We start from the raw sequence: 144,179 nt of genomic DNA, 5'->3' as shown, positions 1-144,179 counted from the left end.
CGCAGACTGACTACATAGGGTTTGATTGTGGTCCGGAGTCATAGACACCTATAGGACTACATAGGAGCTGTATGCACAAAACTTTAGGATTTTTTTTTTACCAAGATTAAATGCATATTTCCTTAATTTTTTTTACTAAATGTACAAGAGCAAATACAAACCCTTTATGTGTCAGAACAGGCAAGGTATTTCAGCACAGTCCAGCAGTTTTCCCGACCTTGGTCACATTGGGATGGCATAATAACCATGCATGGATCGTGAAAGCATGATCATATGTCTTCAGAGGCTGTAAAAAAAACTACCCGATCTCCGAGAATCACATTTTATGCTGGTACTGAAGCCGTGATAGTAGACATGACATACCGCGTGGGTCACCCGTGTAGCTGCACAGGGATTGCAGATGTCAAGGTATCATTTTATTCAGCTTCCTATGACCTGCATGCTAATATAGACATCTTTGGAGGGTTGATCCTACTGACAGATTCCCTTTAAGTCTCTGTTCACATGCGTGTGTATCCTTTCCGTTTGTTCCATTTAGAACAAAGAGAACAGATATATAGAATTAGGGTCCTGTGCTGTCTTGTTACAAACGCCAGCAGAGGGGCCTCATTGATTTATATGTAGTCTGTTTGTTTCCGACTGGTGAGTTTGTAGAATGGGGGAAAAAAAGTCCTGTAGATTTTGCATCAAATCAGGTGATTGATGATTTAAAGCTACTGATCTAATTGTAACACTGTTTACTGATAATATGGTATATAGTTATACATAGATTGCACAGGATTAAAAAACAGAACTGCTTTCATCCAAAAAGAACACCACCCCTATCCACAGGCTTGGTGCGGTACTGCAGCTCAGCACATTCACTTCCATTGGGCTGGACTACAGTATCAGATGCTATCCATACACAGATGTGCCACGGTTTCTGTGGAAGACAAGCAGCCATGTTTTTCTATTCCTAGACATTATCTGGCACAAAGATATATGTAAACGCTACATTTGGGGATTCCGACACCTAATTTGTAAGTTAGGAGACTCAGTTCTGTATTCATGTGTAAAGCATGTATGTGCACTACAACACTTCACACCCTTACGTACTATTTTATGGGGTGATGCGTTGAATGATTGAAAAATACTGTTGAATATGGCGGTGCTATATAATGAGGCAGCTCTATATAAGATACCAACCCCGATTTTTCTTTTTTTCAAAATGAATGGAAGCCCAAACATTGCAGCATATGACTGTAGCGAGGTTTAGTATCCAGAGCTGGCAGAGAATTAGGAGTCTGGCATGGGTCATGGTATCTCTATCGAGCAACATCTCATCCTCCTGGCTTATGCCAGGTCATTGATACAGTATCTTGTGCCAAGCCAGTGACCAGAGATTGATGACATTTTGGTCATTTGCTGCCACCTGGTGGTCAAGTGGAGAAATGTTAGCCCAAAGAAAAAATTCTGAAAGACCATCCACACTTTGCACAGCTGTACACTGGATCCTATGTGTGTTTGTGGAAACAATGTACATTCACGTACAATTAGATACATTCCGGCAGAACTAAGTAAAATATATAATAAAACCAACCTGTGGAATCATGTAACATGAATTTGGGCATGTGTAGTTATATACACGGCAAGAACAATATATATATCATGAAATTGATCATTTGTGGGGATTGTCTACAGACCCAAATTCATATGGTTCTGTATTACAGATGTAGAGAAATTCTCTGTGCCACTATATGGTGTAACATTATATTCTCCTCTAGAAGCAATATTATTATTAGACCATACCCTAACCCTAATAATATGGTATGAAATGGAACCTGGAGCCACTCTCTTTTTGTCGTGAATTTCATATTAATCAGAGAGAAGAAACGTTTGTGCTGCACATACTATACCAGAGGCACATAGAAGTACAGTATGGCCATTTAGATTCCTATGGGGCCATATTTCTAAACAGTGATGTATGGATCTGAAGATTATTAGAGGGAGTGTGTCAGCCCTGAATGACTGTTCTGTCCAAGTGCAGGCACTAAGTGCACAATTGGCATGTCAAGCATTTTCCATCCATCTCCACTTTTCTCTTGTCCTATAAAGCAAGAGCTGCCAATCAAAGAAAGTGGAATGTGGAGAAAGGGGAAGCAATCAGATAGGAAGGCGTATTTAAAAGGGTTGTCCAGATTTGACTCACAAGCCTGCAGTCATTGTTGCTGTGCAGGGGTGGTACAATGCTGCTGTGTGCAGGGGTGGTACAATGCTGCTGTGTGCAGGGGTGGTACAATGCTGCTGTGTGCAGGGGTGGTACAATGCTGCTGTGTGCAGGGGTGGTACAATGCTGCTGTGTGCAGGGGTGGTACAATGCTGCTGTGTGCAGGGGTGGTACAATGCTGCTGTGTGCAGGGGTGGTACAATGCTGCTGTGTGCAGGGGTGGTACAATGCTGCTGTGTGCAGGGGTGGTACAATGCTGCTGTGTGCAGGGGTGGTACAATGCTGCTGTGTGCAGGGGTGGTACAATGCTGCTGTGTGCAGGGGTGGTACAATGCTGCTGTGTGCAGGGGTGGTACAATGTTGCTGTGTGCAGGGGTGGTACAAGTTGATGTGTTCAAGGGTTGGCACAATGTTGCTGTGTACAGGAGTGGTAAAATGTTGCTGTGTGCAGGAGTGGTACATTGTTGCTGGGTGCAGGGCTGGTACAATGCTGCTGTGTGCTGCAGTTGGCACAATGTTGCTATGTGCAGAGGTGGTACAATGTTGCTGTGGGCAGAAGTGGTAAAATGTTGCTGTGTGCAGTGGTGGTACACTGTTGCTGTGTGCAGGGGTGGTACAATGTTGCTGTGTGCAGGGGTGGTACAATGCTGCTGTGTGCAGGGGTGGTACAATGCTGCTGTGTGCAGGGGTGGTACAATGCTGCTGTGTGCTGCAGTTGGCACAATGTTGCTATGTGCAGAGGTGGTACAATGTTGCTGTGGGCAGAAGTGGTAAAATGTTGCTGTGTGCAGGGGTGGTACACTGTTGCTGTGTGCAGGGGTGGTACAATGCTGCTGTGTGCAGGGGTGGTACAATGCTGCTGTGTGCAGGGGTGGTACAATGCTGCTGTGTGCAGGGGTGGTACAATGCTGCTGTGTGCAGGGGTGGTACAATGCTGCTGTGTGCAGGGGTGGTACAATGCTGCTGTGTGCAGGGGTGGTACAATGCTGCTGTGTGCAGGGGTGGTACAATGCTGCTGTGTGCAGGGGTGGTACAATGCTGCTGTGTGCAGGGGTGGTACAATGTTGCTGCGTGCAGGGGTGGTACAAGTTGATGTGTTCAACGGTTGGCACAATGTTGCTGTGTACAGGAGTGGTAAAATGTTGCTGTGTGCAGGGGTGGTACACTGTTGCTGTGTGCAGGGGTGGTACAATGTTGCTGTGTGCAGGGGTGGTACACTGTTGCTGTGTGCAGGGGTGGTACAATGTTGCTGTGTGCAGGGGTGGTACAATGCTGCTGTGTGCAGGGGTGGTACAATGCTGCTGTGTGCAGGGGTGGTACAATGCTGCTGTGTGCTGCAGTTGGCACAATGTTGCTTTGTGCAGAGGTGGTACAATGTTGCTGTGGGCAGAAGTGGTAAAATGTTGCTGTGTGCAGGGGTGGTACACTGTTGCTGTGTGCAGGGGTGGTACAATGCTGCTGTGTGCAGGGGTGGTACAATGCTGCTGTGTGCAGGGGTGGTACAATGCTGCTGTGTGCAGGGGTGGTACAATGCTGCTGTGTGCAGGGGTGGTACAATGCTGCTGTGTGCAGGGGTGGTACAATGCTGCTGTGTGCAGGGGTGGTACAATGCTGCTGTGTGCAGGGGTGGTACAATGCTGCTGTGTGCAGGGGTGGTACAATGCTGCTGTGTGCAGGGGTGGTACAATGCTGCTGTGTGCAGGGGTGGTACAATGCTGCTGTGTGCAGGGGTGGTACAATGCTGCTGTGTGCAGGGGTGGTACAATGCTGCTGTGTGCAGGGGTGGTACAATGTTGCTGTGTGCAGGGGTGGTACAAGTTGATGTGTTCAAGGGTTGGCACAATGTTGCTGTGTACAGGAGTGGTAAAATGTTGCTGTGTGCAGGAGTGGTACATTGTTGCTGGGTGCAGGGCTGGTACAATGCTGCTGTGTGCTGCAGTTGGCACAATGTTGCTATGTGCAGAGGTGGTACAATGTTGCTGTGGGCAGAAGTGGTAAAATGTTGCTGTGTGCAGTGGTGGTACACTGTTGCTGTGTGCAGGGGTGGTACAATGTTGCTGTGTGCAGGGGTGGTACAATGCTGCTGTGTGCAGGGGTGGTACAATGCTGCTGTGTGCAGGGGTGGTACAATGCTGCTGTGTGCTGCAGTTGGCACAATGTTGCTATGTGCAGAGGTGGTACAATGTTGCTGTGGGCAGAAGTGGTAAAATGTTGCTGTGTGCAGGGGTGGTACACTGTTGCTGTGTGCAGGGGTGGTACAATGCTGCTGTGTGCAGGGGTGGTACAATGCTGCTGTGTGCAGGGGTGGTACAATGCTGCTGTGTGCAGGGGTGGTACAATGCTGCTGTGTGCAGGGGTGGTACAATGCTGCTGTGTGCAGGGGTGGTACAATGCTGCTGTGTGCAGGGGTGGTACAATGCTGCTGTGTGCAGGGGTGGTACAATGCTGCTGTGTGCAGGGGTGGTACAATGCTGCTGTGTGCAGGGGTGGTACAATGTTGCTGCGTGCAGGGGTGGTACAAGTTGATGTGTTCAACGGTTGGCACAATGTTGCTGTGTACAGGAGTGGTAAAATGTTGCTGTGTGCAGGGGTGGTACACTGTTGCTGTGTGCAGGGGTGGTACAATGTTGCTGTGTGCAGGGGTGGTACACTGTTGCTGTGTGCAGGGGTGGTACAATGTTGCTGTGTGCAGGGGTGGTACAATGCTGCTGTGTGCAGGGGTGGTACAATGCTGCTGTGTGCAGGGGTGGTACAATGCTGCTGTGTGCTGCAGTTGGCACAATGTTGCTTTGTGCAGAGGTGGTACAATGTTGCTGTGGGCAGAAGTGGTAAAATGTTGCTGTGTGCAGGGGTGGTACACTGTTGCTGTGTGCAGGGGTGGTACAATGCTGCTGTGTGCAGGGGTGGTACAATGCTGCTGTGTGCAGGGGTGGTACAATGCTGCTGTGTGCAGGGGTGGTACAATGCTGCTGTGTGCAGGGGTGGTACAATGCTGCTGTGTGCAGGGGTGGTACAATGCTGCTGTGTGCAGGGGTGGTACAATGCTGCTGTGTGCAGGGGTGGTACAATGCTGCTGTGTGCAGGGGTGGTACAATGCTGCTGTGTGCAGGGGTGGTACAATGCTGCTGTGTGCAGGGGTGGTACAATGCTGCTGTGTGCAGGGGTGGTACAATGTTGCTGCGTGCAGGGGTGGTACAAGTTGATGTGTTCAAGGGTTGGCACAATGTTGCTGTGTACAGGAGTGGTAAAATGTTGCTGTGTGCAGGAGTGGTACATTGTTGCTGGGTGCAGGGCTGGTACAATGCTGCTGTGTGCTGCAGTTGGCACAATGTTGCTATGTGCAGAGGTGGTACAATGTTGCTGTGGGCAGAAGTGGTAAAATGTTGCTGTGTGCAGGGGTGGTACACTGTTGCTGTGTGCAGGGGTGGTACAATGTTGCTGTGTGCAGGGGTGGTACATTGTTGCTGTGTGCAGGGGTGGTAAAATGTTGCTGTGTGCAGGGGTTGGCACAATGTTTCTGTGAGCAGGGGTGGCAAAATTTTGCTTTGGGTATGTGTGGCATAATGTTGCTATGTCCAGGGTTGGCCCAGTATTGCCGTGTGCAGGGGTGGCCCAGTATTGCTGTGTGCAGGGGTGGCCCAATATTGCTATGTGCAGGGGTGGCACAGTATTGCCGTGTGCAGGGGTGGCCCAGTATTGCCGTGTGCAGGGGTGGCCCAGTATTGCCGTGTGCAGGGGTGGCCCAGTATTGCCGTGTGCAGGGGTGGCCCAGTATTGCCGTGTGCAGGGGTGGCACAGTATTGCCGTGTGCAGGGGTGGCACAGTATTGTCGTGTGCAGGGGTGGCATAGTATATTGCCGTGTGCAGGGGTGGCACAGTATATTGCCGTGTGCAGGGGTGGCACAGTATTGCCGTGTTCAGGGGTGGCACAGTATTGCTGTGTGCAGGGGTGGTACATTGTTGCTGTGTGCAGGGGTGGTAGAATATTGCTGTGTGCAGGGGTTGGCACAATGTTTCTGTGAGCAGGGGTGGCACAATTTTGCTTTGGGTATGTGTGGCATAATGTTGCTATGTGCAGGGGTGGCACAGTATTGCTGCGTGCAGGGGTGGCACAGTATTGCTGTGTGCAGGGGTTGGCACAATGTTGCTATGTGCAGCGGTGGCCCAGTATTGCTATGTGCAGGGGTGGCCCAGTATTGCTATGTGCAGGGGTGGCCCAGTATTGCTATGTGCAGGGGTGGCACAGTATTGCTGTGTGCAGGGGTGGCACAGTATTGCCGTGTGCAGGGGTGGCCCAGTATTGCTGTGTGCAGGGGTGGCTCAATATTGCTATGTGCCGCAGTGGCCCAGTATTGCTGTGTGCAGGGGTGGCACAGTATTGCCGTGTGCAGGGGTGGTCCACTATTGCCGGGTGTAGGGGTGGCACAGTTTTGCCGTGCGCAGGGGTGGCCCAGTATTGCCGTGTGCAGGGGTAGCCCACTATTGCCGGGTGTAGGGGTGGCACAGTATTGCCGTGTGCAGGGGTGGCACAGTATTGCCGTGTGCAGGGGTGGCACAGTATTGCCGTGTGCAGGGGTGGCACAGTATTGCCGTGTGCAGGGGAGGCCCAGTATTGCTATGTGCAGGGGTGGCCCAGTATTGCTATGTGCAGGGGTGGCACAGTATTGCCGTGTGCAGGGGTGGCACAGTATTGCCGTGTGCAGGGGTGGCACAGTATTGCCGTGTGCAGGGGTGGCAAAATATTGCCGTGTGCAGGGGTGGCCCAGTATTGCCGTGTGCAGGGGTGGCCCAGTATTGCCATGTGCAGGGGTGGCACAGTATTGCCGTGTGCAGGGGTGGCACAGTATTGTCGTGTGCAGGGGTGGCATAGTATATTGCCGTGTGCAGGGGTGGCACAGTATATTGCCGTGTGCAGGGGTGGCACAGTATTGCCGTGTTCAGGGGTGGCACAGTATTGCTGTGTGCAGGGGTGGTACATTGTTGCTGTGTGCAGGGGTGGTAGAATATTGCTGTGTGCAGGGGTTGGCACAATGTTTCTGTGAGCAGGGGTGGCACAATTTTGCTTTGGGTATGTGTGGCATAATGTTGCTATGTGCAGGGGTGGCACAGTATTGCTGCGTGCAGGGGTGGCACAGTATTGCTGTGTGCAGGGGTTGGCACAATGTTGCTATGTGCAGCGGTGGCCCAGTATTGCTATGTGCAGGGGTGGCCCAGTATTGCTATGTGCAGGGGTGGCCCAGTATTGCTATGTGCAGGGGTGGCACAGTATTGCCGTGTGCAGGGGTGGCACAGTATTGCCGTGTGCAGGGGTGGCCCAGTATTGCTGTGTGCAGGGGTGGCTCAATATTGCTATGTGCCGCAGTGGCCCAGTATTGCTGTGTGCAGGGGTGGCACAGTATTGCCGTGTGCAGGGGTGGTCCACTATTGCCGGGTGTAGGGGTGGCACAGTTTTGCCGTGCGCAGGGGTGGCCCAGTATTGCCGTGTGCAGGGGTAGCCCACTATTGCCGGGTGTAGGGGTGGCACAGTATTGCCGTGTGCAGGGGTGGCACAGTATTGCCGTGTGCAGGGGTGGCACAGTATTGCCGTGTGCAGGGGTGGCACAGTATTGCCGTGTGCAGGGGAGGCCCAGTATTGCTATGTGCAGGGGTGGCCCAGTATTGCTATGTGCAGGGGTGGCACAGTATTGCCGTGTGCAGGGGTGGCACAGTATTGCCGTGTGCAGGGGTGGCACAGTATTGCCGTGTGCAGGGGTGGCAAAATATTGCCGTGTGCAGGGGTGGCACAGTATTGCCGTGTGCAGGGGTGGCACAGTATTGCCATGTGCAGGGGTGGCACAATATTGCCGTGTGCAGGGGTGGCACAGTATTGCCGTATGCAGGGGTGGCACAGTATTGCCGTGTGCAGGGGTGGCACAATATTGCCGTGTGCAGGGGTGGTACAGTATTGCCGTGTGCAGGGGTGGCACAGTATTGCCGTGTGCAGGGGTGGCACAGTATTGCCGTGTGCAGGGGTGGCACAGTATTGCCGTGTGCAGGGGTGGCACAGTATTGCCGTGTGCAGGGGTGGCACAGTATTGCCGTGTGCAGGGGTGGCACAGTATTGCCGTGTGCAGGGGTGGCACAGTATTGCTGTGTGCAGGGGAGGAGCAGTATTGCAATGTGCAGGGGTGGCACAGTATATTGCTGTGTGCAGGGGTGGCACAGTATTGCCGTGTGCAGGGGTGGCACAGTATTGCCGTGTGCAGGTGTGGCCCAGTATTGCCGTGTGCAGGGGTGGCACAGTATTGCTGTGTGCAGGGGTGGCACAGTATTGCTGTGTGCAGGGGAGGCCCAGTATTGTTGTGTGCAGGGGAGGCCCAGAATTGCTGCGTGCAGGGGTGGCACAGTATTGCAATGTGCAGGGGTGGCACAGTATATTGCTGTGTGCAGGGGTGGCACAGTATATTGCCGTGTCCAGGGGTGGCACAGTATATTGCCGTGTGCAGGGGTGGCACAGTATTGCTATGTGCAGGTGTGGCACAGTATTGCTATGTGCAGGAGTGGCACAGTATTGCTGTGTGCAGGGGTGGCACAGTATTGCTGTGTGCAGGGGTGGCACAGTATTGCTGTGTGCAGGGGTGGCACAGTATTGCTGTGTGCAGGGGTGGCACAGTATTGCTGTGTGCAGGGGTGGCACAGTATTGCTGTGTGCAGGGGTGGCACAGTATTGCTATGTGCAGGTGTGGCACAGTATTGCTATGTGCAGGAGTGGCACAGTATTGCTGTGTGCAGGTGTGGCACAGTATTGCTGTGTGCAGGGGTGGCACAGTATTGCTGTGTTCAGGGGTGGCACAGTATTGCTATGTGCGGGGGTGGCACAGTATTGCTATGTGCGGGGGTGGCACAGTATTGCTATGTGCGGGGGTACTACATTAGCTTGTTCATCAGGGATATCAGCTTACATAAATCTTGTGTGTTCCATGTAACATCTGTTATCACTTTTCTCTTATGTTGAAATAACAAAGAGGAAGAAGCTTCATGGATTGGATTTTCATGCTATAAATCCATCATGGTATTTCTACTTAATCGTTGGGTTTGTGTGTAACTAGAGAGGAATAAGAAAAAGAGAGAGAATGAGAAAAAGCTAATACCTAGCCCAAGCCTGCACGACATGTGGCTCGCGAAAGGATTTCTGGTGGCCCGCGGAAACCCAATAGATGCCGATTCCTGTCTTCCTTTATTCAATTGCATTTGTGTTTTTCAGACATGAATACATTGGAACAGATGAGCGCTGACACAGAGGCAGAAGAGCGCTCCTCATCAGCTCCCCACCCTGACGTGTAGTGACATGATGAGGTGATCACACTACTGACCACATCACACTGCTGCTGTATGGAGGAGCCGAAGATTGAATGCACGGGCTAGTGTTATAGCTGGGAGGGGAGATGTTAGTATGACGCCACAGCACAGAGAGCTGCATGGTTTCCATAAAAATTCAAGTTTTGTCTTTTATTTAATCCATTGTTTGCAAAAAGTTAAAAACATACATATCACAGAGTCTCAAGGGGAAAACATCCCCCGCACGCATGACGCATTTCGGACTTTATGTCCTGACTCATGCGTGTTGCAGGTGTAGCATGTCCCATAAGAGCCCACTGGTAGAAGCCAAGATAGTGTGTTGTGTGGTCACTTGCCATGCAAATGTTAGTACAACCCATCCCTGCGGACTTGTTCACTCCCATTCATTTTTAATGAGATCTTCCATTGTTAATACATCAAAGAATATGTTAACAATTGGGAACGAAGGAACGCTGCATTTAACATTGTACAATACAGCGGCTTCAATTTTACAGCACTGATGCATTTAATCACATTGGATCTTGTTGTCGCACATTAAAACGGCTTTACAAGACACAATTCAAAGAAAATTGTAATAAATGCATCTGATATCATGTACAAATAATGTTCAGATATAGCTTGAGGAACAAGATCAATAGAAATAATAGTATGATATAGGCCATAGGCACAGTGATAATTTCGCTAATCCTGGTGATTAGACCAATAATCGAGCGTTTGTATGCTCTGTCATCAGAATTTTCACCTGATTATCAAAAAATCTTTATGGCTATGTTGACCTGAAGAGGTGTTTATAGGTTTGTCCTGCCTTAGGTCACAAGACTAGTGAATCCTCACAGCACACGCACTACACGCACTGTGAGGATTCTCCGCTGCTGTGTCGGGAACGGCAGGGAGAAGACCACATGTATGCAATTTACACACTTCGGGTCCCATCCCGGCTCAGCAGCACTATAAGTGTCACAGTATATGCAAACACTGAATAGATCAGATCTGAAATATATTATTGATAAATAAAATGTACGTACAAAAATGAACTTACAAAAATAAAGGTTCTTAGTGCATAAACTGGCCAATTCATGTGTGCCCATCAACCATGGCATGGTACCCATCATAGAAGTGTCACCGTGCTGTGGTTGATGGGCACACATGAATTGGCCAATTTATGCGCTAAGAACCTTCATTTTTGTAAGTACATTTTGTATAGCAATAATACATTTCAGATCTCATGTATTCAGTGTTTACATACACTTTGGCCCTTATAAAGTGCTGCTGTGCTCTTTCTTTTAGCATTCCGACTAGACGTGTCTACCCTTGCTCAATACATTTGCATTGAGTGAGACTGCATACATCTAGTTAGCTGCATGTATGCAATCACATACTTGTGGTCATGCTTCCGCCGCTCCCAGTGGCAGGGAGTGGAGAATCCTCACAGTGCGTGTCCTGCTGCATAACCCAGGTGCGCTTCAGCCTACGATCACAAACAGCTGGACATTCTCTTTCAGAATTTGTTAGTAGAGAGCAAAACTCATGGTTCTATTTATCACAGCCAGTTTGCTAGGTCCTGAAGCAACAAAACAGCTCCAGACCATCACACTACCACCACCATATTTTACTGTTGGTATGATGTTCCTTTTCTGAAATGCTGTGTTACTTCTACGCCAGCTGTAATGGGACATACACCTATCAAAAAGTTCAACTTTTGTATTGTCAGTCCAGAGTATTCTCCCAAAAGTCTTGGGGATCATCAAGATGTTTTCTGGCAAAACTGATACGAGCCTTTATGTTCTTATTGCTCAGCAGTGGTTTTTTTGTCTTGGAACTCTGCCATGCAGGCCATTTTTGCTCAGTCTCTTTCTTATGGTGGAGTCATGAACACTGACATTAAGACCGGCATCACACTAGCAGTATTTGGTCAGTATTTTACATCAGTATTTGTAAGCCAAAACCAGGAGTGGAACAAATAGAGGAAAAGTATAATAGAAACATATGCACCACTTCTGTATATATCACCCACTCCTGGTTTTGGCTTACAAATACTGATGTAAAATACTGACCAAATAATGCTAGTGTGACGGCAGCCTGACGCAAGTGAGACCTGCAGTTCTTTGGATGTTGTTATGGGCTCTTATGTGAACTCTTGGATGAGTTGTCGTTACGCTCTTGAGGCAATTTTGGTCAGCTGGCCACTCCTGGGAAGGTTCCATGTTTTTGCCATGTGTGGATAATAGCTCTAACTGTGGTTTTCAAGAGTCACAAAGTTTTAGAAATTCAGAGAAAAGAGGGAGACACAAAAGCGCAAATAGGGTCTTATCAAACATTAAACAGAGTTGCCCACCAAGAGAACTACTCACTTGGTGAGAATGAAGGAAGGACATATATTAATGGCGGCTGCTGCAGATCCACAGGTCAGTGCAAGACCTGATTGAAACATACACTTAGGTAGGAAAAAAGGATCATCCCCGCACTGCCGCAAGAATTCCAAAAATTGTAAAGGTTTCAACGTGGTTTATTCTACGAGTTTCAGGGTTCAGGTGACCCCTTCATCAGGACATACCACAAATATTAAACAAGAGTCATAGGGTCTCTCCTCACTCCCGCTCCCTCACAGATCACTGCGTATGCCGGTTCATACTATGTATAGTATGTTTTGCTGAATAAAGAGCACACTTGGAAGAAGCGCAAGGGTGAGTGCTGCATCATTTTTCTTCTCATTATATGGTCTTGTACAAAACTCTGACGATTGCATAGCACCACCCACAGCTCACAGTAAGGGAGACCTCATCTGTCCTTCTGAAACAGATCGTTTAAGCGAATCTCCAATTGCGCTATAGTGAAGCTCTGTGCCGATCATCTTTCTGTTTTTTGGTATAACGAAGATTCCATCAGAAAGAATGTCAGCGGTAAGTCATTATCTGTAACTGTGCTGTGATCTCTTACATGTTCTGTAGGACTGGTATCTCCCCCTGACCATATGGCGGTAATATCCATGTTGGTCGTTATATAGAGATTATCTTCAGTAATAGCGCGGTCATCTGCTGAGGTTCTCCTCCACTATTAGGGCGCGTCACCGAATTGTAATCAAGGTTACCTGCAGGGCAGGACTGGCCATCGAGCAGTTGTGCCAAATGCCAGTAGTGGGCCTCTGCACCCTCCCCCCCCCAGCGCTGCCGCTGCCACATTCAACTATACTGGCGTCTATGACGCCGGTACAGTTGAATGCAATGATGGAGGAGAGAGCGTCTGCTGACGCTCCCTCTCCCATCATTCCCCGCTCTGCGTCTGACACTGCGGGTGTGGAGCGCCCCCAGACACAGGGCCACGAGTTCTCGGTACCGGGCTTCTCTGGTTCGGTTCTGAGGCTGTCACGGTGGCTAGACCCGGTCCGCGACCCTGCTAAGGGGCGTCCAATAAAGGTGGTACTCAGGGGTTCGTGACACCACCTGTGGTGTTCGGTCAGGGTGACCGACGCTGCTGTGGGGTCCGCTGGGGTGATGGAATGGCAGCTGGATGGTATACCTTCCCACAGGTGAAGTATGTCTCCAGGGCTTCCCAGTAAGGTGGATGGTGATGGTGGGAGGTGCAGTCAATAACGAGGACACAAGGTTGCAGTCTCTTTACCTCTTTATTGAAGACTTCAGGATCCTCAATCCAGAGCATGCTTAACAGGGCTATCTGAGACCGGCCGGTCCGATGGGCACTTCCAGAGTTCCCTTTGCAGGTGGAAATCAGTGCCTACCACTAGCGCCTGTGTGTTGTAGTGCTACCCTGCTGAGCATTCGGAATAGTCCTCACAACTGCTGTTCTCGTTCGTTCTTTCTAATTCTCTCTCGCTTGTTCCAGATGTTACTAATTTCTCGTCCCCCAGGTATGTTATGGCTAGGACGCACCCGTATGACGGGAAGGCTCGGAGCTCTTCCGGGACCCTAGAGACGCCCCTCTCCATGCGTTGCCCCCTATGTCTCCATAGGAAATTTAAGGTAGACAGCCAACCTATAATTAACTGTCCTGCAGAGTTCGAAGTAAGGCCTAGAGTCAGTTACTCCCGCGGTGTTCCGGCCACCGGCTACGCGCCTCAGTAGCATGTTGCCTCGGTCTCACGTCACGACTCCTACTGGCTCTCCTTTGTGCTTGATCTCGTTTCTCACTGTTCCACAATATCCTTCCCTTCGTATCACTTTCTTAGGATACCACCGTGGGGTGTGCAGTCGCGGTTCCGTAACGTTCTGCTCTATTCGCTAGGCACCTGCCAGGTTCCCATGTCTGACAGGGACCCCCCTGTGTCTTCTCCCTGCAACACCCCCTGCCACGGGATGTTGCCTGAATCCAACCCAGTCAGCTTCTGACTAACTTTCTATCCAACCCCTAGTTTTACCAGTGTGAGGAGTCGCCCAATAAATAAAGCCTTTTTTCTCCCCCTAGTGGCCGGAGTGTGAAGTGTAATGTGTGCTGGTGATACCTGGTCAGTAGAATTCCTTTAGTGCCATCAGACGTACCATCACTCCCCTTAGTGGCAGAGTGTCATACTGCAACGACCAGATCTCTGGGGCGCTGCACTTACCCCCGGTTAAATCCAGTACTCCTGGACTGGGAAGAAGAACAACAATACATTTCAGCAAAAGACATACAAAATTTTTGAAATGCTTAAAACAAGTAAATAGAACAATGCTTCCCTTTATGGGAGGTGAGGACACTTGAACGTTACAAACAAAACTAGGTTAAATATTTTTAAATAACATCCTATTCTACATACTATAAATAACTCTTATTACCCAGCCGGGTATTCTACTAAGTGCAAATTCTGAACAATAATTTAACTTTTCCTTTAAGGGCGTATAAGCTGAACCCACTAAAGGCCTACTATAAAATACTATAAAATAACTCAACTTTTCTTTCTAGCTTCACCAATACAGGACCGCCTAGCTCCCGGGCCGGGCCTACTGTCATTGTTTCTCTTCCAACAACCAACTGTCGTTCTACAGTTCTCAGGAGGACTCTCTCTCTAACCCCTACGGGTTCACTTTCAATCTTTCCTGTCCTCAATCTCTATTAACATTATCAAACTTTTCTAAATTTCAACATTATCAACATTTCAACCTTTCCTAAGGCAACATGTAAACATTCCCTTTAAGAGGGAGCCGAGTCTCTAGGAGGTAGTGCAGATTCTCCCTGTCTGCAAGTCCAATGAAAGCAAGACCTTCTGCGTCATGTCCAAAAGCATTATCTTCGCAGTCTTCTTTCTTTTGTAAAACCAGTAGGGAGCACCTTTAAGAAGGTGCAAACTATGCACAAAACAGTTTTGGAATCATTCACTGTTCATGATCCGGCAGTCTTTGAAACAATGATAAACTTGTGCAAAAAGAAATGCAAAACAATAGGGATCCCGGGTAAATGAAGGGACTAGGGTTGAGCGAAACGGATCGGTCATTTTCATAAATCGGCGACTTTTAGGCAAAGTCGGGTTTCATGAAACCCGAACCGATCCTACAGTGGGATCGGCCATGCGGTACACGATCAGAGCGCCAAAGTCGCGTTTCATATGACGCTGTCACCGCCGTTTTTCATCCAATGAAGGAGGACGCAGAGTGTGGGCAGCGTGATGACATAGGTCTCGGTCCCCACCATCTTTGAGAAGGGCATGGCAGTGATTGGCTTGCTGTCTGTGGCGTCACAGGGGGTATAAAGGGGCATGCACGCCGACCGCCATCTTACTTCTGCCGATCTGAACATAGGGAGAGGTGTTGCTGCAGTTAGTCAGAAGCAGGGACAGAGTTAGGGAGGAAATATAAACCCCCAAACCGCTTGTGCTGGAGCGATTTTCACTGTCCCACACCACCTTTTTGTGCAGGGACAGTGGAGGTCGTATTTTAGTACAGTAGCACGGTGCTGTGCAAACCAACTGCTTTTTTTTAAAGCAAAATTCCTGTTGCTCCTTTCTGCACAGTTACCTATCTTGTTTATTTGTCCACATTTTTGTGTGAAGCAGTCCTTTTTATTGCTGCCATACTTGTCCTGAGCTCATTGTAGGGAGCTTGTTATTTTTTTTAGTTTTTTTTTTTTTTTTTAATAATAATTCCAGCCACTTTCTGCCACGTTCATAGTTTACTGTTATACCACTGGGCCAGAGTTGTGCTTCTGTGTCTCCCCCCCCAAAAAAGGGAGATTAAAATTCACACACAGTGTATATTCTGCTGTACTGCTAGTGTGTCGTATATATCAGGCAGCCACTTTCTGGCACGTTCATAGTTTACTGTTATACCACTGGGCCAGAGTTGTGCTTCTGTGTCTCCCCCCGCAAAAAAGGGAGAATAAAATTTGCACACAGTGTATATTCTGCTGTACTGCTAGTGTATCGTATATATAAGGCAGCCACTTTCTGGCACGTTCATAGTCTTGTGTTATACCACTGGGCCAGAGTTGTGGTTCTGTGTCTCCCCCCCCCAAAAAAAAGGGAGATTAAAATTCGCACACAGTGTATATTCTGCTGTACTGCTAGTGTGTCATATATATCAGGCAGCCACTTTCTGCCACGTTCATAGTTTACTGTTATACCACTGGGCCAGAGTTGTGCTTCTGTGTCTCCCCCCCAAAAAAAGGGAGATTAAAATTCGCACACAGTGTATATTCTGCGGTACTGCTAGTGTGTCGTATATATCAGGCAGCCACTTTCTGCCACGTTCATAGTTTACTGTTATACCACTGGGCCAGAGTTGTGCTTCTGTGTCTCCCCCCAAAAAAAAGGGAGATTAAAATTCGCACACAGTGTATATTCTGCTGTACTGCTAGTGTGTCGTATATATCAGGCAGCCACTTTCTGGCACGTTCATAGTTTACTGTTATACCACTGGGCCAGAGTTGTGCTTCTGTGTCTCCCCCCGCAAAAAAGGGAGAATAAAATTCGCACACAGTGTATATTCTGCTGTACTGCTAGTGTATCGTATATATCAGGCAGCCACTTTCTGGCACGTTCATAGTCTTGTGTTATACCACTGGGCCAGAGTTGTGCTTCTGTGTCTCCCCCCAAAAAAAAGGGAGATTAAAATTCGTACACAGTGTATATTCTGCTGTACTGCTAGTGTGTCGTATATATCAGGCAGCCACTTTCTGGCACGTTCATAGTTTACTGTTATACCACTGGGCCAGAGTTGTGCTTCTGTGTCTCCCCCCCAAAAAAAGGGAGATTAAAATTCGCACACAGTGTATATTCTGCGGTACTGCTAGTGTGTCGTATATATCAGGCAGCCACTTTCTGCCACGTTCATAGTTTACTGTTATACCACTGGGCCAGAGTTGTGCTTCTGTGTCTCCCCCCAAAAAAAAGGGAGATTAAAATTCGCACACAGTGTATATTCTGCGGTACTGCTAGTGTGTCGTATATATCAGGCAGCCACTTTCTGCCACGTTCATAGTTTACTGTTATACCACTGGGCCAGAGTTGTGCTTCTGTGTCTCCCCCCCAAAAAAAGGGAGATTAAAATTCGCACACAGTGTATATTCTGCTGTACTGCTAGTGTGTCATATATATCGGGCAGCCACTTTCTGGCACGTTCATAGTCTTGTGTTATACCACTGGGCCAGAGTTGTGCTTCTGTGTCTCCCCCCCAAAAAAAGGGAGATTAAAATTCGCACACAGTGTATATTCTGCTGTACTGCTAGTGTGTCGTATATATCAGGCAGCCACTTTCTGGCACGTTCATAGTTTACTGTTACACCACTGGGCCAGAGTTGTGCTTCTGTGTCTCCCCCCCCAAAAAAAGGGAGATTAAAATTTGCACACAGTGTATATTCTGCTGTACTGCTAGTGTATTGTATATATCAGGCAGCCACTTTCTGCCACGTTCATAGTTTACTGTTATACCACTGGGCCAGAGTTGTGCTTCTGTGTCTCCCCCCCAAAAAAAGGGAGATTAAAATTCGCACACAGTGTATATTCTGCTGTACTGCTAGTGTATCGTATATATCAGGCAGCCACTTTCTGCCACGTTCATAGTTTACTGTTATACCACTGGGCCAGAGTTGTGCTTCTGTGTCTCCCCCCAAAAAAAAGGGAGATTAAAATTCGCACACAGTGTATATTCTGCTGTACTTCTAGTGCGTCGAATATATCAGGCAGCCACTTTCTGCCACGTTCATAGTTTACTGTTATACCACTGGGCCAGAGTTGTGCTTCTGTGTCTCCCCCCCAAAAAAAAAGGGAGATTAAAATTCGCACACAGTGTATATTCTGCTGTACTTCTAGTGCGTCGAATATATCAGGCAGCCACTTTCTGCCACGTTCATAGTTTACTGTTATACCACTGGGCCAGAGTTGTGCTTCTGTGTCCCCCCCAAAAAAAAAAGGGAGATTAAAATTCGCACACAGTGTATATTCTGCTGTACTGCTAGTGTGTCATATATATCAGGCAGCCACTTTCTGCCACGTTCATTGTTTACTGTTATACCACTGGGCCAGAGTTGTGCTTCTGTGTCTCCCCCCCAAAAAAAGGGAGATTAAAATTTGCACACAGTGTATATTCTGCTGTACTGCTAGTGTGTCGTATATATCAGGCAGCCATTTTCTGGCACGTTCATAGTTTACTGTTATACCACTGGGCCAGAGTTGTGCTTCTGTGTCTCCCCCCAAAAAAAAGGGAGATTAAAATTCGCACACAGTGTATATTCTGCTGTACTGCTAGTGTGTCATATATATCAGGCAGCCACTTTCTGCCACGTTCATAGTGTTGTGTTATCCCACAGGGCCAGAGTTAGGGTTCAGTGTCTCCCCCCCCAAAAATGGAAATTCAAATTCTCACACAGTGTATATTCTGCTGTACTGCTAGTGCGTCGTATATCAGGCAGACACTTTCTTCCACGTTCATAGTGTTGTGTTATCCCACAGGGCCAGAGTTAGGGTTCAGTGTCTGCCCCCAAAAGTGAAATAGTAATTCTCACACAGTTTATATTCTGCTGTACTGCTAGTGCGTCGTATATCAGGCAGCCACTTTCTGCCACGTTCATAGTGTTGTGTTATCCCACAGGGCCAGAGTTAGGGTTCAGTGTCTCCCCCCCAAAAGTGGAGATTCAAATTCTCACACAGTGTATATTCAGCTGTACTGCTAGTGCGTCGTATATCAGGCAGACACTTTCTTCCACGTTCATAGTGTTGTGTTATCCCACAGGGCCAGAGTTAGGGTTCAGTGTCTCCCCCCAAAAAATGGAGATTCAAATTCTCACACAGTGTATATTCAGCTGTACTGCTAGTGTGTCGTATATCAGGCAGACACTTTCTTCCACGTTCATAGTGTTGTGTTATACCACAGGGCCAGAGTTGGGGTTCTGTGTCTCCCCCCAAAAGCAAGTCATCTTTCAGGCAAGCTACGTGTCAGCAGGAGAAGGTGGGACAAAAGAATGTGAAATCCATGATTGGTTAATTTAAATGAAGGTTAGATCATCAACATTTTTGGTAGCCAGACGTGTCCTTTTTTTGGTCAGTATTGAACCAGCAGCACTGAACACTCTTTCTGAAAGCACACTGACAGCAGGGCAATCGAGGTTCTGTAATCCATATTCTGGCAATTCAGGCCAGGTGTCTATTTTAGATGCCCAGTAATCAAAGGGGAATGACCTGAGAGGGAGAACATCGATAAGGGCGGAAAAGTAGTTTGTAACCATACTGCACAAATGCTGTCTTCTGTCACTTTGAATCGATGCAGCTGTCCCTGTCGTGTCAGCGGTCATTGTGAAATCATTCCACAACCTTGTCGTAAAACCCCTCTGTCCAACGCCACTTCGGATTTCTGCACCTCTAGCACCTCTGCCATGTTGCCCCCTGCAGCTCGTGTGAGAACCATCACCGGCGCTGTGTGCTGGGAATGCCTGAACCAAACGGTCTACAAGAGTTGCTTGTTTGGTAGCCAATATTTGACCTAGGTTCTCATGTGGCATGATATTTTGCAGTTTTCCTTTATATCTTGTATCCAGGAGGCAGGCCAACCGGTTGTCATCATCGGTCATCATTTTAAAAATGCGGGGGTCCCTTTTTAGGATACGCAAGGCATACTCAGCCATGTGGGCCAATGTTCCAGGTGTGAATTAACTGTTTCTGCTGGGTTGAGGCCCACTTTCTTGCAAATCAACATCACAAGTGTCCCGCAATAAACCTGTACCAGACCTTGCAATGCCGCCAGTTTCTATTGCCACCTGAGAATCATCCTCCTCCCATACATATTCATCCCCATCATCCTCCTCCTCATCCTCTTCATCCGCCAATTAGTCCTGTACAGTTCCCTGAGCAGACAATGGCTGACTGTCATCAAGGCTTCCCTCCTCTTCGGCTGCAGACGCCTGCTCCTTAATGTGCGTCAAACTTTGCATCAGCAGACGCATAAGTGGGATGTTAATGCTTATGATGGCGTTGACCACTGCACACCAAACAACTCCATGTCTGCCATCCAAGTGCCTGCCCGTGTATCCTCCCACAAATTTATAACAGCACGCCTCTGTTCGCACAGCCTCTGAATCATGTGCAGTGTGGAGTTCCACCTTGTTGCAACGTCGATTATTAGGCGCTGCTGGGGAACATTCAGCGATTGCTGATGGTTCAGCATACGGCTGGAGTGTATGGGCACCCGGCGGATGTGCGAGCAAAGTCTTCGCACCTTCAGGAGCAGGGCTGGTAACTTTGGATAATTTTTGAGGAAGCCCTGCACCACCAGGTTACTGTCATCAAGGCTTCCCTCCTCTTCGGCTGCAGACGCCTGCTCCTTAATGTGCGTCAAACTTTGCATCAGCAGACGCATAAGTGGGATGTTAATGCTTATGATGGCGTTGACCACTGCACACCAAACAACTCCATGTCTGCCATCCAAGTGCCTGCCCGTGTATCCTCCCACAAATTTATAACAGCACGCCTCTGTTCGCACAGCCTCTGAATCATGTGCAGTGTGGAGTTCCACCTTGTTGCAACGTCGATTATTAGGCGCTGCTGGGGAACATTCAGCGATTGCTGATGGTTCAGCATACGGCTGGAGTGTATGGGCACCCGGCGGATGTGCGAGCAAAGTCTTCGCACCTTCAGGAGCAGGGCTGGTAACTTTGGATAATTTTTGAGGAAGCCCTGCACCACCAGGTTAAAGGTGTGAGCCAGGCAAGGTATGTGTTTCAGTTCTGAAAGGGCTATGGCAGCCATAAAATTCCTTCCGTTATCACTGAATACCTTGCCTGCCTCAAGATGTACACTGCCCAGCCATGACTGAGTTTGTTGCTGCAAGTACTCCACCAGTACTTCCGCGGTGTGTCTGTTGTTGCCCAAACACTTCATTTGCAACACAGCCTGATGACGCTTACCACTAGCTGTTCGATAATGGGACACCCCGTGTGCAACACTGGCAGCTGCGGATGGAGTGATAGGGCGACTGCGCTCTGTGCACGAGCTTTCGCTTCTGGAGGAGGAGGAGGAGTTGCGAACGCCGTATGCCAACTTTTTCCTGAGACTGTGGGATAGGCTGAACTGTTGCACTATGGCTGCCCCCTGTGGACCCTGCATCCTACACATTAACCCAGTGCGCCGTGATGGACACGTAACGTCCCCGGCCATGCCTACTGGTCCATGCATCTGTTGTGAGGTGCACCTTTCCACTGACTGAACTTGCATCAAGGCATGGACAATGCGGTCTTTGACATGCTGGTGGAGGGCTGGGATGGCTCTTCTCGCAAAGAAATGTCGACTGGGTAGGTCATAGCGTGTACTGCGTGGGCCATCAGGTCTTTGAAAGCTTCGCTTTCAACCAAACGGTAGGGCATCATCTGTAATGAGATTAGTATAGCAATGTGGGCATTCAAATCCTGTGTACGCGGATGAGAGGATGAGTACTTTCTTTTGCTAACGAGAGTCTCTTGTAGGGTGAGCTGGACTGGTGAGCTGCATATGGCGGAACTAGCGGTGGTGGTGGTGGTCGACATGGCGGATTGAGAGAGAGTTTGTTATGGTATTCTTGTTGTTGCCCAACATAGAGTCTTTCCTACCAATAACTTTGTGATTCCCTGACTGCTTTGGCCTTACGACGATACCTCCACATTTGCTGCTGGTGGTGTCCTAACCGGTGGGCTTACAGTGAGGGAAGCAATGTAGCATTGCTGACTACCTTCACTCCGAGCAGGTGAACCAACGGTACGGGACGTTTCGTAGTTAATCCAGGCTTGCAAGTGCATGGTGGTTAAATGTCTAAGCATGCACGTTGTATTTAAATTTTGAAGATTCTTCTCTCTGCTAAAGGTCTTGGAGCATTTCTTACAGATAACTTTTGACTGATCATTCTGATCTTGGTGAATAAATTGCTACGCTACACTCTTCCTACTATCGAAAACCTTTTCAGGCATTGTGCGCTGTGCTACTTTCACCGAATGACCACGCTCTCCTAACACTGTTTTTGTTTTTCACAAACATTTTTGGCCTGATACGGGCCTGCCAGATGACAGCTGTTGCAATGTAGATGGCTGATGCCGATCATCCTCCTCCGCTTCTGAGCTAGTGGCAGCGGCACCCTCTTCCCCCAATGGCTGCCAATCTGGGTCAACAACTGGGTCATCTATCACCTCCTCCTCAATGTCATGTGTACCTTCCTCAGTGTCACCGTGTAAGGTGCTATAGCGTTCGGGACAGGGCACCATAGTCTCATCAGGGTCACATTCTGGCTCAGTAAACTGCGAGGGCAATGTAGTGATCACAGCCAATGGAACAGCATCACATTCTAGCTGTGGCTGTGCATCAGTGCACTCCATGTCCTATTCTTCTTGTAATTGGCAGTGTACAATTTCCCTTTCGAACCCAGGCACGGTATGTGTAAAGAGCTTCATGGAGTAACCTGTAGTGTCGCCTGCTGCATCCTTCACTTTTGGTTTGGGAGAAGGACACAAGGAAACGTCTTTTTCCTGACCGGGAGCATCCACTGACGACTGGCTGCTCTTACATTTAGAACTTTGGGAAGAGGAGGCGAAAGAGCTAGAGGGTGAGTCAGCAAGGAAAGACAACACTTTTTCCTGCTTCTCCGGCTTTAAAAGCTGTTTTCCTACTCCCAGGTAAGGGAGCCTTCGAGGCCTTGTGTAGCCAGACGATGACGCAGGCTGAACACCTCCAGCCTTAGGTGCTACTGTGCTTTTGCCACTACCATGAGATGCAACACCACCAGCACCATCAGTACCAGCTGGCAACCCCCGCCCACGGCCTCTTCCACCAGACTTCCTCATTTTTGGGAGGGAGACACTGAACCACAACTCATATTACACCGTCGTAATATGAGGGGCCCTGTGCCAGTACTGCCGCCCACGAGAGAGTGTCCCCCCCCCACCCCCCAGATTGAACTGTGCTCTACCACTTGCAATACTACCTCTCCTAGCTCCACCACTGTGTAGTCTGTGCGGGTAAAACCTGAAATGGCACTGCCAATACGAATTATTTGAAATGATAGATGATAGTTAAAATATACAGGGGCCCTGGACTCCATTTAATACTTTGCGCCTACTACCACTGTCTTTATTATTTGGGCGTAATAACGGTGTCTGCCGCTGCATCTTTTTTTTCCTTCACTGAACAAAGCTGAACTTCAACTGTTGTACCGTTTCAAATATTAAACTGCATTTGCCCTACTTGTTGGGTTGGGGCCTACTAACGGTGTCTGCCGCTCCTTGGTGTTCTCCTGGTTTATTTTTCTTGCGCTTCAATCTTCAGGCTTTTGTTTAAATATTTTTTATATTAAACTGCATTTGGCCTACTTGTTGGGTTGGGCCTAGTAACATTGTCTGCTGCCGCCTCTTGTTTTCCTCTACTAAACAAAGCTGAGCTTGAAGCTTCAGGCTTTCGGCCTGTAACAACAATATGAAACTACATTTGGCCTAGTTCTTGGTTTGGACCTAGTAACATTGTCTGCTGCTGCCTCTTGTTTTCCTCTACTACACAAAGCTGAGCTTCAATCTTCAGGCTTTCGGCCTATATTTAGAATATGAAACTGCATTTGGTCTACTTGTTTGGTTGGGCCTACTAACAGTGTCTGCCGCTGATTGTTGTTTTCCTCCACTGAACAAACCAATGCCGCCTGTTTACTCCTGTTGCCAATTTTTAACAGCTTTTAGCCTACTTTTTTTTTATTTTGGGCCTATATCTGTGTTTCCTCCTTATTCCTGCCCATTGCCCAGCCACTGCTAGATGAGTCTGCTGGTACATTGACACAGACCACTACATTCCCCTTGCACTCCACACAGCCTGAATCTGACCCTGCTGAAACTCAGGTTCCCCTTCCCGCATACTATACCACCTTACATGGGGACAAAGAGGAAGGTGCAGATGAAAGTGCAGGTTCCTTCAACAGGTGGGGGGGCATACTCATTGGCGACGTCACTGGCACAGGGCCCCTCATAGTACGCAAAAGTGTCTCTGCCGGTGGGAGGCACCCCCGCCGTCAATCACAATGCCGTACTTTGAGGGGCCCTGTGCCAGTGGCAATAAGAACGAGTGTGCCCCCCCTGCTTGCTCAGGATCACAGCACTTGCAAAGTTGAAATACTTACCTCTCCCTGCTCCACCGCCGTGACGTATTCCACATTTCCTGGTCCCAAGGAAAAATTGAGCCAGCCCTCCCCCCCCCCACAACTTTAACCAAATGACCCCCAATTTTCAATACCTAACTATTATTATAAGGTTGATTAAGATTGACAAGCTTAAGTAACAAGAATTGATGTTTTTGACATTAAAATGGGCTCTGTAGGTGTTTTTCTGTCCTCCACTCACTGCCGACTTTTATTCCCCATTGACTTGCATTGGGTTTCGTGTTTCAGTCTGCCCCCCGACTTTTCGCAATGATCGGCCGATTTCACCCGACCCGACTTTTGACAAAGTCGGGTTTTGCGAAACCCGACTCGATCCTGAAAAAGTAATAGTCGCTCAACCCTAGAAGGGACCCCTTAAAGAAATAACCCTGGACGGGTTTAAAGCAAAGACAGGAAACAGTTAACTATTTACATTTTTTTTCGGTTCTTCGAGGTTTACTCCTTTAACGTTGGTGGTTGTGACAACTCCACCGGCAGCAGTAGGCGGGGCCACCCCGCCGGATACTCGTGGGCACTCGGCGTAGTCACAGGAGATCCCGGGCTCCACTCCGGAGTCTGTGTGGCAATGGTTCTGAACCTCCTTGCAGCCGAAGTGCCAACCATTCCTGAGGCTGGGCTTTCTGCCACCACCGTAGTGGTAGTGTCCACGGTACAGGTAGTGGTTTTCACGATGGTGCACGTGGGGGTCACTACTGTAGTCTTATTGATGGTCGTGGTCCGGTCACAAGGGGGCACCCTTGCTATGGGGGACGGCTTCTCCAACGCTTTGTCTGGCGATGACATGGGGACTGGCCGCTTGCGTACATTCAGGGCGAACCACCCCCTCTCCCCAAAGTGCCGGGTGTAGGTTACCTCGTCCCCCGGGTACAGATCCCGGTCCGGGTGGCCCTCTCTGAGATGGGACTCCACATCTCTCCGATTGACGAAAATCTCGGAGTACAGGTCCGGATCCTTGATGAAGCCCCATCCCCCACTGAGCTTAAAATCCACAACGGTGCCCTGCCTGCGTGGGGCCTGGTGGGTGGTGCGGTCCTTGCGGGCCCGGTCCTTTAACACGAGGTCCCGCCGGTAGTGGGCTTCTCGCTGGGCCTGGTGCTGCCTCTCCTCCTCTTCCCACTGCCGATCCAGCTGGGCCTGGTATTCTTCCCAGCTAAGGGCCTCCACCATCTCCCCTTCCCGCGTCTTCACCCCGGGGAAGCCCATGATGTTCGATCCCGGGTTCACCCAGCGGCATATAGTGCGCTCAGCATAGACCTCGCCTGGCATGGTGATCGGCAAGATCAGGGCCTTATGGAAATTCTCCATACCGGTGGCTCAGTCCCAGTGTGGAAGGGGCCTGCGAGCATGAGGCCCGGGTGAAGGGGGTGCCGCAACGAGGCCTACCAGCAAGTCCTCCGCCTGCAGGACGGGGTCAGCAGACTCACTGGCTGATACGTCTTCCTCCGTCGCAGCCGACTCCGATGATGGTAAAGGATCTGGGGTCGGGGGTTCCTCCGCTGGTGCCTCCTGGCACGAGGCCTTGGTCTCTAGCCGCCACTGGAGAAGCTGCTCCGTAAGATCCTCCATCTCACCCTGCAGGAGACCGGTCCCAGATGTGAGGCTCTGGCTGCTGTGCTCGTCCGGGTAGCTGGGGGAGCCCTCTGCTTCAACCCCGCAGTCTGGGTCTGAGCGACCGGCCATGGCATCCTCCACATGGGCCACTTCCTGGTCCCTTTCCCGCTCTCTCCTTCATGGGCGGTTTCGTTTCTTGTTTCTCCGCCCTCCATTGAGGATCAGGAGGCGGATCTCAGCTGCTGACGGACACGTCCTCAAGGTACAGAAGTATTTAGACTGGGCGGCCATTATCTTTCGCGCTCCTCAGTTCTTTCACGCCCACTTCCACGCCCTTCTTCTCCTCCTGCGCTCCTTGTGGCGCGGCAATGGCGGCGGTTTTGGCGGGAATCTTGCAGCAAACAGCAATACACAGTCCTTGCAATAAATCACAGTCCAAACACGTTTCAATCACAATTCCAAGGCACACATGACCTGCTTCTCAGGCTTAAGTACGATCCTGTTCGTGACGCCAAGTTGGAGCGCCCCCAGACACAGGGCCACGAGTTCTCGGTACCGGGCCTCTCTGGTTCGGTTCTGAGGCTGTGACGGTGGCTAGACCAGGTCCGCGACCCTGCTAAGGGGCGTCCAATAAAGGTGCTACAGTCTATCAGGGGTTCGTGACGCCACCTGTGGTGTTCGGTCAGGGTGACCGACGCTGCTGTGGGGTCCGCTGGGGTGATGGAATGGCAGCTGGATGGTATACCTTCCCACAGGTGAAGTATGTACCCAGGGCTTCCCAGTAAGGCGAATGGTGATATGGTGATGGTGGGAGGTGCGTTATGATCTGGTGATCTTGGAGCTGCATGAGAACTTTCACTGGAGAAAGTGGCCACTACACTGACCGCAATCCTGAACTTGACACCGCAACTAGAAGTAGCCGTGGAGTGTACCTAACACACTAGACAACTCGTCACAGCCGGAGGACTAAATACCCCTAAAGATGGAAATCGGAATACTATCTTGCCTCAGAGAAAATCCCCAAAGGATAGACAGCCCCCCACAAATATTGGCGGTGAGTCGGAGAGGAAAAACATACATAGGCAGAAAAACAGGATTTAGCACAGGAGGCCACTCTAGCTAGATAGGACAGGATAGGACAGAGTTCTGTGCGGTCAGTATTAAAACCCTTCAAAAAATCCACAGCAGAATATACAATAAACTTCCTACATCTAACTAAAGATGTAGGAGCGTATATCTGCAACTCCAGTGAATCCCACAAACAGAGCAGGAATAAAACTGAAACAAGCACACAGCAGTGTGCCACAGATACAAAAAACAAAACACTTATCTTTGCTGAATTTGGCAGCAAGCAGGAGAAGCCAGAAAGTGATCCAATACTTCACAAGGAACATTGACAACTGGCAAGGGCTAAAGGATCCTGCACACCTAAATATCCCAGTCAGAATTGTAATCATCTGATACACCTGTCCAGGACTGCGAGTCAGAGACAACTGCATTCCCACCTACAACCACTGGAGGGAACCCAGGAGCAGAATTCACAACAGAGGTGCAGTCAATAACGAGGACACAAGGTTGCAGTCTCTTTACCTCTTTACTGAAGACTTCAGGATCCTCAATCCAGAGCACGCTTAACAGGGCTATCTGAGACCGGCCGGTCGGATGGGCACTTCCAGAGTTCCCTTTGCAGGTGGAAATCAGTGCCCACCACTAGCGCCTGTGTGTTGTAGTGCTACCCTGCTGAGCATTCGGAATAGTCCTCACAACTGCTGTTCTCGTTCATTCGTTCTTTCTAATTCTCTCTCGCTTGTTCCAGATGTTACTAGTTTCTCGTCCCCCAGGTATGTTATGGCTAGGACGCACCCGTATGACGGGAAGGCTCGGAGCTCTTCCGGGACCCTATAGACGCCCCTCTCCACGCGTTGCCCCCTATGTTTTCGTAGGAAATTTAAGGTAGACAGCCAACCTATAATTAACTGTCCTGCGGAGTTCGAAGTAAGGCCTAGAGTCAGTTACTCCCGTGGTGTTCCGGCCACCGGCTACGCGCCTCAGTAGGATGTTGCCTCGGTCTCACGGCACGACTCCTACTGGCTCTCCTTTGTGCTTGATCTCGTTTCTCACTGTTCCACAATATCCTTCCCTTCGTGTCACTTTCTTAGGATACCGCCGCGGGGTGTGCAGGCGCGGTTCCATAACGTTCTGCTCTATTCGCTACGCACCTGCCAGGTTCCCATGCCTGACAGGGACCCCCCTGTGTCTCCTCCCTGCAACACCCCCTGCCACGGGATGTTGCCTGAATCCAACCCAGTCAGCTTCTGACTTTCTATCCAACCCCTAGTTTTACCAGTGTGAGGAGTGGCCCAATAAATATAGCCTTTTTCTCCCCCTAGTGGCCGGAGTGTGAAGTGTAATGTGTGCTGGTGATACCTGGTCAGTAAAATTCCTTCAGTGCCATCAGACGTACCATCACTCCCCTTAGTGGCAGAGTGTCATACTGCAACGACCAGATCTCTGGGGCGCTGCAGGTGCGCGCGCACTCACTGTGTCCCAGGCAGAGCAGCGGCAGCCACCGAGACAGGAGCAGGGAACAACGCAGGCACGAGCGGAGGTGAGGAGTGTTTTTTTTACTGGACTGTGGGGCCATCCAAGGGGGGGAGGAGAGATGTGGGCTCTGCTGTATACTACTATGTGGGCTGTGCTATATACTACTATGCGTGCTGTGCTGTATACAACAATGCAGGCTGTGCTGTATACTACTATGCAAGATCTGTATACTACTATGTGGGCTCTGCTGTATACTACTATGTGGGCTCTACTGTATACTACTATGTGGGCTGTGCTATACAGTACTATGTGGGCTCTGCTGTATACTACTATGTGGTCTCTGCTGTATACTACTATGCGGGCTGTGCTATACACTACTATGTGGGCTCTGCTGTATACTACTATGTAGGCTCTGCCATATGCTACTATGTGGGCTGTGCTGTATACTACTATGTGGGCTGTGCTGTATACTACTATGTGGGCTGTGCTATACACTACTATGTGGGCTCTGCTGTATACTACTATGTAGGCTCTGCCATATGCTACTATGTGGGCTGTGCTGTATACTACTATGTGGGCTGTGCTGTATACTACTATGTGGGCTGTGCTATACACTACTATGTGGTCTCTGCTGTATACTACTATGTGGGCTGTGCTGTATACTACTATGTGGGCTGTGCTATACACTACTGTGTGGGCTGTGCTGTATACTACTATGTGGGCTATGCTATACACTACTGTGTGGGCTGTGCTGTATACTACTATGTGGGCTGTGCTGTATACTACTATGTGAGCTGTGCTATACACTACTGTGTGGGCTGTGCTGTATACTACTATGTGGGCTATGCTATACACTACTGTGTGGGCTGTGCTGTATACTACTATGTGGGCTGTGATGTATACTACTATGTGTGCTGTGCTGTATACTACTATGTGGGCTGTGCTATATACTATGTGGGCTCTGCTGTATACTACTATGCGGGCTGTGCTATACACTACTATGTGGGCTCTGCTGTATACTACTATGTAGGCTGCCATATGCTACTATGTGGGCTGTGCTGTATACTACTATGTGGGCTGTGCTGTATACTACTATGTGGGCTGTGCTGTATACTATGTGAGCTGTGCTATATACTACTGTGTGGCCTGTGCTGTATACTACTATGTGGGCTGTGCTATATACTACTGTGTGGGCTCTGCTGTATACTACTATGTGGGCTCTGCTATATACTATTATGTGGGCTGTGCTGTATACTACTATGTGGGCTGTGCTATATACTATGTGGGCTCTTCTGTATACTACTATGTGGGCTCTGCTGTATACTACTATGCGGGCTGTGCTATACACTACTATGTGGGCTCTGCAGTATACTACTATGTGGGCTGTGCTATATACTACTATGTGTGCTGTGCTGTATACAACAATGCGGGCTGTGCTGTATACTACTATGGAAGATTTGTATACTATTATGTGTGCTCTGCTGTATACTACTATGTGGGCTCTACTGTATACTACTATGTGGGCTGTGCTATACAGTACTATGTGGGCTCTGCTGTATACTACTATGTGGGCTCTGCTGTATGCTACTATGCGGGCTGTGCTATAAACTACTATGTGGGCTCTGCTGTATACTACTATGTAGGCTCTGCCATATGCTACTATGTGGGCTGTGCTGTATACTACTATGTGGGCTGTGCTGTATACTACTATGTGGGCTGTGCTATACACTACTATGTGGTCTCTGCTGTATACTACTATGTGGGCTGCGCTGTATACTACTATGCGGGCTGTGCTATACACTACTGTGTGGGCTGTGCTGTATACTACTATGTGGGCTATGCTATACACTACTGTGTGGGCTGTGCTGTATACTACTATGTGGGCTGTGCTGTATACTACTATGTGGGCTGTGATGTATACTACTATGTGGGCTATGCTATACACTACTGTGTGGGCTGTGCTGTATACTACTATGTGGGCTGTGATGTATACTACTATGTGTGCTGTGCTGTATACTACTATGTGGGCTCTGTTGTATACTACTATGTGGGCTGTGCTGTATACTACTATGTGAGCTGTGTTGTATACTACTATGTGGGCTCTGCTGTATACTACTATGTGGGCTGTACTGTATACTAATATGTGGGCTGTGCTGTATACTACTATGTGGGCTCTGCTATATACTATGTGGGCTGTGCTGTATACTATGTGAGCTGTGCTATATACTACTGTGTGGGCTGTGCTGTATACTACTATGTGGGCTGTGCTATATACTACTGTGTGGGCTCTGCTGTATACTACTATGTGGGCTCTGCTATATACTATTATGTGGGCTGTGCTGTATACTACTATGTGGGCTGTGCTATATACTATGTGGGCTCTGCTGTATACTACTATGTGGGCTCTACTGTATACTACTATGCGGGCTGTGCTATACACTACTATGTGGGCTCTGCTGTATACTACTATGTGGGCTCTGCTATATACCATTATGTGGGCTGTGCTGTATACTACTATGTGGGCTGTGCTATATACTATGTGGGCTCTGCTGTATACTACTATGCGGGCTGTGCTATACACTACTATGTGGGCTCTGCTGTATACTACTATGTAGGCTCTGCCATATGCTACTATGTGGGCTCTGCTGTATACTACTATGTGGGCTGTGCTGTATACTACTATGTGGGCTGTGCTATACACTACTACGTGGTCTCTGCTGTATACTACTATGTGGGCTGTGCTGTATACTACTATGTGAGCTGTGCTATACACCACTGTGTGGGCTGTGCTATACACGACTGTTATGACCTGGTGGTCAGGACAATAATGGACCTGGTGGTTAAGAGCACACGGAATGACCTGATAGTTACTGATAATAAAGGACGAGCTCTGGGACGTGGGAACTCTGCTGACCGCAATCCCTAATCCTATCACACACACTAGAAATAGCCGTGGATTGCTCCTAACGCTCCCTATGCAACTCGGCACAGCCTAAGGAACTAGCTAGCCCTGAAGATAGAAAAATAAAGCCTACCTTGCCTCAGAGAAATTCCCCAAAGGAAAAGGCAGCCCCCCACATATAATGACTGTGAGTAAAGATGAAAATACAAACACAGAGATTAAATAGATTTAGCAAAGTGAGGCCTGACTTACTGAACAGACCGAGGATAGGAAAGGTTGCTTTGCGGTCAGCACAAAACCCTACAAAAAGACCACACAAAAAGAACTTTCTAAAAAAGAAAGCACATGGCTTCATCACCGAGCCATCAGAACTTCTTTGCGACAAAACAGCCCCTGCTCCAATCTCAGAAGCATCAACCTCAACCTGAAACGGGAGCGAAACATCTGGCTGGCACAACACAGGGGCAGAAGTTAAACGACGCTTCAACTCCTGAAAAGCCTCTACAGCTGCAGAAGACCAATTGACCACATCAGCACCCTTCTTGGTCAAATCAGTCAACGGTTTAGCAACAGTAGAAAAATTAGCGATGAAGCGCCGATAAAAATTAGCAAAGCCCAGGAACTTTTGCAGGCTCTTCACAGATGTCGGCTGAGTCCAATCGTAAATGGCCTGGACTTTAACAGGGTCCATCTTGATAGTAGAAGGGGAAAAAATGAACCCCAAAAATGAAACCTTCTGAACTCCAAAGAGACACTCACGGTGCGGAGGCGCTCCCTCTGCGTCCCAGAGCTTCCAGCAAGCAAGACAACAATAAAAATAGCAAGCTGGACAGAAAAATAGCAAACCAAAGAAATACAAGCAGGAACTTAGCTTCTGCTGGGAAGACAGGTCACAAGAACGATCCAGGAGTGAACTAGACCAATACTGGAACATTGACAGGTGGCATGGAGCAAAGATCTAAGTGGAGTTAAATAGAGCAGCCAGCTAACGAATTAACCTCGTCACCTGTGGAAGGAAACTCAGAAACACCCACCAGAGGAAGTCCATGGACAGATCCAGCCGAAGTACCATTCATGACCACAGGAGGGAGCCTGGCAACAGAATTCACAACACACGACTATGTGGGCTATGCTACATACTACTGTGTGGGCTGTGCTGTATACTACTATGTGGGCTGTGCTGTATACTACTATGTGGGCTGTGCTGTATACTACTATGTGGGCTGTGCTGTATACTACTATGTGGGCTCTGCTATATACTATGTGGGCTGTGCTGTATACTATGTGGGCTGTGCTATATACTACTGTGTGGGCTGTGCATTATACTACTATGTTGGCTGTGCTATATACTACTGTGTGGGCTCTGCTATATACTACTATGTGGGCTGTGCTGTATACTACTATGTGGGCTGTGCTATATACTATGTGGGCTGTGCTATACACTACTATGTGGACTCTGCTGTACACTACTATGTGGGCTCTGCTGTATACTACTATGTGGGCTTTGCTATACACTACTATGTGGGCTGTGCTGTATACTACTGTGTGGGCAGTGCTGTATGCTACTATGTGGGCTGTGCTATACACTACTATGTGGGCAGTGCTGTATACTACTGTGTGGGCAGTGCTGTATACTGTGTGCGCTGTGCTGTATACTACTGTGTGGGCTGTGCTGTATACTACTATGTGGGCAGTGCTATATACTACTGTGTGGGCTCTGCTGTAAACTACTATGTGGGCTCTGCTATATACTACTTTGTGGACTGTGCTATATACTACTGTGTGGGCTCTGCTGTATACTACTGTGTGGGCTGTGCTGTATACTACTATGTGGGTTGTGCTATATACTACTGTGTGGGCTTTGCTGTATACTACTATGTGGGCTGTGCTATATACTACTATGTGGGCTGTGCTGTATACTACTATGTGGGCTCTGCTGTATACTACTATGTGGGCAGTGCTGTATACTACTATCTGGGCAGTGCTGTATACTACTATGTGGGCTGTGCTGTATACTGCTACATGGGCTGTGCTGTATACTGCTACGTGGGCTGTGTTATCTGCTATGCGGGTTGTGCTATATACTATGGGGGTATATTATATTCTATGGGGAGGCCGTGTTATATACTATGTGGCTGTTATACAGGTCCTTCTCAAAAAATTAGCATATAGTATTAAATTTCATTATTTACCATAATGTAATGATTACAATTAAACTTTCATATATTATAGATTCATTATCCACCAACTGAAATTTGTCAGGTCTTTTATTGTTTTAATACTGATGATTTTGGCATACAACTCCTGATAACCCAAAAAACCTGTCTCAATAAATTAGCATATCAAGAAAAGGTTCTCTAAACGACCTATTACCCTAATCTTCTGAATCAACTAATTAACTCTAAACACATGCAAAAGATACCTGAGGCTTTTATAAACTCCCTGCCTGGTTCATTACTCAAAACCCCCATCATGGGTAAGACTAGCGACCTGACAGATGTCAAGAAGGCCATCATTGACACCCTCAAGCAAGAGGGTAAGACCCAGAAAGAAATTTCTCAACAAATAGGCTGTTCCCAGAGTGCTGTATCAAGGCACCTCAATGGTAAGTCTGTTGGAAGGAAACAATGTGGCAGAAAACGCTGTACAACGAGAAGAGGAGACCGGACCCTGAGGAAGATTGTGGAGAAGGACCGATTCCAGACCTTGGGGAACCTGAGGAAGCAGTGGACTGAGTCTGGTGTGGAAACATCCAGAGCCACCGTGCACAGGCGTGTGCAGGAAATGGGCTACAGGTGCCGCATTCCCCAGGTAAAGCCACTTTTGAGCTACAGAGAAGCAGCACTGGACTGTTGCTAAGTGGTCCCAAGTACTTTTTTCTGATGAAAGCAAATTTTGCATGTCATTCGGAAATCAAGGTGCCAGAGTCTGGAGGAAGACTGGGGAGAAGGAAATGCCAAAATGCCTGAAGTCCAGTGTCAAGTACCCACAGTCAGTGATGGTGTGGGGTGCCATGTCAGCTGCTGGTGTTGGTCCACTGTGTTTCATCAAGGGCAGGGTCAATGCAGCTAGCTATCAGGAGATTTTGGAGCACTTCATGCTTCCATCAGCTGAAATGCTTTATGGAGATGAAGATTTCATTTTTCAGCACGACCTGGCACCTGCTCACAGTGCCAAAACCACTGGTAAATGGTTTACTGACCATGGTATTACTGTGCTCAATTGGCCTGCCAACTCTCCTGACCTGAACCCCATAGAGAATCTGTGGGATATTGTGAAGAGAAAGTTGAGAGAAGCAAGACCCAACACTCTGGATGAGCTTGAGGCCGCTATTGAAGCATCCTGGGCCTCCATAACATCTCAGCAGTGTCACAGGCTGATTGCCTCCATGCCACGCCGCATTGAAGCAGTCATTTCTGCCAAAGGATTCCCGACCAAGTATTGAGTGCATAACTGAACATTATTATTTGTTGGTTTTTTTGTTTGTTATTAAAAAACACTTTTATTTGATTGGATGGGTGAAATATGCTAATTTATTGAGACAGGTTTTTTGGGTTATCAGGAGTTGTATGCCAAAATCATCAGTATTAAAACAATAAAAGACCTGACAAATTTCAGTTGGTGGATAATGAATCTATAATATATGAAAGTTTAATTGTAATCATTACATTATGGTAAATAATGAAATTTAACACTATATGCTAATTTTTTGAGAAGGATCTGTATACTATTGTGGGGGTATATTATATTCTATGGGGAGGCTGTGTTATACTATGGGGGCTACATTATATATTATGGGGAGGTGGGCTGTATTATATTCTATGGGGTGGCTGCATTATACTCTGGGGTGGCTGCATTATATTCTGTAGGGTGGTGGCTGCATTATACTATATGTGGGCTGCATTATACTGTATATAGGATACTATATGAAGAACTATGGGGTGCATTATACTATGGGAAGTGAATTGTACTACACGGATGACTATGGCGGTGCATTATACTATATGGAGCACTATGAGGAGTATATTATGCTATATGGAGGACTATGAGGAGTGTGTTATGCTATATTGAGGACTGAGCAGTGTATTATACTATATGGAGGACTGTGGTGCACATTATAATATATGGAGGACTATGGTGTGTATTTTACTAAACAAGTAAAATGCTGCATATTCAGATATTTTTTGCTGGAACAAAAATCATTGTTCTCAGCAGCACATTGCCGGTGTAAACTGTAGATGTCTGCTGATAACATGATACTGTATGGTGATCTGTTAGTGATCTATTAGTGATCGTTCTGTCCCATCATTATTCCTCAGCTGGTGGAAAGAGGTCGGGAAACAAGTGTTGAACAACTTCAGTATTGTATTGTTGATCAAACTCATTTAGCGGCCTGAACTCAGCGCTTGTAAATACAACCGAAATGCTTTTGTGTGATGTGCAATATGTTAGCTTTTCAATTTTGTTATCCTACAAACAAAAATAAGGCTAAATGTGTAAGATATCAATTTGTATTTCTCTAATGATTTTTAATCTTGTCATGAGAACTTTCTCATGAGTCTGAACTTTGACACTGGGTGTCATCTGATCCATTGGGTGTCGCTTTCAAAAGCTGACGTGCACTTAAACCCTATATACCTATGACTCTTGTACAATATTTGTGGTATGTCTTGATGAAGGGGTCACCTGAACCCTGAAACGCGTAGAATAAACCACGTTGAAACCTCTACAATTTTTGGAATTCTTCTTGCGACAGCGCGGGAATGATCCTTTTTTCCTACCTAAGTGAAAGCTTCAGAAATAGCTCTATAACCTTTTCCAGACTGATAGATCTCAATTACTTTGTTTCTCATTTGTTTCACAATTTCTTTGGATCGCGGCATGATGTCTAGCTTTTGAGGATCTTTTTGTTTAGTTCACTTTGTCAGGCAGGCCCTATTTAAGTGATTTCTTGATTGAGAACAAGTGTGGCAGTAATCAGGCCTGGTTGTGGCTAGGGAATTTGAACCCAGCTCCCCAACGATGTCATAAAACATAGTTAATTTATGTTTTAGGGTGGGGAGAGGGGATAAATACCGTATATACTCGAGTATAAGCCGAGATTTTCAGCCCAAATTTTTGGGCTGAAAGTGCCCCTCTCGGCTTATACTCGAGTCACGGTAGCGGTGGGGTCGGCGGGTGAGGGGGTGAGGGCGCTGAGGTATATTTACCTAGTCCCAGCGATCCTCGCGCTGTCCCTGCCGTCCCACGGTGTTCTGTGCTGCAGCTTCTTCCCCTCTTCAGCGGTCACGTGGGACCGCTCATTACAGAAATGAATAGGCGGCTCCACCTCCCATAGGGGTGGAGCCGCCTATTCATTTCTCTAATCAGCGGTGCCGGTGACCGCTGACAGGAAGAGGCTGCAGCACAGAAGACGGGGAGGAAGGCGGGGAGCGCCAGGATCGCTAGGACTAGGTAAGTATGGCATATTTACCTGTCCACGTTCCAGCCGCCGGGCGTCGCTCCATCTTCCCGGCGCCTCCATCTTCCCGGCGTCTCTGCGCTCTGACTGTTCAGGCAGAGGGCGCGAATGCGCATATAGTGTGCGCGGCCTGATCAGTCAGAGCAGAGACGCCGGGAAGATGGAGGCGCCGGGACCGGACGCCGGGAGCTGCAATCAAGAGAGGTGAGTATGTGTTTTTGTTTTTTTTTATTGCAGCAGCAGCAGCACAGATTTATGTGGAGCATCTATGGCGCAGTATGAACGGTGCAGAGCAATATATGGGGCATCTGTGCAGCATCTATGGGGCAATATGAACGGTGCAGAGCAATATATGGGGCATCTGTGCAGCATCTATGGGGCAATATGAACGGTGCAGAGCAATATATGGGGCATCTGTGCAGCATCTATGGCGCAGTATGAACGGTGCAGAGCAATATATGGGGCATCTGTGCAGCATCTATGGCGCAGTATGAACGGTGCAGAGCAATATATGGGGCATCTGTGCAGCATCTATGGGGCAATATGAACGGTGCAGAGCACTGTATGGGGCATCTGTGCAGCATCTATGGGGCAATTTGAACTGTGCAGAGCACTGTATGGGGCATCTGTGCAGCATCTATGGGGCAATATGAACGGTGCAGAGCACTGTATGGGGCATCTGTGCAGCATCTATGGGGCAATATGAACGGTGCAGAGCACTGTATGGGGCATCTGTGCAGCATCTATGGGGCAATATGAACGGTGCAGAGCACTGTATGGGGCACAGATATTGGGCAAAAATGAATGGTGCAGAGCATATATGGGGCACAGATATGGGGCAATATGAACGGTGCAGAGCACTATATGGCACAGCTATGGGGAAATAATGATATATTTTTATTTTTGAAATTCACCGGTAAATGCTGCATTTCCACCCTAGGCTTATACTCGAGTCAATAAGTTTTCCCAGTTTTTTGTGGCAAAATTAGGGGGGTCGGCTTATACTCGGGTCGGCTTATACTCGAGTATATACGGTACTTTTTCACACAGGGCCCTATAGGTTTGGATTTCTTTTTCCCTTCATAATAAAGACCTTCATTTTAAAACTGCATTTTGTGTTTATTTGTGTCATCTTTATCTAATATTTAAATTTGTTTGCTGATCTGAAACATTTAAGTGTGACAAACATGCAAAAGAATAGTAAACTAGGAAGGGGGCAAACACTTTTTCACACAACTATACAGTTAAACAAAATACTTTTGAATGCAAACCCTTTAAATGGAATATTAGTTGAAGAATCCCAATAGCAACCATGATTGCTTTATTCTTACCAAAAATTACAACATCAGTCAGAAAAATTCTGATGCATGCATAGCTTTAGAAAGTTTAAGGACAAATTCTGCCAGTGAGATATTAAAAGGGTTACAACTCAAGGGAATTTTTTTTAAAGGGTCAACTTTTTAGTTTTCCAGAAACAGCAACTTTTCTCTATTGGCTGTGTCTAGTACTGCACCTTAACTGCTTTAAAGGTATTTCCTTGAGTACTGAAAAACTCAAACTATTGTCCATGAATTCAACCTTTCCTGAAATATTTCAAAGACATACTGATATGGAATTTAGATTGTGATCCCCACTGAGGACAGTGGTGATTATGTATGTACAGTGCTGCAGAATATGATGGCAAAAGCATAATAATAATAATAATATGGGACAATTTACTGACCTAAATGTCTCAACCTATTCTCAGAAAATGTTTCTGAATATATTTGGCTTTACTTTTCTTTTTTTTTTTCTTTTAGACAGGAAGTGTCATCTCAGGACATCGGAGCCAGGAAAATCTGCTAATCCAGAAATGATACTGTGTGCCAGATACGGCGATACTGTGAGCCAAAGATCACAGATGTAAAGTGAAAATACAAGAGATCTTCTGAGTTGTAAAGAATACAAGTAGATCTACTAGATTCTGTGTGAGGGGAAAATCCTTACTCCTCATAATGAGAGTAGTCAGGGGCGGACATATCATTGGTTCAGTCATCCGCCCCATGGCTCAAGAGGTAAGGGACCCTTCTACCTCCAAAGCAAGTGCAATTTTGCATTTTATAAGATCTTGGGCTGCAAAGGGCCCATGTGTTGTTCTTGCACAGGTGCCCCTTTCTGTCTGTGTCCCCCAATGAGAGTACTTGCATTATTTTTTTTAAGTTTATATATGAATAAACAGTAATTTCCCCGTTACTTGTTATGTCTTTATAGGGAAAAGTAAACCAACTTGTAGTCAATCAGGCTTGCTACAGCACAAGAGGAATGTTTAGTAGTCATAGAGTGCCTGCAGACTTCTACCCAAAAGCATGGACAACCCATTTAAGCCTGATGTCCATGGACTTATTATGTAAGCTTTCAATTTGAAGACTCTTAATATGACATCCGTAGATGTTAATGTGTCCCTGTACCCCTAATGTACCTGTACTTTCAAAAAAAACAAGCAAAGGAAAGAAAGAATTCAACAAAAGTTTTAACAATAATTTATGGTATAAGTCATTGAATTCAAGAATTTCCCCATAAGAAGGTACCATGGAGGACGATACTATAGAAGCATATATGGAGTGCTTATAGCTCAGTAGTATGTTGGAGCATTGCATGTTTTTATACAGGCCTGATCCCTTAAAACTAGTGATGAGCGAGTATACTCGGTACTCGAGATTTCCCGAGTACGCTCGGGTGTCCTCCGAGTATTTGTAAGTACTCAGAGATTTAGTTTTCAGCACCGCAGCTGAATGATTTACATCTGATAACCAGCATAAGTACATGTGGGGGTTGCCTGATTGCTAGGGAATCCCCACATATAATCAAGCTGGCTAAGAGATGTAAATCATTCAGCTGCGGCAATGAAAACTAAATCTCCGAGTACTTACAAATACTCGGAGGACAGCTGAGCGTGCTTGGGAAATATCGAGTACCGAGTACACTCGCTCATCACTACTTAAAACCCTTATTCATAATAGATAAATGTCAGCTGAACCTGACAATTTCGGCAGCATCAGTAGATAGTCTCATGTTTATGGAGGCTTCCCAACTCTCCCCAACAGATGATGAGATGAATCCGGCCTACTGAATTTGAATGGCCGATCCTTTTGTCCGGAGTAAAGATAAGCTGAGGGGAGTCTGTCAGCAGCTCCTTCGTGGTACACACAGGAATGAGAAAGTCAACAGTTCTGCCAGCAGATATCTAATGTGTAAGTGGGTCTTTCATTAGCATGTTAATCAATCCTCTAAAGGGGCTAGGTGATAACTTATTGATCGTGGGGGTCTGAGCACTGGTTCAGGATAGATGCCCGAACACCACTTTGTTTATCCTCAATGGGGTTGCTGGAGCACAAGCCCGATAGAGCATGGTTGAGCATGTGCACTGACGCTCCAATCTTATGGGGGAAAAAGTGCCCATTGACGTGAATCCCAGCAGTCGGACACACACCTATAAGTTACCACTTATCGTATGGATAAATTATAACTTGTTTTCACTAGATCGCCCCTTTAATTATAACCCAGTTAGAGGAGTTTAGATGAACGAAAAAAGCTCTATTGAAATGGAGAACTCAGGTCACTGACCAAATTTTGGACACAATCTTTGACAAGAAGTTGACGGCATGTTGGATATTTGTAAATAATCTATGACCTATATATGGTCTTCTGGCAAATTAATGAACAACTAAAATGAATATGGATAACTCATATCTGATAGAGAATCAATGTCAGCTTGTTCATTTATGGGGGGGGCAAACCTGGGCTTGGGAGCCACATGTGGCTCGCGTGCCCATGGCTTTCAGTTACCTGCCAGCTTGGTGCTTTATCACCAGGTCTAACAAACAGCTATTAGGAGCAGGTTGCCAGAGGAGACTTTTTTTTGAGTAGACCCACACAGAAGAGAGTAGCTTGTTGCACATATTTTGTGAGTAGCCCCACACAGAAGAGCAGATATTGATGTGCATATTCTGGTGGGGGGAAAAGGCAGGGATAAATATGGTACACTGGACAGGGGTAACGTGGGGTCCCCTGGTTGTAAGTATACTGCCTATAAGGGAGGGGGCACAAAGTCACTGTGTGCTTTGTGTGGGAAAGCTTAAGATGTCAGTACAAGGGTAATGAGGGCTCTGCGTCTCATTACTCTGTGTGGGGAAACATTGGATATGGCTTGAGACCATCTGTCAGAGCTCAGTGCGGCTCTCCAGGTGAGATAGGTTGGGGACCACTGGCCCATGACCTCACAGGTTTCCAGTTCTGTACAGATGTGCAACCTGAAACTGCTTTGCCCCAATACAAATTCTGTAATGAACTACCCTACCTACCATGTGCTATTTGGGTATTCTCTTATAAGGAGCCCCCTCAGGCATCAGAGCTCAGGTGTGACTGTTACCTCTTTACCCTCAATACCCTCTTTACCCTCAATTTACCCACCATAGTTGTGAGAATCTCTAGACATATTTACTTCCATAAGTGTGAATGATATTTGCAAACTTTTTTATAGGCTTCAGATTTAGCGCTGATTGCGATAATTAGAAGCTATGTAAATATGAACCTAGGACAAATAACCGTATTTACCGTAATAAACAGGTGTTTAACCTCCATGATGAGCACAGCTTCTCAAATATTCAGCACAACTCATACGTTTTGCATAGATTGAATATTTGGGCTGTTGTCTTGGAGAGATGTCTTTTATCAGAACTCCCCACCCAATCCATTTGGAACTCATTAACGCCGTACACCCCCTGCCTAGAGGCATTTAATAATGCATGATCAATTTCCAGACAGACAGCAGGAGAGAGCAGGAGGCTTCCCCTTCCAGACACCCCCTTCACCATTCATATAATAAGCAGATTTACCTCATGCACCCAGTTCTCGCTGATTGCTGCCCTCTTCCATTTGTAATATTGAGTACCTTTCTTGGATAAAATGTCTATTTGTGTAAGTAATTTATTAAAACATCTGCCTTATCCTGTATCAAAAAGACATAGTAATAACCGTTTAGCTCTGGGGGGGAGGGAGAGTCCAACCTTGCCAGGTCTCCTTATTAACCCATAAAATACTAACTATTAACCCTAAGGTGCCCATATACATGAAATAAATGTTGGCCAAAGCTCACGACTTCAGTGGGGCAGGCCTACCTCCTCTACCCTGATAATGGTTGTTGGAGTTGTTGGATTTGAACATACCTGATCCCTTTTTTCTCACAAAGGGTAAGGACTTGTCTGGCAGTGGTTTATTTGGCTTCGATTATTGAGAATATGTGCACAGCCAAGTCTGCCAGGGGTAGGGTCAAGTCCAAATTCTGAGTTAATTAAAGGTATTGCTCAGTCCAAGATGAATTCTGCAGTCATTCTATGTGACTGCAGACCACAAAATCATGACAGATTACAATAGGCACACTATTGAAAAAAGCAGCAGACAGCACGTCAATAATGGGATGCACGCTCCAATCCAATTACCCAATTGGAAATAAACAGTCTTAAATATAATAGGAACAGCATCCAGTTCAGGTGATGAAAAAATTCCATAGCTTCATTCTGCCATAATGCAACGTTTCGACCCAAAGAGGTTTTTGTCAAGCATGTTTGACAAAGACCTCTTTGGGTCGAAACGTTGCATTATGGCAGAATAAAGCTATGGAATTTTTTCATCACCTGGACTGGATGCTGTTCCTATTATACAATAGGCACACTGTCACAATTCCCCTGTATGCTCCATGCATGTGGATGGCCATGTGACCGCATGTATGCGATTTACATATTTGCAGTCAAGTGCCAACTAGACTCCTGCACTTCTCCCAATTCTCTTCTATTGAGAGAAGCCATGTGAGACTGATCGATATGTGACCCACTGTATGCAGATCACATATATGCGGTCATGTGATTGCTCACTCACACAGGGCTCACAGGGTAACCTTGACACAGTACACATTACACACTGCCATGATTCAGCAGGCACTCACGTAGAATATTTATTATTTAACCCCTTTACCCCCAAGGGTGGTTTGCACGTTAATGACCGGGCCAATTTTTACAATTCTGACCACTGTCCCTTTATGAGGTTATAACTCTGGAATGTTTCAACGGATCCCAGTGAATCTGACACTGTTTTCTCGTGACATATTGTACTTCATGACAATGGTAAAAATTCTTTGATAGTACCTGCGTTTATTTGTGAAAAAAATGGAAATTTGGCGAAAATTAGAAAATTTCGCAATTTTCCAACTTTGAATTTTTATGCAATTAAATCACAGAGATATGTCACACAAAATACTTAATAAGTAACATTTCCAACATGTCTACTTTACATCAGCACAATTTTGGAACCAAAATTTTTTTTTGTTAGGGAGTTATAAGGGTGGAAAGTTGACCAGCAATTTCTCATTTCTACAACACCATTTTTTTTTAGGGACCACATCTCATTTGAAGTCATTTTGAGGGGTCTATATGATAGAAAATACCCAAGTGTGACACCATTCTAAAAACTACACCCCCTCAAGGTCCTAAACAGTAGAAACCCCCCACAAGTGACACCATTTTGGAAAGTAGACCCCCTAAGGAACTTATCTAGATGTGTGGTGAGCGCTTTGACCCACCAAGGGCTTCACAGAAGTTTATAATGGAGAGCCGTAAAAATAAAACAAAAATTTTTTCCCACAAAAATTATTTTTTAGCCCCCAGTTTTGTATTTTCCCGAGGGTAACAGGAGAAATTGGACCACAAAATTTGTTGTCCAATTTGTCCTGAGTGCGCTGATACCCCATATGTGGGGGGGAACCACTGTTTGGGCGCATGGGAGGGCTCGGAAGGGAAGGAGCTCCATTTGGAATGCAGACTTAGATGGACTGGTCTGCAGGTGTCACATTGCATTTGCAGAGCCCCTAATGTACCTAAACAGTAGAAACCCCCCACAAGTGACACCATTTTGGAAACTAGACCCCCTAAGGAACTCATCTAGATGTGCTGTGAGAGCTTTGAACCCCCAAGTGTTTCACTACAGTTTGTAACGCAGAGCCGTGAAAATTAAAAAAAAAATCTTTCCCCCCAAAATTATTTTTTAGCCCCCAGTTTTGTATTTTCCCGAGGGTAAGAGGAGAAATTCGACCCAAAAGTTGTTGTCCAATTTGTCCTGAGTACGCCGATACCCCATATGTTGGGGGGGAACCACCGTTTGGGCACATGGGAGGGCTCGGAAGGGAAGGAGCTCCATTTGGAATGCAGACTTAGATGGAATGGTCTGCAGGCATCACATTGCGTTTGCAGAACCCCTAATGTACCTAAACAGTAGAAACCCCCCACAAGTGACCCCATATTGGAAACTAGACCCCCCAGGCAACTTATCTAGATGTGTTGTGAGAACTTTGAACCTCCAAGTGTTTCACTACAGTTTATAACGCAGAGCCGTAAAAATAAAAAAATCTTTTTTTTCCCACAAAAATTATTTTTTAGCCCCCAGTTTTGTATTTTCCCAAGGGTAACAGGAGAAATTGGACCCCAACAGTTGTTGTCCTATTTGTCCTGGGTACGCTGATACCCCACATATTGGGGTAAACCCCTGTTTGGGCACACGGGCGAGCTCGGAAGGGAAGAAGCACTGTTTTACTTTTTCAACGCAGAATTGGCTGGAATTGAGATCGGACGCCATGTCGCTTTTGGAGAGCCCCTGATGTGCCTAAACAGTGGAAACCCCCCAATTATAACTGAAACCCTAATCCAAACACTCCCCTAACCCTAATTCCAACGGTAACCCTAACCACACCTCTAACCCTGACACACCCCTAACCCTAATCCCAACCCTATTCCCAACTGTAAATGTAATCTAAACCCTAACTGTAACTTTAGCCCCAACCCAAACTGTAGCCCTAGCCCTAACCCTAGCCCTAACCCCAGCCCTAACCCTAGCCCTAACCCTAACCCTAGCCCTAACCCTAGCCCTAACCCTAGCCCTAACCCTAGCCCTAACCCTAGCCCTAGCCCTAATGGGAAAATGGAAATAAATACATTTTTTTAATTTTTCCCTAACTAAGGCGGATTTTTATGATTGGCAGCCGTCACACACTGAAAGACGCTTTTTATTGCAAAAAATATTTTTTGCATTACCACATTTTGAGAGCTATAATTTTTCCATATTTTGGTCCACAGAGTCATGTGAGGTCTTTTTTTTTTGCGGGACGAGTTGACGTTTTTATTGGTAACATTTTCGGGCACGTGACATTTTTTGATCGCTTTTTATTCCGATTTTTGTGAGACAGAATGACCAAAAACCAGCTATTCATGAATTTCTTTTGGGGGAGGCGTTTATACCGTTCCGCGTTTGGTAAAATTGATAAAGCAGTTTTATTCTTCGGGTCAGTACGATTACAGTGACACCTCATTTATATCATTTTTTTATGTTTTGGCGCTTTTATACGATAAAAACTATTTTATAGAAAAAATAATTATTTTGGCATCGCTTTATTCTCAGGACTATAACTTTTTTATTTTTTTGCTGATGATGCTGTATGGCAGCTTGTTTTTTGCGGGACAAGATGACGCTTTCAGCGGTACCATGGCTATTTATATCTGTCTTTTTGATCGCGTGTTATTCCACTTTTTGTTCGGCGGTATGATAATAAAGCGTCGTTTTTTGCCTCGTTTTTTTTTTTTTTTTTCTTACGGTGTTTACTGAAGGGGTTAACTAGTGGGCCAGTTTTATAGGTCGGGCCGTTACGGACGCGGCGATACTAAATATATGTACTTTTATTGTTTTTTTGTATTTATTTAGATAAAGAAATGTATTTATGGGAATAATATTTTTTTTTTTTTCATTATTTAGGAATATTTATTTAAATTTTTTTTTACACATTTGGAAAAATTTTTTTTAACTTTTTTACTTTGTCCCAGGGGGGGGGACATCACAGATCGATGATCTGACAGTTTGCACAGCACTCTGTCAGATCACCGATCTGATAGGAGTGCAGGCTGCTTCACAGTGCCTGCTCTGAGCAGGCTCTGTGAAGCCACCTCCCTCCCTGCAGGACCCGGATCCGCGGCCATCTTGGATCCGGGCCTGGAGCAGGGAGGGAGGGAGGTAAGACCCTCGCAGCAACGCGATCACATCGCGTTGCTGCGGGGGGCTCAGGGAAGCCCGCAGGGAGCCCCCTCCCTGCGCGATGCTTCCCTGCACCGCCGGCACATCGCGATCATCTTTGATCGCGGTGTGCCAGGGGTTAATGTGCCGGGGGCGGTCCGTGACCGCTCCTGGCACATAGTGCCGGATGTCAGCTGCGTTAGGCAGCTGACACCCGGCCGCGATCGGCCGCGCTCCCCCCGTGAGCGCCGCCGATCGCGCTGGACGTACTATCCCGTCCGTGGTCATGGGGGCCCACCCCACCTCGACGGGATAGTACGTCCAATGTCAGAAAGGGGTTAAAATGCTTTTTTTGGGAATAGAAAAAATAAGTAAAGGAAATGTCATTATAAATAATTTCCTAAATACATCTACCGGTAATTAGAAAATCGCAATTGATTTGTCTAGAGAGGTAATCACTATAGAAGTAAAATGGTCATTAACTTGGTACATTGACAGAAACCTGTCTTAGGCTACTTTCAAACTTGCGTAGTTTGGCGTCCGTCGCAATGCGTCTTTAGGGAAAAAACCGCATCCTGCAAATGTGCCCGCAGGATACGTTTTTTTCCCCATAGACTTGTATTGCTGACGGATCGTGACATATGGCCATACGTTGCGTCCATCGTGCACTGGATGCGTCCTGTTTTGGCGGACCGTCGGCACAAAAAAACGTTCAAGGGAACGTTTTTTCGTACTTCGGGTCCGCCATTTCCTACCGCGCATGCACGGCCGGAACTCCGCCCCCTCCTCCTCAGGACTTTACAATGGGCAGCGGATGCGTTGAAAAACTGCCCTGCCGCTGCCCAAGTTGTGCCAAATTTTCACAACGTCCGTCGGTACGTCGCACCGATGCTTAGCGACGGCCCCGTACTGACGCAAGTCTGAAAGAGGCCTTAGAATGTTGGGTCAGATGCCTGTGAGCGTGTGCAGTAGGAAAGCTCCTTTGCTGTGACCTGGAGATACTTACATTGTTATTCAGAAAGTCAGTGCACACAGCAGTGTTAGTGGCATCTACTTATCTCAGCACCTCTGGTATCTCCAGTATTTGATCAGTTAGGCAGGGCACACAGCAGTGTGAGCAGTGTCTTCTTATCTCAGCACCTCTGGTATCTCCAGTATTAGATCAGGTAGGCAGGGCACACAGCAGTGTGAGCAGTGTCTTCTTATCTCAGCACCTCTGGTATCTCCAGTATTAGATCAGTTAGGCAGGGCACACAGCAGTGTGAGCAGTGTCTTCTTATCTCAGCACCTCTGGTATCTCCAGTATTAGATCAGGTAGGCAGGGCACACAGCAGTAAGCAGTGTCTTATCTCAGCATCTCTGGTATCTCCGGTATTAGATCAGTTAGGCAGGGCACACAGCAGTGTAAAGGTACTGTCACATTAAGCGACGCTGCAGCGATCTAGACAACGATCCCGATCGCTGCAGCGTCGCTGTTTGGTCGCTGGAGAGCTGTCACGCAGACAGCTCTCCAGCGACCAACGATGCCGGTCCCCTGGTAACTAGGGTAAACATCGGGTTACTAAGCGCAGGGCCGCGCTTAGTAACCCAATGTTTACCCTGGTTACCAGCATAAACGTAAAAAAAACAAACACTACATACTTATATTCCGGTGTCTGTCTCCCGGCGCTGTGCTTCTCTGCACTGTGAGCGCCGGCCAGCCGTAAAGCAGAGCGGTGACGTCACCGCTGTGCTTTACGGCTGGCTGGCGCTCACAGCCAGTGCAGGAAAGCACAGCGCAGGGGGACAGACACCGGAATGTAAGTATGTAGTGTTTTTTTTTTTTTTTACGTTTACGCTGGTAACCAGGGTAAACATCGGGTTACTGAGCGCGGCCCTGCGCTTAGTAACCCGATGTTTACCCTGCTTACCAGCGAAGACATCGCTGAATCAGCGTCACACACGCCGATTCAGCGATGTCTGCGGGAGGTCCAGCGACTAAATAAAGTGCTGGACTTTCTGCTCCGACCAACGATGGCACAGCAGGATCCAGATCGCTGCTGCCTGTCAAACTGAACGATATCGCTAGCCAGGACGCTGCAACATCACGGATCGCTAGCGATATCGTTCAGTGTGAAGGTACCTTAAGCAGTGTCTTATCTCAGCAGCTCTGGTATCTCCAGTATTAGATCAATTAGGCCAGGCACACAGCAGTGTAAGCGGTGTCTTCTTATCTCAGCACCTCTGGCATCTCCAGTATTAGATCAGTTAGGCAGGGAACACAGTAGTTTGAGCGGTGTCTTCTTATCTCAACACCTCTGGTGTCTCCAGTATTAGATCAGTTAGACAGGGCACACAACAGGGTGAGCGGTGTCTTATCACAGCAAGTCTGGCATCCCCAGTATTAGATCAGTTAGGCAGAGCACACAGCAGTGTGAGCAGTGTCTCCATATCTTAGCACCTCTGGTATCTCCAGTATTAGATCATATAGGCAGGGAACACAGCAGTGTGAGCAGTGTCTTCTTATCTCTGCACCTCTGGTATCTCCAGTATTAGATCATATAGGCAGGGAACACAGCAGTGTGAGCAGTGTCTCGTTGTCTCAACACCTCTGGTGACTCCAGTATTCGATCAGTTAGGCATCGCACACAGCAGTGTGAGCGGTGTCTTCTTATCTCAGCACCTCTGGTATCTCCAGTATTAGATCATATAGGCAGGGCACACAGCAGTGTGAGCTGTGTGTTCTTATGTCAGCACATTTCCCGCTCCTCACGACACTCCGATCCCAAGAATGCATTGCGGCAATGACTCGAGATCACGTAGCGGTCTCGCAAGACCGCTACATGATCACGGGTTATTGCCGCAAGGCATTACTGGGAACGGAGCGCCGTGAGGAGCATCGCTAAAAGCCTGGCCGCCGGAAGGTGAGTATATAACTATATTTATTTAAAAAAAAATTTTTAACAGGCATATGGTGCCCACACTGCTATATACTATGTGGGCTGTGTTACATACTGCGTGGGCTGTGTTATAAACTACGTCGCTGTGCTATATTCTACGTGGGCTGTGTTATATACTGCGTGGGCTGTGTTATATACAGCGTGTGCTGTGTTATATACTACATCGCTGTGCTATATACTACGTGGGCTGTGTTATGTACTGCGTGGCTGTGCAATATACGTGGGCTGTGTTATATAGTGCGTGGGCTGTGTTATATACTGCGTGGGCTGTGTTATATACTACATTGCTGTGCTATATACTACGTGGGCTGTGTTATATACTGCGTGGCTGTGCAATATACTACGTGGGCTGTGTTATATACAGCGTGGGCTGTGTTATATACTGCGTGGGCTGTGTTATATACAGCGTGTGCTGTGTTATATACTACATCGCTGTGCTATATACTACGTGGGCTGTGTTATGTACTGCGTGGCTGTGCAATATACGTGGGCTGTGTTATATAGTGCGTGGGCTGTGTTATATACTGCGTGGGCTGTGTTATATACTACATTGCTGTGCTATATACTACGTGGGCTGTGTTATATACTGCGTGGCTGTGCAATATACTACGTGGGCTGTGTTATATACAGCGTGTGCTGTGTTATATACTTCATCGCTGTGCTATATACTACGTGGGCTGTGTTATATACTGCATGGCTGTGCAATATGCGTGGGCTGTGTTATATACTGCGTGGGCTGTGTTATATACTGCGTGGACTGTGTTACATACTGCGTGGGCTGTGTTATATACTGCGTGGCTGTGCAATATACGTGGGCTGTGTTATATACTGCGTGGGCTGTGTTATACACTAGGTCGCTGTGCTATATACTACGTGGGCTGTGCTATATGCTACATGGCTGTGCAGTATACTACATGCACTGTGTTATATACTGTGTGGGCTGTGTTATATACTGCGTGGGCTGTGTTATATACTATGTCGCTGTGCTATATACTACATGGGCTGTGCTATATGCTACGTGGCTGTGCAATATACTATGTGGGTTGTGTTATATACTGCGTGGGCTGTGTTATATACTGCGTGGGCTGTGTTTTATACTGCATCGCTGTGCTATTTACTACGTGGGGTGTGTTATATACTACGTGGCTGTGCAATATACTACGTGGGCTGTGTTATATACTGTGTGGGCTGTGTTATATACTACATCGCTGTGCTATATACTACGTAGGCTGTGCTATATACTAAGTAGCTGTGCAATATACTACAAGGCTGTGCTATATACTACGTGGGGTGTGTTATATACTACGTGGCTGTGCAATATACTACGTGGGCTGTGTTATATACTACATGGGCTGTGTTATATACTGCGTGGGCTGTGTTATATACTGCGTGGGCTGTGTTATATACTACGTCACTGTGCTATATACAACGTGGGCTGTGTTATATACTGCGTGGCTGTGCAATATACTACGTGGGCTGTGTTATATACTGCGTGGGCTGTGTTATATACAGTGTGTGCTGTGTTATATACTATATCGCTGTGCTATATACTACGTGGGCTGTGTTATATACTGCGTGGGCTGTTATATACTATATCGCTGTGCTATATACTCCGTAGGCTGTACTATATACTAAGTAGCTGTGCAATATACTACAAGGCTGTGCTATATACTACGTGGGGTGTGTTATATACTACGTGCCTTGGCTGTGCAATATACTACGTGGGCTGTGTTATATACTACATGGGCTGTTATATACTGCGTGGGCTGTTATATACTATGTTGCTGTGCTATATACTACGTGGGCTGTGTTATATACTGCATGGCTGTGCAATATACTACGTGGGCTGTGTTATATACTGCGTGGGCTGTGTTATATACAGTGTGTGCTGTGTTATATACTACGTCGCTGTGCTATATACTACATGGGGTGTGTTATATACTGCATGGCTGTGCAATATACATGGGCTGTGTTATATACTGTGTGGGCTGTGTTATATACAGTGTGCACTGTGTTATATACTACATCGCTGTGTTATATACTTCATGGGCTGTGTTATATACTACATGGGCTGTGATATATACTGCGTGGGCTGTGTTATATACTGCGTGGGCTGTGTTATATACTGCGTGGGCTGTGTTATATACTGCGTGGGCTGTGCAATATACGTGAGCTGTTATATACTGCGTGGGCTGTGTTATACACTAGGTTGCTGTGCTATATACTATGTGGGCTGTGCTATATGCTACGTGGCTGTGCAATATACTATGTGGGCTGTGTTATATACTGCGTGGGCTGTGTTATATACTGCGTGGTCTGTGTTATATACTACGTCGCTGTGCTATATACCATGTAGGCTGTGCTATATACTAAGTAGCTGTGCAATATACTACAAGGCTGTGCTATATACTACGTGGCTGTGTTATATACTACGTGGGCTGTGTTATATACTGCGTGGACTGTGTTATATACTGCGTGGGCTGTGTTATATACTGCGTTGGATGTGTTATATACTACATCGCTGTGCTATATTCTACGTGGGCTGTGCTATATACTACATGACTGTACAATATACTACGTGGGCTGTGTTATATACAGCGTGGGCTGTGTTATATACTGCGTGGGCTGTGTTATATACTGCGTGGGCTGTGTTATATACTGCGTCACTGTGCTATATACTACGTAGGCTGTGCTATATACTACGTCACTGTGCTATATACTACGGCCAGCCATGAGCAATCAGCGACAGACGCAGTCCGGCCACGAATTGGCGCGGCATTTGAACCACGCTTCGCTGATTGGTCACGCCAGGCCGGACGAATCCTGTGTATTCATTGCATTATTCTGAAATCTTTATAAATAAACTACATACATATTCTAGAATACCCGATGCGATAGAATCGGGCCACCATCTAGTATAGATATAAAAGGTAACTTCTGGCTGTCCATATTCACCACTAGAGGGAGCTACAGTTAACTTAATAATGACATACTATGCAGGGATTAGTTTTGAAACCACAGATGATTGCTGGTTAAAGCAAATTGTTACTGAGGAATGGATCTTCCCAGCGGCTGAGGAGCGTCACTGCTACAAAATAAAGCCTTTAAAACAGTGTGTCAGTAGAGTTGAGGCTACAACAGTCTATAATGTTGATAGGATATACAGCAACAATGCTTGTGATAATGTATATTGTATACCTAGTACTCAAAGTACCACTGATATTCCTCCAGCAAAGGGATATGGAGGAATCCAATGCAGACCTCCTCGAGATCTAACCACCACAGTCTATGTAAATAGTGCTGCTATTTGGAGGGGACAACCACAATACCTCAACAACAGCTCTATGTACAAGGAGGCAATACTCATCAAGACTTCTAGTCCAAATTTACAGCACTTCATATGGATCTACATTTTATGACATCTAGACCTACCCTACTGCTTCTCCATTTTGACATTATATAGCAGTGTTGAGTTTGTAAAATATACATACAGTTGTTTGAAAAAGTGTTTGCCCCTTCCTGATTTTCTATTCTTTTGCATGTTTGTCACACTTAAATGTTTCCGATTACCAAACAAATTTAAATATTAGATAAAGATAACACAAATAAACACAAAATGCCGTTTATAAATTAAGTTCTTTATTGTGAAGGGAAAAAGAAATCCAGACCTACAGGGCTCGGTGTGAAAAAGTGTTTACCACATCCCCCCTTAAAACATAAATCAACTGTGGTTTATCACATCTTTCGGAAGCTGAGTTCAAGTTCCCTAGCAACACCCAGGCCGGATTACTGCCACGCCTGTTCTCAATCAAGAAATCACTTAAATAGGACCTTCCTGATAAGGTGAAGTAGACAAAAAGCTCCTCAAAAGCTAGACATCATGTCGCAATCCAAAGAAATTCTGGAACAAATGAGAAAAAAATAATTGATATCTATCAGTCTGTAAAGGGTTATAACGCCATTTCTAAAGCTTTGTGACTCCAGAAAACCACAGATAGAGCCATTATCCACAAATGGCAAAAACATGGAACAGTGGTGAACCTGGCCAGGTCGACCGAAATTATCCCAAGAGTGCAGCGACAACTCATCTAAGGGTATGTGTCCACGTTCAGGATTGCATCAGGATTTGGTCAGGATTTTATGTCAGTATTTGTAAGCCAAAACCAGGAGTGGAACAATTAGAGGAAAAGTATAATAGAAACATATGCACCACTTCTGTATTTATCACCCACTCCTGGTTTTGGCTTACAAATACTGATGTAAAATCCTGACCAAATCCTGATGCAATCCTAAACGTGGACACATACCCTTAGAGGTCTTAAAAGATCCCACAACAACATCCAAAGAACTGCAAGGCTCACTTGCCTCAGTTAAGGTCAGTGTTCATCACTCCATCATAAGAAACAGATTGGGCAAAAATGTCCTGTATGGCAGAGTTCCAAGATGAAAAGGAATCAAGATATATAGGGATTTGAGTAACACCACCTTGTTCTAACCAAAAAATGTTTCTTGTAGACATATCTACATTCTTCTAGCCTGTTCAAAATTACTGTATGTTGGGGGCTAGGTTTTCTTGGCTGTCCAGGTGAACAGCATGGGACTAGATGCCATGACATCACTGTTTCCTGTGAGTGTCATCTAATCCTCTCATATCCATAAATTCATAAGTAGCAGTTCATCTACAGCTGGAAATCCACAGGCTGTCCTTACGTGAGTGTCCGGCTAGGCTTTGATGCTTACTTAAAGCCCAGGGTTTCAACACATTATGATAGGATGCGGGAGAAGCAGTATATAGCATGGGACAGACAGGCAGAAGTATAGACAAAGGTGCAGTGTGTAGAGCAGGCATTCCAGACCAGAGGTAGGATCCAACCTGGCAGCTGTACAAGGATATCCTCCAGCAGTGCACAGATTACAAGCCAGGGTGAGAGGACACAAACTGGTATAGGACAAAGGGAGGTACCAAGGTCATCAAGTGAGAGGAAAGGGGGGTCAAAAGAGTTAGGGGAGTGCAAGGGAGTGATACACTGTGTAGCATAGAGTTGAGGCTGAGAAGGGGAATAGCAAGGAGGAGGGAGAGGTAAGGAGCAGAACTACAGGAGGTAAACAGCTCAGAGAGAGACAGAAGGACACAGAAAGCAAGAAGACTTCTGAAGCAACAAGCAGTCAGGATGAGCTCTGGGTCTCCACAAGGAATGCACTCCAGCCTCTCACAGACTAACCCACAGATGGAGCCTAAGGGGAGAAAGAAGATCCAGTTTTCAGTGGCTGTGCCCCCCAGCCAACTTGACCCCAGAGCAGTGGAGATGGTGAGTACCCAGAATGGTTCTCCAAACTGCATCATAACACATATATCCACAGGGGCGGACATACAATGGGTGCAACCTGGGGCACTAGAGGTAACGGGGCCCACTTCCAAAGCAACTGGAATTGTACATTATGATGAGCTATTGGACTGCAAAGAGCCCATATATTGTTCTTGCACAGGGACCTCTTCTGTCTATGTCCACCCCTGTAACTGTCCATACGTCTATGTATCTGTAACATCATAACTGCCAGGGGCTATTTTCTTCATACTTTAATCTCTGGGATTTTATTGACGGAGTATAACTTTCCAATTATTGCTAACTATTGCATCAAGCAACGGAAAAAAAAGGAATATGACAAATCAACATCTCTCATTATACACCATCTTTCAACACTCGGTCTTGTCCTAAAAAAGGCTCCGACAGTGTGCAAAAATTATCAAAATTACACTTTTCGTCCCTGTAAAGTCTGTATAAGCCTCTTCCGGTCTGATTATTATGATGTGAACTATTTTACAGGCAGCGTTAAAATGTAATAATTTTTAATATGTTGTAAATGACACCTTTACTACAGTGGCTGCTGCCTGGTATTGAGAACACAGTCAATATTATACTGAGGCCTGAAAACGTCTGTGTGGACACAACATTTGACAATTATTGGTGACTAGATGGTGGCCCGATTCTAACACATCGGGTATTCTAGAATACTAGATGGTAGCCCGATTCTAACGCATTGGGTATTCTAGAATATGTATTTATGTATGTATATAGCAGCCACATAGTATATAGCACAGGCCACGTAGTATATAGGAGCCATGTAGTATATAGCAGACAAATACTACGTGGCCTGTGCTATATACTATGTGGCTGCTATATACATACATATTGTAGAATACCCGATGCGTTAATACAGGTCACGCAATATATAACAGTGGCCACGCAGTATATAAAACAGCCACGTACAATATAACACAGCCCACGCAGTATATAGCAGCCATGCAGTATTTAACACAGGCGACGTAGTATATAACATAGGTCACACAGTGTATAACACTGGCCACGTAATATATAGCACAGCCCATGCAGTATATAGCAGCCACGTAGTATATAAAACTGCCCACGCAGTATATAGCAGCCACGTAGTATATAAAACAGCCCACGCAGTATATAGCAGCCACGTAGTATATAACACTGCCCACGCAGTATATAGCAGCCACGTAGTATATAACAATGCCCACGCAGTATATAGCAGCCACGTAGTATATAACACTGCCCACACAGTATATAGCAGCCACGCAGTATATAACACTGCCTATGTAGTATATAGCAGCCACACGGTATCTAACAGCCCACGTAGTATACACAGTGTGGGCACCATATCCCTGTTAAAAAAAAATAATTAAAATAAAAAAATAGTTATATACTCACCCCTGGGATCCAGTGAAGCTCCGGCGATACACGCACGGTTGCCTCCATCTTCCGTTCCCAGGATGCATTGCGAAATTACCCATTACTCGTGAGACCGCTAAGTCTTCTGGGTAATTTTGCAGTGCATCGCCGGGAACGGATGATGGCGGCCGGCGCGAGTGGCTCGGCGGACAACAGAGGGTGAGTATAGCAGGTTTGTTTTTTTTTATTATTTTTAACATTACATTTTTTTACTATTGATGCCGCATAGGCAGCATCAATAGTAAAAAGTTGGGGACACACAGGGTTAATAGCAGCGGTAACGTTACCCGCGGCATAACGCTGTCCGTTACCGCCGGCATTAACCGCCGGCATTAACCTTGTGTGAGCGGTGACCGGAGGGGAGTATGCGGGCGCCGGGCACTGATTGCGGGGAGTAATGAGCGGCCATTTTCTTCCGGACTGTGGCCGTCGCTGATTGGTCGTGGCTGTTTTGCCGCGACCAATCAGCGACTTGGATTTCCATGACCGACAGAGGCCGCAACCAATGAATATCTGTGACAGAAAGACAGACAGAAAGACTGACAGACAGACGGAAGTGACCCTTAGACAATTATATAGTAGATGCGTGTCCACGTAGTATATTGCCCAGCCCACGTAGTATACTGCCCAGTCACGTAGTATATTGCCCATCCACGTAGTATATTGCCCAGCCACGTAGTATATTGCCCAGCCACATAGTATATTGCCCAGCCACGTAGTATATTGCCCAGTCACGTAGTATACAGCACAGAGCCACGTAGTATACAGCACAGACACGTAGTATACTGCCCAGTCATGTAGTATATTGGCCAGTCACGTAGTATATTGCCCAGCCACGTAGTATACAGCACAGAGCCACGTAGTATACAGCACAGACACGTAGTATACTGCCCAGTCACGTAGTATACTGCCCAGTCACGTAGTATATTGGCCAGTCACGTAGTATATTGCCCAGCCACGTAGTATAATGCCCAGCCATGTAATATATTGCACAGTCCGCGTAGTATATTGCACAGCCCGCGCAGTACCACTCACGCAGTATATAACATAGGCCACGTAGTGTATAACACATGCCACGTAGTGTATAACACAGGCCACGTAGTGTATAGCACAGCCCATGCAGTATATTGCACAGCCCGCGTAGTACATTGCACAGCCCGCATACTATATTGCACAACCCACGCAGTACATTGCACAGCCCGCACAGTACATTGCACAACCCGCGCAGTACATTGCACAGCCCGCGTACTATATTGCGCAACCCGCGCAGTACATTGCACAGCCCGCGCAGTACATTGCACAGCCCGCGCAGTATATTGCCCAGCCACGTAGTATATTGCCCAGTCACGTAGTATATTGCCCAGCCACGTAGTATATTGCCCAGTCACGTAGTATATTGCCCAGTCACGTAGTATATTGCCCAGCCACGTAGTAGTATATAATACAGCCCACATAATATATTGCACAGCCCACGCAGTACATAGCAATGTGGGCACCATATCCCTGTTAAAAAAAGAATTAAAATAAAAAATAGTTATATACTCACCCTCCGTTGGCCCCCGGATCGAAGCCGTGACCGCACGTCATCATCTCACGAGGAGCCAGAAAGGCCGGTTCCTGATCCGACGGACAGTGAGTATATAACTATTTTTTATTTTTTTTATTATTTTTAGAATTAGATCTTTTTATTATTGATGCTGCCTAGGCAGCATGAATAGTAAAAAGTTGGTCACACAGGGTTAATAGCAGTGTTAACCAAGTGCGTTACACAACGGTCAATGCTGCCATTAACCCTGTGTGAGCGCTGACTGGAGGGGAGTACGGAGCAGGCACTGACTGCGGGGAGGAAGGAGCGGCCATTTTTCCACCGGACTGTGCCCGTCGCTGATTGGTCGTGGCTGTTTTGCCACGACCAATCAGCGACTTGGATTTCCATGACAGACAGAGGCCGCGACCAATGAATATCCGTGACAGACAGACAGAAAGACAGACAGACGGAAGTGACCCTTAGACAATTATGTAGTAGATGGCTTGGGGACATTATGATTATCTTTAATTGCATCCCATCCAGAATTGTAGCTTGCCAAGCTATTCGTGGTCATCTCCAAGACGTAGGTCAAGCAGACTCTACAGGACTCTATTAGAATACTGTCGATGGATTGTTGTGCCCTGTTTCCCTTCAGTATTCAGGATAGATTAGCTAATGTGGTCATAGGGCACGAGAAGTACAATTAGGGGTCAGACAAGTTTTGTGACCTTAAGGTTGGTATTACACTGCGTGCAGAATTATTAGGCAAGTTGTTTTTTGGATCACATGATACTTTTTATACATGTTGTCCTACTCCAAGCTGTTCAGGCTTGAGAGCCAACTACCAATTAAGTAAATCAGGTGATGTGCATCTCTGTGATGAGGAGGGGTGTTGTCTAATGACATCAAAACCCTATATAAGGTGTGCTTTAGTATTAGGCAACTTTCTTTCCTTTGGCAAAATGGGTCAGAAGAGAGATTTGATGGGCTCTGAAAAGTCCAAAATTGAGAGATGTCTTGCAGAGGGATGCAGCAATGTTGAAATTGCCAAACTTTTGAAGCGTGATCACCGAACAATCAAGCGATTCATGGCAAATAGCCAACAGGGTCGCAAAAAGTGTGTTGGGCAAAAAAGGCAAAAAAGGCGCAAAATAACTGCCCATAAATTGAGGAAAAGCCAAGAGCCATTTGCCACCAGTTTTGCCATATTTCAGAGCTGCAATGTTATTGGAGTATCAAAAAGCACAAGGTGTGCGATATTCAGGGACATGGCCAAGGTAAGGAAGGCTGAAAAACGACCACCTTTGAACAAGAAACATAAGATAAAACGTCAAGACTGGGCCAAGAAATAGCTTAAGACTGACTTCTCAAAGGTGTTATGGACTGATGAAATGAGAGTGACTCTTGATGGGCCAGAGGCTGGATCAGTAAAGGGCAGAGAGCTCCACTACGACTCAGATGCCAGCAAGGTGGAGGTGGGGTACTGGTATCGGCTGGTATCATCAAAGATGACCTTGTGGGATCTTTTCGGGTTGAGGATGGAGTGAAGCTCAACTCCCAGACCTACTGCCAGTTTCTGGAAGACAACTTCTTCAAGCAGTGGTACAGGAAGAAGTCGGTATCGTTCAAGAAAAACATGATTTTCATGCAGGACAATGCTCCATCATATGCCTCCAACTACTCCACAGCGTGGCTGGCCAGTAAAGGTCTCAAAGAAGAAAAAATAATGACATGGCCCCCTTGTTCACCTGATCTGAACCCCATAGAGAACCTGTAGTCCCTCATAAAATGTGAGATCTACAGGGAGGGAAAACAGTACACCAGTGTCTGGGAGGCTGTGGTGGCTGCTGCACGCAATGTTGATCGTAAACAGATCAAGCAACTGACAGAATCTATGGATGGAAGGCTCTTGAGTGTCATCATAAAGAAAGGTGGCTATATTGGTCACTAATTTTTTTTTGTTTTGTTTTTGCATGTCAGAAATGTTTATTTCTAAATTTTGTGCAGTTTTATTGGTTTACATGGTGAAAATAAACAAGTGAGATGGGAATATATTTGTTTTTTATTAAGATGCCTAATAATTCTGTACAGTAATAGTTACCTGCACACAGATGTCCTCCTAAGATAAAAAAAAAACCACTCCAACTTCCAAAAATATTAAGCTTTGATATTTATAAGTCTTTTGGTTGATTGAGAACATAGTTGTTGAATAAATAATAAAAATAATCCTCTGAAATACAACTTGCCTAATAATTCTGCACGCAGTGTATATAGCCACAATGCAGCCATTTTAAGTCTATTACACTCAGACTACTTTCTGCTGAGTACTGAGCAGATCAGTACTCATCATAGATTCCAGCATAGTGGTTCAGTTTGCCCATAATACAGTAAATAACACCTTAAAACTCCATGATATTAGAGTTATATGGCACCACTATATTACAGCCAGATTAAACTGGCCTTAAAGGGGTTGTCTGGAACGTTAACACTGATGGCTAATCCTTAGGAGAGGTCATCAATGTCTGATCGTTGAGGGTGCGATATCCAGCACCTCGGCCGATCAGCTGTGCAATACATGGCCGCAGCCACTATTCCATCAATGGCGCTGTGCTGTGCAGCTCTGTAACTGAGCAGTTCAGGCCACATACCGACACTGGGAACAGCTGATCCGCGAGGGTGCCGGGTGTCTCACCCCCACTGATCAAACATTCATGACCTATCGTAAGGACAAGCCATCAAGTCCCAGACAACCCCTTTAAACTAATATGTCGCACAATGCCAGTTCCAGATTTTTGTCCTTTTTGCAATCTCCTAATTATTATTAGGATTTCATCTAATAAAAGAGGACAACATCGATGGCTTGAAAATATATGATGCTGTGTACTTTTCAGTTTATGAGGCTGAGCAAGGGCCGGAGGAGAACAGATTTATGCCAGACATCACTTGAGCAATAAGTAATTTCGCAGCATATAATTTGGGAACAATCCTGCTGGGCCGCGAGAAACTCAGTGGATTAATCAGTCGGCTGCGCAGCGCCATTCACAATATCAGTGTATTAGTGTGTGTGGTCTTTAATTAAATTCTGAATAGAGGACATGTGTTCAGCGCAGACTGCTCATTCCTGTTCAACTTTTCCCCAGTGTGCAGCAGAGGGATACTAAGAACCACACAATATGAGAGAGGGGAGAAAATGATGGAGGATAATGGCAGAGCTCGAACAAACAACGTCCTGCATTGAAATGTGACCTATCATACCTAATATGAGGCGCTCGCCCACTAAGACGTAAACTGTGGTAGCGATCAGCTGGTGCCTGCCCGGCTTTTTTAACTCTCCTGATTCCAGGTCTGGCCTTTACGATGCACTAAATCTCAGTTATTCAAATAAATGGATGGTAGGACGGAGAAAATTTTACCGAGTGGCTCTCCATTTTGGTTAAATGTGGTGGTGCCCCGATTCTTTGGAACATATGACTGTATGACAATTGTAATATCTGTGGGGGGTCCTAGAAATTGGTGCTCTTTTAGGACAAAGATTTGGATGTAATTTCCCATGGTGTGGTGCAAAACACCTTGCAAAAGGAGCAGATCAAAAAGGCTTAGCTGGGTGAATTACCGTAGATCCTTCTTTACCATCCACCCACACCCCAGTGTTTCCGCTCACAGTCCGATATGGGAAAGGCACGTGACTGGCAAGTATGCAAAGGTCACATGAGATGTCACATGAAGCTTGCTGAAAATTGGAAATAGAGCAGAATCCTAACAGTGTGTACGTTACACACTGTTAGGACCCTAATATTATGCTCCTACACTAGTTTTGAGCCTCGTTCAGAAAATCACTTTAATATGGCGGTGCACATTCCTTTTTATAAATCGCTTTCTCCTCTCGGCATCTGGATGTACCACTAAATATGCTCTAAGCAGAGAACTAGGACATTACTGTTTGTCACACGTACCTGTTCTCTGGGCACCCGGAAGGTATTGTGTTTGCATATTCGCGTATTGTGCCATATTTCCTCTTTCTCCATTGTATGTATTTCTGTATGGTACAATAGATATCACTATCCTTTGTGCCGGGTGCAAAGTCTTGTCCGAGCTCCGTACACCTGTATACCGCACATATGTGTCGTGGAGATATGTTCAATACAACATGCGTAACAGAGCTGTCACCTACTATGTGCCAATTAAAAAAAACGTGACTTCTTCTGTGGCTTTGAGCCCATTACAGACACGAACGCTTGGGAAGGACTGAAGCTAGGTGTCCCTGGTGTAACCTCAGCCTACGTATCATGTTTGCCATTTTGTGCGCAGACTACATAGGGCTGGTAATACCTATTGATAAATGCTTGTCCATTATGCCCCTAAATTCCTTTCTGAGACCTTACAAAGAATACCCATCTTACTGCAGTATTTGTCTGACAGAAAAACAGCCTTGTCTCCCACAGTAACCAATCACATCATGACTTTCAAATGTGAAACTGCCCCGAAAAAATTAGAGATGCAATTTGATTGGTTGCTAGGGGTAACAAGACAACAGGTTTCTTTTTTACAATCATTTTTAGGCTACATTCTCACAATTAGTATTTTCTGCAGCATTTCTGCACTTATTTCTGCACCTGATTAGGTTATTTGCATTTCTTTCATTGCATTTTTTACAAGCATTTTTATTGTATTTTTGATGATGCGGTTTTTGTCTCTTTTTGGTATGTTATGTTTTAAATAAAGCTGCTATGTTTTTGAAACTTCCTGGTGTTTGGCTTTTAAAAAACTTCATGTGTGGATTAGATGTGTTTTTATTGCGTTTCTGCTGGATATGGAAGTCTCCCCAGCTGCTGCTTTTTGCCCCCACGCAATGGGATTCGGCCATCCTTTAAGCCAGTTGTCAAGCTGACAGTCGGCTCAGAGAAGATTTAAAATGCTGGCTCTCAGCACTCAATTGTACTCACATCTAAAGCCCTGACCACTGGAACTTCCATGTCAGGGTGACGGTCAGCAGCGTGATCAGGTCAGCTGATCACATTTTCACATCATATCAGAAAGTATGGGCAGGGAGGATAGGAAATATGTGAGAAGACAGTATGGACTAGGTAAGAGGCATGTGTGAGGGGACAGTATGGGCTGGGGAATGTATGAGGAGACAGTATGGGTGGGGCAGGAATGTGCGAGGTGATCATTTGGGCAGGGCGGAGTAGGTGAATTTGTGAGGAGCCAATATGGACAGTAGGAATGTATGAGGAGATAGTATGGCCAGGGAGGGAAATGTGTGTGTAGACAGCATGGGAGGAGGGGAATGTGTGAGAAGACAGTATGAATGGGGAGGAATGTGTGAGAAGACAGTATGGGCAGGGGAACGTGTGAGCAGACAGTATGGGCTGGGGAATGTATGAGGAGACAGTATAGGTGGGGCAGGAATGTGCAAGGTGACCATTTGGGCATGGCGGAGTAGGTGAATGTGTGAGGAGCCAGTAAGGACAGTAGGAATGTATGAGGAGATAGTATGGACAGGGAGGGAAACGTGTGGGCAGCACGGTGGCTTAGTGGTTAGCACTGCAGCCTTGCAGCGCTGGAGTCCTGGGTTCAAATCCCACCAAGGACAACATCTGCAAAGAGTTTGTACGTTCTCTCGGTGTTCGCGTGGGTTTCCTCCGGGTTCTCTGGTTTCCTCCCACATTCCAAAGACATACTGATAGGAAATTTAGATTGTGAGCCCCATTGGGGACAGTGATGATGTCTGTAAAGCGCTGCAGAATATGTTAGCGCTATATAAAAATATATATATATATAAAATATTTTGAGAATGTGTGAGAAGACAGTATGAGTGGGAAGGAATGTGTGATGAGACAGTATGGGCAGGGGGAATGTGTGAGGAGACAGTATGGGCAGAGGAGAATGTGTGAGGAGGCACCATAGAGAGGGGAGATGTGTGATGAGACATTATGGCGAGGGAGTAAATGTGTGAGCAAACAGTATAGGATGGAGGTATTGTGTGAGTGAACCATATGGGGAGCAGAGATGTGTGTGGAGATACTGTGGGCAAAGAGAAATGTGTGAGGAGACCTCATGGGGAAGGGGGATATATGTGGTGACAGTATTTGCAGGGGGTGGTGAAATATGTGACGAGACAGAATGGGCAAGGGATAGAAATGTGTGAGGAGACAGCATGGGCACAGGGGATATGTGAGTAGATAGTATGGAGAGGGAGAAAATATGTCATGATAAAGAATTGGGAGGGGGGAGGGATCAGTAGGGGGTATATGTGAGGTAACATTATGCAATAAATTTGTGAAGGGAGAAAACTGTGGAGGCACAATTTAGAGACTGGTTAGTGTGAAGAGCAGTATAGAGAGGGGACAGCATGGGGGACAGTGTAAGTGCACAGTATGTAGTCGAGTGTGAGGAGGGGCACAGTATAGAGACTGGCTGGTGTGGGGGGAATATAGAGGGGGAACAGCATGGAGAGTTGTGTAAGGGTACAGTATGTAGGGGACGGAATGCAGAGGGGGGACTGTGAGGAGGGAGTACAGTATAGAGACTGGGGAGTGTATGGAGTACACAGTATGAGGGGACAGTCTGAAAGGGGGCCCAGTATGGAAAAGACAGAGCAATGTGAAGGCCATGTATCATAAGAGGGAAAGAGTGCAGTGCATATTGTAGGGTACTTATTCAGGGGCACTGTATTGGGGCAGATATATTTAAGTGGAAATTTTATAATCACACTTTCATTTTTAAGGGTACATGTCATGATGTGCTGCAGAAAATGGAAGATGGAAGTCTGTAGAGATGAATTGTGGATGTGAAAAGTCATCATGACGCCTGGACCAGATGGAGCTGAAAATAAAGAGCACAATTCCAATTAGAGAATATGTTACCTATAAGGACCTATAAGGTACTAGGATGTAAATGATTTGTAATACTGACTACTCCTTCATCATTACTGTGGTTCCTGTATGGTCCACAGACTGATGATGGCTGTTAACAACAACTTCCAGTATCGCCTTACCAGTGTTAAAGACATACTGGGAGTTGTAGGTTCATGCAATACAATTGAATATGGTGCCTGTCTGACATTACAATTGATCGCTGTACTAAGCTTTGTGCTGTATTCATGTACTGATGGTAGTTGTGAAGCTGTATTTTGTACTGGTGGTGATTCTGGTGCTGTATTCATGTACTGTTGATGGTTCTCATGATGTATTCCTGTGCTAATGGTGGTTGTGATGCTGTATTTGTGAACTGTTAGTGATTCTGGTGCTGTATGTCTGGACTGTTTTTGATTCTGGTGACATATTGCTGAACCAATTGTGATTGTGATGCTGTATTTCTGTACTGATGGTGGTTTCTGAAGATGTATTTCTGTACTGATGGTGGTTCTGGTAATTTATTTATGTACTGCTGTAGGTTCTGATTATTTCTGTACTAATGGGGATTCTACCAATGTACTGATGGTGGTTGTGATGCTGTATTTCTGTTCTGTTGGTGGCTCTGCTGATGTATTTCTGAACCGATGGTGGTTCCAGTGATGTATTACTATACTGATTGGGGTTTTGTCAAGATATATGTGTGCCAATGGTGGTTATGGTACTGTATTCATGTACTGATGATGGTTCTAGTGAGTTATTTCTATACTGTTGGTGGTTTAGGTGCTGTATTTCTGCACTGATTGTGGTTCCGGTGATGTACGTGTGCACTGATGTTAGTTCTGGTGATGTATTTTAGTATTGATCATGGTTCTGGAGATGTATTTCTGGTGTTTATGCTGCTGTATTACTGAACTTATCATGGTTTTGATACTGTATGTCTGTACTGTTGGGTACTGTTGGTGGTTCTAGTGATGTATTTCTGTACTGATGGTGGGTGTGGTGCCATATTTATATACTGATGGTGGTTCTAGTGATGTATTGCTGTATTGTTAGTTTTTCTGTTGTTCTAGTGATGTATTTCTGTACTGATGTTGGTTTTGGTAGAGTATGCCTGTACTGTTATTGGCTCCAATCCTGTACACATGTAATAATAACTTGTCAGATAACATGAGGCATGGCTATGTTAATAAAATACTGTGAAGTTAGACAAGTTAAGAGTTAGGGTACTTCATCTGTATTTATGTTAGGAGATAAAATTAAGCACTGTAGCTTGCCCAATCCTAATATAATCATTGTCAGAAATTTGCTGTGCTTGCCAGATCCAGCGATCATCACATGACCACTCATTTTCATTTGTACGGTTACCTTTAAGTTTAGGCCTGTTAGAGATCATTTCATCTTCAACTTGCTTAACTGTTCACAGTAACAATAATTTTGAAAGGGGTGGTCCAAATTTTACATGCCACTGTACCTTCTATTATTGCTTCTCTGAATGAAGCAGGGGCTGTAGTGTTGTGAATTCTGTGGCTGAATTCACTCCTGTGGTCACAAGTGGTACTGCAGCTTCTGGGCTTCCTCCCTCAGGTGTTCTGGTGAGCTCGTTGGCTGCCTTGTTATTTAACTCCACCTGATTCTGTCTTCCTTGCTCCTTGTCAATGTTCCAGTGTTGGATCTGAGCTTCTGGATCTTTCCTGTGGCCTGCTGCTCTGCTTAGATAAGTGCTTCTTTGCTTTTGTTGCTGTTTTTTCTGTCCAGCTTGTCTATTCGTTTTTGCTGGAAGCTCTGAGACGCAAAGGGTGTACCGCCGTGCCGTTAGTTCGGCACGGTGGGTTTTTTTGCCCCCTTTGCGTGGTTTTTTGCTTTAGGGTTTTTTGTAGACTGCAAAGTTCTCTTTGCTATCCTCGCTCTATCTAGAATATCGGGCCTCACTTTGCTGAATCTATTTCATCCCTACGTTTTGTCTTTTCATCTTGCTAACAGTCATTATATGTGGGGGGCTGCCTTTTCCTTTGGGGTATTTCTCTGAGGCAAGTCAGGCTTGTATTTCTATCTTCAGGCTAGTCAGTTCCTCAGGCTGTGCCGAGTTGCATAGGTAGTGTCAGGCGCAATCCACAGCTGCCTTTAGTTGTGTTTAGGATAGGTTCAGGTATTGCGGTCTACAGAGATTCCACGTCTCAGAGCTCGTTCTATTGTTTTTGGGTTATTGTCAGATCACTGTATGTGCTCTGATTACTGCACACTGTGTTACTGGATTGCCTTCATAACAGTACAAGGAGCCTTACTAATGATTCTCAATAGAGGGAAAAAAGAAGTTCTGACATCATTTTTTTTTCTCAGCTCTGTGTTCAGTCTTTTTTTCCCCCTAGACATTAGGGTGCTTCAGGACACAGCTGTGGACATGGATATTCAGGCTCTGTGCTCTTCAATGGATAATCTCGTTATAAATGTACAAAAGATTCAAGATACAATTGATCAGAAATCTATGCTAGAACCAAGAATTCCTATTCCTGATTTGTTTTTTGGTGATAGAACTAAGTTTCTGAGCTTCAAAAATAATTGTAAGCTATTTCTGGCCTTGAAACCTCATTCTTCTGGTAATTCAGTTCAACAGGTTTTGATTATTATTTCTTTTTTGCGCGGCGACCCTCAGGACTGGGCATTTTCTCTTGCGCCAGGAGACCCTGCATTGAGTGGTGTCGATGCGTTTTTCCTGGCGCTCGGATTGCTGTACGATGAGCCTAATTCAGTGGATCAGGCTGAGAAAAATTTGCTGGCTTTGTGCCAGGGTCAGGATGATATAGAAGTATATTGTCAGAAATTTAGGAAGTGGTCAGTACTCACTCTGTGGAATGAATCTGCGCTGGCAGCTTTGTTCAGAAAGGGTCTCTCTGAGGCTCTTAAGGATGTCATGGTGGGTTTTCCTATGACTGCTGGTTTGAATGAGTCTATGTCTTTGGCCATTCAAATCGGTCGTCGCTTGCGCGAGCGTAAATCTGTGCACCATCTGGCGGTATTGTCTGAGATTAAACCTGAGCCTATGCAGTGCGATAGGACTATGACCAGAGTTGAACGGCAAGAACACAGACGTCTGAATGGGCTGTGTTTCTACTGTGGTGATTCCACTCATGCTATTTCTGATTGTCCTAAGCGCACTAAGCGGTTCGATAGGTCTGCCGTCATTGGTACTGTACAGTCCAAATTCCTTCTGTCCATTACCTTGATATGCTCTTTGTCATCGTATTCTGTCATGGCGTTTGTGGATTCAGGCGCTGCCCTGAATCTGATGGATTTGATTATGCTAAACGTTGTGGGTTTTTCTTGGAGCCTTTGCGGTGTCCTATTCCGTTGAGAGGAATTGATGCTACACCTTTGGCCAAGAATAAACCTCAGTACTGGGCCCAGCTGACCATGTGCATGGCTCCTGCACATCAGGAAGTTATTCGCTTTCTGGTGCTACATAATCTGCATGATGTGGTCGTGTTGGGGTTGCCATGGCTACAAACCCATAATCCAGTATTGGATTGGAACTCTATGTCGGTATCCAGCTGGGGTTGTCAGGGGGTACATGGTGATGTTCCATTTTTGTCTATTTCGTCATCCACTCCTTCTGAGGTCCCAGAGTTCTTGTCTGATTATCAGGATGTATTTGAAGAGCCCAAGTCCGATGCCCTACCTCCGCATAGGGATTGTGATTGTGCTATCAATTTGATTCCTGGTAGTAAATTCCCTAAAGGTCGTTTATTTAATTTATCCGTGCCTGAACACACCGCTATGCGCAGTTATGTGAAGGAATCCCTGGAGAAGGGACATATTCGCCCATCGTCATCACCACTGGGAGCAGGGTTCTTTTTTGTAGCCAAGAAGGATGGTTCGCTGAGACCGTGTATTGATTACCGCCTTCTTAATAAGATCACTGTTAAATTTCAGTATCCCTTGCCATTGTTATCTGACTTGTTTGCTCGGATTAAGGGGGCTAGTTGGTTCACTAAGATAGATCTTCGTGGTGCGTATAATCTGGTGAGAATCAGGCAAGGAGATGAATGGAAAACGGCATTTAATACGCCCGAGGGTCATTTTGAGTATCTAGTGATGCCGTTCGGACTTGCCAATGCTCCATCTGTTTTTCAGTCTTTTATGCATGACATCTTCCGTGAGTATCTGGATAAATTCCTGATTGTTTACTTGGATGACATTTTGATCTTCTCAGATGATTGGGAGTCTCATGTGAAGCAGGTCAGAATGGTTTTCCAGGTCCTGCGTGCTAATTCTTTGTTCGTGAAGGGATCAAAGTGTCTCTTCGGTGTGCAGAAAGTTTCATTTTAGGGGTTCATCTTTTCCCCTTCTACTATCGAGATGGATCCGGTTAAGGTCCAAGCCATCCAGGATTGGACTCAGCCGACATCTCTGAAAAGTCTGCAAAAGTTCCTGGGCTTTGCTAATTTTTATCGTCGCTTCATCTGTAATTTTTCCAGCATTGCCAAACCATTGACCGATTTGACCAAGAAGGGTGCTGATTTGGTTAATTGGTCTTCTGCTGCCGTGGAAGCTTTTCAGGAGTTGAAGCGTCGTTTTTGTTCTGCCCCTGTGTTGTGTCAACCAGATGTTTCTCTTCCGTTCCAGGTCGAGGTTGATGCTTCTGAGATTGGAGCAGGGGCGGTTTTGTCACAGAGAGGTTCTGGTTGCTCAGTGTTGAAACCATGTGCTTTCTTTTCCAGGAAGTTTTCTGCTGCTGAGCGTAATTATGATGTGGGCAACCGAGAGTTGCTGGCCATGAAGTGGGCATTCGAGGAGTGGCGTCATTGGCTTGAAGGAGCTAAGCATCGCGTGGTGGTATTGACTGATCATAAGAACCTTACTTCTCTTGAGTCTGCCAAGCGCTTGAATCCTAGACAGGCCCGTTGGTCGTTATTTTTTGCTTGCTTCGATTTTGTGATTTCGTACCTTCCGGGCTCTAAAAATGTGAAGGCGGATGCTCTGTCTAGGAGTTTTGTGCCCGACTCTCCGGGTTTATCTGAGCCGGCGAGTATCCTCAAGGAAGGAGTCATTGTGTCTGCCATCTCCCCTGATTTGCGGCGAGTGTTGCAAAAATTTCAGGCTAATAAACCTGATCGTTGTCCGGCCGAGAAACTGTTCGTCCCTGATAGGTGGACTAGTAAAGTTATCTCTGAACTTCATTGTTCGGTGTTGGCTGGTCATCCAGGAATCTTTGGTACCAGAGAGTTAGTGGCTAGATCCTTCTGGTGGCCATCTCTGTCACGGGATGTACGTACTTTTGTGCAGTCCTGTGGGATTTGTGCTAGGGCTAAGCCCTGCTGTTCACGTGCCAGTGGGTTGCTTTTGCCCTTGCCGGTCCCGAAGAGGCCTTGGACACATATTTCGATGGATTTCATTTCTGACCTTCCCGTTTCTCAAAAGATGTCAGTCATTTGAATGGTCTGTGATCGCTTTTCTAAAATGGTCCATCTGGTGCCCTTGGTTAAATTGCCTTCCTCCTCTGATTTGGTGCCTTTGTTCTTCCAGCATGTGGTTCGTTTGCATGGCATTCCTGAGAATATTGTTTCTGACAGAGGTTCCCAGTTTGTTTCAAGGTTCTGGCGAGCCTTTTGTGGTAGGATGGGCATTGACCTATCTTTTTCCTCGGCTTTCCATCCTCAGACTAATGGCCAGACCGAACGAACCAATCAGACCTTGGAAACATATCTGAGATGTTTTGTTTCTGCAGACCAGGATGATTGGGTGTCCTTTTTGCCGTTGGCTGAGTTCGCCCTTAATAATCGGGCCAGCTCGGCTACCTTGGTCTCTCCATTTTTCTGCAATTCTGGGTTCCATCCTCGTTTCTCTTCAGGACAGGTTGAGTCTTCGGACTGTCCTGGTGTGGATACTGTGGTGGACAGGTTGCAGCAGATCTGGACTCAGGTAGTGGACAATTTGACCCTGTCCCAGGAGAAGGCTCAACTTTTCGCTAATCGCAGACGCCGTGTGGGTCCCCGACTTCGTGTTGGGGATCTGGTTTGGTTATCTTCTCGTCATATTCCTATGAAGGTTTCCTCTCCTAAATTTAAACCTCGTTTTATTGGTCCGTATAGGATTTCTGAGATTCTCAATCCTGTGTCCTTTCGTCTGACCCTCCCGGACTCCTTTTCCATACATAATGTATTCCATAGGTCGTTGTTGCGGAGATACGTGGCACCTATGGTTCCATCTGTTGAGCCTCCTGCCCCTGTTTTGGTGGAGGGGGAATTGGAGTATATTGTGGAGAAAATTTTGGATTCTCGTGTCTCTAGACGGAAACTCCAGTATCTGGTTAAATGGAAGGGTTATGCTCAGGAAGATAATTCCTGGGTTTTTGCCTCTGATGTCCATGCTCCAGATCTTGTCCGTGCCTTTCATGTGGCTCATCCTGGTCGGCCTGGGGGCTCTGGTGAGGGTTCGGTGACCCCTCCTCAAGGGGGGGGTACTGTTGTGAATTCTGTGGCTGAATTCACTCCTGTGGTCACAAGTGGTACTGCAGCTTCTGGGCTTCCTCCCTCAGGTGTTCTGGTGAGCTCGTTGGCTGCCTTGTTATTTAACTCCACCTGATTCTGTCTTCCTTGCTCCTTGTCAATGTTCCAGTGTTGGATCTGAGCTTCTGGATCTTTCCTGTGGCCTGCTGCTCTGCTTAGATAAGTGCTTCTTTGCTTTTGTTGCTGTTTTTTCTGTCCAGCTTGTCTATTCGTTTTTGCTGGAAGCTCTGAGACGCAAAGGGTGTACCGCCGTGCCGTTAGTTCGGCACGGTGGGTTTTTTTGCCCCCTTTGCGTGGTTTTTTGCTTTAGGGTTTTTTGTAGACTGCAAAGTTCTCTTTGCTATCCTCGCTCTATCTAGAATATCGGGCCTCACTTTGCTGAATCTATTTCATCCCTACGTTTTGTCTTTTCATCTTGCTAACAGTCATTATATGTGGGGGGCTGCCTTTTCCTTTGGGGTATTTCTCTGAGGCAAGTCAGGCTTGTATTTCTATCTTCAGGCTAGTCAGTTCCTCAGGCTGTGCCGAGTTGCATAGGTAGTGTCAGGCGCAATCCACAGCTGCCTTTAGTTGTGTTTAGGATAGGTTCAGGTATTGCGGTCTACAGAAATTCCACGTCTCAGAGCTCGTTCTATTGTTTTTGGGTTATTGTCAGATCACTGTATGTGCTCTGATTACTGCACACTGTGTTACTGGATTGCCTTCATAACACTGTAGTGTTTCATTGAACATTGAGAAAATCAGCAAGTGAAGCACCCATGACTGTAAGGCTGCCGTCACACTAGCAGTATTTGGTCAGTATTTTACATCAGTATTTGTAAGCCAAAACCAGGAATGGAACAAATAGAGGAAAAGTATAATAGAAACATAAGCACCACTTCTGTATTTGTCACTCACTCCTTGTTTTGGCTTACAAATACTGAGGTAAAATACTAACCAAATACTGCTAGTGTGACGGCAGCCTAAATGTGCAAATCGCATATAAGTGGCCTCATGATGTCTCATCCCAGTCCTCTTTTGCTATGTACAGAAGATGACGCCAAACTGAATTTTTGCCCCAGGTACAGGAAAACCTACATTCGCTTTTAGGTTTCTGTATTCTGTATAACAAGACAATGATAATTTTGATTCTATAGTTATTACTGTCCTATGCAATATTATTGTGATCTACTTAAATATCCCATAATTATGAATCGATTTAGAAAGATTTTTTTTAATGACCATATTGATTTAATTGGTATATTGTGTCAGCAGTTGGCTTCATTTAGGTTACCTTGAAAGGTCTTGGTAAAGTCAATGGGATTTGTAGGAACCATAGCAATCTGCAAAAGCTTTAAACCCTATAGCTACTGTATATAACTGTTTAATACAAAGTCAACAATGATAATTAGAGGTGCTTCTCACAAAATTAGAATATCATCAAAATGTTAATTTATTTCAGTTCTTCAATACAAAAGGTGAAACTCATATATTATATAGAGTCATTACAAATCAAGTGATCTATTTCAAATGTTTATTTCTGTTAATGTTGATGATTATGGCTTACAGCCAATGAAAACCCAAAAGTCATTATCTCAGTAAATTAGAATACTTTATAAAACCATCTTAAAAAATGATTTTAAATGTTGGCCTACTGAAATGTATGTTCAGTAAATGCACTCAATATTTGATCGGGGCTCCTTTTGCATCAATGTGGCGTGGCATGGAGGCGATCAGCCTGTGGCACTGCTGAGGTGTTATGGAAGCCCAGGTTGCTTTGAGAGCAGCCTTCAGCTCATCTGCATTATTGGGTCTGGTGTCTCTCATCTTCCTCTTGACAATACCCCATAGATTCTCTATGGGGTTAAGGTCAGGTGAGTTTGTTGGCCAATCAAGTACAGTGATACTGTTGTTTTTAAACCAGGTACTGGTACTTTTGGCAGTGTGGAAAGATGCCAAGTCCTGCTGGAGAATTAAATTTCCATCTCCATCACTGTGTCAAGCCACTCATGACCAATCGACAACGCCAGAAGCGTCTTACCTGGGCAAAGGAGAAAAAGAGCTGGACTGTTGCTCAGTGGTCCAAGGTGTTGTTTTCAGATGAAAGTAAATTTTGCATTTCATTTGGAAATCAAGGTCCCAGAGTCTGGAGGAAGAGTGGAGAGGCCACAATCCAAGCTGCTTGAGGTCTAGTGTGAAGTTTCTACAATCAGTGATGGTTTGGGGAGCCTGCAGGCGTAGGTCCACTGTGTTTTATCAAGACCAAAGTCACCGCCACCATCTACCAGGAAATTTTAGAGCACTTCATGCTTCCCTATGCCGACAAGCTTTTTAGAGATGGAAATTTAATTCTCCAGCAGGACTTGGCACCTGTCCACACTGCTAAAAGTACCAGTACCTGGTTTAAAAACAATGCAGATGAGCTGAAGGATGCTATCAAAGCAGCCTGGGCTTCTATAACACCTCAGCAGTGCCCCAGGCTGATCGCCTCCTTGCCACGTTGCATTAATGCAGTAATTGATGCAAAAGGAGCCTCAACCAATTACTAGTGCATTTACTGATCATACATTTCAGTAGGCCAACATTTAAACTCATTTTTCAAGCTGGTGTAATAAAGTATTCCAATTAATGAAATAATGACTTTTGGCTGTAAGCCATACTCATCAACATTAACAGAAATAAACACTTGAAATAGATCACTCTATTTGCACAGACTCTATATAATATATGAGCTTCACCTTTTTGAAGATATTCTAATTTTGTGAGAAGCATCCGTATATACGCTTAGTTGTTCAGTATATGTAAAAAAGTACCTAGCTTGTGATACCATAAGCAAGCCTAGCTATAAAAGGCCTAGGTGGTCTAGCAGAGGGCAACCCTTCTGAAGCCATAGCAGATGACTACTATTTTTTGGATTCTTGTACAGATGGCCCATTAAGTCCTGGTCATGAAATGACTAAGGTATACAAACTTCACAAACTACAAAAAAACATAACATGATTTCACTGAAGGCAAAGTCCGTATGTGCATTGAACTTGGTCATCGGCTGGTCATGTGAGACAAGCCCAGATTTCTGAGCTGGCATGTATGTTTACTTTGCAAAGAAAAAAGTACAAAGTGAATTAAAGTTGTTCTCTCTAATGAACCCTGTGACCATTTCACAAATATGGAAGCATCTAAAAGCCATATGATTTTGAAGCATGAAATCTCTTTGATGATCTATCTAAATTATAACAAAATGAATAAAAATGCATTCCTAAAAGGAAAAATATGAATGTCCATAAGGTTCCTACCTATTGTTAATTAATTTTAATGGAGAAACCATATTTTACTGTTTAAAGGGAACCTGTCACCCCGAAAATCGCGGGTGAGGTAAGCCCACCGGCATCAGGGGCTTATCTACAGCATTCTGTAATGCTGTAGATAAGCCCCCGATGTTACCTGAAAGAGGAGAAAAAGACGTTAGATTATACTCACCCAGGGGTGGTCCCGCTGCTGGTCCGGTCGGATGGGTGTCTCTGGTCCGCTGCGGCGCCTCCCATCTTTATTCCAAGACGTCCAGTTCTGATCTTCAGCCACGGCTCTGGCGCAGGCGTACTTTGTCTGCCCTGTCGAGGGCAGAACAAGGAACTGCAGTGCGCAGGCTCCGGGCCTCTCTGACCTTTCCAGCGCCTGCGCACTGCAGTACTTTGTTCTGCCCTCAACAGGGCAGACAAAGTACGCCTGCGCCGGAGCCGTGGCTGAAGATCAGAAGATAACGTCTTGGAATGAAGATGGGAGGCGCCGCAGCGGACCAGAGACACCCATCCGACTGGACCAGCAGCGGGACCACCCCTGGGTGAGTATAATCTAACGTCTTTTTCTCCTCTTTCAGGTAACATCGGGGGCTTAACTACAGCATTACAGAATGCTGTAGATAAGCCCCTGATGCCGGTGGGCTTACCTCACCCGCGATTTTCGGGGTGACAGGTTCCCTTTAAGTTCCCAGATTTAGGCTTATTGCAGCTATTTTACTACTTGTCCTGAGATATCATTAGGGAACTTAGAATGCTGTCAGGAAAACTAAGTACCGGTAAGTCACCCATCAAGATGAATGGTAATCAGTCGTTTTCTTTTTTTTTAGTGGCTCTTGCAGTTTTCCAGATGATGTGTGAGTGTGAGGTGGAAAATGCTTGTATACAGTCTATTCGCTGTTCTTAGCAGGCTAAGATCGTTCTGTAAAAATACATCTATAGAATAAACATGGTGGGATTGGCAGATTGGCCTCCCAGCTTGCCCTTGACATATGATGTAGAATGAAATAAGGATCAGATAGTTTGAGTTTGAATTATCGATCTTTTTGTTCTTCCTGGAAATAAGCAGCTTGCCAGGTGTCTGACAGTTGCTTACTCCACCAGGCCATTGAAGATACATTGAGATACAGGGAGCAGACCAATACTGAACATGAGGAAATACTTGGGGAAAAATATGCGTGCCACAGGGTATGCATGAGACATATTTGTAAAGTTCAGCACAACATAACATAATCCTACAGAAAAATTTGCACATGGAGAATCATGTTTAATAGTAAAAGGTAAACTTCCTTACCTGCAGTAGCATGTGGTGCCAATACCCCAGTAGCATGTGGTGCCAATACCCCAGTAGCATGTGGTGCCAATACCCCAGAAGCATGTGGTGCCAATAACCCAGTAGCATGTTGTGCCAATACCCCAGTAGCATGTGGTGCCAATACCCCAGTAGCATGTGGTGCCAATACCCCAGTAGCATGTGGTGCCAATTACAGGGCACATGTAATAGATGGGTGAGACTCTCCCTTTAATAACTGTAGTGGAGAAATGTGCTTGATTACATAGCAGACATCTATGCCTCCTCATCAGTAGGCAAGATATGGCAGAGGATGGGGCCAGTCCTGCTGTGAATAGATGCTAAGTGATTGCATGAGTTTTGTATCGTGAATAATAATATAATAATAATTTTTATTTATATAGCGCCAACATATTCTGCAGCGCTTTACAAATTATAGAGGGGACTTGTACATACAATAGACATTACAGCATAACAGAAATACAGTTCAAAACAGATACCAAGAGGAATGAGGGCCCTGCTCGCAAGCTTACAAACTATGAGGAAAAGGGGAGACACAAGAGGTGGATGGTAACAATTGTTATAGTTATTCGGACCGGCCATAGTGTAAGGCTCGGGTGTTCATGTAAAGCTGCATGAACCAGTTAACTGCCTAAGTATGTAGCAGTACAGACACAGAGGGCTATTAACTGCATAAAGTGAATGAGAACATAGTGCGAGGAATCTGTTTTTTTTTGTTTTGTTTTGTTTGTTTTTTTAATAGGCCACACAGGGATCGTTAGGTTAATGCATTGAGGCGGTAGGCCAGTCTGAACAAATAAGTTTTTAGGGCACGCTTAAAACTGTGGGGATTGGGAATTAATCGTATTAACCTAGGTAGTGCATTCCAAAGAATCGGCGCAGCACGTGTAAAGTCTTGGAGACGGGAGTGGGAGGTTCTGATTATTGAGGATGCTAACCTGAGGTCATCAGCGGAGCGGAGGGCACGGGAAGGGTGGTAGACTGAGACCAGAGAGGAGATGTAGGGTGGTGCTGAGCCATGGAGCGCTTTGTGGATGAGGGTAGTAGTTTTGTACTGGATTCTGGAGTGGATGGGTAGCCAGTGTAATGACTGGCACAAGGTAGAGGCATTGGTGTAACGGTTGGTGAGGAATATGATCCTGGCAGCAGCATTCAGGACAGATTGGAGCGGGGAAAGTTTGGTAAGAGGGAGGCCGATTAGTAGAGAGTTACAATAGTCCAGACGAGAATGAATAAGTGAAACAGTAAGAGTTTTTGCAGAGTCGAAAGTAAAAAAAGGGCGAATTCTAGAAATGTTTTTGAGATGCAGGTAAGAAGAGCGAGCCAGTGATCGGATGTGGGGGGTGAATGAAAGGTCAGAATCAAGGATGACCCCAAGGCAGCGGGCATGTTGCTTTGGAGTAATGGTGGAACCGCACATGGAGATGGCAATGTCAGCCAAAGGTAGGTTAGTAGAGGGAGAGAACACGAGGAGTTCAGTTTTTGACAGGTTTAGTTTCAGATAGAGGGAGGACATGATGCTAGAGACAGCGGTAAGACAATCACTGGTGTTTTCTAATAAGGCAGGCGTGAGATCAGGAGAAGAAGTGTATAATTGGGTGTCGTCAGCATAGAGATGGTACTGGAAACCAAATCTACTGATTGTTTGTCCAATAGGGGCAGTGTACAAAGAGAAAAGGAGGGGGCCTAGGACTGATCCTTGAGGAACCCCAACAGTAAGGGGAAGGTGAGAGGAGGAGGAACCAGCAAAACATACAGTGAAGGATCGGTCAGAGAGATAGGAGGAGAACCAGGAGAGAACGGTGTCCTTGAGGCTGATGGAGCGAAGCATAGTGAGGAGGAGCTGATGATCCACAGTGTCGAATGCTGCAGAGAGATCCAAGAGAATTAGCATGGAGTAGTGACCATTAAATTTAGCTGTTAGTACAAAAAAAACAAACACTACATACTTACCTACCGCTGTCTGTCCCCGGCGCTCAGCTTCTCTGCACTCCTCTGCACTCACTGTGAGCACAGCGGCCGGAAAGCAGAGCGGTGACGTCACCGCTGTGCTTTCCGGCTGACCGACGCTCACAGCCAGTGCAGGAGGAGTGCAGAGAAGTACAGCGCCGGGGACAGACAGCGGTAGGTAAGTATGTAGTGTTTGTTTTTTTTACTTTTACGCTGGTAACCAGGGTAAACATCGGGTTACTAAGCGCGGCCCTGCGCTTAGTAACCCGATGTTTACCCTGGTTACAAGTGAAGACATCGCTGGATCGGTGTCACACACGCCGATCCAGCGATGTCAGCGGGAGATCCAGCGACGAAATAAAGTTCTGGACTTTCCTCAGCGACCAACGATCTCCCAGCAGGGGCCTGATCGTTGGTCGCTGTCACACAGAACGATTTCCTTAACGATATCGTTGCTACGTCACAAAAAGCAACGATATCGTTAACGATATCGTTATGTGTGAAGGTACCTTAAACCTCAGCTCTATCTGGGATTTTCAATCCAATGGCCAGTTTTATCAGTGACTGACAGCTTTCTTTGTATGCAAACTTGTACAAAGCAAGCTGATAGGACCACTGGACCGAAATCCCAGAAAGAGCAGAGGAATGAGTAAAACACAGGTTATATTGAATATTTTCTCACAAAACTATATATTAATCCGCTCAGCTCCTCCTGCTATATAGCGTGGTGCCTGCGGATTGGACTGCATTTTTATGACAGGTTCCTTTTAAAGACTGACTGCTAGACTGGAAGAACTAGATGTGTGTAAATAGGGCTCAACATAGTTTTGTGAGCAGCCTAATCATACAGTAACACAAATTGTAAAGTTAATGGATGAAAACCTTAGCTATAAAGGGTGGGATACTGTTATATTAAATGTAGCCTGTCATGTAAAATATCGCTATTAACCTGCTTATGTGGGTTTAATCTGCAGATTAATACCATTGTAAAGCCGCTTCTGCACTGAGAACCCCACTGCGGGGAGGAAATTCACTTTATTCCTCCTCGGGGCCTCGGTCTTTCAGTCATAGGAGTGACACCAGCACTGTTTCAGTCACCACTATGGGCATAGAGAGCAGCTTTAACAATGCCCCTGGCACTGACTGATAGCCACCCCCTAATGCAGAACTCTAGTGATGAATCCGCTGTCAGTCAGTGCTGACAGTCACCGCTCTCCATGAGAGCCACCGCTCTCCATGTACAGTGGGGTGACTGAAACCATGCCGGCACCACACCTTTGACTAAAATACTGGGCTTGCAGAGAGGAATAAAGTTAATTTCCCCCCGGCAGCGGGTCTGTCAGTGCGGAGGCCGAATGATGTCAGAAGAACCAAATTAACCTTCAGACTATCCCCTTATCTGCAAATTAATCACATTTTTTACACGACCGGTTCTCTTTAGTTGTACGCAACTAGCATACCATTGTTTTCTTCTAGAAACTGCAGGACTCCTGTTCATGGGTTGTGTTCGTTATTGCTTATATAAGGTGTCACAATGTTTACATGTTTACACACATAAAAGTGGATTTACACTACCCAGCAGGCTCGGACTGGTCCACAGGAGAATTCTCCGGTGGGCCCCTGTGCATGAGTGTGCCACCGCCCCCTTATATGATAATTTTAAAACCAACATATACACATATATATATATGTATGTATATATATATATATATATATATCTCAATGGTGAGGGTCTGTCCACTTATTTCCTAGAAAAAATCAGCCACATCCATCAGGATATCTCAGCCCAATATCCTCAGTGCCTGGATCCCCTTCCCTGCCGCACCTCAAGCTCACTAGACATCTTTGAGCCTGTTTCAGAAGAAGACGTTTCCAAGCTCCTTGCTTCTGCTCGGCCTACAACCTGCAATAGTGACCCCATTCCTTCACCTCTCCTCCAGTCTCTCTCACCAGTGCTCACCACTCACCTGACTAAAATATTTAACCTCTCTCTTTCTTCAGGTATCTTTCCCTCCTCATTTAAACATGCCATCATAACCCCTTTACTTAAAAAGCCATCCCTGGACCAGAACTGCACTGCTAACTACAGACCTGTCTCTAACCTTTCCTTCATCTCTAAACACCCTGGAACGCTTGGTCCACTCCCGTCTAATCCGCTATCTCTCGGATAACTCTCTTCTCGATCCCTTACAATCTGGTTTCCGCTCTTTACACTCCACTGAAACTGCCCTCACTAAAGTCTCTAATGATCTAATAAAGGTACCGTCACACTAGACGATATCGCTAGCGATCCGTGACGTTGCAGCGTCCTCGCTAGCGATATCGTCCAGTGTGACAGGCAGCAACGATCAGGCCCCTGCTGTGCTGTCGCTGGTCGGGGAAGAAAGTCCAGAACTTTATTTTGTCGCTGGACTCCCCGCAGACATCGCTGAATCGGCGTGTGTGACACCGATCCAGCGATGTCTTCACTGGTAACCAGGGTAAACATCGGGTAACTAAGCGCAGGGCCGCGCTTAGTAACCCGATGTTTACCCTGGTTACCATCCTAAAAGTAAAAAAACCAAACACTACATACTTACCTACAGCTGTCTGTCCTCCAGCGCTGTGCTCTGCTCTCCTCCTGTACTGGCTGTGAGCGTCGTTCAGCCGGAAAGCAGAGCGGTGACGTCACCGCTCTGCTTTCCGGCCGCTGTGCTCACAGCCAGTGCAGGAGGAGAGCAGAGCACAGCGCTGGAGGACAGACGGCTGTAGGTAAGTATGTTCTGTTTGTTTTTTTTACTTTTAGGATGGTAACCAGGGTAAACATCGGGTTACTAAGCGCGGCCCTGCGCTTAGTAACCCGATGTTTACCCTGGTTACCGGGGACCTCGGGATCGTTGGTCGCTGGAGAGCTGTCTGTGTGACAGCTCTCCAGAGACCAAACAGCGACGCTGCAGCGATCCGGATCGTTGTCGGTATCGCTGCAGCGTCGCTCAGTGTGACGGCACCTTAACAGCTAAATCCAAAGGTCATTGCTCCCTGCTGATTCTCCTGGATCTCTCTGCTGCATTTGACAGTGGATCACCAGCTCCTTCTCACTATGCTCCGCTCCATAGGCCTCAAGGACACAGCCCTCTCCTGGTTCTTCTCCTACCTCTCCGATCGCTCCTTCACTGTATCTTTTGCTGACTCCTCTTCCTCTCCTCGTCCCCTTACTATAGGTGTTCCACAGGGCTAAGTCCTAGGCCCCTTTCTCTTCTCTCTATACACTGCCCCTATTGGGCAAGCAATCGGCAGATTTGGTTTCCAGTATCATCTCTATGCTGACGACACCCAATTATACACTTCTTCCGCTGACATCAACCCTACGCTAATTCAAAATACCAAGGATTGTCTGTCTGCTGTCTCTAACATCATGTCCGCCCTCTATCTGAAACTAAATCTCTCCAAAACTGAACTTCTTGTGTTTCTCCCCTCTACTAACCTCACTCTACCTAACATCAAAATTACCCTGGAGGGTTCAACCATAACTCCCAAGCAGCATGCCCGCTGTCTTGGGGTCATAGTCGACACCGAACTTTCCTTTATTCCCTATATCCGATCACTCACTCGCTCCTGCATCTTAAAAACATCTCCAGAATCCGACCTTTTCTCACCTTTGAAACTGCTAAGACTCTTACTGTTGCTCTTATTCATTCTCGTCTGAACTACTGCAACTCTCTTCTGATTGGCCTCCCTCTTACCAAACTTTCCCCTCTCCAATCCATCTTGAATGCAGCAGCCAGAGTCATATTTCTGTCCAGCCGCTTCACTGATGCCTCCATCTTGTGCCAGTCATTGCACTGGCTACCCATTCGCTACAGGGTCCAGTATAAACTCATCTCTCTCGCCCACAAAGCTCTCCACAGTTCTGCACCGCCTTATATATCCTCTCTCATCTCTGTCTATCGCCCTACACGTGCCCTCCGTTCTACAAATGACCTAAGACGAACATCCCCCGTAATCCGAACCTCACACCTCCGTCTCCAAGACTTCTCTCGTGCTGCGCCAGCTCTCTGGAATGCACTTCCCCAGACGATCAGACTGATACCTAGCCCTGACCTATTCAAGCGTGCTTTAAAAACCCATCTCTTCAAACAAGCCTACCACATCAACTACTCAGTAAACTAACTTTGTCCTGTTCCCTCCTTCCAAATATTATCTGCATATGAATCTGCACCCTACTATTCATCTGTCTCCACACCCTCCATGCACATGATAACTGCCCTTGATACTTGACTATTGCACTTAAACACACGGGCTGATGACCGGATCATGCAGCTTTATATGAAAATCCCTATTTATTATAATTGCCAGACCTGAAATAACAAGCACTTTTCACCTATTGTGTCCCCCCCATTTCCTTGTAGATTGTAAGCTTGCGAGCAGGGACCTCACCCCTAATGTCACTGTTTAACTGTCCTACCTTGTATTGAATTTATTGTCTGTACATGTCCCCGCTTAATTGTAAAGTGCTGCGGAATATGTTGGCGTTATATAAATAAAAAATTATTATTATTATTGTATGTGCAATAATCCCCATGAGGAGAGAAACACCATCTTATATGAGCAGTGCTTGGCACTATATACAGTGGGGCAAAAAAGTATTTAGTCAGTCAGTAATAGTGCAAGTTCCACCACTTAAAAAGATGAGAGGCGTCTGTAATTTACATCATAGGTAGACCTCAACTATGGGAGACAAACTGAGAAAAAAAAATCCAGAAAATCACATTGTCTGTTTTTTTAACATTTTATTTGCATATTATGGTGGAAAATAAGTATTTGGTCTGAAACAAAATTTCTTCTCAATACTTTGTAATATATCCCTTGTTGGCAATGACAGAGGTCAAACGTTTTCTGTAAGTCTTCACAAGGTTGCCACACACTGTTGTTGGTATGTTGGCCCATTCCTCCATGCAGATCTCCTCTAGAGCAGTGATGTTTTTGGCTTTTCGCTTGGCAACACGGACTTTCAACTCCCTCCAAAGGTTTTCTATAGGGTTGAGATCTGGAGACTGGCTAGGCCACTCCAGGACCTTGAAATGCTTCTTATGAAGCCACTCCTTCGTTGCCCTGGTGGTGTGCTTTGGATCATTGTCATGTTGAAAGACCCAGCCACGTTTCATCTTCAATGCCCTTGCTGATGGAAGGAGGTTTGCACTCAAAATCTCACGATACATGGCCCCATTCATTCTTTCATGTACCTGGATCAGTCGTCCAGGCCCCTTTGCAGAGAAACAGCCCCAAAGCATGATGTTTCCACCACCATGCTTTACAGTAGGTATGGTGTTTGATGGATGCAACTCAGTATTCTTTTTCCTCCAAACACGACAAGTTGTGTTTCTACCAAACAGTTCCAGTTTGGTTTCATCAGACCATAGGACATTCTCCCAAAACTCCTCTGGATCATCCAAATGCTCTCTAGCAAACTTCAGACGGGCCCAGACATGTACTGGCTTAAGCAGTGGGACACGTCTGGCACTGCAGGATCTGAGTCCATGGTGGCGTAGTGTGTTACTTATGGTAGGCCTTGTTACATTGGTCCCAGCTCTCTGCAGTTTATTCACTAGGTCCCCCCGCGTGGTTCTGGGATTTTTGCTCACCGTTCTTGTGATCATTCTGACCCCACGGGGTGGGATTTTGCGTGGAGCCCCAGGTCGAGGGAGATCATCAGTGGTCTTGTATGTCTTCCATTTTCTAATTATTGCTCCCACTGTTGATTTCTTCACTCCAAGCTGGTTGGCTATTGCAGATTCAGTCTTCCCAGCCTGGTCTAGGGCTACAATTTTGTTTCTGGTGTCCTTTGACAGCTCTTTGGTCTTCACCATAGTGGAGTTTGGAGTCAGACTGTTTGAGGGTGTGCACAGGTGTCTTTTTATACGGATAACAAGTTTAAACAGGTGCCATTACTACAGGTAATGAGTGGAGGAAAGAGGAGACTCTTAAAGAAGAAGTTACAGGTCTGTGAGAGCCAGAAATCTTGATTGTTTGTTTCTGACCAAATACTTATTTTCCACCATAATATGCAAAAAAAATGATAAAAAAACAGACAATGTGATTTTCTGGATTTTTTTTTCTCAGTTTGTCTCCCATAGTTGAGGTCTACCTATGATGTAGATTACAGACGCCTCTCATCTTTTTAAGTGGTGGAACTTGCACTATTGCTGACTGACTAAATACTTTTTTGCCCCACTGTACATGATTCACTATATACAGATAAAGGCGGCATCTTATTCATGTAACCATCTACCCAGTTCATTGTTATAGAAATTTGTGACTGCGGCACGGTGGTGCAGTGGTTAGCACTGCAGCCTTGCAGCGCTGGGGTCCTGGGTTCAAATCCCACCAAGGACAACATCTGCAAAGAGTTTGTATGTTCTCTCCGTGTTTGCGTGGGTTTCCTCCGGGCACTCCGGTTTCCTCCCACATTCCAAAGACATACTGATAGGGAATTTAGATTGTGAGCCCCATTGGGCAAAATGTAAAGCGCTGCGGAATATGTTAGCGCTATATAAAAGTAGCCTGACCACATTTCCCACCAGCACAGAATGATTTCTATCGTAATGACTACAGGTGAAAAAGTTGTTTCCCTTTCAGATTAAGTGATTGTGCATGGGAAAAAAGTGGAAATACCACAGCAGGACAGGACTGTTGGGGTATGTTTCCACGTTCAGGAAACGCTGCGTTGAGCCGCAGCGTCAAAAATGCAGCGTCCAGATGTTACAGCATAGTGGAGGGGATTTAATGAAATCCCGTCTCCACTATGCATTAAAAGACGCATGCAGCATACCCGCAAAAACGCACATGCGGCGCGTCTTTTGAGAACGCAGCATGTCCTTAAGGTACCTTCACACATAACGATATTGTTAACGATATCGTTGCTTTATGTGACGTAGCAACGATATCGTTAATAAAATCGTTATGTGTGACAGCGACCAACGATCAGGCCCCTGCTGGGAGATCGTTGGTCGCTGAAGAAAGTCCAGAACTTTATTTCGTCGCTGGATCTCCCACGGACATCGCTGGATCGGCGTGTGTGACACCGATCCAGCGATGTCTTCACTGGTAACCAGGGTAAACATCGGGTAACTAAGCGCAGGGCCGCGCTTAGTAACCCGATGTTTACCCTGGTTACCATCCTAAAAGTAAAAAAAAACAAACAGTACATACTTACCTACCGCTGTCTGTCCTCCAGCGCTGTGCTCCAGTGGCGTAGGAAGGGGGGTGCGGGGGGGGGGGCGGTCCGCCCCGGGCGGCACAATGCTGGGGGCGGCCGGCGCTGCAGGAGAAGATAAAAAAAAAAAAAAAAAAGACGCCCCTTTAAATCTTCGGGCGGCGCCGTCCGCCGCCACGACCAGGGCCAGCTCCCCCCACCCCCGGGTCCCGGGTCCCGCCCCCCGCTCTAATACTCACCTCTCCTGGTTCCTGCGGCTTCAGCGTCCTCTGACTCTGCGACGTCTCAGAGCAGAGGACGCGATGACGTCACTACTGTGCGCGCCGCTCTGCCTCTCTGTCCTGAGCGTCGCAGAGCCGGAGAGACGCTGACTGCACCGGACCTGCGCTGGGAACGGGAGAGGTGAGGATTTTACTTTTTTTTTTTTTTTCTTTATTTCTGACTGTCTGGGGCTGGGGCAATGCTGGAGACCATGGGGCAGAATGCTGGACACACTGGGGCAATACAGGAGACCATGGGGCAGATTGCTGGACACACTGGGGCAATACAGGAGACTATGGGGCAGATTGCTGGACACACTTGGGCAATACAGGAGACCATGGGGCAGATTGCTGGACACACTGGGGCAATACAGGAGACCATGGGGCAGATTGCTGGACACACTGGGGCAATACTGGAGACCATGGGGCAGATTGCTGGACACACTGGGGCAATACAGGAGACTATGGGGCAGATTGCTGGACACACTGGGGCAATACAGGAGACTATGGGGCAGATTGCTGGACACACTGGGGCAATACTGGAGACCATGGGGCAGAATGCTGGACACACTGGGGCAGTACAGGAGACTATGGGGCAGAATGCTGGACACACTGAATACTGGAGACCATGGGGCAGATCTCAGGACACATTGAGGCAATGCTGGAGACCCTGGGGCAGACTTCTGGACATACTGGGGCAATACTGGAGACCATGGGGCAGATTGCTGGACACACCGGGGCAATACTGGAGACCATGGGGCAGAATGCTGGACACACTGGGGCAATACAGGAGACCATGGGGCAGATTGCTGGACACACTGGGGCAATACTGGAGACCATGGGGCAGAATGCTGGACACACTGGGGCAGTACAGGTGACTATGGGGCAGAATGCTGGACACACTGGGTCAATACTGGAGACCCTGGGGCAGATTGCTGGACACACTGGGGCAATACTGGAGACCCTGGGGCAGATTTCTGGACACATTGAGGCAATGCTGGAGACCCTGGGGCAGACTTCTGGACACACTGGGGCAATGCTGGACACTGGGGCAGATTGCTGGACACACTGGGGGTAATATACTGGACACACTGGGGCAATGCTGGACACTGGGGGTAATATGCTGGACACACTGGGACAGACTGCTGGACACACTGGGGAAAGGCTGGACACTGGGGCAGATTGCTGGACACACTGAGGGCAGATTGCTGGACACACTGGGGGTAATATGCTGGACATACTGGGGCAGATTGCTGGACACACTGGGGGTAATATGCTGGACACACTGGGGCAGATTGCTGGACAACATGGGGGTAATATGCTGGACACACTGGGGCAGATTGCTGGACAACATGGGGGTAATATGCTGGACACACTGGGGGCAGGACTTGAGGCATGGGCAGAATGTAGATACGGGGCATGATTGGAGACACGGGGCAGGATTGGATCATGGGGCAGGACGGATACGATGGAGGCTGGTGGGGCAGGATGTGGAGATCATATGGGGTAGAATGGATACTCATGAGGGCAGGATGCGAGAACATATGGCTGGAGCCAGGAATGAGATAAACGGGGCCAGGGTGGGGAATATTATTACCATAGGGGATAATTAAGGGATATTGTTACTGCAGTGATGTATTTATTTTATTTTTTGAGTATACTGTTTTAAATGGGGGGGCGGTCCTGTTACTGTGCAGAGTGACACTATATCACCTTTTTTTCTTCATGTGGTGTAATGTAGAAGTTGTGAAAAATTAAGTAATGTGTTCTGCAAGCGGAGCTCGAGATAACTGTGTTATTTCCTGCAGAAACGAGTCCTGGCTGGAAGGAATGATGGCGGTCTGTGCTGGATGAAAGATGAAGGACTTCACCTAGAGACGTCACTGGTGAGTCAGTGTTACCTATACACTGACACTATACACTGTATACTATATAGAGGTCCTGTGTATAATGTCACCAGTGATCTCTGTATTACCTCTACACAGACACTGCATACTAAGTACAGATCTCCTGTGAATACTGGCACCTATGGTGATAGTATTGTGGTTTTTTTTTTATTACTGATCAGTATTGTAGTATTCAGTCACTATGTGGTGGTAATATGTGATCTGGAAATGGTGCGGTGGTATTTGTCCCTTGTATGTAGTATTATTCGGTCACTATGTGGCCTGGTCATGGTGTGGTGGTATTAAGTCACAGGTGTGGCATGTGGGGGTGACACCATTAGGCCCAGTTTAAGTTCTACAAAACAGGAAAACCATTTTTGGTAACCTTTGTGTGTATTGAGCTGGGGGGGGGGGGCGCCAAACTCGGGAACAGCCCCGGGCGGCAAAAGCTCTAGCTACGCCTCTGCTGTGCTCTGCACTCCTCCTGCACTGGCTGTGAGCGTCGGTCAGCCGGAAAGCAGAGCGGTGACGTCACCGCTCTGCTTTCCGGCCGCTGTGCTCACACAGACAGTACAGGAGGAGTGCAGAGCACAGCGCTGGAGGACAGACAGCGTCAGGTAAGTATGTACTGTTTGTTTTTTTTACTTTTAGCATGGTAACCAGGGTAAACATCGGGTTACTAAGCGCGGCCCTGCGCTTAGTTACCCGATGTTTACCCTGGTTACCGGCATCGTTGGTCGCTGGAGAGCGGTCTGTGTGACAGCTCTCCAGCGACCAAACAGCGACGCTGCAGCGATCCGGATCGTTGTCGGTATCGCTGCAGCGTCGCTTAATGTGAAGGGGCCTTTACATTGCAGAAACAACGCAAGGACAGCGCAGGTGACCTGCCAGTGACCTCAGGTGCAGATTTGGTGCAGATTTAACCTGCATAAAATCCTGACCAAATCCTGATGCAATCCTGAACGTGGACACATAACCTTGTAGTTTTCCACCACAGCGTAACTGCTGCATGTGAACACAGCTTTACAATGGCCAATTATTATGTAGAAATGAGAGTTCCTAGGAACACTTGTTTCTGATATTTGGCCAAGGTAAATGCACGTTTAAGTAAACTACTACTTAAGGTACCTTCACACATAACGATATTGTTAACGATATCGTTGCTATTTGTGACGTAGCAACGATATCGTTAATGAAATCGTTATGTGTGACAGCGACCAACGATCAGGTCCCTGCTGGGAGATCGTTGGTCGCTGAATAAAGTCCAGAACTTTATTTCGTCGCTGGACTCCCTGGAGACATCGCTGGATCGGCGTGTGTGACACCGATCCAGCGATGTCTTCACTGGTAACCAGGGTAAACATCGGGTAACTAAGCGCAGGGCCGCGCTTAGTAACCCGATGTTTACCCTGGTTACCATGCTAAAAGTAAAAAAAAACAAACAGTACATACTTACCTACCGCTGTCTGTCCTCCAGCGCTGCGCTCTGCACTCCTCCTGTACTGGCTGTGAGCCGGAAAGCAGAGCGGTGACGTCACCGCTCTGCTTTCCGGCTCCCAGACAGTACAGGAGGAGAGCAGAGAAGCAGAGCCCAGCGCTGGAGGACAGACAGCGGTAGGTAAGTATGTACTGTTTGTTTTTTTTTACTTTTAGGATGGTAACCAGGGTAAACATCGGGTTACTAAGCGCGGCCCTGCGCTTAGTTACCCGATGTTTACCCTGGTTACCGGCATCGTTGGTCGCTGGAGAGCGGTCTGTGTGACAGCTCTCCAGCGACCAAACAGCGACGCTGCAGCGATCCGGATCGTTGTCGGTATCGCTGCAGCGTCGCTAAATGTGAAGGGGCCTTTACTGTATGGTGTCATAATGTTTGGCCACATAACCTTTGGGAGTGGAGAGTTTCAGAGGAGAGGAGATTATACTAGGTGGTGGAAGCAGTTGTGGAAAGACAAGTAAATCTCTGTTTGGTTTTCCTTTCAGATCCCCTAATCTCATTAGCAGATTCCTAGGCTGCAGACGCCCTGCAGGCGGCACATATTTTAACCATGCACTGTCCAACAACAAGGACACATAGTCTATTTGCAGTTTTTCTGAATATAAAGCCCATTGGTCCTCAGGGAACAAATATCATGGTCAATGCTGACAGCTATGTAAGGTGTATGGTCACTTATAGGCCCAAAAGTGGTAAAATGTGCCTTTTGCAGAAATTCTGTGGGTTCATTGTAGATTTTGTCTCGGATCTACTGTGAAAATCTGCAGTATACATTTAAAGGCATTGTATGTCAAATCTTCAGATGACAATGGAGATAAACGGGAAGAACAATAGCGCAATAGGGTCTTATCATAGTAACAAAGATGCTGAGATATAGAGAATTGCTCACCTGGCTGGGTTGTGAAGTCACAACACAAAACGCTTCAATATGGCTGCTGGAGACCCACAAGTAGATCCAGGATGAAGAAAAAAAACAGTAGGATTGGGGTTTTCTGCACTTCCAAGGAGACCAGTGGATGAAATCCAGGGATTGTCGGTACTTGGAACCAGGAGACAAGATGCGTTTTTGTCAACGCGTTTCAAAGTTAACTTCCTCAGGACAAACCACAAAATCATGATTGGGCGATCATCAGTGGGTCCCCATAGCCATCAGATATCCTGAGTCCTTTTGGCATGAAAAATGCTCTGACTTTTAGAGCTTATGCAGACAAGCGAATCAGACTTGTGCGATCTGATTTTTAATTAACTCTATTTTTGCATTACAAAAATTAGATCCCACACGGAACATCCGAACGCCATCAGATTTTTACAGACATATTTCTTTGATAAACTTAGGAAACAGTGTTTGATTATGTACATTTTTTAGTGTAGATGTATGAAAACGGATTGCACACGGACATCACATGGATGCAAAAAACGAACACATGAATGGTACACGGATGAAAATCGGATGTAAATTAGAAAACAAATCATCCAAGTTCTCTGGATGAAACTCAGACCATTTTCATACTCTCGTCTGCAGCCGCCCTTAATTATAGGTCAGCTAATTATATTGGGGTATGTGGGCTGCGGAGTCGGTAAGCCAAAGTTCTGACTAGTCCATTTTTTCCACACAGTAATAACAAAGTTACTCTACTAAAATGGTAACATGACTGATCCATTTTTTAAAAATAAATATATATTTTGTAAAGCCGGACTCAGTATATTGCTACCTGACTCCACCCAAATTAACTCTGAGGGCTCATACTCACTTGCGAGAAACTCGGATGAGTCTCGCATGTTACTCAGATCGGAGGGTGCGGCCACATAGGAATACATGCAGCCGCACGCTCCGCTCCTGAGTGCCAGGTGCAGCGCCGAGTATTGACGTGCGAGACTCATCCGAGTTCCTCGCATGTAAGTATGAGCCCTTACTCTGATTCCTGTGCCCTGAGTGTCTGGCAGTGTTACTTGTGAATCTATGAAAACAGGGCATCATACATGCATGTATTTCTCTTAATTTTAAAGGGTATCTCTCACCCCTCAAAATACATATTAAAATAGCTGTACAGTGATATACAGGACTTTTCCCCCTTAAAAAAAACAATAGCACTGTACATTTTTAGTGGTACAGTGCTTAAGAAAATGTACTACTTTAAATTCAAATGCAAATTATGGGACTTTGGTGCACGCTTGGCATGCCCAAGGGCACCTTCAATTAGGATTTTGGGGAGTTCCCCTGCTTGTGAATGACAGCACCTGCTTGCTCGGAATGAGCGCTGCCTGTAGTCAGCCAGAGTGTTTGCACTTGCCTACTGACAGTGCCTGACCCTGACCGTGTGCACACAGTGTGAGTGCATTCTCCTCTATGTATGTACTCGCTCAGCACACATCTGGCTGTATCAGTGTAGATTCTCTAATGGCTCTAACAAAGGAATCAGACCATCCACATTTGTTGTAAAGTTTCCCTGACAAGAGACCAAATGCAACCCAAAACCCACTAATTATCACAAAGTGCCAACATGGCAATTTAACCTGCCATATTCTGGTATAACGTCCCACTTCCTGGTATAATTGTCTCCCATCCTGGTTTAGTGTCCCCATTCTGGTATAGTGTCCCCATTCTGTTTTAATGTCCACAGCCTGATTTAATGCCCCCCATCCTAGTATAATGTCCACCATCCTGTTATAATGTTCCCGATTCTGGTATAATGTCCCCAATTCTGGTATAATTTCCCCCCATGCTGGTATCATGTCCCCAATTCTGGTATAACTTCCCCCATTCTGGTATAATGCCCCAATCCTAGTATAATGTCTCCATACTAGAACAATGTCCCCATTGTAGTATAATGTCCCCCATACTGGTATAATATCTCCATCACGGTAGAATGTCCACCATCCAGGTATAATGTCCCTCATCTTGGTATAATGTTTCTCCATCCTAGGGCCCTTTTGTTCTTCTCCAGTACATATTAAAAATAAACAATTTACCTTCCTTCTCTCCTACGCTACACAGCGTCCTCTTGTGTAGCCGATGCAGGAGCTAACAGCTGACTTCTGCATGCCATGCACCACATCTTGCTGGCAAGCCAACATCTTCTGTGGGCCCCAGAGCTGTTCTCTGTGCCACAATATATTTCACCTGAATGTGCGTCATTAGACGCACATCCACGTCAAATTGGCGATGTCTAGCTCCCCTTCTGCACGGGCCCAATTACACTCCAGCATCTAGGGGCTCAACTATTGCGGTCGCAACTCTGACACTGCAATAGTTGAGCCCCTGAATGCTGGAGTGCTAGGGTGATGCCACGAGTGCCCATGAGATGCTTCTGAGAGCCATAGGTTCCCACCACTCATTTAATGTATAGCAGGGCCTCCCGACTCTTTCCAAACATCGAAAAGATCAAGCCTACTGAATTTTAGATTGGGGTGGAGATAAGCCATCGTCAGGTGAGTCTGGGGGCAGCTCTTTCAAAAAACAGGAATGCTTGGCCAAGCTAAGTATTAAATCATTGTCCTTGACAGCGTGAGTCCTCTTTACACAGGACATTGCACTGCCAAGAACGATGATCTTTTGCGCTGCATGAAAGATCACTTCATCTGAGGAACAAGTTGAACAATTGTTTTGCACATTCATTGGGAGATTGGTAGTCTGATTACACTGATAGATTATTGTGAAATTAGCACTCAATGTCGATAATTATTCAGTGCAAATACTCCCATTTCAGAGCCACTTTTAAATTATCCCAACAGGAAAACGTGATGATTTTAGTTCTTTTCATCCTGGACAATTAACTGAATTTATATAGCGAGCAGTAAATGGATGCTGGAAAGGGTTACTGGTGTCATTTAGCTGGATGTTGGGTGGTGAAGGCGATTCCATGAAGGCCATGGAAGTTCTTATCAGCACTGGGGGCTGCACTAACCCTCAATTTGAAATGTCTCTCATGTCTGATTTTCTGCAAGGTCAGCTTGTTACTGAGCAATGAAAGATAAATTATGGGCATACAGTGCTGATTATGGTCCACTATGGCAGTTTAGATTGCAAGCTCTGCTTTGCATGAACAAGGATCCTCTGTGTTTGTTGATCTATTGATCTAATGGACTATGACTCTTTCATTGTTTAAACCGCCCTGTCAAGTGTTTGTACAACTCAGGTCTGTGTGTGTTGGCTTGTGACTGAAACTAGCTGTTTGTATATAGAAACTATGTATTGGAGTAGCTGTAAAGTGCTCTGAAGGAGGGATCCATATGCATATATTGAATTATACAGTGTTACATATTGGGATGTAGTTAAAAAAAATGTGGTCACTAGAAGGTCTTATAATTACGTACATACAACCTCAGATGAAGCAATCGTTTCTGCTCATCAATCTGGGATGGGTTATAAGAGCATTTCCAAAAAATTTGAAATCCATCATTTGACAGGGAGAAAAGTATTCACAAGTGGAAAACACTCAAGGCTTTGGACAACATTCCCAAGAGTAGGTATCCAAGCTCAGAGTCTAAGGACCTCTGCATGTTAAATGTTCAAGTTCATGACAGTTTGGAGCGCCCCGTCAGGGCAAGGGGTTACTCAGTACCGGGACCTGCGGTTCACAGGGGGATGTCACGGTGGCTGACCCGGTCCGTGGCCCTGGGACGTCCGTATAAAATGGAAAGGTCTTTTAAGGGATAGAGTTTATGTTCGTAATGCTACCTGTGGTATTCGGTCAGGGTGACCGACACTGCTTTAAGGGGTCCACTGGGGTGATGTTATGGAAGCTAGATGGTATACCTTCCCACAAGTGAAGTGTATCCCCAGGGCTTCCCAGTATGTAGATGGTGAATGGTGAATGGCGCAGTGAAGAATGAGGACACAAGGTTGCAGTCTCTTTACCTTTACTGAAGACTTCAGCATCCACAGTCCAGGGCACCAGACCACAGGGCAGGCAGAGTCCGGCTGGATCAGAGGCAAGTCAAGAGTCCACTTTGTCCAGGTGGAAATCAATAGCCTTCCTTTGCACTGTAGTGGTGTAGTCCCTTACTGCATAAGCTTCAAATAAGGTCCTCACAGATGTAGTGTCTCTCTCTCTCTGTCCCCCATATAGGATAGGACAAAACCCATATGACTGGTGACTTGAGCCTGTTTATAGGGTCTCTTAGATAACCCGGCTCTGTGGGGTGTCACCGTGCCTCCTGGGTGTAGGTGCGGACAGGTAACATGCAATTAGCTGTCCTGCCGGTCTCTGAAGTAAGGCGTAGAGGTCCTTACTACCTCAGTGTTCTGGCTACCGGTATTCTGCGCCTCAGAAGGAGGCAGTCTGTTCGGGGCTGGTCCCCTTCTGGTATCCTCTCCTTTGCTTTGCCTTCCTTCATGCTCACTGCAATACAATTCTGCCTTCAAAATGTCTCTTTCTGGGAGCTGCAGCTCTGAGGGCATGCACAGCTCCGTGGACCCTCTGTCCACATCAGACTGATGTCTGGAACTAACTCTGCTGATGTTTTTTCCTTCTCAGTTTCTTCTTTCTGCCAGAAGCTGTAGACCCCCACGTCTGCTCAACTATTCTGTCGTACCAGCTCCGCCTAGCTAATGTTCCTCGACAAGCTCCCTTCTGGCAATCTCTCTCTCTAGCACATCTTTCTGCATCTTTCCCCTCTGTCTCTCTGACAGGAACTGACTGACTTTCCCTACAGACTATCAGTTATATATATGGGGAGTAACCTAGTAAATAGGATCAGAAGCTCCCCCTGGTGGCCTGGAGTATAAATGTGCTGCATGTTTGTGATGCCTGGATGCAGTTATCCTTCCTTGCCTCCAAACGTAGCATCACTCTCCCCGGGAGGAAAGCGACACTACTGTGAGGACCAGGACCCTGGGGCGCCGCATATACAATTAGGAAAAGACTGAACAAGCATAGCTTGTTGGCAAAGGTTGCTGGGAGAAAGCACAACATTCAGCAAAGAGATCAGACAAAACAAGTAAACAAGCTGGGTCAGTACAGGGAGAGTCAAAACAATAATGCACCTAGACAGGAAATGGTAGACTAACTGCAACAGAACCTAAGTTCAAGCAAGGTTTGGAGGGAGGGGCTGCCTCATATATTCCCTGCTGATAGAGGAAAGGCCAGATAATTAAAAATATGCAGGACACAGAGGGTTAAATTCCTGCAGAGTCTGGCCTCCCTATAGCCAGATGGAAACGACAGGAAGATGCAGCAGTGGTGGGAGTGCTGCAAGATTCAACTTAGCCGGCATGACATGGGGAGGAGCAGAGTGGTGAAAACAGTGAGTAGGATGGCGCCCACTTACCATACGAGTCACCAACAAGACAGTATCCCCCCTTATGCCCCCTCCTTTTTTGGCCAGACCGGCGGAGAGACGTTTAAAGAATGGTAGATGTTCTTCGCAGCCTCCTCTCCTCAGGGCCAAAGCCCACCCAATTAAGCAAATAGAAGGTCCTCCCTCGAATTTTCTTAGAATAGAGAATGTCCTATACTTCAAAAAAATTCTGAAGGACCGTCAACAGGAATGGAAGTAGAGGCAGAAGTATGGATTTTTGAGGAACGATTCAGGACCACCAGTTTCAAAAGTGAGACGTCAAAAGAATTCAAAATCCATAGCTTCTATGGCAACTGAAGACTGTAGCTGGAGCTGAAGTCACTGGATTGACCTGTCTGAGGATTTTGAATGAACCAAAGTACAGAGGGGCACACGTATAAGAAAGCACCTTGAGGCAAATACTCCCAGAAGATAATCAGACTTTATCTCCAGGTCGGTAATGAGGTGGCATACTTCTCTGCTTGTCATTATGAGACTTCATCCCAGACATGGCCTTAAGTAGAATGGACCAAGTTTGCTGCCAGATCTGGAAGAATTTGCCATATGAGCAATAAAGTGCTGGTATCCCAGAGGAAGCAGACATAGGAGAGGCCAAGGGCACTTGAGGATGCTGGGAGGATACCATGAAAAATAGAGATGCTCCAGAAGACTCCCCTATGTGGTTGTTGTAGGAAAACAGCCCAGGGAAGTAACTGCACCCAATCCTCCTGATGGGCAGAGATAAAGTGGCTTAGGTAGTTCTCAAGAAACTGGTTAACTCTTTCCACTTGCTCATTGGTCTGAGGATGATACACAAAGGAGAAATCCAGCTGAACTTTCAGCCGCTTGCAAAGAGCTTTCCAAAATTTAGATGTGAACTGAACCCCATGATCAGGGACAATAAATTGTGTATTTGCGTTTAGCAAACTCATGAATTGCTGGATGGCATGCAAGCCTTAGGGACGAGGCCAGGAGAGAAAAGCAGAAACCTTCTCAGGATTCATTTAAAGACCCTGTATGGAAACAATGTAGCGAATGAAAGGCAAGGAGAATTTTTCGAAGACACATATGGACAACTTGGCAAACAAATTGTTCTCCATAGATGCTACAGAATCTGACGGATGTGTCTTCTATAGGAAAGTACGGTAAGGAAACACGGCACTCAGTAGATATGAGGGTTGGCGGTGCTCAAGTAGGGTGTCCACCCCGTATATTAAAGATGAATGAAACTTGGCACTCAATTTTTGAGAAGAAAAGCTTCTTAGTTTATTGATGCATCCAGACAAACAAAACTGCTAAACGTTTTCGGTCCACACCGGACCTTCGTCAGAGCGTTTCTTAGACATTGACTGGATGAGGAAGCTAATAAGCCTGAATGAGCGTCAGCCAGAGCACGGGATATAGGAGCTGCAGTCTGCTGCAGGATCACAAAGGAAGGTGAAGCACCAGAGGAGAGGCACAAAGCCTGGAGGGAGTAACGGCGCTGGATCCTGAGCGCTAGTAGTGCAGAGCAGAGGAGAGTGACGCAGCACTACTAGCGCTCAGGATCCAGCGCCGTTACTCCCTCCAGGCTTTGTGCCTCTCCTCTGGTGCTTCACCTTCCTTTGTGATCCTGCAGCAGACTGCAGCTCCTATATCCCGTGCTCTGGCTGACGGTCATTCATGCTTATTATCTTCCTCATCCAGTCAATGTCTAAGAAACGCTCTGACGAAGGTCCGGTGTGGACCGAAAACGTTTAGCAGTTTTGCTTGTCTGGATGCATCAATAAACTACGAAGCTTTTCTTCTCAAAAATTGAGTGCCAAGTTTCATTCATCTTTTCTATAGGAAAGTAGATCAGGTGAAAATATTAGGTTGTCGTCCAAATACTCATCTACGGAAACATAGAAGAGGTCATGGAAGATGTTGTTAATGAATTCCTATGCTTGAAAAAAGGTGATGTGTCAAAATCTGCACTGCTGAAGATTTCAGGATACCAATAGCTCCTTTTAAAGTTTTATTTAAAACAGGTTTAAAAGTCAACGCTTTTCTAAGTCGTACAGCACTTCTCCCTCAGAACAAAAACTCGATGTGCGGAACAACAAAACAAGGTGAATTTTATAAGCGGTATATTTAAAAAAAAGCCAAACCAGGCACATGTCAAAGTTCAAGCATTGCAACATTCAAAATCATGTGATAGCAGAAAAGTTATAAATAACAGCTATGTTTATAAGGTGTTTATAAGGTGCAAATCTGATCATGAGATGATTACATTAAAAAAGAACAATTATGGTAAATCAATATATAAATTGAGAGTCCAAGAAATTAAAAAATCAAATATGTGGAGTGCTTTTATTTCGTTAGATACATTACCTGGAACCCGTGAATAATAGAGGACTGTGAGTATGAGCATAGTGATTTTGTCCTGATAAGCCCCCGAATAATGACAAAATGCAATAGAACGCCAAGTGCAGAGACTGGATTATCAAATAAGTGGGTGAATACTATGTAATAAATGTATGGAAAGCATCATGTTTATTTAATGTTGAACAAATAAAGGCTTTAGGTTGTGTGAATATGTGTAAAAATGATTTTTTGATATAGAAAAATTATATATTCACAGCCAAAGTGCAACTTTATCAGCTGAGTTCAAACCCCAGTTTTAATCCTACTTTGTTTCCAGTTAAGACCCTATTGCGCTTGTTTGCTCCCCAGTTTCTATGTTAATTAATTCCTGAAACACAGGGGGGACAAAGGTGCATTACACAGGGCATGACGAGATACTTGTAGTTACCATCACTAGTATTAAAGGCCGTGCTGGGAGTGCTGTAAGAGGAAACTCAGCGAGACGGCTTGTCACGGGGAGGGGCAGAGCAGTGCACAAAATGAGCAGGACGGTGCCCACTAACAGTGCGAGTCACCGGCGTGATAGTTTTCTATCTGCCCCCACTCTTTCATGGCTCTTTTAATGAAAGAGCTGTCAATGAAGGAAGAAGAGGATAGACATAGATGGAATTCAAGTAGTAGTGAAGGTGCAATTAACTTTTCGGCCTGTGCTTGGTTTAAACAGTTATTTTATGCTCATATACTCTCTATAAAGGCAGTAACTGCTTTGGATAATAAGCTGATCACAACAATCATCTACAGTACCGGTGACTACCTCTTGAAGCTCATCAAGAGAATACCAAGAGTGTGCAAAGCAGTCATCAAAGCAAAAGGTGGCTCCTTTGTAGAACCTAGAATATAAGACATATTTTCAGTTGTTTCACACTTTTTTGTTAAGTATATAATTCCACATGTGTTAATTCATAGTTTTGATGCCTTCAGTGTGAATTTACAATTTTCATAGTCAAGAAAATACAGAAAAATCTATAAATGAGAAGGTGTGTCCAAACTTTTGGTCTGTACTATATGAGTAGGAAGCCAGCAAAAAAAAATATTTCAGCTTCTCTGCAGCCCCCACAGTGGAAATTCAATAATATATAGTCACCCTTTTTAAATCAATGGTCTGTATATGTAATGCAAGGACGTACCAGGTCCTCCATAAGGAGAGAGACATTCTATGTAGCTGCTCCACTCGTTATCTAAGAGGGTCCTGAAGGAGGGAGAGACCCTCCGCCTTCATACACAGGACATTTGAAAATGGATTTTGAACAGCAGGTAGCCCTTAAAGGAAACCTATCATATAAAATAATGCTATTATAAGCTGCAGTTGTAGGGTTAATCTGCAGGTTAATAGCATTCTGAAATCGTGTGGTACCCACACTGAGAGCCCCACTCCCGAGAGGAAATTGCATTTATTCCACCCAGAAGCCTCAGGGTATGTGCACACGTAGAATGATTCTCTATGGATTTTTCCGCAGCGGATTTGATAAATCCGCAAGGCAAAAACTGGGCGTTTTTCCTGCGGATTTATTGCGGATTTACCGCGGTTTTGTGTGGATTCCGCTGCGGTTTTACACCTGCGGTTTTCTATTATGGAGCAGGTGTAAAACCGCTGCGGATTCCGCACAAAGAATTGACATGCTACGGAATGTATACCACTGCGTTTCGGTAAGGTTTTTTCCGCAGCATGTGCACTGCGGATTGCGTTTCCCATAGGTTTACATTGTACTGTAAACGCATGAGAAATTGCTGCGGACCCGCAGCTGCGGAAACGCTGTGGATCTGCAGCAAAATCTGCAGCGTGTACACATAGCCTCACTCTTTCAATTATTGGTGTGGCGCCGCCATGGTTTTATTTGCTGCTCCGTTTATAGAGAGTAGCGGCACAGATTGACTGTGAGTTCAGCATTAGGGCCGGCTGTCAGTCAGTGCTAGGGGCGCGGTTACACCCACCACTCTCTATGCGCTGAGGGCTGACTGAAACCATGCCGGTGCCACCCTTGGAACTGAAAGAGCAAGGCTGCTGGAAGGAATAAAGCTCATTTCCTCCAGGCAGTGGGGCTCTCGGTGTGGGGGCTGCACAGTGTCCCAATGGTATTAACCTGCAGATTAACCCCATATCTGCAGGTTAATAGTGTTATTTTACATGACAGATTGACTTAAAATACTGGAGGAGCAAAATCTCAGTGAGAAAGTGTGTAGGAGAAATACTGTATTTGGCTACATATGGACACTTTTGTTTTCTTAAAGTGAATTTTTCAACCACAAATACCACAAAATGAGATTAGGATATTGATATATATACAGAGATATATATGTGGATACATTTTCCAGTCTATCGAGTGTCACATTTCCATGACATTACTTTGATTCTGTCTTTAAAGGTCACTTCGCTGATTAATCTAAAAATATCTAGACAATATTTGCATTGTAAGCATTGACTATCGCGCCTAATCCTATGACTGATACATATATTGGAGGAGTTGCGAGCCTGTTTGAATTGTCGAGTGCTTATTAAGAGCAGCAGTTTGTTTTGATCCGCTTCAGTATGTACTTTCCTGTCATTATGTAGATGGGACTGCTTGAGTATATCTATAATTAGGAACATGCAAGCATATAATAAGACGGACAACACGGCGCTTTGTGCCATGCAAAAAGGTCCACTGTTTCTTTCCATACTAAGGTTCATGTATAATGTGTTCACCTATATAATGAAGGAAAATAAACTAGAAAAAAGCACAATTTTTCCAGAAACTGAGCCCTCTTGTCTACGGCTTATGTCTGGCAACGCCTGATCATTGGGGTCTGACACTCGGCACCCCCACAGATCAGATATTTTCATCTCCAGAGAAAATGCTATCTTTATCTACATTATTTACATAGAGACAAGACAGAAGTACTATCTGTGCCTAGATTATACACAAGCTTAAAGCGAGAGGCAGTACTACATATGTTTTATTATTTTGAAGGAGAGACATGACAGTAGTAATATTTTGTTAGGGCTCATGCAGATGTCTGTGTAAATACAGTAGGTCCGATCAGGGACTGCAATGCAAGGACTGGCTGCGGGTCTCCCAACCAGAGTGTGACAGCCTCATAGAAATACACACTCGGGTCAGGAGAACCACAGCCAGTCCATGCATTGCAGTCCGAGATCAGACCGATTTGCTTGAAAAAGGTCCACGGACCGAAACGTCGCCGCAGGAGGCAGAATAAAGAGAGTTACTGTCTGTCACTTCCTGGTGTGGCGCTGTCCTTTCTATATTTCGATTGTGGACTCTTTTGCTGGGACGGACCCCCTGGTGTGGACGAGCGCCCTGATGTCCACGGTGTCAGTATTGGGTGCGGTCTAACACATTTGTTGGATACTCGATTTGCGTGGATGTCTGCATGAGCACTTAGGACACAGTATATTAGATACCTACATTGTGTACAGTGAGAAACAAGGAGGTAGTACTACCTGTTCCTACATTATATACACGTAGGGACATAGAAGCAGTACTACTTGTGCCTACATCATTTACAGGGAGACATTCCTGCCATTTTGTGAGCTTCACTGCTCTCCAAGGTGACTACCACAACCACCTTATCGCCAGTTTGGCTGTAGCCCGTTCCTATGCCGTCGCTCTACATATTATAATCACACGGATGCCATACAGTACAATATGTTAACAAAGGAAACAACACAATGTTAAGCTTACAAATAAATTGTAAGCCCTCTTGATAAATTTCATTTTTTTTGCTCTATTTTCTCTCTCTAGATCAGGAGGCGCAGACCTACTCCTGCCACCCTCTTCCGTGTTTCTGATCCACAGTCTCCAGGTAAGTCCTGCAGATCCGATTCATGACAGACATAATGAGTCCATTATGAATAAACTAGATAATGCTGAAACATAGATTATTTACTAATGGGCCCATGAGGTTTATACGTTCGTTGGACAGACAATCCCTGGCTGGAACAGTGACACGTCAACACCACTGTGGTCATCGTTGCAGTTAGTGATTGGCTGTAGCGGTGACATGAGGTGTTGAGAAGACATCACTGGCGCCAGATGAACAGAGACCAGCAGGGAGCCAGAGGTTTTTTTTTTGTTGTTATTTTAAATCATTGTAAGCTATTGGCAAAAACATTTTATGGAGTTGGGTAACTTTTCTTTGTCTGCAGCTTTCTTTTCTGCTGTCACCTTGTAGCTTATGTACTCTTAAAGGGGTTGTGCGATCATAAACTACAAGTCACTCTATGTGACCCCAGACATGTGAATTCTAACATCGCATGCATAGTGGTCTGTGAGAATTCTACAGTGTCGGCGCCGGAAGCGATATGCATACTCCCGGCCACATTCCAACTAGATGGGTGCGGCCTCGCTCAATGCAAGTGTATTGAGTGAGGCCAAAAACAGTCTAGTCGGGATGTGACAGAGAGCATGCATATTTGCAGTGACATGACAGCCATTTCTGGCACTGACACCAGAGAATCCTCAAAGCATCACAAAGAGTAATGGTAGACTTATAGTTTAAGACCGGACAGTCCCTTTAAATTACATTGCATACCATTTACTGACTATTCAGTATGACTATCCGAATATTAAAGTATTCCCCAGTGATTAGATCCATGTCAGATTAAAGGAATTTTTCTGAATGTAAACTTTTTATCTAATAATGTTCAATAAAACTGGACCTGGGCCTAAGACATCCTATATGTACTGTAAATAAATGGAGTTGTCATTTTTCTTTCTACGTCATCCATAACATCACAACCACTCATTTTTCTGTCTTTTGTTGCTTCTTTTTACCTTACAGATGATGACCTCACATATCAGGTATATATCACTTCATTATTATCACTTCCTGTCTGTTTCAATTATTTTAATAGTTTCATAGAGTATATAAATTATATAAATGCTGGTGAGGATTCTGACACCATACTGTCGAATTGTTTAGGCCAAATAAAAAACTAGCAGTGCTCTCCCACCACCAGTTCCCTGGACTAACCGTAGAAAAGAGTTTATGAAATTAAACAAAAAGGGTCAACTTTTTCCCCAGAAATGGTGCCTCTACTATGGATGGGCTGAGTCTGGTACTGTAGCTCTACTGCATTTACTTGAGCTGCAATCTCAGAGATAACCTATGAAACACCCTTCAGTGACAATATATAAATGATAAGAAATAAGTAATACTTCATGTGGCGGCCATTTTGTACTGCCCCCTCTGTGTAACTATAGCCTAGCCTGCATAACCACTGAATTTAGCTACAAGAATATCACTATTTAACCGAGATGATGTGGTAGTGATTTAGTTAAATTAAATTTGGCTTATTAAGCAACTAAACAGGTATAGCTCACCCCCCTTTCTCATAGACTGTGCTCTTACCCTCCCCCATTTCATGGGGTGAAAATACGTAATGGAATTTGCGATGAAGGGGGGGGATGGCGAGATGTTGAAATTCAGAGGAGTGAACAAAAGGGTTTATTTAAAGCGTAGAACGTTCTGCTCCAAAATTACAGCAAGTATGACCTCAAAGGCAAAGCAAGGCCACCTGAGGAATGGTGTGGGGGTGGCAGTGGCTGAAGAACATCGATTGTGTGCTGTGTTTTCTGAGAGTCACCAACAGAACAGACGATATGCCCTGCTGCAATGTATATTCATTATTTTGCAATTTCGGAAGAGCATTTCTGCATAGTTATTTAGGGTATAAAACTGGTTTCAGATGACAGAAATACAGACGTCTATTTTATGGATGTCAGCCCCTGGTTTACTGCAATTACATAGAAAAGAAACAAATTGTGATCTAATATTTATTCAGCATAGCCATGGGGGTCCATATAGGGCACCAGTATACAAATGCCAAAGAGTTATCTTGGTTGTGTGTGACCGCCTTTATCCGATACTGGATTTAATCTGCATAATCATGGGGGTCTATATAGGGCACCAGTATACAAATGCCAAAGAGTTATCTTGGTTGTGTGTGACCGCCTTTATTCGATACTGGATTTAATCTGCATAACCATGGGGGTCTATATAGGGCACCAGTATACAAATGCCATAGAGTTATCTTGGTTGTGTAAGACCACCTTTATCCGATACTGGATTTATTTGCATAACCATGGGGGTCCATGTTTTGGACCATTTTACAAATGTTAAAATGTAATATTGGTTGCGTAAAACTGCCCTTAGTGAGGATACGGCCCCGATACTGCTTGAAGACACCAAAAGGGTGGTGGGGAGAACAAATGCATAAGGTATAAGCTAGTATGAAGACCAAGTAGCCAGTCCATATGTCCACCACAATTTTAATATATTGCCTATGACAGTTCATGCTATGGTGGCATTGTGTTATAGAGCTACGAACTGTATGCCATCCTTAGGGGAAAACATATGAGCCATCTGGGTCAATATAGTTCACCTCTGACACGTATGGAGGCCAGTGAAAAGGATGTGTGGCTATAGAAGTGAGTCATCTGGAGGGGTCCAGCTGTTTAGGATGAATGTAGCAGTTGCAGGACTAGTATATGACCCTACATACCCTTTGCCGTTCCATAGTGCATCTATAACTCTACCAAATAGTATTGTCCAAAAGAAACATTACAACATTCTGTAACTGCAATCCAATAACATTAGACAAGTAGTTGCCGTTAATGACATTAGCAAGTGACGTACTTTGCCAACAATGCACGCTATACAAGTGGATAATAGTCACATTCACCACACTTTATTGTACTTGTGCGTATATATTAGTGGAAACCTAAAATGATTGATAGTTTTCCCTTTAACTCTGTGAGGCAGCTTGTGACCTTTGTCGTCCCCCTGCCTCCAAGCCATGCTCATTTCTATCAGTCCGGCCTCCATACTGTAGGGACCCCAGCAGGCTGTCTCTGAACTTCAGAAATAACAATTCCCCCTTTCACACCAGCATGGCCACAGCGGTGGAGCACACGTATACTTGTGAGGTCAAGTTCCCAAGTGTTTGGATTTTAAAGAGGCGCAACATGACGGAAATGCTGAGCAATACTATTCATGTCAGCTGGCATGCATTACTGGAAAGGTATTCAAGAAAGTCCACAAATTATTCACAAGCTGCAAAAACATTGCATGGTGATTTAAAAGGAGATTGTATAAAAACATTTGGATAGCAAGTCCAAACTGTTATTAAAAGCGTAAGTTCACTTTAAAAATATTTAATCCCTGTGGTTGGTTTGGTTTCAGCTTGGTCTTCTCTGGATGGAGCCAAAATAAAAATCATCCAAGCCAGACTGCAATGGTAGACGAGATATTGTAGTCAATCCTTTCCCTGCATTCTGTATGCTACTGATGGACCACCCATGTCTCATAGAAGGGGGCGTGCTGACCTATACAATACCGAAGATCTTGTGGCTAGGCCCAATTTCACAATCTCCCCAAAATTGCTGTAGATCACTATTTCGCAGAGATGATTCATTTTTCTGCACTACTGTTTAGAGATAAGTCCTAGACTTCCAGTACCATATATACACTGATGACACTCAGATCTACCTCTTTGGCTCAGACGTCCCCTCTGCTGTACAGAATTCCAGAGTGCCTATCAGCCATATCATCCTTCTCTCTCGCTTCCTAAAGCTCAATGTGGACAATCTAAACTCATAATTTTTCCCTCATCCCACTGAACTCCCCTACCTGATCTACCTCTCTGCAAATCCCTTCATTGGCTTCCAATTCCCCAACAAATCCAGTTCAAACTATTAACTTTGACCTACAAAGCTGTCCGTAATCTGTCTTCTCCATATATATCCAAAGTAAACTGCCAATATCTTCCCAACCATAATCTCTGGTCATCCCAAGACCTTCTTCTCTCCTCCATACTTGTACTTTTCTCACCTTATTAAATGCAAGACTTCTCCCATGTATTCCTCTGGAATTCTGTGCCCCAAAATGTCCGATTCCACCACATTCGGAACTTTCAGACAGGAACTTGAATGCCCCATCTCTTCAAGAAAGTCTACAGCCTGCAATGACCCTGCTGCCACCTCACCACCATCGGAGTTGCCGCAACGCTCAGCCTACTATCTCCTCCCCATTATCCTACAGAAAGTAAGCCCACAAGGGCAGAGCCCTCTCCCCTATGTACTAGTCTGTCATTGTTAGTTTATACATTGTAATTTAGATTTGTATTTTTTATGTATCCCCTCCTCACATGTGCAGCAGCATGAAATTAATGGTTCTCTAAAAATAAATATGAATAAAAATGTGTTTCTTGTTAACCTTCTTTATCTTTCTCATAGAAACTGACAGGGGATGCCCAACCACTAACGACCAAGAGACCAAATCCATGTCCCTATATTCCTCCATCAATGAAAGGTGAGTTACCCATGAAAAATTAACCATGTCAATGCCTCTTACATGTGTTTACCCTTGAACTCCACTTTTTAAATCTAATCCGATTAATTTCTTAACAAATCTTCCTAGCAACTGGAGCTTTGTCTTGGCGATACAAAGCTCCAAATCCCCTGCATAAACGTAGAGCATTAATAGAAAAAAAAATACTAGGGGCGAGTCTTGCTGCAAACTGTTATTAAAGGGTTATCCAGGATAAAAAAAACTGCTGGAAATTCTTTAAAATAAGCATTACCTAAGTAATTGCCAGTGCCACTCTTGTGTGCCCAGCTGGTCCTGCAGAAATTAATTTAAGTATTTTGTTTTAAAAATCCTAACCAATACCCTTTAAATGAACTAAGTAATATATACACTCATCAACATTACAATCTCAAACATCTCAATTTATTCAAGTATGAGCGCCACACACATAAATAGCAGTGCTTACACATCTTAGCTGCTATGAATTAGGTTATTAACGGTTCTCTGAGGAATGTTTTGCTACACTGAATGCACTTAGGCAAACCATCAAAATCTGATGCTGGCAGCTCCCTTTGCAGTTGCCGGAGATGCTGCAGGCCATGTAGCACATTTTGCCCATGCAGGCTGCTCACAGTAACACCAGCAACATGTGATCTGGTGTTGTTGTGTTGAAAAATGGTTCCTTGGACACTTAGGAAAAATGGCAGCACCACTGGTTCCACAACCAGATCAATGGAATGCCAAGCTATTAGCATACCTAGAATGAAGCCTAGCGGAGTCCAGCTACTGTACATTATGCGATTCCTCAAGGTGTTGCCCATGTGGTCCTCAGACCAATATCTGGCTATGCTTGCATTCAAGACAAAAGTGGGACTTACTGCTGAAGAGGACAGACCTCCATTTCTGCTTCCATTACCGTCTTGCTGTGCACCATGATAGCCTGTGAGTGCAGCGGTGTGAGGTCATAGAAACACCATTAGCTGGTGTCTGGCTCATAGCCCAAAGCCAAGCAAACATGTTTTGATATTTTAGCAGACACTGTTAGACGCCTTAGATTTATTATTTGACATCCAGTTTGATTTGCAGTACAGAATGGATCAGTCTTGGAATCAGTAGAACAGCCATTCCTCCGGTGTTCCACAATACATTTTTCAACACAACAATGTCAAGCCGCATTTTGTTTGTGCTACTGTGAGCAGTCTGCATAGTCTAAATGTGTATCCATGATCAGCAGCATCTCCGGACTTGTGTCCCATCAAGCTCATCTGGGACATCAGTGGTTGGCAATTACAAAGGGAGCTGCCAGCAGCAGATCTTGATGACTTGAGCTCCTAAGTTCATGCAGCATGGCAGAACATTCATAAGACATCCAGTAATAAACCTCATAGATAGCAGCCAAGGCCAAGACGTGTAAGTGCGGGATATCCGCGTGATGTGCTCATACTCAATACTAAATAAATCAACATGTTTGAAAATTTTGTCTCCATTTTTTCGTCACTTGCATATCATTAACATGTCTATCAATCATGTGATTTACATAATTCCACAACTTTTCCTTCTTTACTTTACAATTTCAAGGTTGAGGAGTGTGGTAAGCAACTCCAGTTAACCAAGATTTGCAAAGACTTTAAACTCTGTAACCCAAAAATGAAGAATAATCTTCTATAAAAGAAATATATGATGATCACATTATTGTGTTAAAAAGATACTTTTCAATAATGACTTTGTCTTTATATATTTAGTGTAATTGACATAATTTCCTGATGCAGAAATGGCCAAACTAATACTATTTTCCAGAGGTCAGAATTTTCTCAAGTCAGCTTGTTTCTCTCATGCAAATGAAACAATTGTTATAGATGTGATGGATACAAAGAGTGAACACATTGCAGTCCAGAAAAACACTAAATCAATGTGATCGGACAATAGCATGTAATGATGTAGCTATGCTGCCAACAGCTTTCATTCCTCTGAACTTTATTTACCCAAAATACTTTAAGGATTAGCCAATATATTACTCGCTGTGAAAGTATACAACCATAACCCCAAAATACTGAACCACACAGTAAGTACCGTTCACCATACACATTAGATAAAAGTTGTCCGAATCCTCGGATTTCAGTGTGATCTTCCAACCATATAATGTGCATGGGAGGGCCTCTCGACTCTTGCCTGGAGGGAAGGATCTGGACTTTGGAATTTTGACACCTGATCCAGAGATGTAAGAGACTCTACTGGCAGTGGCTCTCTCATAGAGAACACAAAAGCACATGACTGAACCAAATATTCCTGTGTATAGGAGAGTTGGAAGAGATAGATATCTGCTACACCTTCATGTGGACAACAGACATCGAATGTGTATGGCCAGCTTTACTTTGGAGAGATAACAGCAACCAATCATGATCGCTTTATTGAGAACTAAATTCCATCCCCCGTCCTCAGAACAGCCATATGTAACAACTCGGCTAAATGTAAAGGAGTAGATTTGTCTAAGGCCGGTGTCCCACTTGCAACTTCAATGCGAGAAACACGCGGGAGTCTCTCGCCTCAATACCCGGCACTGCCGCCAGCACTCAGGACCGGAGCGTTCAGCTGCATGTATTTCTATGCAGCTGAACGCCCCGGTCCGAACCGGGTATTGATGCAAGAGACTCGCACGAGGTTCTCGCATTGCATTTGCAAGTGGGACACCGGCCTAAAACAGATGATGGCAATCTGTCTGGACAACCCTATTCCTCAGGGTACATTGACACTGGCTGATTATCATGAATGAGCGCTCTTAGAGCAGAGTCCCACGACCATGAGAATCTGGTCAATTATGAGAATGACACTCCAATCACGGTTTGATTGGGGTGTCAGCATAGTGTGACCTGATTCTCCTGGATGAAAGAATTGGAGTACAGTATGAGGAGCAGATGGAGAACAACATTTCTCCAATGAGCATGGCCCCCTGAGGAAGCTGGCTCGAAACACGCATTGGGGCTTTCGGTGTGCCATCCCTACATATTATTATGGGTAAGAATGTGTCTCTACATGGAGTGGACATATAATTGATTCAACTTTAGGTACGTGTTTATAATGAACCACCATTGTCTCCCTCCATTATGACTCGTATGTTTACATAAGCACTATGCACTTTTTATTGAGAAAAAAACCCTTTTTGATGCAGTATTGATGTAAGCCCCTGCTCTCTACCTGACCCTTTTTCTCTGGAATTCTCTGGAACTGACTGAAAGTGTATTTACATGTATTGATATATGTTTTTTGCTTACCTAATAAACTTATACCTTTTTATACATCATAGTTTGGACATATAGCTCAGTTATTCTAGTGTATAGTGTAAGTTTTGGCGTGTCCTTCCCCCTTTTTTTGTCTTTTACGGGGCCTTCCCACATGGGCATAGGACCCTGTTTTCTGGTTTCAGTTATGGTTTCTGTTTTAGTCTTTATTCTCCATTTCGTGAGTCTGTAGAATCTGACAGAATTGTCCAATGGCATGCCATACGTTACAACTGTGGTCACTGCAGGAGAACAACAACCAAAGACACAGCAAATCATAGCATCATATACATCAAACAAATTTTATAAGCCCCCCATGTATTTTACACTGATGTGGGCCTCACCAATATATATTGACAGGTTCGGACGACACTCTAATGTGTATAGAGCTGTGGGCCAACTGATTGTCGTGAAAGATATTGATTGGGCATGTCCATTTTCTTTTTTTTAATCTGATCATTTTTATTGATAAGAAAGCATACATAACATTGTTACAAATATACCATCCAATAATAACTGGGCATGTCCATTTTCAGATTCAGATCGCGTTATTCTCCAGGAGATAAGCTGCAGGTAGAGATGTCTGTCTATGGCTTTCTCATAGAGAATACAGGAAAGCTTGGATGATCCAGTGCTCCTGTGTATGGGAGAGATGGCCGAGATGGCTGTTGGCCAAATGTACTTCTGAGGAGTCGTTAACTCAATAGCTGTCACGATACTAGTGGATACAACTGGACACCAGTGGCTAGGTCAAAGAGACTGCAGACACATTGGTTTGAACAAGCAGAATTGTATTTGTGATCTGAATGCAATATAGCATGTAAGTCCAGATAAATGTTCAGTCAATCTGATAAACAGTAATAGCAGAGCTGATACTCTGCGACACAGCATGCAAAGTCACTGAGCAATGAGTGCACAAGAATGTCCAGCACTGACACAGTCTCTTGCAGAGCAGAGGAACACACAAGCTGGCTGGAGTTCTTACTTCACCGCAGGTGTGGTCAGTCAGAGGTTTCTGAAGTCAGGTGTCCAGCAATCACTTGGTCAGCAGGCAGGGATCCAGACGTGCAGGTTGGCAGAGGACTCCGCCGTTAGGAACGGACTAACAGGGATAGTAAGTCCAGGCTTGGGACTGCAGAGGAACAAGGTCCAAAACATAATACACAAGCAATGAAACAGAGCAGGTGCTGGCTTTATATACAACTTTGGCAGGAAGCAAGATGGCCGACGTGAAACATCAAGATCCATGTTAACTAAGGGCAAGTCTAAGGGCAAGAGAAACAGATTCCAGGACTAGATACTGACAATAGCTATCTAATGCATATAGAGGCCATAGAGTGCTCACTGCGTGTAGCTGTGGAAAAAGTGTATAGCGCTCCACAGAGTCAGAACTTATCCAGGGTCTTGGCTACCTGGGGTAGCTGAGACCCCAGAGAACATAATTTGGGTCAGTTTTTACTGACCCCAGTGTTGCGATTGGCATTATTAACCAAAACAAAAAGTCAGATTTGCCATTTATTTTCTCTCTCCCCTGATGTAATCGCACATCAGAGGAGAAATAGGGTCCCCCGATCCCGATACCTCCCGAAGTCCCTTGACCTTCCTGTATCCTCCCACGGCCGCTGGCATCTTCTTCCAAGAAAAAAATGATGGGCGCATGTGCTGTGTGCCTGCCGAGATCTGCCGGACTGCACCCGGCAAGATATTGGCTCATTTTGATCACTGTGATAGACCCTATCACAGTGATCAAAATAAAAAAAATAGTAAATAACCCCCCTTTATCACCCCCTTAGTTAGGGAAAAATAATGAAATAAAAAAATATATTTATTTCCATTTTCCATTAGGGTTAGAGTTGGGCTAAAGTGAGTTGGTCTAAAGTTAGGGTTAGGGATTTTGTTAGGGTTATGGTTGTATGGATGGGATTAGGGTTAGGGGTGTGTTAGGGTTAGGTTTGTGGTTAGGGTTATGGTTAGGGTTGGGATTAGGGTTAGGGGTGTGTTGGGTTTAGGTTTGTGGTTAGGGTTATGTTCGGGTTAGATTTAGGGGTGTGTTGGGGTTAGGGTTGTGTTTAGGGTTATGGTTAGGGTTGGGATTAGGATTAGGGGTGTGTTGAGGTTAGGTTTGTGGTTAGGGTTATGGTTGGGATTAGGGTTAGGGGTGTTTTGGGGTTAGGTGTGTGGTGAGGGTTATGTTAGGGTTAGGGTTGTGTTTAGGGTTATGGTTAGGGTTGGGATTAGGGTTAGGGGTGGGTTGGGGTTAGGTTTGTGGTTAGGATTAGGGGTGTGTTGGGGTTAGGGTTGTGTTTAGGGTTATGGTTAGGGTTGTGATTAGGGTTAGAGGTGTGTTGGTGTTAGGTTTGTGGTTAGGGTTAGGTTTGTGGTTAGGGTTGGGGTTAGTGTTAGGGGTGTGTTGGGGTTAGGGTTGTGTTTAGGGTTATGGTTAGGGTTGGGATTAGGGTTAGGGGTGTGTTAGGGTTAGGTTTGTGGTTAGGATTGTGGTTAGGGTAGGGATTAGGGTTAGAGGTGTGTTGAGGTTAGGGTTGTGGTTAGGATTATGGTTAGTGTTGGGATTAGGGTTCGGGGTGTGTTGGGGTTTGGAGTTAGAATTAGGGGGTTTCCACTGTTTAAGTACATCAGGGGGTCTCCAAACGCGACATGGCACCACTATTGATTCCAGCCAATTTTGTGTTCAAAAAGTTAAACGGTGCTCCCTCCCTTCTGAGCCCTGCCATGCGCCCAAACAGTGGCTTTTCCCCACATATGTAGTATCGGCTTACTCAGGAGAAATTGCACAACAAATTTTGTGGTCCATTTTCTCTTGATACCCTTGTGAAAAAAAAAAAAAATGGTTCTAAATTATATTTTTTGTGAAAAAAGTAAAATGTTCATTTTTTTCTTCCACTTTACTTTAGTTCTCATAAAGCACCTAAAGGTTTAATAAACTTCTTGAATGTGGTTTTTCGCACCTTGAGGGGTGCAGTTTTTATAATGGTGTCACTTTTGGATATTTTCTGTTATATTGACACCCCCAAACTCACTTCAAATGTGAGGGACAGGAGTATAGTGCCACAAATCTTACTCCAGCAGGGCCTGGAATAAGACTTGTGGCAAGATGCACACGGATGTCTGCGTCACTCATCCAATGCACTTGAATTGTGAAGAGGAGTGCACTTCTTCTTAAAACAGGAGTGTCCACCTCCAGCACATTTCATCAAGACTGGCATGAACCACACCGGACTTGATTAATCAGGCCACGTGTGTTTTTCTTTTCTTCATCGTATGGGTTTTCAGCAAAGCGTTTTTTATTTGTCTTGCTGAACAACCTACCGTACTTAAAAAAGGTTGCAGTGTGTACAATCTATAGCATAAATGGTGGGTAGTGTCACTACTTAGACTGACAGGTCTCTTCTTATGTATGTGTCTAGGAAAAGACCTGTCAGTCTATATGAGCAAGAAGGGCCATCAATCTTGTACAGTAGTGAGAAGATCTCTCTCAACAGGAAGACTCAAGGTCTGTAGACCAAGGAATCCAGCTCAGAAACTCCACAAATGCAAAAAAGTTCATCCAGACGCCTGTGAAGTAAAGTAATAAAAATGTATTATGGCTAATACATTAAAGCTACTTTTTGACTTAGCATAAATCTGGATTAGTGCAGATGCACATAGCCGAGAGAATTTGGCCGATTATGCAAATGAACACATAGTGCGTTCCGATTCTTTCAGATGAGAGAATTGGAGCATACTGTGAGGAGAAGATGGAGAACAAAATTTCTCCATCTTCTCCATTGTGTCAAAGGCTGGTCCGAAGGCTGACGAAGGCTAGTCCAAAACGCGCGTCGGGGCTGAGCCTCCCTCTTAATGGTGTTTCCTCTTAAGATATTGTACCTTCTAATATATTGGTCTTATAAGGCTTATGCCTGTATCACTGTTTATGCCATTTGCAGGCTTTGATTTCTGACAACCAGCCACTTGGCTCTTATGGAGGGAACATAGATATATGCTATCTATATATATAAGAGGCATCGTGATTACTCGCTAATCCTGCCCCCTGCACAGTAGTTCCGCCCCATCACATCACCACACATAATCCCGCCCCCACCCCATTACCACACACAATCCTGCCACCACATTACCACACACAATCCCGCCCCCCCACCACATTACCATACACAATTCCGCCCCCCACTACATTACCACACACAATCCTGCCCCCACCACAGTACCACACACAATCCCACCCCCACCACATTACCACACACAATCCCGCCCCCCCATCACATTACCACACACAATCTTCACCACATCACCACACACAATCCCGCCCCCCACATCACTACACATAATACCGCCCCCCACCACATCACCATGCATAATCCCGCTCCCCAACACCACATATAATCCCGCTCCCCAACACCACACATAATCCCACCCCCATTACCACACATAATCCCGCCCCCCACCACATTACCACACATAATCCTGCCCCCACATCACCACAGATAATCCCGCCCCCCACATCACCACACATAATCCCCCCACATCACCACACATAATCCCGCCCCCCAACACATCACCACACATAATCCCGCCCCCCAACACCACACATAATCCCGCCTCCATTACTACACTTAATCCCGCCCCCACCACATTACCACACATAATCCCGCCCCCACCACATCACCACAGATAATCCCGCCCCCCACATCACCACACATAATCCTGCCCCCCCACCCCATCACCACACATAACCCCCCCAGCACATCACCACACATAATCCCGCTCCCCCAACACATCACCACACATAATCCCGCCCCCAACACCACACATAATCCCGCCCTCCATTACCACACATAATTCCGCCCCCCTACCACATCACCACACATAATCCCCCCACCACATCACCACACATAATCCCGCCTCCCACCACACCCACATTACCACACATAATCCCGCCCCAATGCCACATCACCACACATAATCCCCCCCACCACATCACCACACATAATCCCGCCCCCAACACATCACCACACATAATCCTGCCCCCCAACACATCACCACACCACACATAATCCCCCCCTACCACATCACCACACATAATCCCGCACCCCACATCACCACACATAATCCCGCCCCTCACCAAATCACCACACATAATCCCACCCCCTACCACATCACCACACATAATCCCACTCCCCCACCACATCACCACAGATAATCCTGCCCCCACCACATCACCACACATAATCCCGCCCCCCACCACGCTACCACACAAAATCTCGTCCCCCCACCACATCACCACACATAATCCTGCCCCCCCACCACCACACATAATCCAGGCAGCCCCCCACCACATCACCACACATAATCCCGCCCCACCACATCACCACACATAATTCCACCCCCCACCACACTACCACACATAATCTCGCCTCCCACCACATTACCACACATAATCCCACCCCCATCACACATAACCCTGCCTCCCATCACATCAACACACATAATCCAGCCCCCACCACCACATTACCACACATAATCTCACCCCCCCACATCACCACACATAATCCTGCCCCCCACCACATCACCACACATAATCCCGCCCCCCCACCACATCACCACACATAATCCCGCCCCCAACATTACCACAAATAATCCCACCCTGAACCACATTACCACACATAATCCCACCCCCATCACACATAACCCTGCCTCCCATCACATCAACACACATAATCCAGCCCCCACCACCACATTACCACACATAATCTCACCCCCCCACATCACCACACATAATCCTGCCCCCACCACATCACCACACATAATCCCGCCCCCCACCACACTACCACACAAAATCTCACCCCCCCACCACATCACCACACATAATCCTGCCCACCACCACACATAATCCAGGCAGCCCCCCACCACATCACCACACATAATCCCGCCCCCCCCCACATCACCACACATAATCCCCCCACATCACCACACATAATCCCGCCCCCCAACACATCACCACACATAATCCCGCCCCCCAACACCACACATAATCCCGCCTCCATTACTACACATAATCCCACCCCCACCACATTACCACACATAATCCCGCCCCCACCACATCACCACAGATAATCCCGCCCCCCACATCACCACACATAATCCTGCCCCCCCACCCCATCACCACACATAACCCCCCCAGCACATCACCACACATAATCCCGCTCCCCCAACACATCACCACACATAATCACGCCCCCAACACCACACATAATCCCGCCCTCCATTACCACACATAATTCCGCCCCCCTACCACATCACCACACATAATCCCCCCACCACATCACCACACATAATCCCGCCTCCCACCACACCCACATTACCACACATAATCCCGCCCCAATGCCACATCACCACACATAATCCCCCCCACCACATCACCACACATAATCCCGCCCCCAACACATCACCACACATAATCCTGCCCCCCAACACATCACCACACCACACATAATCCCACCCTACCACATCACCATACATAATCCCGCACCCCACATCACCACACATAATCCCGCCCCCCACATCACCACACATAATCCCGCCCCCCTACCACATCACCACACATAATCCCACTCCCCCACCACATCACCACAGATAATCCTGCCCCCACCACATCACCACACATAATCCCGCCCCCCACCACACTACCACACAAAATCTCGCCCCCCCACCACATCACCACACATAATCCTGCCCCCCCACCACCACACATAATCCAGGCAGCCCCCACCACATCACCACACATAATCCCGCCCCCACCACATCACCACACATAATTCCACTCCCCACCACACTACCACACATAATCTCGCCTCCCACCACATTACCACACATAATCCCACCCCCATCACACATAACCCTGCCTCCCATCACATCAACACACGTAATCCAGCCCCCACCACCACATTACCACACATAATCTCACCCCCCCACATCACCACACATAATCCTGCCCCCCACCACATCACCACACATAATCCCGCCCCCCACCACATCACCACACATAATCCCGCCCCCAACATTACCACAAATAATCCCACCCTGAACCACATTACCACACATAATCCCACCCCATCACACATAACCCTGCCTCCATCACATCAACACACATAATCCAGCCCCCACCACCACATTACCACACATAATCTCACCCCCCCACATCACCACACATAATCCTGCCCCCACCACATCACCACACATAATCCCGCCCCCCACCACACTACCACACAAAATCTCGCCCCCCCACCACATCACCACACATAATCCTGCCCACCACCACACATAATCCAGGCAGCCCCCCACCACATCACCACACATAATCCCGCCCCCACCACATCACCACACAAAATCTCGCCCCCCCACCACATCACCACACATAATCCTGCCCCCCCACCACCACACATAATCCAGGCAGCCCCCCACCACATCACCACACATAATCCCGCCCCCCCACATCACCACACATAATCCCCCCACATCACCACACATAATCCCGCCCCCAACACATCACCACACATAATCCCGCCCCCCAACACCACACATAATCCCGCCTCCATTACTACACATAATCCCACCCCCACCACATTACCACACATAATCCCGCCCCCCACCACATCACCACAGATAATCCCGCCCCCCACATCACCACACATAATCCTGCCCCCCCACCCCATCACCACACATAACGCCCCCAGCACATCACCACACATAATCCCGCTCCCCCAACACATCACCACACATAATCCCGCCCCCAACACCACACGTAATCCCGCCCTCCATTACCACACATAATTCCGCCCCCCTACCACATCACCACACATAATCCCCCCACCACATCACCACACATAATCCCGCCTCCCACCACACCCACATTACCACACATAATCCCGCCCCAATGCCACATCACCACACATAATCCCCCCCACCACATCACCACACATAATCCCGCCCCCAACACATCACCACACATAATCCTGCCCCCCAAAACATCACCACACCACACATAATCCCCCCTACCACATCACCACACATAATCCCGCACCCCACATCACCACACATAATCCTGCCCCCCACCACATCACCACACATAATCCCGCCCCCCTACCACATCACCACACATAATCCCGCCCCTACCACATCACCACAGATAATCCTGCCCCCACCACATCACCACACATAATCCCGCCCCCCACCACACTACCACACAAAATCTCGCCCCCCACCACATCACCACACATAATCCTGCCCCCTCACCACCACACATAATCCAGGCAGCCCCCCACCACATCACCACACATAATCCCGCCCCCACCACATCACCACACATAATTCCACCCCCCACCACACTACCACACATAATCTCGCCTCCCACCACATTACCACACATAATCCCACCCCCATCACACATAACCCTGCCTCCCATCACATCAACACACATAATCCAGCCCCCACCACGACATTACCACACATAATCTCACCCCCCCACATCACCACACATAATCCTGCCCCCCACCACATCACCACACATAATCCCGCCCCCCACCACATCACCACACATAATCCCGCCCCCAACAACATTACCACAAATAATCCCACCCTGAACCACATTACCACACATAATCCCGCCCCCACCACATTACCACAGATAATCCTACCCCCCACCACATTACCACACATAATCCCACCCCCAACCACATCACCACACATAATCCCGCCTCCCCACCACATCACCACACATAATCCTGCCCCCCCACCACATTACCACACATAATCCCGCTCCCCACCACATTACCACAGATAATCCTACCCCCACCACATTACCACACATAATCCCACCCCCCACCACATTACCACACATAATCCCGCCTCCCCACCACATCACCACACATAATTCCGCCCCACCACATCACCACACATAATCCCGCTCCCCCACCCCATTACCACACATAATCCTGCCCCCCCACCCCATTACCACACATAATCTTGTTCCCCCACCACATCACCACACATAATCCCTCCCCCCACCACATCACCACACATAATCCCGCCCCCCCACCACATCACCAAACATAATCCCGCCCCCCACCACATCACCAAACATAATCCCGCCCCCCCACCACATTACCACAGATAATCCCTCCCCCCCACCACATTACCACACATAATCCCTCCCCCCCACCACATTACCACACATAATCCCACCCCCCACATTACCACACAAGGCTCCATCCCCAAAACATTACCACACGAGGCTCCGTTCCCCCGCATTACCACACGAGGCTCCGTCCACACACATTACCACACGAGGCTCCGTCCCCACAGTGTTATTAACTTCATTTTAAGTTAATTTACTACCTGCGTAAGCGCTATTGAATGTTGTAATTATTTACTTTACCTTAATCACCAGCAGCGTTAATTAGATAGCAATGAGCGTGCCGAGCGTTAGCTGGCTGGAAAAAGCTAGTATGATTATAAATACTAACTGCTAGTGTTGACAGTCACTGGGCAGTTGCCTATCTACAGTTAGGTTCATATATATTTTGACAGAGACAACATTTTTCTAATTTTGGTTATAGAAATTACCACATTGAATTTTAAACAAAACAGTTCAGATGCAGTTGAAGTTCAGACTTTCAGCTTTCATTTGAGGGTATCCACATTAAAATTGGATGAAGGGTTTAGGAGTTTTAGCTTCTTAACATGTGCAACCCTGTTGGTAAAGGGACCAAAAGTAATTGGACAGATTAAATAATTTTAAATAAAGTGTCCATTTTTAGTACTTGGTTGAAAATCCTTTGCTGGCAATGACTGTCTGAAGTCTTGAACTCATGGACATCACCAGACGCTGTGTTTCCTCCTTTTTGATGCTCTGCCAGGCCTTCACTTCGGTGGTTTTCAGTTGCTGTTTGTTCGTGGGCCTTTCTGTCTGAAGTTTAGTCTTTAACAAGTGAAATGCATGCTCAATTGGGTTGAGATCAGATGACTGACTTGGCCATTCAAGAATATTCCACTTCTTTGCTTTAATAAACTCCTGGGTTGCTTTGGCTTTATGTTTTGGGTCATTGTCCATCTGTAGTATGAAACGACGACCAATCAGTTTGGCTACATTTGGTTGGATCTGAGCACTCAGTATGTCTCTGAATACCTCAGAATTCATTCGGCTGCTTCTGTCCTGTGTCACATCATCAATAAACACTAGTGACCCAGTGCCACTGGCAGCCACGCATGCCCAAGCCATCACACTGCCTCCGCCGTGTTTTACAGATGATGTGGTATGCTTTGGATCATGAGCTGTACCACGCCTTCGCCATACTTTTCTCTTTCCATCATTCTGGTAGAGGTTGATCCTTGGTTTCATCTGTTCAAAGAATGTTCTTCCAGAACTGTGCTGGCTTTTTTAGATGTTTTTAGCAAAGCCCAGTCTAGCCTTTTTATTCTTGATGCTTATGAGTGGCTTGCACCATGCAGTGAACACTCTGTATTTACTTTCATGCAGTCTTCTCTTTATGGTAGATTTGGATATTGATAGGCCGACCTCATGGTGAGTGTTGTTCACTTGGTTGGCTGTAGTGAAGGGGTTTCTCTTCACCATGGAGATTATTCTGCGATCATCTACCACTGTTGTCTTCCATGGGTGCCCAGGTCTTTTTGCATTGATGAGTTCACCAGTGCTTTCTTTCTTTCTCAGGATGTACCAAACTGTAGATTTTGCCACTCCTAATATTGTAGCAATTTCTCGGATGGGTTTTTTCTGTTTTCGCAGCTTAAGGATGGCTTCTTTCACCTGCATGGAGAGCTCTTTTGACCGCATGTTTACTTCACAGCAAAACCTTCCAAATGCATGCACCACACCTCAAATCAACTCCAAGCCTTTTATCTGCTTAATTGAGAATGACATAACGAAGGGATTACCCACACCTGTCCATGAAATAGCCTTGGAGTCAATTGTCCAATTACTTTTGGTCCCTTTAAAAACAGGGTGGCACATGTTAAGGAGCTGAAGCTCCTAAACCCTTCATCCAAATTTAATGTGGATACCCTCAAATGAAAGCTGAAAGTCTGAACTTCAACTGCATCTGAATTGTTTTGTTTAAAATTCATTGTGGTAATTTCTATAACCAAAATTAGAAAAATGTTGTCTCTGTCCAAATATATATGGACCTAACTGTATATATATATGCCCTGAATTTCAGCTGTCCCTCCATGCGTCCCATGCACTTTTGTGCGGCACATATACACTTTTTTTGTTTTTTTTTGTTCCCCTTGCCTTTAAATTGTATGTTTCAATAAATTGATTTAACCCTTTGTACTACACCCTGGACTCTGCGATTTGTCTTTTGTTTTCATGTTCATTGTGTCAGTGTGTGGAAATCATCATCCGAGTGCAGTCCGATGATTTACATGTACTTATTGATTTGTATGGCTGAGTGCGATCCGAATATTGGATCAAGCTCGGATATGCTGTGATTTTTTTTCCTCGGACTGGCTTGGTATCAGGAAAAAAATCGTACATGTGCATGGTCCTATAGAATAGGGGTCCCCAACTCCAGTCCTCAAGGCCCACCAACAGGTCATGTTTTCAGGATTTCCTTTGCATTGCACAGGTGATGCAATTATTACCTGGGCAAGACTAAGGAAATCCTGAAAACATGACCTGTTGGTGGGCCTTGAGGACTGGAGTTGGGGACCCCTGCTATAGAATAACATAAGTCCCAGTGCGATCCAATGCTTTGTCAGATTGCACTCGGATGGAAAATACAGTGGCGTGAGCGAGATCTTAAGCATACTTGAGAAAGACCTATGTTTCATAAAGAAATCGAGACTGTCTAACTTTTTGCATTTGTAAATCTTGGAGTAGTCACCTTGGCACCTGCCATTTCGTGAACTATGTCTGTTTAGGCAACACAAATCATGTGACAGGTTCTCTTTAATGTGAAAATGTAATGTCCATTGTAATGGCAATATTTTTATTTTAGCAAAAATAAAGTAATGTTTAAATGGTTGTGTGAATAACTACAACTGCTAGTACAGCAGGGTATCTTAGAGCTAATGGGGAAGTTCTGAAATCATTTTCGAATTTTCACTGGGCAGCAGATTTATATTGGATTTCTTGTGATGTCGAAGCCCTCTACCAGTATATCACTCAGGATCGAGCCATAGAGCGAGTGACTTTAATCTAGTGAGGTATAGCAATTATTCTGCTGAAATGAAAGAATCCATTGTAATTGTTAGACGTCATCTACTCAAGCCAATTATTTTAATTTTAACAATGAGTTGTTGTCCTGCCGGCAGAAGTAGCCATAATGGATTCGAAGTTCTCCCTCTTCCTCACCCTGGTGGGAGGGGAACTTTGTATCCATAGAGTATAACCCATATTTCTCATCTATTATATGGTATGGCCAATTTATAGACATGTATGTCGAGGTAAAAATGAGGAATTAATCCAATTTAAATAATATTTGAATCTAAAATATATGGGTTCCATACACAAAGATACAGTCAATTTTCTGGACTTAACCTTCTATAGTGATCAGGATGCAGGTCAAGAAAAGATATCTAATTTTTATAAACCACTAGATAGTTCTATTCTAAGGATATCATTATTAAATTATATTCCAGAAATACATCAAAGGTAGAAACGACTGTACACACAATGCAATGTTAAGAAATAGATTACCGGTACGTAAAAAAGGCCATGGCAAGTAGATGCTCCAAAAAGCATCCAAGATAGTTAATGATAAATCTCTAGAATCAGGACTTTTTCCAACAAATTGTTTTTTTTTTCCACTGTGTAGAACAAAAGCTAGGCTCTGTCCACATGTCCAGTAGTTATTTTTGTTTTCGGATGACAAAAATATAAATTAAATTACTGTATTTAGTACGATACGTTCATTTGAATGGGGACGAAAACCTTTTAAAATGTCTTTTATTTGACTGCAATCCAACTACAATCCTTTTTTTCTTTTTTTAGTTGGATTAAAAAAAAAATAGTCTGCACAGCTTTTTGGCCTGCCACAAAAAAAAAGGGTAACAGTTGGATCCAGGTTATTTTTAACATTAATGTCTATGGGAAACGGTTCATAACAAATGATCATCCATTATGTCATCTATTAACGGATCCATTAAAACACTGCACATGCCCAAAACATGGGGTGCAGAGACAGCTGTAGCAAAAAATGGACCTGTTGGCAATGGGACAAAAATGGACATAAAACTAACATAAAAAGACAGTTTTATTGGTGCAAATCACCCAAGAATTCTGGCATATTTAGCTTGATAAATCTTTTCCAATATTTTGAGGAAAGTGAGAAAAATAGACTTTAGGTTGTTCATTAAAGGTTATCCCACACATCATTTATGTTATCGAATATATACACTGCAATGTTACATACAAAGGATGTAGAGGAAGAAAATTTAAAAAAAAATGTATACTCAATAAAGAGTGATTTTTTTACATTTTGAGGTGCTAGACTATTTCCCCATTGAAGGTTACAGAGTTGTCTTTATTGATAAAAAAAGGGTTGTCCTAATGAGAATTGCCCTATGAGATGTTCCATACAATAAGTAACTGACACCAAGGGTGTAATTACAATGGGTGCATGGGTCTATTTTGGCTCATATGAAAAAACTGATCTTAATAAAGGGAACCTGTCAGCAGTAGGATCAACCCTACTAAGCCATCTATATGGGAATGGGATGTAGGTAAGAAGAAGCTGAAGAAAAGGATACCATGATATTGGAGCGCCCCCAGACACAGGGTCACAGGTTACTCGGTACCGGTCCTCTGTCTCAATTCTGGGGTTGTCACGGTGGCTGGACCCGGTCCGTGACCCTACTAAGGGGCGTCCAATAAAAGGAGTGATGGTAGTTTGTCAAGGGTTCGTGACGCCACCTGTGGTGTTCAGTCAGGGCAACCGACGCTGCTTAGGGGTCCGCTGGGGTGATGGAATGGCAGCTAGATGGAATACCTTCCCACAGGTGAAGTATATCCCCAGGGCTTACCAGTAGTGTAGGTGGCGATGGTGTGAGGCGCAGTTAATAACGATGACACAGGGTTGCAGTCTCTTTACCTTTTACTGAAGACTTCGGGATCCTCAATCCAGAGCACCGTTAACAGGGCTGTCTGAGACCGGCCGGTCCAAAGGCACATCCAGAGTTCCCTTTGCATGTGGAAATCAGTGCCTACCACTAGCGCCTGTGTGTTGTAGTTCTTCCCTGCTGAGCATTCGGGATAGTCCTCACAACTTCTGTTCTCGTTCTTTCTCTCTCTCTCTTCGTCCCCCAAGTTATCTGGATAGGATGCACCCGTTTGACGGGAAGGCTTGGAGCTATTCTGGGACCCTAGAGACGCCCCTCTCCACGCTTGCCCTCTATGTCTGCTTAGGTGATGAATGGTAGACAGCCAACCTATAATTAACTGTCCTGCGGTATTTGAAGTAAGGCATAGAGTCAGTTACTTCCTCGGTGTTCCGGTCACCGGCTACGCGCCTCAGTAGGATGTTGCCGTTCTCGGGGCACGACTCCTACTGGCTCTCCTTTGTGCTTGATCTCATTTCTCACTTTCCACAATATCCTTCTCTTCTTGTCCTTTCTTAGGATACCGCCGCAAGGTAGTGCAGGCGCGGTTCCGTGCTTTCTATTCATTCTGCTAGGCCCCTGTCAGGAACCCACCCCTGACAGGTCCTCCCTGGATCTCTCCCAGGCTGCGTTCTAACTAACTTCCTATCCGACCCCCAGTTTTACCAGTGTGAGGAGTGGCCTAACACATAGTGCCTTTTGCTCCCCCTAGTGGCCGGAGTGTGAAGTGTAATGTGTGCTGTGATACCTGGTCAGATGAACTCCTTTAGTGCAATCAGACATAACATCACTCCCCTTAGCGGCAGAGCGACATTACTGCAACGACCAGGACTCTGGGGCGCTGCACTCCCCCCGGTTAAATCCAGTACTCCTGGACTGGGAAAAGAAGAACAACAACAGTTATTAGAAAAGGACATCCAAAATTTTGGAATGCTTTAAACAATGTAAACATTATAATGCTTCCCTTTCTGGGAGGTGAGGTCACTTGAACGTTACAAACAGAAACATGTTTAAATATTTTAAATAACATTCTATTCTACAGACTATAAATAATTCCTATTACCCAGCCGGGTGTTCTACTAAGTGCAAATCGTGAACAATAATTTAACTTCTCCTTTAACCCCTTCAAGACCCAGCCTATTTTGACCTTAAAGACCTTGCCGTTTTTTGCAATTCTGACCAGTGTCCCTTTATGAGGTAATAACTCAGGAACGCTTCAACGGATCCTAGCGGTTCTGAGATTGTTTTTTCGTGACATATTGGGCTTCATGTTAGTGGTAAATTTAGGTCAATAAATTCTGCATTTATTTGTGATAAACACGGAAATTTGGCGAAAATTTTGAAAATTTCGCAAATTTTCACATTTTGAATTTTTATTCTGTTAAACCAGAGAGATATGTGACACAAAATAGTTAATAAATAACATTTCCCACATGTTTACTTTACATCAGCACAATTTTGGAAACAAAATTTTTTTTTGTTAGGAAGTTATAAGGGTTAAAATTCGACCAGCGATTTGTCATTTTTACAACGAAATTTACAAAACCATTTTTTTTAGGGACCACCTCACATTTGAAGTCAGTTTGAGGGGTCTATATGGCTGAAAATACCCAAAAGTGACACCATTCTAAAAACTGCACCCCTCAAGGTACTCAAAACCACATTCAAGAAGTTTATTAACCCTTCAGGTGCTTCACAGCAGCAGAAGCAACATGGAAGGAAAAAATGAACATTTAACTTTTTAGTCACAAAAATTATCTTTTAGCAACAATTTTTTTATTTTCCCAATGGTAAAAGGAGAAACTGAACCACGAACGTTGTTGTCCAATTTGTCCTGAGTACGCTGATACCTCATATGTGGGGGTAAACCACTGTTTTGGCGCACGGCAGGGCTTGGAAGGGAAGGAGCGCCATTTGACTTTTTGAATCAAAAATTGGCTCCACTCTTTAGCGGACACCATGTCACGTTTGGAGAGCCCCCGTGTGCCTAAAAATTGGAGCTCCCCCACAAGTGACCCCATTTTGGAAACTAGACGCCCCAAGGAACTTATCTAGATGCATAGTGAGCACTTTGAACCCCCAGGTGCTTCACAAATTGATCCGTAAAAATGAAAAAGTACTTTTTTTTCACAAAAAAATTCTTTTAGCCTCAATTTTTTCATTTTCACATGGGTAACAGGATAAAATGGATCCTAAAATGTGTTGGGCAATTTCTCCTGAGTAAACCAATACCTCACATGTGGAGGTAAACCACTGTTTGGGCACATGGTAAGGCTCGGAAGGGAAGGAGCGCCATTTGACTTTTTGAATGAAAAATTATTTCCATCGTTAGCAGACACCATGTCGCGTTTGGATAGCTCCTGTGTGCCTAAACATTGGCGCTCCCCCACAAGTGACCCCATTTTGGAAACTAGACCCCCCAAGGAACTAATTTAGATGCCTAGTGAGTACTTTAAACCCTCAGGTGCTTCACAAATTGATCTGTAAAAATGAAAAAGTAATTTTTTTTCACAAAAAAATTCTTTTCGCCTCAATTTTTTCATTTTCACATGGGCAGTAGGATAAAATGGATCATAAAATTTGTTGGGCAATTTCTCCCGAGTACGCCGATACCTCATATGTGGGGGTAAACCACTGTTTGGGCACTCGGCAGGGCTCGGAAGAGAAGGCGCGCCATTTGATTTTTTGAATGGAAAATTAGCTCCAATTGTTAGCGGACACCATGTCGCGTTTGGAGAGCCCCTGTGTGCCTAAACATTGGAGCTCCCCCACAAGTGACCCCATTTTGGAAACTAGACCCCCCAAGGAACTTATCTAGATGCATATTGAGCACTTTAAACCCCCAGGTGCTTCACAGAAGTTTATAACGCAGAGCCATGAAAATAAAAAATAATTTTTCTTTCCTCAAAAATGATTTTTTAGCCTGGAATTTCCTATTTTGCCAAAGATAATAGGAGAAATTGGACCCCAAATATTGTTGTCCAGTTTGTCCTGAGTACGCTGATACCCCATATGTGGGGGTAAACCACTGTTTGGGCGCACGGCAGGGCTCGGAAGGGATGGCACGCCATTTGGCTTTTTAAATGGAAAATTAGCTCCAATCATTAGCGGACACCATGTCACGTTTGGAGAGCCCCTGTGTGCCTAAACATTGGAGATCCCCCAGAAATGACACCATTTTAGAAACTAGACCCCCAAAGGAACTAATCTAGATGTGTGGTGAGGACTTTGAACCCCCAAGTGCTTCACAGAAGTTTATAACGCAGAGCCATGAAAATAAAAAAAAAAATTATTTTCTCAAAAATGATCTTTTAGCCTGCAATTTTTTATTTTCCCAAGGGTAACAGGAGAAATTTGACCCCAAAAGTTGTTGTCCAGTTTCTCCTGAGTACGCTGATACCCCATATGTGGGGGTAAATCACTGTTTGGGCACATGCCGGGGCTCGGAAGTGAAGTAGTGACGTTTTGAAATGCAGACTTTGATGGAATGCTCTGTGGGCGTCACGTTGCGTTTGCAGAGCCCCTGATGTGGCTTAACAGTAGAAACCCCCCACAAGTGACCCCATTTTGGAAACTAGACCCCCAAAGGAACTTATCTAGATGTGTGGTGAGCACTTTGAACCCCCAAGTGCTTCATAGAAGTTTATAATGCAGAGCCGTGAAAATAATAAATACGTTTTCTTTCCTCAAAAATAATTATTTAGCCCAGAATTTTTTAATTTTCCCAAGGGTAACAGGAGAAATTTGACCCCAATATTTGTTGTCCAGTTTCTCCTGAGTACGGTGATACCCCATATGTGGGGGTAAACTACTGTTTGGGCACATGCCGGGGCTTGGAATTGAAGTAGTGACGTTTTGAAATGCAGACTTTGATGGAATGCTCTGCGGGCGTCACGTTGCGTTTGCAGAGCCCCTGATGTGCCTAAACAGTAGAAACCCCCCACAAGTGACCCCATTTTGGAAACTAGACCCTGAAAGGAACTTATCTAGATGTGTGGTGAGCACTTTGAACCCCCAAGTGCTTCATAGAAGTTTATAATGCAGAGCCGTGAAAATAATAAATACGTTTTCTTTCCTCAAAAATAATTATTTAGCCCAGAATTTTTTATTTTCCCAAGGGTTACAGGAGAAATTGGACCCCAATATTTGTTGTCCAGTTTCTCCTGAGTACGGTGATACCCCATATGTGGGGGTAAACTACTGTTTGGGCACATGCCGGGGCTTGGAATTGAAGTAGTGACGTTTTGAAATGCAGACTTTGATGGAATGCTCTGCGGGCGTCACGTTGCGTTTGCAGAGCCCCTGGTGTGCCTAAACAGTAGAAACCCCCCACAAGTGACCCCATTTTAGAAACTAGACCCCCCAAGGAACTTATCTAGATATGTGGTGAGCACTTTGAACCCCCAAGTGCTTCACAGACGTTTACAACGCAGAGCCGTGAAAATAAAAAATCATTTTTCTTTCCTCAAAAATTATGTTTTAGCAAGCATTTTTTTAGATTCACAAGGGTAACAGGAGAAATTGGACCCCAGTAATTGTTGCGCAGTTTGTCCTGAGTATGCTGGTACCCCATATGTGGGGGTAAACCACTGTTTGGGCACACGTCAGGGCTCGGAAGTGAGGGAGCACCATTTGACTTTTTGAATACGAGATTGGCTGGAATCAATGGTGGCGCCATGTTGCGTTTGGAGACCCCTGATGTGCCTAAACAGTGGTAACCCCTCAATTCTAACTCCAACACTAACCCCAACACACCCCTAACCCTAATCCCAACTGTAGCCATAATCCTAATCACAACCCTAACCCCAACACACCCCTAACCACAACACTAACCCCAACACACCCCTAACCCTAACCACAACCCTAATTCCAACCCTAACCCTAAGGCTATGTGCCCACGTTGCGGATTCGTGTGAGATATTTCCGCACCATTTTTGAAAAATCTGCGGGTAAAAGGCACTGTGTTTTACCTGCGGATTTTCCGCGGATTTCCAGTGTTTTTTGTGCGGATTTCACCTGCGGATTCCTATTGAGGAACAGGTGTAAAACGCTGCGGAATCCGCACAAAGAATTGACATGCTGCGGAAAATACAACGCAGCGTTCCCGCGCGGTATTTTCCGCACCATGGGCACAGCGGATTTGGTTTTTCATATGTTTACATGGTACTGTAAACCTGATGGAACACTGCTGCGAATCCGCAGCCAAATCCGCACCGTGTGCACATAGCCTAATTCTAAAGGTATGTGCACACGCTGCGGAAAACGCTGCGGATCCGCAGCAGTTTCCCATGAGTGTACAGTTCAATGTAAACCTATGGGAAACAAAAATCGCTGTACACATGCTGCGGAAAAACTGCACGGAAACACAGCGGTTTACATTCCGCAGCATGTCACTTCTTTGTGCGGATTCCACAGCGGTTTTACAACTGCTCCAATAGAAAATCGCAATTGTAAAACCGCAGTGAAATGCGCAGAAAAAAACGCGGTAAATCCGCCATAAATCCGCAGCGGTTTAGCACTGCGGATTTATCAAATCCGCAGCGGAAAAATCCGCAGAGGACCAGAATACGTGTGCACATTCCTAACCCTAACCCTAGCCCTAACCCTAGCTCTAACCCTACCCCTAACCCTAACCCTACCCCTAGCCCTACCCCTAACCCTACCCCTAACCCTACCCCTAACCCTAACCCTACCCCTAACCCTAACCCTATTCTAACATTAGTGGAAAAAAAAAAAATTCTTTATTTTTTTATTGTCCCTACCTATGGGGGTGACAAAGGGGGGGGGGGTCATTTATTATTTTTTTTATTTTGATCACTGAGATAGATTATATCTCAGTGATCAAAATGCACTTTGGAACGAATCTGCCGGCCGGCAGATTCGGCGGGCGCACTGCGCATGCGCCCGCCATTTTGGAAGATGGCGGCGCCCGGGAGAAGACGGACGGGACCACGGCTGGATCGGTAAGTATGATAGGGTGGGGGGGACCACGGGGGGGGGGATCGGAGCACGGGGGGGGGGAATCGGAGCGCGGGAGGGGTGGAACGGAGCGCGGGGGGCGTGGAACGGAGCACGGGGGGGCTGGAATGGAGCACGGGGGGGTGGAACGGAGCACGGGGGGGGGGGTGGATCGGAGTGCAGGGGGGGTGATTGGAGCACGGGGGGGTGATTGGAGCACGGGGGGAGCAGACACGAGCACGGGGGGGAGCGGAGCACTGGACGGAGGGGAGCCGGAGCAGTGTACCGGCCAGATCGGGGGGGTGGGGGGGCGATCGGAGGGGTGGGGTGGGGGCACACTAGTATTTCCAGCCATGGCCGATGATATTTCAGCATCGGCCATGGCTGGATTGTAATATTTCACCCGTTATAATGGGTGAAATATTACAAATCGCTCTGATTGGCAGTTTCACTTTCAACAGCCAATCAGAGCGATCGTAGCCACGAGGGGGTGAAGCCACCCCCCCTGGGTTAAACTACCACTCCCCCTGTCCCTGCAGATCGGGTGAAATGGGAGTTAACCCTTTCACCCGATCTGCAGGGACGCGATCTTTCCATGACGCCGCATAGGCGTCATGGGTCGGAATGGCACCGACTTTCATGACGCCTACGTGGCGTCATGGGTCGGGAAGGGGTTAAGGGCGTATAAGCTGAACCCACTAAAGGCTTACTATAAAACACTATGGTACAAGCTAACATTCTCTTTTCTTCTTCAGCTTCACACATGCAGGACCGCCTAGCTACTCGTCTGGGCCTACTGCATCCCTTCTTCTAGGTCCACGGCAAACCATCTCTCTATGGTTCTCAGACTCACTAACCCCTACGGGTTCACTTTCTAGCTCTCTAGCTACATGGCATCTACTTATGCAAACATTATCACTATCTTACTACTTAAGGCATCATTATCAAAAAGCAACAAGTAACATTCCCTTTAAGAGGGGAAAATCAGTATTCTCTGAGGTAGTACAACAATCATCAAGTCACTAAGGAACTGCAAGACTCAAGAAACTTCCACGTCGTCATCTGGAATCGTGTCTTCGCAAAGTCTTCTTCCTTTGTAAAACCAGTAGGGAGCACCTTTAAGAAGGTGCAAAGTATTTACAAACCAGTTCGTGAATCATTCACCATCCATGATTCGGCAGTCTTTTGAAACAATGATAACTTTGTGCAAAAAGAAAAATGTAAAACAATAGGGATCCCGGGTCAACAAAGGGATCCCTTTAAGAAATAAATCCTAGACGGGTTTAAGGCAGCAAAAGCAGGAAACAGTTAACTATGTACATGTTCTGGGCTTCGAGGTTTTATTCCTGCTCCAGTGGTCTCCGCCAGGGCCTGACCGGGCAGGCTGGCCTCGGGGGTCTGGGAAGACTAAAGTCAAAGTCTACCTCCGGCATCATGGGAGTCCAGTAAACGATCCGAGGGACGGCAGCAGCGGCTGCCGCCGCTTCAGCAAGTTCTTCCTCCAAGGACTTGGCAGCGACCAGCACGGAGGTACAGCGCTGGATGTCCCGAGCCCACCAGCCTTGGCCCTTTTGGTATCGGCAGTAGCTTACCGCCTCCCCCGGCATCAGGATGGGACCTTTGCTGTCGCCACGCAGGCCAGCCTCCCCGGCCTCCCGGGTGATGTGGACCCTTATCGTCGATCCGATTTCTTGGATGAAACCTTTTCCTTCCTGGGGCTGGTAAACAATTACCACTCCCCATTTTGGTAGGGACCCATCCAGCAGCTCACCTCGGGCCTCTCGCTCCACGTCTCTGGCAAATTCCGCTATCAGATGCTTCCGATAGTCTCCCCAGGGGAAGGGACCAAGATCCCACTCACGTGATCCCGGGTGTTGACGGTCGGGTCAAAAGTCGACGGAACACCGATCCCCGGTCGGCCGGGACACCGAGCTCTCTCACAGGTGGGGGCTCTGTCGGCGCCATGCCGCTCCTCGGGAGCTGCCATCAGATCTGGTGCAGGTAGCGGAGGTTCCGCGGACGACTCCCCGGGCTCGATCGGTTCCAACAGCGGCATGTCGGTATAATCTACTGGTGACGAGGATCCAGACGGGGCCATCTTTTTCCGTAAGCCTTCCCGGCTCTCCAGCTCCACTCCATCTGAGTCATAGTTTCGTTTCTTCGGTCTCCGCCCGCCATAGAGAATTAGGAGGCGGACCTCGGCTGCTGACGGACACATCCTCAAGACACAGGAATATTTAGACTGGGCGGCCATTGTCGTTCGCGCTCTTCAGCTTGTTCACGCCCACTTCCACGCCCTTCTTCTTCTCCTGCGCCCCTCTTGGCGCTGCAATGGCGGCGGTTTTGGTGGGAATCTTTGCGGCAGTTAACATACAGTCTTTGCAATAAATCACAGTTCAAACACATTTCAATCACAGTTCCAAGGCACACATGACCTGATACTTCAGGCTTAAGTACGATCCTGTTCGTGACGCCAAGTTGGAGCGCCCCCAGGCACAGGGCCACAGGTTACTCGTATCGGTCCTCTGTCTCAATTCTGGGGTTGTCACGGTGGCTGGACCCGGTCCGTGACCCTGCTAAGGGGCGTCCAATAAAAGGAGTGATGGTAGTTTGTCAAGGGTTCGTGACGCCACCTGTGGTGTTCGGTCAGGGCGATCGACGCTGCTTAGGGGTCCGCTGGGGTGATGGAATGGCAGCTAGATGGAATACCTTCCCACAGGTGAAGTATATCCCCAGGGCTTCCCAGTAGTGTAGGTGGCGATGGTGTGAGGCGCAGTTAATAACGAGGACACAGGGTTGCAGTCTCTTTACCTTTTACTGAAGACTTCGGGATCCTCAATCCAGAGCACCGTTAACAGGGCTGTCTGAGACCGGCCGGCCCAAAGGCACATCCAGAGTTCCCTTTGCATGTGGAAATCAGTGCCTACCACTAGCGCCTGTGTGTTGTAGTTCTTCCCTGCTGAGCATTCGGGATAGTCCTCACAACTTCTGTTCTCGTTCTTTCTCTTTCTCTCTCTCTCTCTCTCTTCGTCCCCCAAGTTATCTGGATAGGACGCACCCGTTTGACGGGAAGGCTCGGAGCTATTCTGGGACCCTAGAGACGCTGCTCTCCACGCTTGCCCCCTATGTCTGCTTAGGTGATGTATGGTAGACAGCCAACCTATAATTAACTGTCCTGCGGTATTTGAAGTAAGGCATAGAGTCAGTTACTTCCTCGGTGTTCCGGTCACCGGCTACGCGCCTCAGTGGGATGTTGCCGTTCTCGGGGCATGACTCCTACTGGCTCTCCTTTGTGCTTGATCTCGCTTCTCACTTTCCACAATATCCTTCTCTTCTTGTCCTTTCTTAGGATACCGCCGCAAGGTAGTGCAGGCGCGGTTCCGTTGCTTTCTATTCGTTCTGCTAGGCCCCTGTCAGGAACCCACCCCTGACAGGTCCTCCCTGGATCTCTCCCAGGCTGCGTTCTAACTAACTTCCTATCCGACCTCCAGTTTTACCAGTGTGAGGAGTGGCCTAATACATAGTGCCTTTTGCTCCCCCTAGTGGCCGGAGTGTGAAGTTTAATGTGTGCTGTGATACCTGGTCAGATGAACTCCTTTAGTGCAATCAGACATAACATCACTCCCCTTAGCGGCAGAGCGACATTACTGCAACGACCAGGACTCTGGGGCGCTGCAATATCTGTGATCTGATGTCTTATTCCATAGATATCCACATTTTCTTTATATGTAAATGGGCTGTTAAGATCTATGGGCGGGATATAGATCTCACTGAAAATGTGCTGCCAGAGCTTATTTTAAATTATATGGGGCGTTATGTCCTACATGCCCATATAGACAGTCTGGAAGGGTTGATCCTACTGATAAATTCCCTTTAAAGACTAGAGATAGCTGGGGGCCCTAATGAAGATTTTTGTCAGTGCCCATGAGCTTTTATTTAAGTGACTGATAATATAATGTGCAGGTAATACAAAATATTTCCACGTACTTAGATTGATCTAATGGTTTAGTTCTCAATATAACTGTACGTTATTAGTCTAAATCGTCTTCTAACATCTCCCATTGTGGTTTGCAGCTGTCCAGCGCTTAGTCCAGTCTCACATGCAGTCCCTGGGGTCTCTAAGTGACAGCGATGATGAAAATGACGACAATGAAGAAGAGACAGATGACACTGAAACTGGTACAGAAGAATCCACATCTAATGAACCAGAAGAATGTGTGGACTGTGGTGTGAACTGTGGCGATGGTAAGGTCCTGAGCGCTTCACGTAATAATCTGGTACAGCAGTAATAAATGTCCATTACTCATGAGTTGCTATTTCGCAGGCGATGAGGGCCCACCCAGTAACAATCTAGAAACCCTTCTGAACCATACTTTGCTGGAAGACAGTGCAGACACGATGAATACGACAGTCACACAGAAAGGTATTTGCTATACTATCCCACTTCCATTCTCACAAGTTGTGCGTTATCAAAATGTGCAAAGGTTGCATCTACTGTTTCTCACCAGCCATTGTAGACACCCAGATTAAGGCTAGAATTGTATTAATCTTGAAACGACTATCCACATTATCCTATATAATAATCGGCAGTTGGGACTTCCGGCCCCTGTCCCCGAATCCCATAAGGCACCGCGGCAGTGTCACTTGCGCCTGCGCAAGTGCATGAGTGCATGCAGCGGCACGGCCTGCGGTGCTGACTGTGCACAGGGCCTGTGTCACTGCACACCGGAGAGGGGGAGGGGAGCTGCTCCACGTCATCCTCCCTCCTCATTGTGAGCAGCAGACCTGGGGACTGTCTGGCCGGACTGTGAAGCATGAACCGGCAGGAGACACGGCAAGGCCTGCCCCGTGCTGCCTCCATTGTGTGTCATATCGGCCACTCAGCTCACCCCACATCACAGCAGCCATGGTGCCTGGGCAGCGTTGCCCCCAGATGTGATGTAGGGGGGGGGAGCTAATATTACATGCCGGGTGGCTCAGCGTCTCCTGGGGCAGCTGCTGATCTCCACTACTTTACACCTGCATGGAGCATGTGCCAAGTGGTGGACACAAGTCAGGGCACACACCAACCCATGTGACAAGTCACAGCCAGAAACGGGGACAGCGGATTCTTCCATATAAGAGCCGAGAAACTCATCACTGATTCGATACATAATCTGTAATAAGGTGCCGCATGTGGAGTAGAGGTGTATATAATATATACTCTGTATACAGGGTGATCTACAGCAAGTGTGAGAGTAACCCCGAGCCGTCCGGTCCACCCTGATTATAGCCGATCACTGATCTCTGTACATCTCTATATATATATAATCACCAGTTGGGTCCGGCTGCTGTCTCCGAATCCCATAAGGCACTGCGGCAGTGTCACTTGCACCTGCGCAAAAATACAAAAATGCAGAGGGATGATATAGAACAGATATGTTGGAAAGCACAAACGGTGTGAGACATGTCCGCCGCTCTTGTCAGCACCACTAAGCATACACAGATGTTAATTTCACCGCACTCCCTATGCGATAGCATCGGGCCTATTTCTACTTTTTAATAATATGGAGTTTTTAGATTGCTGTCTTTAACTGTGTTGTCTGGACTTTCTGTATAATTTGCGTGTGTACCTGGATGCAGAATGCTGACAGTATGTAATATACACCCTGTCAGCATTCTGCATGGTGTCCTAGGTATCACACCTAGTTACTGTATGTGAGCAGCCTTCTCCAGATTCTGGAGGAGCTGCTCACTCACTGACTAGAGATTTCCTGTCTGTCAGAGACTGATTGTAACTGCCATCATTCTCTGCCAGAAGAAAAGTCCAGTTCCACTTTCACTAATTTACAAACCGCTCTACAGAACTTAGAGGTGAATTGGAATCCCCTGTCAGACACAATGTTGAGAGGAAGCCCACGAAGATGGAAGATGTGCTGTATGAAATGGTCCACAGCTCAGGAGCAGCCGGAAGACCGGGTAACGGAATGAAGTGGGCCATCTTCGAGAAGCGATCCACCACTACCCAGATAACGGAACAGCCGGAAGAGATGGGAAGATCCATAATGAAGTCCATCACGATGTGCTGCCAGGAAGCTGAAGGAATAGAAAGAGGTAATAGCTGCCCAGAGGGCAGATGTTTAGTGGTCTTGTTGCGGGCACACGAAGGACAGGCTGTGACATATTCCAGGATATCTTTGCCCCATGGTGGGCCACAGGTAGTATTGGGAGATGAGTTGCAGAGTCTTTTTCTGACCAGCGTGACCGGCCAATTTGGAAGAGAGACCCCACTGGAGTACACGCCTCTGGTCCGAAGTGGGTACGAGAGTCTTTCCCTGGGAAAGCCGAGCAAGATTAACTGAGGCTATGGGCACCAACCTGGATGCCTTGATGATGTGCTGCGGTTCTTCCTCAGAATCAGGAGCCAGGAACGCTCTAGAGAGTGCATCGGCTTTAACATTCTTGTCAGCTGGACGAAAATGAAGGACAAAATTAAATCGGGCAAAAAACAAGGCCCAGTGGGCCTGACGGGGATTCAGGCTCTGAGCGGATTGGAGATAAGCAAGGTTTTTATGATCGGTGAAGATGACAACCTGATGGACTGCTCCCTCAAGGAGATGTTGCCACTCTTGCAGAGCCAACGTGATTGCCAACAATTCTCGATTTCCCACAGAATAGTTCCTTTCACAAGTAGTAAAAACCTTTGAGAAAAAAAACACAGGTGACCATACGACCGGTAGACGACTTCTGGGTGAGAACCGCCCCAGCACCTATGGAGGAAGCGACAACCTCAAGCGAGAATTGCTTATCCGAGTCTGGTCGATGGAGAACAGGTGCAAAAGAGAAGGCCTGTTTTAGAGAAACAAAAGCTTCCTCTGCCTCAGGAGTCCAATCCTTGGCGTTTACGCCTTTCCAGGTCAAAGCCAAGATGGGTGCCACTCTGATAGAGAAGTGTGGAGTAAATAGGCGGTAGTAGTTGGCGAATCCCAGGAACCGTTGTATGGCTTTCAGCCCGGATGGACGAGGCCACTTAATGACGGCGGACACCTTATCCGGATCCATCTTCAACCCCGTGGACGAAACTATATAACCGAGTAAGGGCAGAGAGGATTGTTCAAAGAGGCATTTTTCAAATTTGGCATAAAATCTGTTCTCCCTAAGTCTTTGTAAGACCTGACGTACTTGCCTCCGATGTGACGCTATGTCTGCAGAGAAGATCAGGATATCATCCAGGTAAGCCACACCACAAGAATAGAGCAGGTCTCTGAAAATGTCATTTACGAATTCCTGGAAAATTGTGGGTGCATTACTTAGGCCGAACGGCATTACGAGGTATTCGTAGTGTCCATCCCGAGTGTTAAAAGCGATTTTCCACTCGTCTCCTTTTCGAATACGACTCAGGTTGTAGGCTCCTCTGAAATCCAGTTTAGTGAAGATCTTGGCCCCCCTATGAGATGATCATACAGCTCTGAAATAAGAGGTAACGGGTACCTGTTCTTTACCGTGATCAGATTAAGCCCCCTGTAATCGATACAGGGCCGTAGAGATCCGTCTTTTTTCTTCAAGAAAAAGAATCCTGCCCCTGCCGGCGAAGATGACTTCCGGATAAATCCACTGGCCAGGTTCTCCTGGATGTAATCCGACATGGACTGGGTCTCTGCTCAAGAAAGAGGATAGACTCGCCCTCAAGGAGGAGACTTTGTGTGCGGAGCTAGTCTCTCTGCTTCCTTTTTCCCGAAGACATGAGTGAAAGCCTAGTACGAGGAAGGTAGACCCGGGAGGGCAGTAGGCTGGACCAGCGGTGGAACAGGTTGAACAGGAATGATACACCGGTCTGAGCAGGAGTCCACCCAGCTCAGAATCTCTCCCGTTTTCCTATTTAAGACTGGTTCATAAATTCGGAGCCAGGGTAGACCTAAAAGCAAGGGGTTAGACGAACTTGGCAACACATAAAAGCAGATTCTTTCCGAATCCGTTAGACCTACCCGGAGTTCCACTGGCACAGTCTGGAACCGAATGGACTCAGTCAGGGGTTTGCTATCCACGGATGTCACCTGCAACGTATCTGGAAGGCGCTGGACTGGTATCGGTCCACGACCGCCTGCTGAATAAGATTCCCGGCAGCTCCAGAGTCCAGGTGACAGTTCCAAAAAATTTTACCATGCCAAAGGACACGGAGACTGTTATTTGAAGTGGTGGAAAGAAATGATTCTTGCCTAGGGTAGCCTCTCCTACAGACCCTAGGCACTGGAGTTTCCTGATTTCTATGGGCAGGAGCGGATCAAATGCTCAGAACTGCCACAGTAGAAACAGCTCCCATCCTGGCGACGCGCCTCCTGGCAGCGGTTGCCCAAGCTTACTCGATCTACTTCGATAGCCACAGGAGAGGGAGATGAAGTCAGGGAGGCCGCAGGTTTTGGTGTACCAGAAACCAGGTGGTAGGACCCCTTTTCACATTTAATCTCCTTGGAAGTTTCCTGAAACCGAAGGTCAATCCGGAATGCCAAGGAAATCAGGTCATCCAGAGTTGTAGGCCTGTCCCGTCCTGCCAGCTCATCCTTTACTCTTCCTGAAACACCTTCACAGAAGGCGGCCACCAAGGCCTCGTTGTTCCAGGAGAACTAAGACAAAAGGGTTACAGAACTGAACAGCATACTAAGCCACTGTAAGAGCCTCCTGGCGTAGCCGAAGAGGAGCCAAAGTTGGCACGACCGGGTTCATCAAAGGTCCTGTGGAATGCTTCTAGAAAAGACTGGAGGTTAGTAACCAGAGGATCTCTTCTCGCCCACAGCTGATTTAGCCAGGCGAGGGCCTCTCCAGCAAGGTGAGACATAATGAATCCCACCTTGGCCAGATCAGAAGCAAACATATGCCCCAGGAGTTCAAAGTGCAGTGTGCACTGGTTAATGAACCCTCGACACTGAGCAGGGTCGCCATGGAAGCGGGTGGGAGCCGCCAGGCAAGGACCTTTACTTGCTGGGCTATTGGATACCTGGATACCAGTAGCTGTGACAGGTGCAGTCGAAGACATCAGGGAATCCATGCGAATAGACAAGTCGCGCAGATAAGTCATGATCTTGTCCTGTTGATCCCTCAGACGGGTAACTTCTTGACATAGCTCCACAGCCGGAGGTACCTGGGATCCAGCGGGTTCCATGGCTGGAGCAATCTGTAACGAACGGAAGCAGAAGCACAAGTGGTGAAGTTAATAAATCTGTGGAACCTCAGGACCATGGTCCGGGGGCTCCAAAGGGGGCGTGACTACATTAGCCCCATGTAGAGGAGCTGCGGGGACACCATCACGTGTTTCTCAATGCAGGCAGTGAATAGCCAGGCCTTTCCCCGGGAAGGAACAACCAAGGGAAGGGCAGCATCCAATAAAGGAAAACATCCACTAAAGGAAAACCACCTATGCCAAGCATGGTATCCATCCACAGACAGCTGTTTCGGGGTTTTTTGCCCCTCATCAGTGTGGAGTAGGAAACTGGCTATCAGGAGCAGTGCCTAGTGGAAGTCTATAAAGGCACGGATGATTGACCTCGTGGAGACCAAAACATCCAACACCGCGGAGACACCATCACGTGTTTCTCAACGCAGTGATCCAGAACACTGCCCCCAAATATGCAAATGCATGCATTTGCATATGACCTCGTAGAGACCAAAACATCCAACACCGCGGAGACACCATCACGTGTTTCTCAACGCAGTGATCCAGAACACTGCCCCCAAATATGCAAATGCATGCATTTGCATATTTGGGGGCAGTGTTCTGGATCACTGCGTTGAGAAACACGTGATGGTGTCTCCGCGGTGTTGGATGTTTTGGTCTCCACGAGGTCAATCATCCGTGCCTTTATAGACTACATTAGCCTCAGGCACCCGTAGTAAGTCCCCTCGAGTGGGGTCAGAATGGAATGCCTGGAGGACACGCGTGCTACCTCCAGTTAGACCCCGGACACATGGCAGCTGTCCCAGCGGGACAGACGGACAAGCAGGGTTAGCAGATGTCGTGGAGCTGACCGGTGGGTTCTGGGTGTATGGGTAGGAGCTGGCATCGGTGGTACTGGCGTTGTCCAGAGGTATGGATGGCTGAATGGCAGAACGTGACAGAACTGGTGTAGACAGAACGGTCATTGTCCAGGATAACCGGGTGGCAGGCGGCTGACAGTCTGCGGAGACAAACAGTGTAAGCAGAGCTCAGGCAAAAAACATCAGAAGCTAAAGCACACAAGCTGAAACCGGAAGCTAGCAACAGAGAATACTTGTTGCTCCGGCATCCTCCCTATGGTAGAGGGGTTAGAAATAGTAATCACTAAGACGCCATTGGTCAGAAGTACTTTTTGAAAAATGCACGCTGTCTCTTTAAGAGACCAGGAGCGCGCGTGCAACCTAAGCACTCTACCCGAGGACCTGCTGGCCGTGCGCCAGGAAGCAGGGGAAGAGAGGAAACAGGGGCTGCAGCAGGATGGCGCGAGGCGGGCACAGAGTGGGAGTCCCGCCGGGGACCCTGCAAAGGTACGGGAGCAGGTGTAACAGATAGATAAATGCTAAGGATGTCCAAGACTCTCTTCCAGAGCATTGTGCAGATTAGTCAGAGGACAATACACCTTGGAAACTTTAAAAAAAAAACATGCTAATGGTTTTAGGGTCCACAACTAAATGAAAGATTCTTTTTAGCCAGAATATCTTTTTTCTCTCGAGCTTTACATCAGAATAATGGCGCTCCAGTCATCACTTTAAGGTACCCACAAAGGATCAGACAACACATAACCACCAATAAACTATTCAAATATTAATATATAATTAAATATAAACAAACATAAAAAAGACTCATAAACATCGTCATAAGTCTTTGCTCAACTTTTGAAAATGGAAAATCCAAGGGTCTTGCCATATTTCCTTGCATTACTAAAAATGTATCACTCCTCAGAAACGCTAAAAAATGAATTTTCCAGTCTGTGGATGCCAGTGACATTATGGTAAGGTCACTTCTCATTTGACCCTAACATTGACTTTAAGCAGAACATTTCCAGTAATAGGAAAGAACAGAGTCAATGTTATCACTTTCCCTTTTCACCAGACTGTTCCAGGTTGCGTCATGCAGGGTTTTTTTCAATTAGGTCTGTATTGTGCAATCTTCCCTACTGCAGATTAGCATTTACTGACAGTAAGCCACAGAAAGAAACTGGACTTTGCACATAGGGAATTATTCAAGATTTACAGCTGTTTCCTACTTTGAAGTACCGTACTTTCAGTATTTTTGCCAATGTAGTCCATCACTAACTAGTATTAAATAGTGATGTTCAGGCTCTTGTGTGTGCCTTATATATATCTGTGTTATTTCTGAATTGACTGGAAAAGATTATTTTTATGCCTCTGATATAGTTCATCTAATGCAGACTTCATTACCTATGGTGCCATAGGCTTTGCATAGGGGCACAGTATCACTACATTGCACTTTTTCTGCTCTAAGTCAGATGTAATGGCAGCAGTGATAGATCAGAGACATGGAACTGCAGTCTCCTGATTGCAAAGTTTCAATATATTGTATGTGATGTAGGTTCAGCCTGCTTCCCTTGCCTCCTGCTTGTGATAGCTTGCTCCTTGTCAGCTCTTACAAGCAGGAAGCAGGGAAATCAGTGTGAAGCTGCATCTCTTAAGACACACTGTAGATTTTGCACACAGCACTCTCCTCTCAGGTATTATTCGGTATTGAGTATGCTATTTTTGTATGGAATCATCTATTATAAAACTGCAGAAATAATATCTTCAGCTGAATGTAAGACGCACACAAAGAAATAAAATCTGGATCTTGGCTGAAGTGATTATGTCATTTTACCATTCATAGGAAGTCAGAGAATGACTTCCTGTCTGCACTGGAGAGCATGTACTGGACTGGTGGTCAAACTGAAGATCGCATGGCACAAATACCCATTTTATAGAGATTCAACTTGAAGACAGGCGAAAACAGGAATGATGAACTTTGGATAGGCTGGCCATATCAAGCGCATACAAAGAGTATAGTGGCAGCTATGTGTACAGGCTGCCATCTGAGTATACATCCCAGCAATCAGGCTGCTGCTTTCGGCTATGTATCCCAGCAGTCAGACCCCTCCAATCATATATGTATGGCTTCTGCTACAGATATCTCTACTGGGCCTATAAGACATTACTGTATGTAAATGTGACCCTGTGCATTTCTCTATTACAGATAAGGGGTGTGACAAGCAAGTGTCGTCTGTGGAGCATCCATAATGTCTAAATGTTACAGGTGCCTTACCTCTCTACCGACTGGAACCAAACTGCTATTCCTCGAGTTAGTGTGGCCTCTTCCCTCTCCTATCTCTCTGCAGCATTCCAACATCCAAGAGTCTATAACCTTGCGGCAGAGATCAGACAATCCTGTATATTTATGTGATATAGTCAGCTTTTGGAAAGCAATAAACTCTATAACTTACACTTGTTCATTATAATCACTGTACAGACCTGCGCAAATGAAAATTTTTTTTCCACAAAGTACCTAATAGTAATTGTAATAAATGTTCAAACTCAAGTATTCGAGACAAAAGCTGGTATAGATCATCTGGTTAATCTAAAATTGTATGGCAGCAAATTGCTTACATGACAATTTCCTAATCTTACATTTACAATGTAGAGGCATTCTTAAAGGCGTTGTTTGGTTTACAAGACCCACTATTAGGCTGCTGTCACACTAGCGAGTTTTACGGACATAAGAGCGCAGAAAATACGTCCGTAAAACTCGCCAAACAAACAGCACAATTAGGCTATGTTCACACTTTGCGGATTTTGCTGCGGATCCGCAGCGGATTTGACCGCTGCGGATCCGCAGCAGTTTCCCATGAGTTTACATTACAATGTAAACCTATGGGAAACAAAAAACGCTGTGCACATGCTGCAGAAAAATCCGCGCGGAAACGCTGCGGATTACATTCCGCAGCATGTCACTTCTTTTCTGCGGATTTTCACCTGCTCCAATAGAAAACTGCAGATGAAAATCCGCAGAAGAAAACGCAGTAAAAACCGCGATAAATCCGCAGTAAAAACCGCAACGGGTTTTCACTGCGGATTTTGGAATTCTGCTGCGGAAAAATCCGCAGTGGAATCCGCAAAGTGTGAACATAGCCTTATTCTCTATGCCCCTGCTCCTATCTGCCCTATTTTACTGATCCGTATTATACTGGCTTCTACGGCCGTAGAAAATTGCAGCATGCTGCGTTTGTCACCGTACTGCACAAAAAATACGCCAATGAAAGTCTATGGAAGCCAGAAAAATACAGATCACACACGGACCAGCAGTGTGACTTGTGAGAAATACGCAGCGCTGTTAGAGAGAAAAGCCGGCAATTCAGTGCGGTGTACAGTAAAATCACACTGACAGCTTCCAGTAGAATAGGTAGAATAAATGTGTACACATAGAATAGGTATATATATATATATATATACATATATATATATATATGCCATTGAGACACATATATGTATATATATTATTACTTCATACAGCGCTAGTTAGCTTTAAAGCCGGTAATTCAATTACCGGCTTTTGCTTTCTCCTTCCTAAACCCGACATGATATGAGACATGGTTTACATACAGTAAACCATGTCATATCCCCATTTTTTTTGCAGATTCCACACTACTAATGTCAGTAGTGTGTATGTGCAAAATTTGGCCGTTCTATCTACTAAATTAAAGGGTTAAATGGCGGAAAAAATTGGCGTGGGCTCCCGCACAATTTTCTCCGCCAGAGTAGTAAAGCCAGTGACTGAGGGCAGATATTAATAGCCTGGAGAGGGTCCATGGTTATTGGCCCCCCCCTGGCTAAAAACACCTGCCCCCAGCCACCCCAGAAAAGGCACATCTGGAAGATGCGCCTATTCTGGCACTTGGCCACTCTCTTCCCATTCCCGTGTAGCGGTGGGATATGGGGTAATGAAGGGTTAATGCCACCTTGCTATTGTAAGGTGACATTAAGCCAAATTAATAATGGAGAGGCGTCAATTATGACACCTATCCATTATTAATCCAATACTAGTAAAGGATTAAAAAAAAACACAAACACATTATTAAAAATTATTTTAATGAAATAAACACAAAGGTTGTTGTAATATTTTATTCAACGCCCAATCCAGTCACTGAAGACCCTCGTTCTGTAACAAAAAAATAAAAATAGACCAACAATATCCTTACCTTCCGAAGATCTGTAATGTCCAACGATGTAAATCCATCTGAAGGGGTTACAATATTTTGCAGCCACGAGCTTTGCTAATGCAACGTTGTTTGTGGCTGCAAAACCCCGGGGAATGAAGGTAAAGTAGGTCAATGACCTATATTTACCTTCATTTGCGGTGAGGCGCCCTCTGCTGGTTTTCCCTTGATCGTGGGAACTTTCCTAGAAAGCTCCCAGGCTCGAGTTCATAAGAGGCGCCCTCATGTCTCATATCATGTCGGGTTTAGGAAGGAGATAGCAAAAGCCGGTAATTGAATTACCAGCTTTAAAGCTATCTAGCGCTGTATGAAGTAATAATATATATACATATATGTGTCTACTGACACATATATATATATATATATATACTGTATATATTGACAGTATATATATATATATATATATTTTTTTTTTTAACACATGGATCCCTTGTATAGCCGTATGTTGGTTTTGCAAGCCTGCGAGAAAAACACGCAGTACGGATGCCATACGGATTACATACGGAGGATGCCATGCGCAAAATATGCTGATACACCCTGCCTACGGAGGAGCTACGGACCACTATTTTGGGGACTTTTCAGCGTATTACGGCCGTAATATACGGACCGTATTGTCTTACGCGGAGTGTGACTCCAGCCTTAAAGGGAATCTGTCAGCATTATTTCTCTGTATAATCTAAGAGTAGGTTAATATAGTGCAAGTGAGTCTGATTCCAGTGATGTGTCACTTACTGGGCAGCTTGGTGTAGTTTTCATAGAATAACTGTTTTGATTGATGTAGGCATACCAGAGCTAAGTCTTCTGCTCTGTGTATAACCCTCCACACCCTCTGACTGGCAGCTTCCTGTGTACACTGTGCGGTGTGAGCAAGCTGCCAATCACTGGTGGGGGTGGGGTTACACAGATTAGCCTGACTGCTGGTCACGTGAGCTGTAGTCCTGGCAGTGTTAGGCTGTGTGCACACATTGCGGTTTTTCGCGTTTTTTTTCGCGTTTTTTCCCAAAAAAAAACGCATACAATAAGCATCCCATCATTTAGAATGAATTCCGCATGTTTTGTGCACATGATGCGTTTTTTCCGCGAAAAAAACGCATCGCGGTAAAAAAACGCAGCATGTTCATTAATTTTGCGGTTTTTTTTGCGGATTTCCCACTACAAAATGTATTGGGAAGTGTCCGGAAAAAAACGCGGCAAAAACGTGTCAAAACCGCGGCAAAAACGCGTCAAAACTGCGGCAAAAACGTATGCTTTTTTTTGCGGATTTCTTGCAGAAAATGTCCGGTTTTTCTCAGGAATTTTCTGCGAGAAATCCTGAACGTGTGCACATAGCCTTAAGGTACCGTCACACTGAACGATATCGCTAGCGATCCGTGACGTTGCAGCGTCCTGGCTAGCGATATCGTTGAGTTTGACAGGCAGCAGCGATCAGGATCCTGCTGTGCCATTGTTGGTCGGCGCAGAAAGTCCAGAACTTTATTTTGTCGCTGGACTCCCGCAGACATCGCTGAATCGGCGTGTGTGACGCCGATTCAGCGATGTCTTCACCGGTAACCAGGGTAAACATCGGGTTACTAAGCACAGGGCCGCGCTTAGTAACCCGATGTTTACCCTGGTTACCAGTGTAAATGTAAAAAAAAACAAACAGTACATACTTACATTCCGGTGTCTGTCCTCCGGCGCTGTACTTCTCTGCACTGTGTAAGTGCAGCGGCCGGAAAGCACAGCGGTGACGTCACCGCTGTGCTTTCCGGTCGGCGCTTAGTGCAGAGAAGCACAGCGCCGGAGAGGACAGACGCCGGAATGTAAGTATGTAGTGTTTGTTTTTTTTAACGTTTACGCTGGTAACCAGGGTAAACATCGGGTTACTAAGCGCGGCCCTGCGCTTAGTAACCCGATGTTTACCCTGGTTACCAGGGGACCGGCATCGTTGGTCGCTGGAGAGCTGTTTGTGTGACAGCTCTCCAGCGACCACACAGCGACGCTGCAGCAATCGGGATCGTTGTCTAGATCGCTGCAGCGTCGCTTAA

The 144,179-nt window shown here is 46.0% G+C and overlaps 1 protein-coding gene across 2 annotated transcripts; it reads left to right on the top strand.

The window, feature by feature from the left end:
* The first annotated feature begins 53,281 nt into the window (after nucleotides 1-53,281).
* On the top strand, nucleotides 53,282-140,383 carry PPP1R1B (protein phosphatase 1 regulatory inhibitor subunit 1B). 2 transcript variants are annotated; one of them, XM_069751663.1, is made up of 7 exons: nucleotides 53,282-53,913; nucleotides 100,016-100,076; nucleotides 101,055-101,074; nucleotides 104,510-104,585; nucleotides 132,020-132,190; nucleotides 132,270-132,368; nucleotides 140,136-140,383. In XM_069751663.1, the coding sequence occupies exons 1-7, from the start codon at nucleotides 53,776-53,778 to the stop codon at nucleotides 140,177-140,179; spliced, it is 609 nt and encodes a 202-aa protein (XP_069607764.1). In that variant the 5' UTR covers nucleotides 53,282-53,775; the 3' UTR covers nucleotides 140,180-140,383. The 2 variants fall into 2 exon arrangements, with proteins under 2 accessions (XP_069607764.1, XP_069607765.1); XM_069751664.1 differs by lacking the exon at nucleotides 53,282-53,913 and adding an exon at nucleotides 86,047-86,119.
* The last annotated feature ends 3,796 nt before the right edge of the window (nucleotides 140,384-144,179 follow it).

Source organism: Ranitomeya imitator, chromosome 2 (assembly GCF_032444005.1).
Source record: "Ranitomeya imitator isolate aRanImi1 chromosome 2, aRanImi1.pri, whole genome shotgun sequence".
NCBI lineage: Eukaryota > Metazoa > Chordata > Amphibia > Anura > Dendrobatidae > Ranitomeya > Ranitomeya imitator.
The sequence above is the reverse complement of the archived record's forward strand: the minus strand, read 5'-3'. Positions and strand labels throughout refer to the sequence as shown.

Bases quoted from the DNA above. Each gene is read 5' to 3' on its own strand.
- PPP1R1B (XM_069751663.1), top strand. From the start codon at position 53,776: ATGAGCTCTGGGTCTCCACAAGGAATGCACTCCAGCCTCTCACAGACT. The intron at 100,077-101,054 runs GTAAGTCCTGCA...TTTACCTTACAG, and splicing joins TTCTGATCCACAGTCTCCAG to ATGATGACCTCACATATCAG. The intron at 101,075-104,509 runs GTATATATCACT...TCTTTCTCATAG, and splicing joins ATGATGACCTCACATATCAG to AAACTGACAGGGGATGCCCA.